This window comes from Oncorhynchus clarkii, chromosome 26, assembly GCF_045791955.1.
Source record: "Oncorhynchus clarkii lewisi isolate Uvic-CL-2024 chromosome 26, UVic_Ocla_1.0, whole genome shotgun sequence".
In the NCBI taxonomy this organism is placed as follows: Eukaryota; Metazoa; Chordata; class Actinopteri; order Salmoniformes; family Salmonidae; genus Oncorhynchus; species Oncorhynchus clarkii.
The window spans coordinates 11,870,747-12,014,925 of record NC_092172.1 but is presented as its reverse complement, the minus strand read 5'-3'; the positions used below and the strand labels follow the sequence as shown (position 1 = coordinate 12,014,925).

General features: G+C 44.5%; 2 protein-coding genes across 6 annotated transcripts in view; one reads left to right on the top strand and one right to left on the bottom strand.

Moving 5' to 3' along the window:
• Positions 1 to 998, bottom strand: part of LOC139384328 (adhesion G protein-coupled receptor G3-like) — a 3,918-nt gene extending 2,920 nt beyond the window's left edge. Inside the window, 3 exon segments of the mRNA XM_071129025.1 lie at positions 1 to 3; positions 742 to 870; positions 975 to 998. The exon segment at positions 1 to 3 is cut by the window's left edge and continues 87 nt beyond it. Coding sequence (XP_070985126.1) covers positions 1 to 3; positions 742 to 870; positions 975 to 998 — 156 coding nt within the window.
• A 60,866-nt stretch (positions 999 to 61,864) lies between these two features.
• Positions 61,865 to 133,330, top strand: LOC139384324 (protein MTSS 2-like). 5 transcript variants are annotated; one of them, XM_071129003.1, is made up of 15 exons: positions 61,865 to 62,344; positions 73,533 to 73,594; positions 73,801 to 73,874; positions 116,025 to 116,109; positions 117,807 to 117,898; positions 118,215 to 118,289; positions 120,096 to 120,253; positions 120,728 to 120,835; positions 121,235 to 121,332; positions 124,827 to 125,046; positions 125,394 to 125,468; positions 125,925 to 126,074; positions 126,574 to 126,750; positions 127,179 to 127,344; positions 127,586 to 133,330. In XM_071129003.1, the coding sequence occupies exons 1-15, from the start codon at positions 62,276 to 62,278 to the stop codon at positions 128,359 to 128,361; spliced, it is 2,385 nt and encodes a 794-aa protein (XP_070985104.1). In that variant the 5' UTR covers positions 61,865 to 62,275; the 3' UTR covers positions 128,362 to 133,330. The 5 variants fall into 5 exon arrangements, with proteins under 5 accessions (XP_070985104.1, XP_070985106.1, XP_070985105.1 ...); XM_071129004.1 differs by having other exon boundaries at positions 61,909 to 62,344; positions 124,914 to 125,046; XM_071129005.1 differs by lacking the exon at positions 125,925 to 126,074 and having other exon boundaries at positions 61,880 to 62,344.
• The last annotated feature ends 10,849 nt before the right edge of the window (positions 133,331 to 144,179 follow it).

Genomic DNA, 144,179 nt, shown 5'->3' with positions numbered 1-144,179 from the left:
CACCTAGTAGGGATCAGAAGAGAGGATATATATATCTATATATATATATCAGAGAGGACCACAATTTTCCTCAGAACCTTATATACATTTCTATAGACACTGGGCATGATATTTGAGTCATAACAACAAGCAACAACATATTTCTCAGTAAACTTGTTCTCTTTTATATCAACAGGCTGTATTGCAGTGTATTTTGAGCATAGTGTGACTGGTAGCTAGCATAGTAGCATGACAATGAATAGTGGTAGAGCAGGCAGACGTTTTTGCATTGTAACTTTACATAGATGACAGAGATACAAGTGGTGGTTGGGTCTTTCCAGGAAACTGCCAACATGCTCAAATGGAGCTACTTTCCATAACAGGCTGACACAATGCAGTTTGCTTATAAGGGCTTTATTCAAGTGCACTCCATCAGTGTATGTTTGTACCAATGTGTTGTCACTACATGATTCACATACTGGAGTTAAATGAGAAAGTACCACAGATGTTTTTCTGTGCTTTTGAGGATGTCCTGAAACTTTCAAAGCAGAATTACTTTCCAATTGCTCCTTAAAAATGCAGTGTATGATATACCATTTTGTAGCTCTGAGTCTCTACTTTTTACCAATGTAAAAAGCCCAAATTCAAATTTTGCTACATAAAACGGAATTCAGGTGGTGAGTCACATATTTCTATATGTGTTATGAGGGCAGGTCTGTTTCATTAGTTATCCCTGAGATGTAGTTGTTACTGTTGTTTTACCGGGAACAGGCTGTCATTCTCAAACCAAAATACTCCCAGGTTAACATCCTCTTTCGTGTCTCCCATAGCATCATTCAAAGCCTCAGTAGGAATCTCCAACCAAATGTCATCCATCTTCTCCAACTCGGCCTGGTGGAGATGGAGAAAGTGTTATAAATGTGGTGACTGGCGATATCCACATTTTGCTTTTGACCTCTCTCTCTTTCCATTCTCTCCATTTCGTTGATGCTCACATTATTGGTGGAGGGTAGAGACATTCTAAATATGAGCAAATTGTTCTTCTTATGTGATGTCACTGAGCCTTTGAGGCTCTCAAGGGTCACTTTCTGAGGTCCCTGCTTGGTAATGTTGTAAAATGTGCTGTTGTAGGGAAACCAAAAAAATCACAGTTCTGAATAATCCAGCCAAAAAAAAACCCGTGAAAATATGTTTAGTTGTCAGTCAAACATTGATATAGCTCAAATTACTTTACAAATACATTTAAGTCAGGGCCGGCCCTAGGCATAAGTGACATAAGCAACACAATTTTGCTTAGAGCCCCCAAAAGGCTAGGGCCGGCCCTGCTTTCAGTTCAAAGTGGACTAACTTTTTTATGGAAGGCAAGTCCTGAACATTCTTTACTGTTTCTTCCTTTCCTTGACATTTTCTGATCAATTCATCAACAGAGGCCAGGTCGTTATTTTTATAGGTCTGTCCAATGTCTTCAGAATCACATTCTCTCACAATGTATGGGGTGTTGGTTGCGACTTTATTCGTAATTATAATAGTAGTTGTCTGACTAGTAGTGGACTGATTCGTCATGCTAACAAAGGTCCGTTGAGCCACACATTTCATTAGAGGCATTTCTTTGCAGTCTTCAATATTTTGCTGCATGATGTTGATGGTGCAGTCTGTAAGTAGAGAACAGGGTATTGGTCAAATCAATTTACACTGAGTAAAAACCACATGCTATATTATGGTTCATGACAATAGAAGGCCAGATAATCTACACATGATTCCTCTTTTGGCAAATGGGTCATGTTTGTGTCCTACATTTAATAACCTGAATTATTTGTATTATTATTTTTATCTTTATTTCAAACAAGGAACACAGACTGAGACCAAGGTCTCTTTTACAGCTGGGCCCTGCGTGTACATGTTTACACATACAGTTTAGGCACAATGATTAAGAAACTACACAAGACAAACAAAACGATCACAGATAACACAAAAAAATACAGCAACAGATTACATTTACACACAGGTTATTCCCCTAACAGCACAAGAACTTGCATTACCCAAAACAGTTACAAGCAATACAAAAATAAAAATCCTCCAATAAATGTTTAAATGGGCAAGGGGTACAAGAGTCTCAAGTTTAAGTTTAGTCTGCAGTCTATTCCATAGGCAAGGAGCGTAACAGGAGAAGGCAGCCTGGGCCTTAAAACTTCTTAAGGACAGGGGGCGGTATTTTCACGTCCGGATGAAAAGTGTGCCCAAAGTAAACTGCCTGCTACTCAGGCCCAGAAGCTAGGATATGCATATAATTGGTAGATTTAGATAGAAAATACTCTAAAACTGGATAGAAAAAGTTTCTAAAACTGTTACAATTATGTCTGAGGACCCTGAGGATAAACCATCCCCCCCCCCAAAAAACCTTCACCGTACCACTGTTTTCAATGGCTAGTACTATAATTATAAGCACAAGTCCTCCCAAATTGCAGTTCCTAGGGCTTCCACTAGATGTCAACAGTCTTTAGAAAGAGTTTCAGAATGGTTTTTGGAAAAATGACCCAGAAATTGTAGTTTTTCTAGGTGGCTCCCATTTTGGCTGTAGTGTTTCCAAGCGTGTGGAGGAAAGTGCGTTCTTTCTTATCTATCTCCAGTAATAAACATACTATTCTCTGTCTTAAATTGTATCATTTATTTGCGTATTAGGATACCTAAGGCTTGATTATAAACGTTGTTTGACTTGTTTGGAGAAGTTTATTAGTAACTTTTGGGATTAATTTTGCATGCATTTTGATGTAGGGAAACTGGATGGATTATTGATTGAAGCGCGCCAGCTAAACTGAGTTTTTATGGATATATCGAAGGACATTATCGAACAAAAGGACCATTTGTAATGTAACTGGGACCTTTTGGAGTGCCAACAGAAGAAGATCTTCAAAGGTAAGGCATATATTATATCGCTATTTCTGACCTTCGTGTCGCAACTCCCTGGTTGAAAATGATTTGTTATGCATTTCTATGCTGGGCGCTGTCCTCAGATAATCGCATGGTTTGCTTTCGCAGTAAAAGCCTTTTTGAAATCTGACACGGCGGCTGGATTAACAAGGAGTTCAGTTTTATTTTGATCTATTGCACTTGTGATTTCATGAAAGTTTGTTTATAGTAATTTAAATTGAATTTGGCGCTCTGCCATTTCACCGGATGTTGTCGAAATGGGAAGCTGGCGTCCCACTGATCCGCAAAAATATTTATATATGCTTAGGGATATGGTTGGATGATGAACTGTCTTTTAAAATGCATATTGACGAACTTTATAAACAGCAAAAAATCAAGCTAAGCTTCCTCTATAGAAACAGGACATGTTTGTTCTCTACAAATAGAAGACAAATTGTGCAAGCTACTTTTATGTCTGTTATAGATTATGGGGATATTATCTACATGCATGCTACAGCATCAACACTTAAATCGCTGGATGCTACTTATCATTGCGCACTTAGGTTTTTTACGGGTGCTAGCTACAGAACTCACCACTGTGTTTTATATCAAAATGTGGGTTGGACCTCGTTGTCCGTGACAAGAGAACAACATGCTCTCGTGTTTGTCTCCAAAGCACTTCTGAATAAACTACCTTCTTATTTATCATCACTTATCGATATTAGAATTATAATTCCTAAAACCAGGTCTCAAGCATGGCTTACACTTAATAAATGCAGAGACTTGATTCATTCGAGAACCATCTAAGCTCGTAAGTGCAAGTGTATTTTCAACCAACTTTTTGAACCTATTAAAAATCATAAAATGTGTTTTCTTTGCATTTAAAACAAGTTTCAGCTGTATAAAAGACCCTTGTAATACCTTAAAATCTGTCTCCAATAGTGATAATGCTTGGTCAGCTTTTGAAGCGATAGAGTACATGACAGTGTCATCAGCATATGAATCAGTTTTAAATATAGTTTAAAATATAGAATAAAGTTTAAATATATTAATACAAACATATTACTCAGATTTGCAATAGTGTTTTCAGCAGTTGGACATCAAGGTCGAGAAACTGCACTTTGCTGTAACAAAATTACCTGAATATCCAGACGACAAATCAGGAAGTGGGTAGATTGTTCTCCTTGTGCAGGAAAATGACACCTCTCCTGGGCCAAAATCTATGCACTGCTGGCTATTTCTTATTTCTATTATTACAGTATACATCCCTGTAAGACTGGAAATATCATAAGTGCAGAAGAATTCATTCCCTGAAAGCAAGGCAATACATTTAGCACAGCCGAGTTTCACATGTTCCCTGTTTCTCTTATGACAGAATCAGTGTCAAATAAATAGTTAGAATATACTTGAACCTACTGTCAGAATTTTTGTCACCCACAGAAGGTATTGTATGATTATCTGCTGCAGTTTTTATTTGAGATTTCTCAAAGAATCTGATACAATCTGAAACAAACAGTTGATGCAGTCACTGAACAGTATTCCATGACTTACTGAAGTTTATTCAGCTTAATACAAACTAAAGGGTCTTTTAGTTACTCAAAACACAAAAAGTACTTTCATGATAATTAAATTATTAATCAGTCTCAATGATAACATATAATAATGTCATGTATTTAATCATTTAGTAATAAGTACTAAATTGTTTGTCAATAACACCACTTGACTAGAAGATGCATAGTTCACCGTCTTGAAAGATGTCGTCAATGTACATGAGGAAATAGATAACAAATAAAAAATGTGAAGGTAATATGAGTCAAAGTAACACATTACAGTATATGCACGTATTTTGTTTGTCATATTAATCAACAATGGACCTAGAAAATTCAGCAAATTGAAGACAAAATGGTACCACTTGTAATTGGAATACCTCCATTGTTAATACTGTAATACTGTTGTGGCGCTGGTCAGATTTGTTGTGTCAGTTGTGATCATTACACACAAAAGTAACATCATTCTGACAGAAAACCCCCAAATATGTTTTAAGGGGTCTACCCCGATCATTCAGCAACTGGAAAACTATTTAGCAAAAAAATCAGCTGCACATAAACTCTGCACAAGTACTACTGTTTAGTAAAAATAAGGTTGAGAGCAGCAGGACGCGTGAATGTCCTCTCCACTGACAAGACAGGTCGCACAGTACAATTAAGGTGAAAAGATACTTACATGTTCCATTCTCTTCGAGGTCTAACCATCAAATGAAAAAAAGTTTCATAAATTTGTTTGTTTTTTTGTGGCAAAAAAAGTGCACTATTTCATAGGCCTACTAAACATCCAGGGAATAACAAATATTTGAATATTGTGAATTTGGAGTGAGAAGAGACATTTCAATACATTAGCCTAGTTAGTTAGTTAGTCAACACATTGGCCTTTACTCACCAGGACAAAGTTGTTTCGATGAGGATGCTTTATAAACCCCCAACACAAAGAAATAAACCACCAACACAAAAACGCCATAGCCAAATTGTGAAATGTGAAACATATTAGATGAAGATGGAACTGTAAATATGAAAAAGACAACAGGAAAATATTTCAGGAAAGATCTTTGGAAATAAATAGCTGGCCGCAGGGGAACTGTACAGAGATATATGAGCCATATTTCAATGGTACATAACCTTGTGTAAAATGTCATATTCATATTCAGTATGCATACATTTTGTTAATCAACTTAATAAAACACATGTTGCAGAACTTACCTTTCATAGGAATTGATTCCTATAACATCCACACTCGCACCGCTCTTTGACTCTGACGGAGAGAAATCAATATCAAGGGAGGATAAATTCAATGTTTTGCATGTGGTGGTTAAAAACCTCTTACGGATCCGCCCCTAAAATCACATACCCAAATTGCCTGTAGCTCAGGACCCGAAGCAGGGATATGCTTATGATCGATACCATTTGAAAGGAAACACGTTGACGTTTGTGGAAATGTTAAATGAATGTAGGAGAATGTAACACATCAGATCTGGTAAAAGATAATACAAAGAAAAAAAAACACTTTGAAAGTATGATGTTGACATGAGTCCAATCAGTCCAATCAAAGCTACTGTAGATATAGCGTGATTTGATGTCCTTTTACCTGTGGCCAATGACCTTGAGCCTTCTTGGATGGGCACTTCTAATGTAAGTCTATGGCAGCACCCAAGGGGCTTGAATTCACGAGCTCTAACCATACATTTTGTGGTGACATAGTGTCCCAGTGAGTGACAGAACACTGAAGCCAATCACGGCGCATCTAGAGAAAATGACCAACCCCTATGCTCCGTATTTTCCGCTGGCTGCCACCACATAAAGCACTGAGCTAGGATGAAACACCTGCATTTTGGAACTGTCTTACTCAACAAAGCAAAAAAGAGACCATGTTAGTATGCACTTTTATTAACTCAATTAGGATTATTTTTTACATTGCTAGCATACTGATACGTGACACATTTCTTGGGAGGATAAACAGGTGAGGCTCAAAACTGGTGGGGCTCTGCCCTACCTGCCCTGAATGACCCATCGCCACTGGCCAGCAAGCATCTTTCTCATGTCAGTCAGTCACAGAGTTTCTAAACCATTACTGTCCTGTCTTTGAGTCAGTCACGTGCGTGGTCTAAGTAACTCAACTGGCTAGTTCACCTGTCTGTAAACAGAAGGCTGGCTGTACATTGATCCTGACCTGTCTGTAAACAGAAGGCTGGCTGTACGTTGATCCTGACCTGTCTGTAAACAGAAGGCTGGCTGTACGTTGATCATGACCTGACTGTAAACAGAAGGCTGGCTGTACGTTGATCCTGCTGCTCTGATTATATAGAGTGAAGCTGTTTTTCTCTGTTCATATAATTTCATCCTATCACTTTTCCTCTGATGTTTTCGGTCTGATCATTTAGATTGTTGTTGCCTGTTAATATTATAAATCACATGGTGAGGACGTTTGCTATCAATCTATCAATGTGCATAATAACTAACAAGTGGGGCAAGGGTAGAGAAAAAAGTTTAAACTCTAATGCACATTTTGACTGAGTGACAGCAAACTTGGCTGCCTGCTGCAAGTTGAGGACACACAGACACAGACACACACACACCCACCTCTCCGCAAGCTGCTCCTAATCTGCAGCTTTTTTGCAGTGAGAACTGCAGGGAGGTATTTTGCCAACATCTATTTGGGTATATTAAAACACTTCAGTTTCATCTGATCATGATTATCATCTGATCCGATCCGACTATCAACTGTCAATTTACCTATACCAGTATGTCCATATCGGCACACCCCTATCTTGCACTAAAATGGCATTATCATAATTTTCAGCAAACTGCTCGCCCAAACAACGCTATACACGTGGTCTGCGGTTATGAGGATGGTTGGACGCAATGCCAAAATCTCTAAAACGACATTGGAGGCGGCTTACGGTAGAGAAATGAACATTCAATAATCTGGCAAAAGCTCTGGTGGACATTCTTGCAGTCAGCATGCCAATTGCATGCTCCCTCAAAACCTGAGACATCTGTGGCATTTTGTTATGTAACAAAACTGCACATTTTAGAGGGGCCGTTTATTGTCCCCAGCACAAGGTGCACCCGTGTAATGATAATGCCGTTTAATCAGCTTCTTGTTATGCCACACCTGTCAGGTGGATGTGTTATCTTGGCAAAGGAGAAATGCTCACAAAAAGGGATGTAAAAAAATGTGCACAAAATTTGAGAGGAATAAGCTTTATGTGCCTATGGAAGTTGTTTGGGATCTTTTGTTTCAGCTCATGAAACACAGGACCAACAATTTACGTGTTGATTTATATTTGTGCTAAGCATAAATTAAACGGCCCATTGCAGACCACCCAGTCCTGACCCCACCAGCTGCCGCATTCTGGGTATTGGGCACATGGTGCGCTGGCTAGTGATTTCCCCTGTCCCAGCTGTAAACACCCTGTGGGCAATACTGGGAGGAGTGACATCCAAGCGATAAAACCTCACCAAAGTGTGTGGTGATGAGCAACTCTCCACAGCACAAATATCTCCCATTGTCAACCCTTTAAACAATGCCCAAGACGCCGCCAGACCCCTGGTGGAGTGGGCGCGTACACTGCTAGGTACCCCTTGCCCCCTGCTGCTATATGCCAGGGAGATGGCCGCCACAATCCAGTGGGAGAGACGCTGCTTAAATTCAAATCAAATTTTATTCGTCACACACACACATGGTTAGCAGATGTTATTGCGAGTGTAGTGAAATGCTTGTGCGTCTAGCGCCGACTGTGCAGCTATATCTAACAAGTAATCTAACAATTTCCCAACAACTACCTAATACACACAAATCTAAGTAAAGGAATGGAATAAGAATATATACATATAAATATATGGATGAGCAATGACCGAGCGGCTTAGGCAAGATGCAATAGATAGTATAAAATACAGTATATACATATGAGATGAGTAATGCAAGGTATGTAAACATTATTAAAGTGGCATTATTAAAGTGACTAGTGATCCATTTATTAAAGTGCCCCTTTATTTTAAGTCTGTATGTAGGCAGCCAACTCACTGTGTTAGTGATGGCTGTTTAACAGCCTGATGGCCTTGAGATTGAAAAATAGCTTCTGACTCTCGGTCCCAGCTTTGATGCACCTGTACTGACCTCTCCTTCTGGATGGTAGTGGAGTGAACAGGCAGTGGCTCAGGTGGTTGTTGTCCTTGATGATCTTTTTGGCCTTCCTGTAACATCGGGCGCTGTAGTTGAAGAATTGTTTATATCAAATCAAATCAAATTTATTTATATAGCCCTTCGTACATCAGCTGATATCTCAAAGTGCTGTACAGAAACCCAGCCTAAAACCCCAAACAGCAGGTAAAGATTATTTCTGTGCTGTATACAATGCTTTGTAACTATTTAAAAACAACAAATGACCCGTATAAACATGCAGCGAGCTCATTGAGGACTACAATAAGCGATTGTTGGCAGTTATCTTGGCCAAAAGCTGTGCAACCAAGGACTAGGCTTCCACAGTGGGATGTCAATAATTTTGTCCATGCCATTTGTCTTTATTTCCTAATCAAATAATATAATCTTAAATTTACAAAGAAAAAATGGTTCTGGAATGTTGAAAATACAATAGCAAGATGTGGAAACCAAATTTATTTTTTGAATTTCAACTTATTTTTGAAAACATAGGGAATTATTTGAGAAAAGGGCAAGGGTGCCAGTATACACTACATGGCCAAAAGAATGTGGACACCTGCTCGTCGAACATCTGATTCCAAAATCATGGACATTAATATGGAGTTGGTCCCCCTTTGCTGCTATAACAGCCTCCACTCTTCTGGGAAGGCTTTCCACTAGATGTTGTAATATTGCTGCTATAACAGCCTCCACTCTTCTGGGAAGGCTTTCCACTAGATGTTGTAATATTGCTGCTATAACAGCCTCCACTCTTCTGGGAAGGCTTTCCACTAGATGTTGTAACATTGCTGTGGGGACTTGCTTTCATTCAGCCACAAGAGCATTAGTGAAGTCAGGCACTGATGTTGGGCGATTAGGCCTGGCTCGCAGTTGGCATTCCAAATCATCCCGAAGGTGTTCGATGGTGTTGAGGTCAGGGCTTTGGTGCAGTCCAGTCAAGTTCTTCCACAGTTATCTTGACAAATAATTTCTGTATGGACCTAGCTTTGAGCACCGGGGCATTGTCATGCTGAAACAGGTAAGGGCCTTCCCCAAACTGTTGCAACAAAGTCGGGAGCACAGAATTGTCTAGAATGTCATTGTATGCTGTAAGATTTCCCTTCGCTGCAATTAAGGGGCCTGTCCCGAACCATGAAAAACAGCCCCAGAACTTTATTCTTCATCCACCAAACTTTACAGTTGGCACTATCCATTGGGGCAGGTAGTGTTATCCTGACATACGCCAAACCCAGATCCATCCGTCGGACTGCCAGATGGAGAAACGTGATTCATCACTCCAGAAAATGCATTTCAGCATGCTCCAGACTCCAATGGCGATGAGCTTTACACCACTCCAGCTGACTCTTGGCATTGCACGTCGTGATCGTAGGCTTGTGAGCGGCTGTTCGGCCATGGAAACCCATTTCCTGAAGCTTCCGACAAACAGTTCTTGAGCTGACGTTGCTTTCTGAGGCAGTTTGGAACACAGTAGTGGGTGTTGCAAACGAGGAAAGACAATTTTTCCGTGCTACGGGCTTCCGTTCTGTGAGCTTGTGTGGCCTATCACCTCGCAGCTGAGCTGTTGTTGCTCCTAGACGTTTCCACTTCACAGTAACAGCACTTTCAGTTGACTGGGGCAGCTCTAGCAGGGCAGAAATTAGATAAACTGACTTATTGGAAAGGTGACATCCTATGACCGTGACATGTTGAAAGTCACTGAGCTCTCCGTTACGTACCATTCAACTGCCAATGATTGTCTATGGAGATTGCATGGCTGTGTGCTCAATTTTATACACCTGTCAGCAACGGGTGTGGCTGTAATAGACACATCCACTAACTTGAAGGGGTGTCCACATACTTTTGTAGACAGAGTGTATTTGTCCACAACTGTATATGCTGAGAGAATATGACAAGATCAAACTAAGCCTGTTGTTTACTTTCTCACTCATCAATATTCCCAATTCATTCAGGATTATCCGTATTCATGGAGAAGTGTTTAGAAATATTATATTCTAATTTACAATAAAAGTGACTCCAAAATGGCACAACACATCACAGTGCATTCGGAAAGTGTTCAGACCCATTGACTTTTTCCGCAGTTTGTTACGTTACAGACTTATTCTAAAATGGATTAAATAGATTTTTCCCACATCAATCTACACACAATACCCCATAATGACAAAGCAAAATAGGTTTTTAGAGATTTTTGCAAATGTATATAAAATAAAAACTGAAATATATAGTATTCAGACCCTTTACTCAGTACTTTGTTGAAGCGCCTTTGGCAGCAATTACAGCCTCGAGTCTTCTTGGGTATGATACTACAAGCTTGTCACACCTGTATTTAGGGTGTTTCTTCCATTCTTCTCTGCAGATTCTCTCAAGCTCTGTCAGGTTGAATGGGGTGCGTCGCTGCACAGCTATTTTCAGGTCTCTCCAGAGATGTTAGATTGGGTTCAAGTCCGGGCTCTGGCTGGGCCACTCAAGGACATTGAGAGACTTGTCCCGAAGCTACTCCTGCGTTGTCTTGGCTGTGTTCTTAGGGTCATTGTCCAGTTGGAAGGTGAACCTTCTCCCCAGTCTGAGGTCCTGAGCACTCTGAAGCAAGTTTTCATCAAGGATCTCTCTGTATTTTGCTTCGTTCATCTTTCCCTCGATCCTGACTAGTTTCCCAGTCCCTGCCGCTGAAAAACATACCCACAGTATGATGCTGCCACCACCATGCTTCACCGTAGGGATGGTATTGGCCAGGTGATGAGTGGTGCCTCTATTCCTCCAAACGTGATGCTTGGCATTCAGGCCAAAGAGTTCAGTTTTGGTTTCATCAGACCAAAGAATCTTGTTTCTCACAGTCTGAGAGTCCTTTAGGTGCCTTTTGGCAAACTCCAAGCGGGCTGTCATGTGCCTTTTACTGAGGAGTGACTTCCGTCTGGCCACTCTACCATAAAGGCCTGATTGGTGGAGTGCTGCAGAGATGGTTGTCCTTCTGGAAGGTTCTCCCATGTCCACAGAGGAACTCTGGAGCTCTGTCAGAGTGACCATCGGGTTTTTGGTCACCTCCCTGGATCATTCCATTTAAGAATGATGGAGGCCACTGTATTCTTGGGGAAATTCAATGCTGCAGAAATTGTTTTGGTACCCTTCTCCATATCTGTGCCTCGTCACAATCTTTTCTCTGAGCTCTACAGACAATTCCTTTGACCTCATGTCTTGGTTTTGCTCTGACATGCACTGTCAGCTGTGGGACCTTATATACAGTAGACAGGTGTGTGCCTTTCCAAATCATGTCCAATCAATTGAATTTACCACTGGTGGACTCCAATCAAGTTGTAGAAACATCTTAACGATGATCAATGGAAACCGGATGCACCTGAGCTCAATTTCGAGTCTCATAACAAAGGATCTGAATACTTCTGTAAATAAGGTATTTCATTATTGAATTTTTTTGTTTGTAAAAAAATTCTAAAAACCTGTTTTCACTTTGTTATTATGGGGTATTGGGTGTAGATTGATGAGAATTTGTTCAAATGCAATCCATTTTAGAATAAGGCTGTAACGCAACAAAATGTGGAAAAAGTGAAGTGGTCTGAATACTCTCCGAATGCACTGTATGAGTGAATTTGTCTAAATACTTTTGATCCCTTGAAATGGGGGGGGGGGGGGACTATGTACAAAAAGTGCAGTCATTTCTGAATGGTTCACCTTATATGGATGAAAATACCCTCAAATTAAAACTGACAGTATGCACTTCAACGTCATAGAGTCATTGTATCATAGTCATTTTACTAAAGTGCTGGAGTACAGAGCTAAAACAACACAAAGAGTGTCATTCTCCCCAATACTTTTGGAGCTCACTGTATTTTCATGTTATGGTCTTGAGAAGGCTGGCTGAATTCTGGCACAGAGTACGTTCTTTCATCTCAGCATGTCTATGAAGATTATCCCTTCTCCCTGTTTTTGTTCGTATGGAAATGGAGTGAGACTGTTGTCAAAGGAAACTATGTAACCTAGTATTTATAGTGGTTAAGAAATGTATTGCCATTAATTGGAAGGTTGGTTATTCTCCCACAATGTCACAATGGATGGCAGGAATGTCAAGTTATGTCTCACTAGATTTGATTAATTACAAGATGAAGGGTATACTGGGCAACTTTCATAAAGTCTGGATGCCTTATATGGAATACAGTTCGACAAAATGAGTATTTTTTATTTATTTAATTTTTAAAACTTTTGTTTCCAAAAAGTGGGAAGGAAATTGTGTTGGGAGAGGGTAGAGTTATTGACTGGACTGGTGGTGGTTGGGTGTGCAGGCGGCTCGGGCTGGCTGGATGGACTGGTGGAAATTTGATATAGAGAATGTCTTAATAAAGACTTTTTCAACAAGGGTTGTTAATTTGTTAGGTTATTGGTTAAAGGTGCAACCCAATATTATTGAATTACCTTTGATGTAGTTTAGTCTTATCAATCACTTAAACATATTTAATAATGATTGCTTACCTAGCTTGATGATTATGGGATTTTTTTGCTTACTTGTTGTTGTTCCAAATAGAGACATCTAGAAGGGCCATGGGTCATATTAGATTGTGTACAAATGCAGGAAATGAGCTTTGGATGCCCTAAAAAAGTCTGACCCCCTGATTGATTGAATCCAGAAACAACCATAATTTAAACCTGAAAAGAGAGACAGAAATAGCCTTTCCCTGATGGCATCCCTGTGTGTGTTACGTAATACACAAAGAGGCTAAATTGGGTCCACATATCAGCGAGCGGTGCCTCCATAATCCAATTCCGCCACGTCATTCCACAGCTGTGCTGTTTTAGAAAGACATTTATGGAAGTGCTGGCGGCTCTCTGCTTTCCTCTCCAACACAGAAATAGCCAGTTGGTTGAGAACACCCCCTCAGGGCACACTTCTCCACCATCACACCATTATCCACACACACACACATAGGGAGCGAGAGAGAGCGAGAACGAACGAGAGAGAGAGATAGAGAGATTGAGTTTTAAATCATCTTTATTGGGTCTGGGAACCCACAACACAATAAACACTCATACAAAACCATAGTTACACATAAATTAAAAACACAAAACCAAATCCTCCTACACCGTAACTAAACACAACAGCCTCTGAATACCCCATATACTCATTAACAGATCAATATTGTTAACCAGTTTGTAATAGGCAAACTCAACCCTCAGTCTCGCTGCCAACATTCCCTCCAGCATTCCCATCACATCCACAGACCCCTGTCCCCGAATACTGTTCTTGCGGGTCTTCCATATTGCTAATTTAGCTGCCCCTAACACAAAATTAAGCAAAATATCTACACCCCTTCGACTAAACCTGTACTTTAGCCCAAATATAAACAATTGGGAAGAGAATACCTCTCCCAAATCTGAGAACCAAGAAGTGATCAGGTCAATCATCCCCACCAACCTGGGACACTGTAAGAACAGATGTGCCAGAGTTTCAGACTCAGTACAGAATGGACACCCTTCCCCAACTGTCGGATCCAGGTGTACCAGATACATATGGGCTCCATGTATTATCCTCCATTGGAGGTCAGCTGTCGTCTTTTCAATAGGCAGTTTGGGGATGCATCTAGACCCAACACAACCGCCCACCTTGTCGATTTTACCCCTTCCAGGGAAGAGGCATGGGACACTTTTACACAAATTTTGTACATGGCCTTCTTTCCCACCTCCTTGAACTCCCCCAGCTCCGGGGTATCGAAGGAAAGCAGAATTCCCAAGTCCTCCTCGAATGACCCCGCCGCAGCGGGGAACACATAATCTGGTCCCTCCTTCCACCGATCAGAATTGGAAGTGTCAGTCACGTACTGCAGATGAAATACTGGCGAGGAATCCCAGACCTCAGTGACGACCTTCCTCAGTAGGTAAGATGACCGGATCCCCGCTCTTTCTCCCAGCTCCTCCAACGATCTGCTCCTGCTCCGCATCAGATGACTGTCAGGACGTTGTATTAGTTAATGTGACGACTGTTGCTCATCGAATGATTACAAGTTTCTAATTGCGTGATTCAGTTAATCAAGCAATTATTAACTCATTAACCTGGGGCACCATGGGAAAACTAGTCACGTAGTCTTCTCTGTGAATTCTTTACTCACAGGTTTTATACCCTTCAGAAGTGGGCGTAACCGCCTTTAGGGCAATTCTCTGGGCGTACCAAGTTAATGAGGGCAAGGTCTAGATTTCACTCAAATCCAATTTTAGGCAACTTAACATTTCATCTTTACCAAAACATTCCCTTTGATTTGGACATTTTCCACACAACGTACAAAGTATAAACATCAAACATATACTAGGAAAACTCTTCACGTTACAATGTTTTTGTAAGAACGTCATCTATTAACCTTTAATAACAAAACAAAAATGACATACATTTTCATACTCCATCTATCGTCATGACCACCATTGTGGCTGACGGAAACCATTGTTCCAACGTCCCTTTATTTCATGTTTAATGTTCTGAGGCTGGTTCTCCATAGTAACAGGACAAAGGAATTTGTCTGTGGCCTGAGATTTACCAGGGGCGTGAGGGGTCATAAAACCCCTCACATCTTCAGACCCCTAGATCTCTCCTCCTCTGTTGGGGATGAGAGATAATCTGTAGGGTTGTGGTCTCCTGTAACCTGACCAAGTCGGGACAGTCATGACATGACCCAGCTTAGTACATCCCACACCTAACAGGCATGAACGTAGGCTGGCTGAACCCAGAGCATGGGACTGGATGGCAGTGTTGTAAAAAATAGGCTCCTCAAAAAGCCACATCCCTGGTGGCGTGCCGGCCTTACGGGACTTGACAAGAACTCTCCAAGCCGGCATAACAGACTCATAAAATGGAGTCAGGCCAGACAAATCACCCCCCTCCAGCTTTAAGAGGATAAGGTGCTTCTCTAAGCCCAAACAGCCCACTCTCCTCATCAATGTGTAGGCTGTGTCGACCCAGCTAGAACCGTCACTGTACAACAGTCTCTGGGCTGCTTCAAGCCGGAAAGCCATGATCCTGGGAGAACTGTCCACCAGACCTTGCCCACCCTCGTGCAGTGGCAGGTACAGGGCTGCAGCTTTAATCCAGTGTTGTCCAGACTAGAAGAAATTGACAAGGGTCCTCTGAAGCTCTTGTATCAGACGGTGGCTGTAAAATCATTAGTCTGTGCCACAGGGTAGAGGCAGCAAGATTATTAGCTACCAGTACGCTTCCCCTATAAGACAGCTGGGGTAGCAACCATTTCCACCTTGACAGTCTGGCACACACTTTCTCCACTACACCTTCCCAGTTCTTTTTCTGAATTACACCAGAGCCTAGAAAACCCCCTGAAGTTAACTCCAAAGTCTGCTCTGGTGAGTCTGAAAACATAAACATCTGTTGCCGAAACGACATAACCTGTTTCAAAGCCGGGTGTTGGCAACCCAACAGGACAATTTTAATTGAACTTGCAAACTTCCCAAACCGCAATAACTCGCTCTACAATAGCTCATTGGGAATAAACGGCAGTACCTTCTCTCCTACGGCGACCAGAAACTCCTCCACAGTGACAGTAGCTTCAGTAACACACCTAAAGCCGTGCAGAAGTGACAGGGACGGCGTCCCCATGTGGGTCGCCATCCTCGCCAAAGCCAGGGTAATTTCGACACGAAAAACAATATTACTTCATTTTACCACAACAACTAAATAAAAATAATGATAACCTTAATCGTGCAGAGGAAGAAGAAGAAAAAAAAGATACCACCAAGAAAAGGAAACGTAAAAGGAAAACCAGGATATCTAACTCTACACAACATCGCACTCACTCATACAATTAACAGGATGCACCAAACACTTACTGGCATGCAGAGAGAGAGAGATGATACATTTTCATTTCATTAAAACCTCTCCACCACCCCCCTCCCTTAAAAAAATGAATATCCCCTGTACTGCATACTCACAATAACCGTACATCCAACCCATCCTCCCCAACTGTACCGACAGCCCCCGTAACACACCATATATCCTGAAACATCTCCACACTGTTTATCATTTTATAGAGACCATCCCATTAAATAATAGTAAAGGGTGTGCCTTTGCCTGAGCAAACAGAAAATTCAACAACACACATTTGGCCTTTTCCTTATTTGAATACCTGTACCCCATTATAAACATCCCAACAGTAAAAACCACCCCCAACCTCTCACACAGACATTCCAACAGAGACATTAATGGCATTAACCTGGCACACACAGAAAACACATGAATCCTAGTTTCATTCATGACACAGAAAGGACACCCCTGTCCGACTCCCGGTTCAACCCGTGCCAACCAGCTGTTAGTGGCCAGGGATCCATGAAGAACCCTCCACTGGAGGTCCCCTGACCTCTTTGGGACTGGGAGTTTGTAGAGCCCCCTCCATTTAAAACCCACCATACTCTGCCCCACATTCCACCTTCACTTCTGTTAGGCTCCTAATGTCCCTTACCTTAATGCAGAGGTCGTAGAGGGCTCCCACCCCCTCGAACTCCCCCAGGCTCGGAGTGTTAAAATCCTCCAGACCCCTTTGCCAGTCCCCAGTCTCTGCTGTCACCTGCAGTGGCGGAAACATTGGTGGCCCCTCCCCATTTGGCCGCTCAAACACCTCCTTATCTGTCTCAGACAGTGCCTCCTGGACCTCCTCCAGGAATCTCTCCAGCAGTCTAAGAGATGTTAGTCCTGTTTGTTGTGCCAGGACTTCCAGGGTTTTCCACCCCTCCTATCCCAGCAGTCGCAGGTCTCCCAGCCTTAGTTAACCAGCTGCCATCAGTCGCAACTGCAGGGTGGCCGACTTAACCGATCTCAAAAGGATGGCTGGGTTGTGGAAGATATTCTTCTCCCACACCCACAGCCCAGGCTCCCCCTTCTCATGTGGATCTTAGCAGCTGCCAGGCCTTCAGCACCGCATAGTAAAAATCTGAGAGACCTGCTGTACTCAGCCCCTCCAGCCTCATGAGGAACAGCTGCCGGTTCAAACCCAATCCGCCAGCTCTCCTCAGCAGCGGGCGTGCTGGTTCTTTCCAGCTGACGTCAGTATGGTACAGCAGTATCTGTGCTGCCTTTAATCGGAATTCAGCCACCATGCTCTCCAGTTCCGCCAGGCCCTGTCCTCCTTCAGCCAGTGATGGCCCGACCAGAAACAATCCACCAGCTTGCGAGCAGACCGGCGAGGGGGTTGAGGACAGCCAGGTTATGCCACAGGGAAGATGCCACCAGGTTGTTGATTATCAGCACCCTCCCTCTATATGACACTTGGGAGAGGAGCCACCTCCACCTGGTCAGTCTTGACACCACTGCCTGTGACAGCCCCTACCAGTCCTTCCTGAACCACCTCTCCGAGCCCAGGTACACCCCCACCATTTTAAGCCCTTCACAACCCCATTACAAACCCCCTGGAAGCAGCGGGGGGGCCCTATCCCTCCATGCCCCACATAACAGAGCTTTGCTCTTGTCCCAGTTCATCTTAGCTGACAAAGCTCCCTCGTACACCTTCAGACTATTCTCTAGTGCTTGCATATCCTGCCCATCCCTGACCATCACAGAAACCATCATCTGCATACGCCAACACTGCTATGCCTGTCAACACACCCATGTCTGTCCAGCACACTCCCTGCAGTCTCCTGCGTAGCAGGCCCAAAAAAGGCTCAATGGCAATTGTATATAACTGCCTTGATAGAGGGCATCCTTTGTCTAACGCCCTGCCTCACCCAGACTGGTCTACTGAGCCCATCTCCCACATTGTCCATACATGATGCCTCACCATACAACATCTTCACACAGGCCAAAAACCTTTCCCCAAACCCAAACATCACATGTAACAGATACTCATGGTCCACTCTATCAAAAAGCCTTTTCTTGATCTAAAGAGACCAGTCCAAAGTTCACATTAGAACCTCCAACATGTCCCCGATTTAAGAACAAGTTGTCCTTGATTGAGATTCCCGGTACACAATATGTCTTGTCCTCAGGAGACTGAAAAGATTTGGCATGGGTCCTCAGATCCTAAAAAGGTTATACAGCTGCAGCATCGGCAACTCTCCTACCCCGACACACTCACGCAACAGACAAAAGAAGTCCAGTCCAATTATTACGCCGAATCTTTTATAAAACTCCACTGGGAGTCCATCAACCCACAGTGCATGGCCGGGGTACATCTGGGTTATGGCCTCTGCCAGTTCATGGGACAACTGGGGAATGTCCATTTCATCCCTCTGTCCCAGAGAGAGCTTAAGCAGTTCTGCAAACAAAACCTGAGCACACATAGGATCCCACAGTTCTGCCCTATACAACTCAGTATAAAGCTCCACAGTCCGCTCTGGCTGTAAGGACAGAATCTGGAGACAAGAAGCAAGTACAGGGAGTGAACATTTAATGGACAACGGACACCAAACAAAACACAGACAGCGTCTGGATACGGGGAACAAAACTAAGAAACAGACATATATAGAGGAGGCAATCAACAACGTGAAGGAGTCCAGGTGAGTACAATAAGTGCAGATGCGCATAATGATAGTGGCAGGTGTGCGTAATGAAGGGCAGCCTGGCACCCTTGAGCACCAGAGAGGGGAAGCGGGAGCAGGCGTGACATTGCCTCCCCCCTCTAGGGGCGTCACCCGGCGTCCCACCTGGGCGAGCCCGATGGGCCGGCCGAGGCATGGGCGCTGGACTAGCCTGCTGAGGCGTGGGAGCCTGACGATCCGACTGAGGAATGGGAGCCTGACAAGCAGGCTAAGGCGTGGGAGCCTGATGGGCTGGCTGAGGCATGATGTGGGAGGGGTGCCTGATGAACCGGCTGAGGCATAGGAGCCCAACGACCTGGCTGAGGCATGACGTGGGATGGGAGCCTGCCGAGCCAAACGAGGCAAGGAAACCTCTCGAGCCAGCTAAGGCGTGGAAGCCCGACAAGCCAGCTGAGGCACCCCTGGTTCCATCGGCATCGGCACCCAGACCCGATGTCAACACCAAAAACAAAAAACAAGAACTCCCTGATGCTTCAAATAGTGGTATCAGCATTCTGTAAGGACCGACGCTAGAGACGAGAAGCAAGTACAGGGAGTGAACATTTAATGGAAAACGGACATCAAACAAAACACGGACAGCGTCTGGACAGGGGGAACAAACCAACACGACGGCAATAATGTTGAAATGAGGAACAAAACTAAGAAACAGATAGATATAGAGGGGTAATCAACAACTTGATGGAGTCCAGGTGAGTCCAATGAGCGCAGGTGCGTGTAATGATGGTGACAGGTTCTGAGTAATGAAGGGCAGCCTGGCGCCCTCGAGCGCCAGAGAGGGGAAGTGGGAGCAGGCGTGACACCCACATCTCTCCCACTACAGAGGTCACCCGCCCATTAGACATCCGTAGACAATGCATACCCTTGGCTTCACAGCTCTGTCTTTCCAAACCGAAGAAGGAGCTGGGAGCATCCATCTCCTTGAGCATGGAGAACCAAGCTCTTACAAGTGCTCCCTTTGCTTTAACCTGGAAAAAACTGCTCAGGTCCCTAAGTAATTCAGCTAAGTTAGCCTGGAGGCCTACTTTGCTTTGCCCCACCATCTCTACCACCATCTTACTAATACTATGCTTGAGTTCCCCAATACTCTCCAAGCCTCTGATGATAAGAGAGCTGTATACTGTGGACAGAAAATACAAATTTGGACTTTCCCCACATCCCACCATTTACTCAGAGACTCATACTCCTCTCTTCGCTGGCCCCACCTTTCACAAAAAGTCTGGAAACCTGAGCAAAAAGTGCCATCTTGTAAGAGCTTTACATTAAACATCCAATAGGATGCCTTCCGAGGCCCTGGTGAAATAGATAGCCAAGCCATGGTTATGTGACGATCCGAAAAAGCCAACAGCCTACTGTATTACTCTGATTCCTGGACATGTAGTCAGGCTGCACTCACCCTAGCCCCAAAGACCTTCACCCATGTATACTGTCTTGTGTCAGGATGTCTAGTTCTCCAAACACCTACTAGGTCAAACTGATTAATGATGTCCCTTAACACCACCACTGATCCTGAATGAGGCTCCTCCCCATTCCTGGCTTTCATAAAATCCATTGTGTAGTTCCAGTCCCTGCCGACCATCAGCATCTCCTGAGGCTCTCCCTGTCAGAGTTCCTGTCTAAGACACCCAAACAGAAGGCCCCTCACTCTCCCTATGTTAGGCACATACACATTTATAAAGACAAAACCCATGTTGTTAATTTCTGCTTTTACTACAAGCCATCTACCCCTACACACGTCCTTTGAGGAGTAACTTTCCACCAAGCCCAATCGACTTCATTCATCACTATGCGTCTCCTGCAGAAACAGCACCTGTACTTTTGTTTTAGATATTCACCCAACACCCTCCTCTTTCCCGCATATCTGGCACCATTTATGTTAAGCAAGCCTACCTGAAAAGTCTCCATAAGAAGTGGGAGAAAAGAAAGAGACCAATAGCAAAGCTCAAAACGCACCAGTGCCAGAAAAAAAATATTCATCTAAACAGCATCTGAAGGTAGACCTTTAGGCACGGTTGTGACCTACTTCTTCAACCTTAACTGTTTGCTGGGTGAGAGGACACCATGCCCCTCATATTTCATAGCGCGTTGTACTGATCTTACAAATTGTCCCAGATCGCAAAAAAAAAGCCTCAAAGTCAACCTTTTTCCCCTTAGTCTCATTCAAGAACCTTGACAGTTCCCTCATTGTATACGTTGACCCCTCTGCTTGACTGGCTGTTAGCTCTGGCCCCATTGAGGAAGAGTCTGAAAAAAAGGCCTCATCATCATCCTCATCATCTCCCATCCTGACCACCTGACCCTTTTCTCTGGTCGGACCCCCCCCCCTGCATGTTGACCTCAATGTCCCCCAGAATCAGCATTTAACTGATGCTCATTGTTATTCAGAAACATGAACACTTACCTCCGGAACAAAACAACATGCTTAATGACAACTGCCTGAAAACCTGCCGACATTACATCAAAACCAAAACAAACTTACCAAACCGACTCAGTTCTTTCCGGATTTGATCATCTGTAATAAACGGAGGCAAATTATCAACTACCACTCTAGTTAAAGGACTCGACAGGGGTGAAATCGGCACCAACACATTCTTTACAAATATTCCGCTAGCAATCAGCCTACCCACCAAATTCACTCTTTTCATAAACACAACCACAGCTTTGTTCATTCTAGATGCGGAATGTATAAATTCTGCTCCTACCTGTTCGCCGACCGCGAGCAGAACCTCTTCCACCTTAACTCCATTCTCAAAAACACACCTGAATCCATGCCGTAACAACAGCGTCTCCTCTGCACTAGGCTGCGAAGCCATCACGCACACCACACCTTCCAAATCCCAGGAAACTAAAACTCTGTACAGTAGATACAACTAAACTAACAGTGTGTTACCCTCCATCATAGAAAATAAAAAAGTTAAGAAAACACCAAGAAAAAATTCAAGAAAATGGCCTCTCAACTACACATGGCCTCTCAACTACCAAACACTCCCAGCATGCATTAAGAGAGAGAGAGAGAGAGAGAGAGAGAGAGAGAGAGAGAGAGAGGGATGAGGGGTTAGTGTTAGCTCCTCTCTGTAAAAAAAAATATATATATACAGTTGATATATACAGTTGAAGTCGGAAGTTAACATACACCTTCGCCAACTACATTTAAACTCAGTTTTTCACAATTCCTGACATTTAATCCAAGTAAATATTCCCTGTCTTAGGTCAGTTAGGATCACCATTTTATTTTAAGAATGTGAAATTTCAGAATAATAGAAGAGAGAATGATTTATTTCAGCTTTTATTTCTTTCATCACATTCCCAGTGGGTCAGAAGTTTACGTACACTCAGTTAGTATTTGGTAGTTGTGCCTTTAAATTGTTTAATTTGGGTATAATATTTTGGGTAGCCTTGACACAAGCTTCCTACAATAAGTTGGGTGAATTTTGGCCCATTCCTACTGAAAGAGCTGGTGTAACTGAGTTAGATTTGTAGGCCTCCTTGCTCACACACGCTTTTTCAGTTCTGCCCACATTTCTACAGGATTGAGGTCAGGGCTTTGTGATGGCCCCTTCAGTACCTTGAGTTGGTTGTCCTCAAGCCATTATCCACAACTTTGAAAGTATGCTTGGGGTCATTGTCCATTTGGAAGACCCATTTGCGACCAAGCTTTAACTTCCTGACTTATGTCTTCAGATGTTGCTTCAATATATCCACACAATTCTCTTTCTAATGCCAGCTATTTTGTGAAGTGCACCAGTCCCTCCTGCAGCAAAGCACCCACACAACATGATGCTGCCACCCCCGTGCTGTCACGTTCGTCATAAAGAGGAGACCAAGGTGCAGTGTGGTAATTAAAGAGAGAACACTGAATAGAACTAAGCAAAATGAACCGTGAAGCAATATGGCTAGTGCAGAACAGGCAACTAACCATAGGATATAACCCACAAAATCAAAATGGAAAATGGCAACCTAAATAGGATCCCCAATCAGAGTCAACGATAAACAGCTGCCTCTGATTGGGAACCAATTCAGGCCACCATAGACCTACATTTATCTAGACAAACCAAAACCCCATAGATGTACAAAAAACCCTAGACAAGACAAAAACACACATACCACCCTCGTCACACCCTGACCTAAACCAAACAAATAAAGAAAACAAAGATAACTAAGGTCAGGGCGTGACAGTACCCCCCCCCCCCCCCCCCCCCCCAAAGGTGCGGACTCCCGGCCGCAAACCTAAACCTAAATGGGAGGGTCTGGGTGGGCATCTAACCTCAGTGGCGGCTCTGGTTCTGGACGGCGCCCCCCTATACACTGAGTCCGCTCTTTTAGCACTGATCCGTGGATCATCGTCGCAGGCTGTGGACTGCGGATCCTCGACGTAGGCCCCGGTCTGGGGACCCTCGCTGCGTGGATCATCGCCGGATGTTCTGAACTGGGGACCATCGCTGGAGACCCCGGACAGGGGACCGTCGCTGGAGACCCCGGACTGTGGCCCGTCTCTGGAGACCCCGGACTGTGGCCCGTCTCTGGAGACCCCGGACTGTGGCCCGTCGCTGGAGACCCAGGACTGTGGCCCGTCGCTGGAGGTTCCGGACTGTGGCCCGTCGTTGGAGGTTCCGGTCTGTGAACTGTCGCCAGACTCTCTGGACTGGGTACTGTTGCCGGACGCTCTGGACTGGGTACTGTCGCCGGACGCTCTGGACTGGGTACTGGACGCTCTGGACTGCCGAGGTGCACAGTCGGCCTGGTGTGTGGTGCCGGCACTGGTGGTACCCGGCTGGGGACACGCACCTCAGGGCGAGTGCGAGGAGCAGGAACAGGGTGTACTGGACCCAGGAGGCGCACTGGAAGCCAGGTGCGTGGTGCCGGGCACTGGTGGATACCGGGCTGGTGACACGCACCTCAGGGCGAGTGCGGGGAGGAGGAACAGGGCGTACTGGACTGCTGAGGCACACTGTAGGCCTGGTGCGTGGTGCCGGAACTGGTGGATACCGGGCTGGTGACACGCACCTCAGGGCGAGTGCGGGGAGGAGGAACAGGGCGTACTGGACTGCTGAGGCACACTGTAGGCCTGGTGCGTGGTGCCGGAACTGGTGGATACCGGGCTGGTGACAAGCACCTCAGGGCGAGTGCGGGGAGGAGGAACAGGGCGTACTGGACTGCCGAGGCGCACTGTAGGCCTGGTGCGTGGTGCCGGAACTGGTGGATACCGGGCTGGTGACACGCACCTCAGGGCGAGTGCGGGGAGGAGGAACAGGGCGTACTGGACTGCTGAGGCACACTGTAGGCCTGGTGCGTGGTGCCGGAACTGGTGGATACCGGGCTGGTGACACGCACCTCAGGGCGAGTGCGGGGAGGAGGAACAGGGCGTACTGGACTGCCGAGGCGCACTGTAGGCCTGGTGCATGTTGCCGGAAATGGTGGTACTGGGCTGGTGACACACACCTCAGGGCGAGTGCGGGGAGGAGGAACAGGGCGTACTGGACCCTGGAGGCGCACTGGAAGCCTGGTGCTTGGTGTCGGCACTGGTGGTACTGGGCTGGTGACACACACCTCAGGGTGAGTGCGGGGAGGAGGAACAGGACGTACTGGACTGTGGAGGCGTACTGGAGGTCTGGAGTGTAGAGCTGACACAACCCGTCCTCGCTGGATGTTTATTTTCGACCTGCAAATGGGGCGCGGGCACAGGACGTACTGGGCTGTGTAGACTCACCGGAGACACAATACGCAAAGCCGGCGCAGGATATCCTGGTCCAAGGAGGTACACTGGAGACCAGGAGCCCTGAGCCGGCACCCTCCATCCTGGCTGGATGCCCATTCTAGCCCGGCCAATGCGAGGAGCTGGAATAGAGCACACCAGGTTAGAATAGCGCACTGGAGACACCGTGTGCTCCACTGCATAACACGGTGCCTGACCAGTAACACGCTCCCCACAGTAAGCACGAGGAGTTGGCTCAGGTCTCCAAACTGACTCATGCAATCTCCTCGTGTGCCCCCCCACCCCAAGAAATCTTGGGGCTGCCTCTCGGGCTTCCGTGCCAGCCGTGTACCCTCATATCGACGCCGTTCCTCCTGTGCTATCACCACCTGCTTCCATGGCAGGGTCTTGTCCCCTGCCATTACCTCCTCCCAGGTCCAGGATGGCCTCCACTCCTCTTTCCCCCGGGTCCAAGATGTCCACTCCTCTTTAGCACGCTGCATGGTCCTTTTTTGGTGGGTTGTTCTGTCACGGTCGTCATAAAGAGGAGACCAAATCGCAGCGTGGTAAGCGAACATAACTCTTTAATTAAAGAGAGAACACTGAACAGAACTGAACAGAACTAAACAAAACAACAAAACGAACCGTGACGCAATATGGCTAGTGCAGAACAGGCAACTAAACATAGGATATAACCCACAAAACCAAAATGGAAAATGGCAACCTAAATAGGATCCCCAATCAGAGACAACGATAAACAGCTGCCTCTGATTGGGAACCAATTCAGGCCACCATAGACCTACAAATACCTAGACATACAAAAAACCCATAGATATAGATAAACCCCTAGACAAGGCAAAAAAACACACATACCACCCTCGTCACACCCTGACCTAACCAAAATAATAAATAAAACAAAGATAACTAAGGCCAGAGCGTGACATGTGCTTCAAGGTTGGGATGGTGTTCTTCGCCTTGCAAGCCTCCCCCTTTTTCCTCCAAACTTAATTATGGTCATTATGGCCAAACAGTTCTATCTTTGTTTTATCAGACCAGAGGACATTTCTCCAAAAAGTACGATCTTTGTCCCCATGTGCAGTTGCAATCCGTAGCCTGACTTTTTTTATGGCGGTTTTGGAGCAGTGGCTTCTTCCTTGCTGAGCAGCCTTTCAGGTTATGTCGATATAGGACTCGTTTTAATGTGGCTATAGATACTTTTGTAAATGTTTCCTCCAGCATCTTCACAAGGTCCTTTACTGTTGTTCTGGGATTGATTTGCACTTTTCACACCAAAGTACCTTCATCCTTAGTAGACAGAACACGTCTCCTTTCTGAGTGGTATGACGGCTGCATGGTCCCATGGTATTTATACTTGCGTACTATTGTTTGTACAGATGAACGTGGTACCTTCAGGCGTTTGAGAATTGCTCCCAAGGATGAACCAGACTTTTGGAGGACTTGGCTGATTTCTTTAGATTTTCCCATGATGTCAAGCATAGAGGCACTGAGTTTGAAGGTTGGCCTTGAAATACATCCACAGGTACACCTCCAATTGACTCAAACAATGTCAATTAGCCTATCGGAAGCTTCTCAAGGCGTGACATAATTTTCTGGAATTTTCCAAGCTGTTTAAAGACACAGTCAACTTAGTGTATGTAAACTTCTGACCCACTGGAATTGTGATACAGTGAATTATAAGTGAAATAATTGTCTGTAAACAATTGTTGGAAAAATTATTTGTATCATGCACAAAGTAGATGTCCTAACCGACTTGCCAAAAACTATAGTTTTGGCAGTGGAGTGGTTGAAAAACAAGTTTTAATGATGCCAACCTAAGTGTATGTACATTTTCGACTTCAACTGTAGATGGCCCGTTAGTGGATGTTGGGTTTTGTAAAACTATGACTAATCTTTTGTTCCCCCCACACCTGTGATTCACCAGATTTGCTGATTCTCACTGCATATCCTTTTCAAATGAGTGACACGGCTATGACTGTTTAGTCTCTACATCTGTGCTTTCTCCACGTCTCCACCCCTTTCCACCTGACAGGTGAGGTCTTTAGGTGCAGACTGTGAAGTCAAGAGAGAGAAATTTGACGAGTGGTGTCTGTTGAGATAGAAAGCAGAAACTTGTTAAGGAAGAAACTGTTCCAGTGTTGGTTAGCATTACCCTCTAGTGGTGTGTCAATGCAAGTGCATAAGGAGTGTCAGTGTGATGACTAGCATGACCATCTCTGCAGGCAAACAAGATAAACAACAACGCTACTGATTGGATTCCCTTGTGGAATTTATTTTGCTGACAAGTTAAATCAAGTTTAACTTATTTTGGTCAGTTTACTTTTGACCTCTGTGTGGTCTAATAAACATTTGTCTTAGTAGAACACTCCCTATTCTACATATGTAGTGTACACTGCCATGTTGTTTCAATGTGAATAAATACACACACTACTGTATTTTTTACTCCACCTACACCATCTTCTCCAGGAATAATGAGTGTTTAGACATTGTCAATGTGATCCCCTAGTTTTATTCCTGAAAAGGATTCCTGCATTGGCCAGGATTCGACCACGGTCCTTCTGGGTTTGAAAGTGTTCCAACTTGCCATTAGAAAGGTGTAGCAAGGTCATTGATGGCTACAAGAAGCGTATGTCTGCCGTTATCTTGGCCAAAGGCTGTGCAACCAAGTACTAGCTCCGGTGTGTAAATCATTTTGTCCATGCCTTTTCGTGTTATTATCTAAACTAAGATTGTTATCTTAAATTTACAAAAAATAAAATAGGTTTTGCAGTGTTGAAAATCCAATAACAAGGTGTGATGACCCAAAGATAATTTTTATTTATGTTGTTTACTTCTTTTAGGAGAAATAGGGAATTATTAAAGAAAATTGCAATGGTGCCCATACAGTTGGCCGAAACTGTTATACATATTTATTATGTTCCCGCCTCAAACATATTTCCAAAAATGCATGGGTATGCAAAGTGTGTATTTGCATTCTGTAGGGTAGAAGGGAAGGATGGCTGTGCTGTGGAAGTGAATTGCCCCTATCCCGGACCCTCAACTGTTTGTAAACTTCTGCTCTGGTAGGAAGCGGTGGGCTAAAGGGGTCGGAGTTCACTAGTGTCTCACTGCAGTTGAGAAAAGCGTCCGCTAAATGATCATGGGAATAAGGGTGCCGGTTGTGGGGGGCTCTGGCTCTGCACACTGGACAGGACAGGGAAGCTCAACAAAGGACTGTGGTGGGATTTATGACTGTGTTTAGCAGGCCTGTATCTGTCTACTCTACTCTCTCTGCTTGCATTTCCTCAAGTGTCATCAGAGGTCTTTCAGACTGGACCTAATTGTACCCACAGATAGAGAGTCCAGTTTTAAGAATAACACCCTTCCCTTACCCCTAGTCCTTACCTGTTGGTCCTGACCATCCCCTCTGTGGCCTTCGGTCATCCCTCTAGTCTAGACAGATGACAGAACTGCTGGTCAGAACGCATAGTATAGGGCTACAGGTGACGGATATTTTCACGATTGCCACTTATACATCTGCAGGTGATAGTACCTAGTGAAACGACTCGCTGGTCCAGGTTTGCTGTTCATCATAAGGGTGAAGTTCCTCAGGTTGAATTGTTTCATTGTCACAGCAGCAAGGGAAACCATGTCAGGACCCTTAATAGTCTGCTGTTTCCACTCTGACAGTGGACCAGCCTCTCCTTGTCTCTGCAGTGCTGGGCTGCTGTCTCCTGTTGTCCTCTCTGTTCATGGGGGGGGGGGGCATGGAGGTGGCCCCGGGGTGTGGTGAGGCTCACTCAGCAATCCCAGTGTTCTCTTTTCAGGAGCACACACACACACACACACACACATACACATACACATACACTAATGGGCAATAATGGACACTCAAATTCACTTCATTGCACATGTCTAAACACACAGACACATCGTGAGCAATATTCAGTCCTCATCCGACAGACCTATCATTAAGCTCTTAAAGGCTGAGTAGTGCTAGGAGGGTTCCAAGAGACAGAGAGAGGGAGAGAAATATAGAGACAGAGATGTGGACACGCATACTGATGATGGCCTCCACATTCTTGCCAGTTGTCATGACGACACTGCACTGCCTCCTTGGCCTAGCTGTAGGATGTGTGTGTGTGTGTGTGTGTGTGTGTCAGGGTGAGAGGAAGTGCCTGGCTGCATGAGAGACACTGTGTTTGTTCTACGAGGGTCTGCTGGTTGGAATGTTAAACTGAGCACTGAGCAGCACTGTTTCTGGTCTTTCATGGTGCAGACGAGTGTTGGTGTTCTTATGAAAGAAGTCACATCCTTCGCCTGAGCTGATACAGAGACAGAGAGAGAGTGTGAAGGGAAGGAGGTGAATGAAAGGGAGATGAGAGGAGAAGGAGGGGATGAGAGAGGCAGATGTAGCTGGGGTTGAAAGGAAATCCTGGCTTCAGCATAAAGCTGGTTGGCCTCCACCTCTCTTCCTGTCGGTTGGTAGAGGCTATATGTCGTTTGTCACGTTCACCTCTAGGAGGTGTGTGTGTGTGTGTGTGCGCTTGCCTTCCCAGCAAAATGTGAGAAATATTAACTATCCAATAAAGAGAAACGTTACCACGAAACAACAGTCTCTCTCTCTCTCTCTCTCTCTCTCTCTCTCTCTCTCTCTCTCTCTCTCTCTCTCTCTCTCTCTCTCTCTCTCTCTCTCTCTCTCTCTCTCTCTCTAATTCAGATTGCTTTATTGGCATGAAATACAATTTGTAATACTGCCAAAGCAGTATACACTCATAGAATTAAAGTGCTATCTACAACCTAAAAGGGTTCTTCGGCTGTCCCCATAGGATAACCCTTTTGAGTTCCATGTAGAAACTTCTACATGGAACCCAAACAAGTTCTACCTTGAACCAAATAGGGTTCTACCTGGAGCCAAAAAGGGTTCTCCTATGGGGACAGCCGAAGAACACTTTTGGAACCCTTTTTTCTAAGAGTGTAGTGGTACAGCATTTCAGTATATATAGTACAATGCAATGAAGTTAATGAAATACAGTTAATTTCAGTAGTAGTAATAATAATAATAGTAATAATAGTACATATAATAATGTATACAGGTACAACACTACTGCTGTTGTATTGTGAAATCTTCAGTCGATACATTTAATTAAAGAAAAAGATTATGAAAAGAAAAAATAGCTTGCAAATAAACCCCAAAAATGTACATGTATTACTTGTAAGTTATATACAATGTAAACACTTTAAGGAATGAATGGTCATGGGATGTCCCTCAGGCTATGGCAATCATATGCATATCTGGCAGTAATATTTGCAGCTTCTCCCTCAACCTGAATAATTCCCAGCTTTACGTCATTAGTAAATGCACAGAAGTTGGAATTTGACTGAGATATTTTCTTGAAAAAATATGATCTTATCTGGGAGTATTTCTCACAGTAGAGGAAAAAGTGCATCTCTGTCTCTACCTCCACTGTCGTACAGTGACCACATAAACGCTCCTCTTTGGGTAGCAATGTCTTTTTGTGTCTTTCTTTTTCTACAGCCAATTGGTGGTCACTGAGCTATTTGGTCAGGATCTGTGTCTGCTTTAGATCTCTGACTGAGTAAATATATTTTGCCAATTTGTATTCTCTTTTTGAGGGCAAAATAGAAATTTTGTTAATTCTATGTCTTTGTTTCATTTTACCAATTTGTCAAACAGGAGGTTTTCATTTTTGTAACAATTTGATTGATTTCCTTTTGTGTTTGGATAATATGGTTGTTTTGTGTTTTTAACAGCTGACATAGCGGACTCTTTTCAGGGTTCAGCTCTTGGGTTTCCAGTGCTTTGAATTATAAGGATGCATTATTTGGCACTGTCTTTTAGATATTTAGGATCATTCTGCCGAATTTTGTATGTAGATTTTCAATTGGGTTTTTCTTCTATTGCTTATAATCGCAATTACAGGTTGGATCCCAAACCTTGCTTCCATATAGAGCACTATTGAATATTTTGGAATATTTCTTTTTGAGAATTTTCTTCTTATGGAGTAAAATGCTTTGCAGTCTTTTTCTTTACGACATTCTCTGCCAGACCAAATTCACCAGAGGCACATATTTTCTTTTAGTCCCAGATAGTTTGGGCATGTTCAACCATGGTATTTCCTCATTTGAAGAAGTGTCTGCTGATCTGATTCCTGGCCTTTTTCTGGGAGATCACAACTTTGGTTTTCTGAAAGTTGATGTTGATTGCCCAGTTGATGCTGTATTCCCAAAGAATGTTACGTTGTTCCTGTAGGCCTCGCTCTGTTGGTGCTCTCTCTCTCTCTCTCTCTCTCTCTCTCTCTCTCTCTCTCTCTCTCTCTCTCTCTCTCTCTCTCTCTCTCTCTCTCTCTCTCTCTCTCTCTCTCTCTCTCTCTTTCTCCAGAATCATATTTGTCACCTGATTACAATCTGAGGGAAAATCCCCAGAAGAGGCTGCCTGTTCTTTGACAGTGCATTGTTCTTCTCTGCAGGAAGTTGTTTTCAGCCTGTCACTGTCTGAATTGGCCTGTATCTCCATGGGATGTATCTCTCAGGTTTCATTTGGGGATGATCATCCCTTTTGTAGACCGTTTTTAACACCCTTCTACATTGTCTGTGGTGCAAAGTGCAGTAAACAGGTCTCACTCCTGCTAAATATTTGGACTCTGAGGTCAGCGTGACTTTGAGCAGAAATAGGAGACTTGGGTATGGGTAAACAGGAAAATGTGAACACTTGATTAAGGACATATTTTCCCTCTTCCTAGTGGAGGCTTTGGATCTGATAGAGAGTTTGGTTAGTTTATTGAAGTCCTTATTCTTAAGTGGCATTTAGTGGCTTTTTTGACTCATGGGTTCTAGTATTTTATTTTTCTCCATTTCCACAGTGAATGTATCCAAATACAGGCTTTAACCTTTCTTTCCCTGTACATACCCTATTTTATCCTAAGTCCTGGTTATTTCCATAGAACCAAATACTAATGTGATGAACGAGATTGTGAAGAGACCGGAAAGGGCAGGATGCATTCTTAAGCTCCTCCACCCCCTGACAGTCAGCAGACCACACCTCTCTCAGTTAAATAAAACTTGCGGCTGCTGCCAAGGTTATGCTTCAAGGTTCTACTGTGCAATAAGAGACTTCAACTCCTATTGAGTCCTTTAATTAGATGTTTTTGACATTAGAAACTAAAGTTCATTTAATCTATTTCTCCAGGGGCACCTTCCATGTCCTCTAGGCATAGGGAGTTGCCCTAGCAGCCAGGTTAGTTAAGTCCCAGGCCAAAGCCTCCTCAGTCCTCAGTCTGTATAACTTATTTTCCATGTTTTCTGCTTAGGGTCAGGAACCTTCAGTCACTCCCTAGCGTGGAGGGTGCGTTTCTGGATTGTGTGCATGGAGTGACATCATACTGGATGCTGTCTTACTAACAGTCATGTTGACTTGAGTTTGACTCTGAGTGGATCCAGGAGGAGTTAGTTGATGCTGTCATATAACCTGCTCCTCACCTGCATAACACCAGGACACTGGAGAAGCCAAAGGTCCATCACTGAGCCTTCCCTGGTATGTGGGCTCCATAAGCAAATCAATCAAGATGATGGATAAAATACTTCAAGATGAAATAGGGCTCACCTATTCCTTTTCAGTGGAAAATGTCATAGAAATGTGTACCAGGAATTACATAGTACTAAAGAATGAATACATATCAGGCATGTTTTTTTTGGTGATGACATTGTCCCCATCTCTTTCTGTGCAGCTGTGTGTCTTAGCTGTGTCGTGCTGCTCCAAACTCTGAGCTTCTGATGGCAGTGAGGTGGAGGACGTTATTGTCACTCAGGGACACGGGGACTCTTGACTGGCAGATGGTGCCTCTCTGGATCTGGGCTACTGCATTAGCTCTGGCACATGCTACTCAGCACTGTGGGTTTGTATGTTCCTCTTTAAATTCAGGCATTCAGTTGGATAACGATGGATATAAGTGACAGAGACATACTGTAGTCATTCCCTGTTAGTGATTTATACCAGGGTTCCCCAACTGGCAGACCACGGGTGATTTAAGTAAAAAAACAAGTAAAGAAGTTAAAAAAACAAACATTTTGGGGACATAAAAGACTGTATAAACACCAGGAAATAATCTCCAAGTGATTTTAATCTGGGGAATCTGATCCCAAGTATCCCCACGCATAATAGAGAGACACGTGATCATATACAGATGTAAGCAAGGTTTGAAATTATTATATTTTTGTCAAATATTTAATGTGTTTGGCCTTCCTGCGGTCAATTTGCAGTCTACAAATGATTTGTAATTATGTTCCAGACCCCCGACCATCCGCTCAAGTACAAATCGGCCTCCGGCTGAATCTAGATTTATACATTCCATATTAGCAGGTAATGAGAATACAACAACACTGGTAAGTTATAACAAAATAGGGAAAAAGAGGACCCGCTCCTGATCTTTCTTGGCTTTGAGTCAGAACTGGGATAATCTGGTTCTACTCTGAAATAGATGTGTTCCACTAACTAAACTGTTTTTCCCTGTGTATTCCAGGGAATACAGGGTCTTTCCCTCTAGTCTCCTCTCTGGGATACACTGACAGAATAACGTTCTCTCTGTGGACCTACTTGGAGCAGCCTCCTCTTCCAGCCCTCAGGAAGTTACAGTGCCTTGCGAAAGTATTCGGCCCCCTTGAACTTTGCGACCTTTTGTCACATTTCAGGCTTCAAACATAAAGATATAAAACTGTATTTTTTTGTGAAGAATCAACAACAAGTGGGACACAATCATGAAGTGGAACGGCATTTATTGGATATTTCAAACTTTTTTAACAAATCAAAATCTGAAAAATTGGGCGTGCAAAATTATTCAGCCCCTTTAAGTTAATACTTTGTAGCGCCACCTTTTGCTGCGATTACAGCTGTAAGTCGCTTGGGGTATGTCTCTATCAGTTTTGCACATCGAGAGACTGAAATTTTTTCCCATTCCTCCTTGCAAAACAGCTCGAGCTCAGTGAGGTTGGATGGAGAGCATTTGTGAACAGCAGTTTTCAGTTCTTTCCACAGATTCTCGATTGGATTCAGGTCTGGACTTTGACTTGGCCATTCTAACACCTGGATATGTTTATTTTTGAACCATTCCATTGTAGATTTTGCTTTATGTTTTGGATCATTGTCTTGTTGGAAGACAAATCTCCGTCCCAGTCTCAGGTCTTTTGCAGACTCCATCAGGTTTTCTTCCAGAATGGTCCTGTATTTGGCTCCATCCATCTTCCCATCAATTTTAACCATCTTCCCTGTCCCTGCTGAAGAAAAGCAGGCCCAAACCATGATGCTGCCACCACCATGTTTGACAGTGGTGATGGTGTGTACAGCTGTGTTGCTTTTACGCTAAACATAACGTTTTGCATTGTTGCCAAAAAGTTCAATTTTGGTTTCATCTGACCAGAGCACCTTCTTCCACATGTTTGGTGTGTCTCCCAGGTGGCTTGTGGCAAACTTTAAATGACACTTTTTATGGATATCTTTAAGAAATGGCTTTCTTCTTGCCACTCTTCCATAAAGGCCAGATTTGTGCAATATACGACTGATTGTTGTCCTATGGACAGAGTCTCCCACCTCAGCTGTAGATCTCTGCAGTTCATCCAGAGTGATCATGGGCCTCTTGGCTGCATCTCTGATCAGTCTTCTCCTTGTATGAGCTGAAAGTTTAGAGGGACGGCCAGGTCTTGGTAGATTTGCAGTGGTCTGATACTCCTTCCATTTCAATATTATCGCTTGCACAGTGCTCCTTGGGATGTTTAAAGCTTGGGAAATCTTTTTGTATCCAAATCCGGCTTTAAACTTCTTCACAACAGTATCTCGGACCTGCCTGGTGTGTTCCTTGTTCTTCATGATGCTCTCTGCGCTTTTAAAGGACGTCTGAGACTATCACAGTGCAGGTGCATTTATACGGAGACTTGATTACACACAGGTGGATTGTATTTATCATCATTAGTCATTTAGGTCAACATTGGATCATTCAGAGATCCTCACTGAACTTCTGGAGAGAGTTTGCTGCACTGAAAGTAAAAGGGCTGAATAATTTTGCACGCCCAATTTTTCAGTTTTTGATTTGTTAAAAAAGTTTGAAATATCCAATAAATGTCGTTCCACTTCATGATTGTGTCCCACTTGTTGTTGATTCTTCACAAAAAAATACAGTTTTATATCTTTATGTTTGAAGCCTGAAATGTGGCAAAATGTCGCAAAGTTCATAGGGGCCGAATACTTTCGCAAGGCACTGTAAATAGAGTTTCCTCTCCTGAGTGGACACTTAAAGATGCTCTAGGTTTTCTCACACTAAGAGAGAGAGGGAGACTGAAGAGGATAGCCCAAGGTTGGAGGTTTGCTGCATTCAGATGCATATCATTTCTTAGTTGACTGAACAAGGAGGAAGGTCACAGGCCGTCAAGCTGGGCTCATTAACATGGCTGTGATGGACTGAGAGATGGAGGTGGGAAACACAAGTGAAACACTCTCCTTTTCCTCTGTCATGATGTTGGCCTGGGGGTAGGTTTATGACAGTCATAAATACCTCTTCCCCGCTTTTTCCTCTCTCTACCCTACTGATGTTACATTTGCAAAACCTTTGGTTAACAAAGAGATTCTGGGAACATCAGAAGGTGGGGGGAAATGAACTATATTCTGGTAATCCGACCAATTGAACATATGCGGTGGTACTTAATGAATATGATGTCAGTTCGGTTGTCATCTGAGACATTCTCATCAATGATAAGATGACAAACTCTACAGTGGAAAGTCTACACATCAGAGTTATCGGATTCACATGGAATTGCTGTTCAATTTAAATGTTTGAATATGAAATTATTCGTGATGGGATGAAATGTGATTTTAGCCTCTAAAATGTGAGATTTGGGTTTTCATTTCTGCTCAATCAGTGGCCCGCCCCTGTGAAGGGACATGGGCTATATACCTCTTCTCCCTTCCTATATAAAGCCTTGACGACAATATAACCTCCTGTTCCGAGGACGTGAGGATGGCGGTCCGGTGTCAGAATGGTTCAGATATTAACTACAGAACGAAGCCAACATCAGTGTGAGCTTTGGTTGCGAATGGTATGAACTTTGAACTCTTATTCACTACAGAAGTGATACCTGAGTTAGCAACAGCAGCTGCAAACGCAGGTTAGGAAGGAACAGACAAAGTATCCCGTCTACCACACAACGACGTTACTACAACGTATTCAATTTACCAGAAGAGACATTCTTCAAAGGACAAAGGACTCGGTTTGGCAACACGGCCTTGCATCTACCACCAAACTACTGAATCGCAGCTCAGAGTAAATATTTATTGCATTTTCCTTTTCCAAATGGACGGTAATTTAGATTGCATAAGATACTGTATTTGCGATAGCACAGCTTCGCCCTTTGTTCCGCAGTCTTCCCGCTCTTTCACTCAAACCCAGCCCTTTTCTTTTGTGTAACCAGCTGTCATATCTGTTCCGCCCGCTAGGGACGTTTTCCTTTATGACGTAATTTGTAATCAAGTTATGATTTAATTCTGTGTATGTGTAATTCTGTGTGATTAGTTAGGTATTTAGTAAATAAATAATTAAACCCAATTTTGTTTTGCTGATTCAACTTGTTAGCCAGGGTTCGTGCAGATAACCAAAAATGTACAACTTTCAGATGAGACTGAATTAAGATGACGATTAATATGGACCGCTATTGATGTAAAATATTACTAGGTCTTTAAGAGTTTATTCGGAAGATAACAGCTTTATAAATATTATTTTGTGGTGCCCGACTCTCTAGTTAATTACATTTACATGATTAGCTCAATCAGGTAATATTAATTAACGGAGAAATTATTTTATAGAATAGCATGTCATATCACTTAATCCGGCATAGCCAAAGACACAACACCACTGAACGCTTTGTTCCATACTTGAGAGCTCCTATTAAGTTGTGCTCAGGGACTGTAAAGTGTCCTCTTTACTCTTTTGCCTGTTGTTCTCTATATCTCCCTGTTGCTCTCCCATTTCTCTCTCCCCCTTTCTCACTCTTAAGATGTTCCCTGCCTCTTTCAATTTCTGTCTACTTTTAATTTCTTTCTCACTCTATTTCTTTGCATGCTCTCTCTCCTTTCCTCTCTCTCTCAGAACACTTTGATCAGATCCCATGCTCCCATTTGACATCAAGAAGCAGAGATGTATCTAGGCCATGCTGCAGACATCTGAACAAGGTGTTTTTGCTTTTAATTCTACAGCCTTCTTGGAACTTGATACGTTTCTGCATCACAACCCACATACTATCCCAAAATGGTGCTGGGGACGGTAATACATTTTTTTTAAAGGCTGTTACACAACGTTAGCTTTCTTAACTCTTCTATGTTCAATACTGTGGATTGGTTGAAAGTAATATGTCAAAAGAGAAATGATGCTATGAGAGGCAGTATTGTTCAAATGCCTACAAAGCAGTGGGCATTTGTCCGTCAGTTACCCTCTCATCCGCTCTCATCACCATCTTATTCTCTCTGTCCTTGATCGCTACTCATGTAACCAGTCCACTTCTATCCAACCTATTCCTCCTGTCTCAGAGATGGATTAGAGGATTATGTTTATGTTTTCAATAAAGGTTGTAGACAACATATAGTTGACATGTTGTCAAAAATCTAAGCCAACCAGGTCTGTTTTGCACCGTGTTGGTTTTGTGTGTGTGTGTGTGTGTGTGTGTGTGTGTGTGTGTGTGTGTGTGTGTGTGTGTGTGTGTGTGTGTACATGCATGCATGTGTAAGATGAGTTGTGAGGCTGGTACAGTAGGGGGTCTCCGTATGGACCGTATGAAGTCAGAGCGTGATGTCAGGACAAGCTCCCAACGGCGATCTGAATAGGCCACATCTTAGCATGTTCCCTCCATCGACAGGCCTACAGTATGTTGAGTCAACATACAGTACAGTACAGGAGACATGTGGAGAATCTATCAACGATACCGCAGAACTGACAGAATTTTCCTGGCATTAGTGAATGGGTTTTTTGGGCATGTGAACGACACATTTAGAACGTACGTCTAGTAATGTGAAACTGGAGTAGAATGTCATTAGATGTAATCGTTCTGGGAGCTTCACGTTAACAGGATATGGCTTCATGTGTGTGTGTTATATTATTTAACAGAGAGAATAACCATCTCAAAATATAACTATGTGTCAGAATTTGGTGGGAGGATGAGGTGGGGGGGGGGGAGGGATGAGAGGGATGAATCCCAGGAGAAAGGAGCCCAGACTGCACTGCAACATAAAACAACTGACTGGGGGTTGGTTAAATAATTCAGAGTGAATGAAAGTGAAAGATTAATGAGTGCAGTTCCTCTGCAATGCTCCTCCCCTCTTCTCCCCTCTATCTGTGTTGTCTCTGCATCCACTGACCCCCCCCCCCCCCCCCAAAAACTGCTGTCTGTCTCTCTGACTCAAGCACACTCACACTCCCTATGAGGTGGCTGTATGGAGCTAATGTTAGTAAATACTGTGTTGTTCCTGGCTCGGACATGGAGGCTCAACAGCAGTTCTTCCTCTTCAACATTTCAACAACAGTCAGTGATGTGTATTGCAGTGAGCAAAGCCTCTGAGAGAGTGACGGCATTCTGTAGCATTCAAAGAAATGTGTGGGTGATTTGCTTAAATAATGGCGCTGAATCACAGATGCCCGGAATATTCTGTGCTTTTGGGGAAAAGAGTGTATATTCTCCAGTATGTTATTGTTGCTTAAAGCCTAGGCAGATGGCTATATTATACTTTAGAATGATTGGTCTACCACTCTGTAATGTATGCCCTGCGTCAATGCGCCTGAGAATAATTCGGTCATGTTTGGAGAGTCGTGTCCACATGGGCTGACCCTTTACCCAGTCCAATCATCAGTGGCCTGAAAGTGAAAGAAACGTCCATTTTCTGACAGAGGGGGACACATTAAGGCACATATGTCAGAGTCAAGGCCCGCGGGCCACATCCGGCCCGCAAGAAGGTTTTTTACGGCCCCTGGGATGATCTTGATTTATTATTAGAACCGGCCCGCAGCAAGCCGGCAGCCCGCAGATCTTTTACACGCACCAATACTACATTTCCCACAATGCAAAGGTGACGCACCGAGCAGTAGGCTGCTTCATTTCAATATTTATTGGCACAGCAGTCGTCAGCATCACAGTAAAATTAACTTTCAGATACCCATCAAAAATGGCAAAACGGAAGGTGGATACTGAGAACCGGGGGTTTCAAACAAGGTGGGAGTCGGAGTATATGTTCACGAAGGTAGCTGGAAAACCTGTGTGTCTTCTGTGTGGAGAAAGTGTGGCGGTACTGAAAGAGTATAATCTGAGACGACATTATGAAACGAAACACGCGGACAAAAACAAGAATATGGACATGGAACAAAGGCTACAAAAGGCAGAGGAATTAAAACGAGGCCTCAAATCTCGACAGGCTCTGTTCAAAAAAGCCAAATCACAAGGCCAGGCTGCTGTCAAGGCCAGTTTTATTTTGGCAGAAGAGATCGCTAAATCAGCCCGGCCATTTACGGAGGGGGATTTCATCAAAAACTGCATGATTAAAGTTTGTGACGAAGTTTGCCCAGAAAAAAGGCAACTCTTTTTAAATGTGAGTCTGAGCAGAAACACCATTGCCGAGAGAGTAGACCAGTTGTCCATCAATCTAAAAGAGCAGCTTGTGAAAAAGGGAAAAGATTTTATTGCATATTCCTTGGCTGTGGATGAGAGCACCGACATTTCTGACATTGCCCAGTTGTCAATTTTCATCCGCGGAGTGGACTCCAACCTAAGCGTGACAGAGGAGTTTTTGGCTTTACGTCCTATGCATGGCACAACTACGGGGCATGATTTGTATGAAGAGGTGTCAAGATGTGTAAATGAGATGGAGCTGCCTTGGGAAAAACTCGTGGGTTTGACAACCGACGGAGCACCTGCGATGTGTGGACACAGGAGCGGACTGGTGGCGAAGATACGGGAAAAGATGCAAGAGGAAAACGCGACAGGTGAGCTGACAGCTTATCATTGTATCATACACCAGGAAGCGTTGTGCGGTAAAGCCTTGAAAATGGAGCATGTAATGAGCATCATCACGCGCACAGTTAACTTTATCAGAGCCAAAGGTTTGAATCACCGCCAGTTCAAGGCATTTCTGACGGAGTTAGAAACGGAGCATGGTGATTTGCCTTATCACACAGAGGTGCGATGGCTAAGCCAGGGAAAGGTGCTTCAAAGATGTTTCGAGCTTCGTGAGGAGATTTGTCTGTTCTTGGACAGCAAAGGGAAAGACACAACACAACTCCGAGACGAAATGTTTCTGTGTGAAATGGCTTTTCTGTGTGACATTACGAGTCATCTGAATGCAATAAACTTGCAGCTGCAGGGTCGGGATCGTGTCATCTCTGATATGTACAGTACAGTGAAGGCATTTAAAACCAAACTGACTCTGTGGGAGACGCAGATGCGGAAAGAAAATTTGAGCCACTTTCCCAGCTGCCAGACCATGAAAGAGAAGCTCTCTACCAGTGCGTTCCCGAGCACACAGTTGGCTGATAAAATAGGTATGCTTGCCGCTGACTTTCGACGCCGATTTGCTGACTTTGAAGCACAAAAAAGCAGGTTGGAACTGCTCGGTAACCCATTTGCTGTTGACGTGGAAAGCTCACCACCAAACCTCCAAATGGAGTTGATTGACCTCCAATGCATGTTTGGCAGCACATACCTGTGTGAACAACTGTTTTCTTTGATGAACCCGAACAAAACATCACACAGAAGTCGACTTACTGCTGAACACCTCCACTCAATTCTGAGGATTTCTTCAGCTCAGAGCCTTACCCCGAACATTGATGAACTTGTGGAAAAGATGGGACACCACCAAGTATCACCCTCAACCTCAAACAAGTGAACATTACTGTGCAATCACATATTTAGAGTTTTTACTCAGTTCAAGTTTAAAAGTTAAAATTTAATATTTGTTTTCACTGCATGTTACTTCTCCTTAAACAAAGTGTTGTTTTTGATTAATAGATTTTTGCACTTTATTTTTTTGTATTTCAATCCAATTATATTTTAAAAATATTTCAGTTGAGTGGATGATAGAAAATTGCTATTATTGTTTTTTCTTTGAAGTAAATTTAGCCCACTTTTGCTAAAATAGAAAATATAGTCTACTGATGGTGCCTTGAATACCGGTTTCTTTCATTTAATGTTCATGTTATGGGGATATTTATATAAAGGAAATTTGTCTTTTGTGTCTGTTGAAAATTAAAGATTACTGACAGAGCCATAAGAAAATATTGCTTTATTTATCTGATCATATTGTAATATATTTGTTAGGTTTTCAGTAGGTTCAATTAGGTTCACTAGACTATATGCGTCATTTAAAAATTTTTCAATGAACATTCGAACAGTCCGGCCCTCGTCTTGTAGCTGATTTTTTTATTTGGCCCTCCGTCCATTTGACTTTGACACCCCTGCATTAAGGTATCATGCATCATAACCCCATGACTCCTTCCCCAGACTAACTGGCTGGTCAGAAATACATGGTCCCTGTTTCGGTACCTGGACTGGACCAACCCAGACACTCCCACAAAGGGCCAAACCAGGACAGTGACCTGCAGAAAATAGAGGGATACATCCTAAACAGAACCATATTATGTGGTATAGCTGAGTTTCAAAGCACCTGCCGGACGTGTATTTCTATGTGAAAACTCCTGGTTTGCCTGTCTCTTTCTATCACAGTTCAACAGCTATCTGTGTTTCCAGTACAGCTGCTCAGTGAAGGAGCTGCCTGCACTGTTGTATGTTTGACCATAGGCTCTATTTATGGCAAAATATGTATATATCGTCCACATGAACACGCGCTATTGTCTTTGACACATTTGTTTTGTCTGACCGAACATCGTCTGTTTCCTTGTGTGTGAGGGATTGTGTTGGGTCTCTGTGTGTGTCTATGAGACTTTATGTGCTGCTAGATGTGTGATATGTGAATGAGTTTAGATGTGTACACAGGATGTTAAATTATTATATATTTGTGTCTGCTGCTTGTCTCTGTGTGTGTGTGTGTGTGTGTGTGTGTGTGTGTGTGTGTGTGTGTGTGTGTGTGTGTGTGTGTGTGTGTGTGTGTGTGTGTGTGTGTGTGTGTGTGTGTGTGTGTGTGTGTGTTTGGTCTCTGTGATACGTCAGTAACTGGGGCAGAACTGATTGCTGCTTATGGCTGTAGGCGAGCACAGACCTACATTCTGCAGAGGGATGGCGGGAGGGAGTGGAGACGGAGGGAGGGAGGGGGCAGAGAGAGTGTTTCCTACCTCTTTTCCACTCCTCCACACACTGTCTGGCTGACTGTCCAAGGGGTTGAGGGACTTACTCAGCAGGCAGCGAGAGGGAGAGAGAGAGAAAGATGCACTCTTATGTCAATCACAGGGGACACAGACAAACCTATCTTTGCATCTCATATCAGACAGATTGGCAGTACTCCTCCATTTCCAGGGGCGCAACTTTGGTTCTAAAAGTGGGGGGGACATAATAAATAATTATATATTTATACAGACGGATAAACACTATAAACAGCCTTCCCGACGCTTGGAGGCGTATGCATGGCCTTAAAGCATACCGTTGCCTCGTTTTGTATCACATTCCAATGATAACACTGGGGGGGGCAAAAATGCAATTTAAGAATGTGTGTGTGTGGGGGGGGGGGACATGTACCCTCCGTCCCCATTGAAACTTGCGCCCCTGTCCATTTCCATTCTCAGAATTGATAAACAGGACTATGACTCACAGATGTAGCCTACGCATTAAAGATTAGGACAAACAGGAAAGCAGAAAACAGGAAATTTCAGACTCAGAGAACAACAGCTAGACGGTGTAGTTGATGCAAAGAAAAAGGTGTAATAAGAAATTAGCAAAAAAGGAGAGAGTTTATCTGTCCCGTTGTCCCAGGGGACTAGCAGTACGAAGGTGACTCTGCCTCCTGTCCTGTAGCAGGTGTTGTGTCTGTCACCCCCTGGGCTGAGGAAGTCTGTTCATTCTTCCTTGTACTCCTTTCCTTGTGAGTCCCTTCCAACCCAGCCCACGACAGGATGGAACCCATAGCGACATCTCTCCTACGGTGATGTCACTTCCTGTCAGAGGTTATCTTAGAGGTCAGATGGACAGATGGTCAGACATAGTATCTTACTTCAGCCTCTCTTGGTGTGTTTAGAGTACCACTCCCATCACTTTTAGATGTGTCAAATCATGTGATATCTTCCCCTCAGAGGAATTGTTAAGTCATGGGTTTTGTGGTCAGCTGGCCTCTGACCTTTCACCCCCAGTATCCTCACTTGCTGTTTGTGTCGCCCTATAATGACTCTGATGTGAGTTACAGATGTCAATACTAGGTCAGAGTTCAGAGAGTTAGTATAGAGATCAAAGTGCCAAAGGTGGTGAATTACTCTAACTGGCCAAGTAGGAGCCCTTCAAGGTCAATGAGGGGGTTTGTTGCTTGTCTGATTTTGGATATTTCAGGTCCAAATATCATGAATGACAATCATTTTCACAATTTTCTGGTACAGACAGATCGTTTGAAGAGCTTTTGAACCTGACCATGATCTCAAATCCATCATGTTTATTACATGGACATTTCTGAAGAATGCATTTGTGACTCACTGTAGCAAAATTTGTAATGGTGTGTTTTTTACATTGGATAAAAGAACAGACTCAGAGCTACAAAATGGAATATCATACACTGCTTTTTTGAGAAATAATGGGAAAGTGCTGAAAGTTGATAAACTTGAAAATTCACTTTTGAGAAAATGGCCTTTGAATGTTTTGGTATCTGGTGAAGAGCTCTTCTTTGTCTACACCCATTCAGCATCGTTCACACCCTCTTAAGCTTTAGCCCCACCCATCTAATTTCGCTCTCATTGAGTTTAGAGTGCACACTTGACACTCTGGCGGATGATTTGTTTACCTCTTGATAACATGAAAACAGCCTAACCAGCTCTGCAGGCAACAATTCCATTATGCTTTTTTGTAGATGTTTACTGACACCGGCCATATTCGACAGGTGTTGTACACTTTAGCTTAAGACATGTAGCTGGCTAGGTAAACAAAGAACCTAGCTAGGTAAACAATGTGTAAGATCACACACATCAAGTAAGCAAATGAGCCAGCCAGCTAACGTTGGCTAGTTAAACAACATTGAACAGTGCCAAATCATGTCTTTACTACCCTGCATGAATATGCTGGGAGCTAACCACCAGGTTCGATGTTAGCTAGCTAACAGTAGGCTCTAACTAGATCCGAATAATAACATCAGCTAGGGAGCCAGCCAGCTAGCGTTCGCTAGCTAGCTGACAGTACACTCTAGCTTAAGATATGTAGCTAGCTAGCTAGGTAAACAATGAACCTAGCTAGGTAACCAACATGTAAGATCACACACATCACATAAGCTAACGAGCCTCCTAGCTAACGTGAGTTAGTTAAACAACAATGAACACAGTGCAAAACCAAGTCATTACTACACTGCATGAATATGCTGGGCTCTAACCAACCAGGTTCAATGTTAACGAGCTAACATTAGGCTCTAACTAGAAAAGCAAACGGCTCTGGGATACGAATAATAAGGTCGGCTAGGGAGACAGCCAGCAAACGTTAGCTAGCTAACTAACAGTACACTTTAGCTTGAAATGAAACCACTTTCTGTCAAAATTAGAACATGTAATATCAGAAAATGTAGCTAGCTAACCCTAGACTATCTTACCTGTATACATCCTCATGCATGATGGACGCGTCTCCCTGTCACAAATGCCACGGTTGACCTTAGTTTGAAGATGTAATCCGGAGACAGGTGTTTTCTCCGTCTCTTTAGCTATCATACTCTAATTCCACTGATTTGAAAACTTGATCCTCCTGATAGTGGAGAGCAACACTTATGCAGCTCCACTACACAGTACATTTTTCAAAAAAGCCGTGTTGACAGGATTACCAACACATACTGACCAGCTCAAATAGACAGAAGCCTTCCATATGGCAGACCAATCCAAACTCCTCTCTCTGCATGTTCAGCCCACTCATTATCTCAGCCAATCATGGCTAGTGGGAAAGTATTTTTCTGTGGCTTAACCAACATTTACAGGTGGCATACAAGTTTGTTATTAAGGCACATGTAAGTTCACATGTTCAAGAAGGCATTTCTGCCCAAAAAACACATTTTGATTATTATTTTTTTAAATGTTCAAATGGCTCTCCTCTGAAGTTGTGACTTGCGACATACACCTAGTTTCCTGGATCGGGTCACATTTTGTTGACAACAGCACGATAACAAAGTAAAGAACCTGTGTCTTCATAAAGGAAATCTAAAGTGCTTACTTATCCAAAATAAAAAATAAACTAAATAATTCAGCGTTCCTGGCTGGCAGAGGGGAAGTGGGGGACTATATTTTCACAAAACATGTTTTGCTCCCATTTCGAAGAAAGACTTCATCCTTTTAGTGCCTTTTATCGTTCACTCTGTGGGGACTAGCAGTGGTACTTGTTGAAACAGATATAGTACATCTCACAAGGTGTTATAACACACAAAATAAATTAAAATATACACTCAAACAATTACATAAGGAACCTTTGACGTACTGTATCATTTCACTCACAGTATTGACGTAGGCCTGCACCTTCTGATGCGTACTGTGCAGCTGAGACATGCTGGTTGAGTGACTGACTGAGTTGTTAGAATAAGTGGTTGTCTTTATTTCATGGATGTTTTTCCATAGCTGCCTAGTGTTGAGGAATAGGAAACAACTGGTTGTGGGTCATGGGCTTTGGTCTAGTGAGATATAAACATTTGGTGTGCAGACTGTTACTCTGCATTTCTGGTGATGGCTTTCTGTATTGCTCCTGTTTTAACCCCCACCATCACTACCACCACCATCAAACAGGGTTCTGAGGCCCTGCAGGTCTGAGTTTGGAATGGCTAATGTACTGCAATTGCTGGAATTTGGGTGTTAGGAGTAAAGTAATATGGATGCAGTAGTGAAATAGTAACACCACTATTGTCATCCCTTATTTTGAACCATATCATTTACACGAGGTTGAGCATCCCCAGCTGATTTATATGTATACCTAAGACACTATCCTTTATGCATTTTTCTGATTGATTCCATTAGACAGTAAACATAGCTACTGTCACAATAGAGTGATCCCTCTGTTGTGGGTTGTACTTGCCACTCTGAGTCTGGGGGCTGTGGATTGGTGTGTGTTGTCTGGCTGGCTCTCTAGTGCTGCCTCCTCCAGGGATCCACCAAGCCTTAGAGAGAGGAAAGGAGATGGGAGGGGAGAGGAGAGGGCTGGTTGGGTGACTCATCCTGACCCACTTAACACCGTGAGGTGGGTAAGCTGGGATAATGCTGAAATATGGTAATACAGCCTGTTTCCTACTCATGCAGAAAGAAGGAAAAGGAGTTTCCATCCTTCAAAAGTACACATTTTGAGGTGCAACTGACTCACAACCATATTCTTTTACAACCATTTTCTTGTAAATGGGTGAATGGTTAGAATTTGAAGCCTTTCCTTCTTACCATTGGTTTTGCATATGATACTGTATGTCAGTGTATATCTGAAGCATTCTTAAAGTTCCTTGAGGCCCCTTGCTGAATCAGCCTGTATCTTCGCCTCCCAACAATAGGAATTCAAATGTAAACAGAGGAGAGACACGGAAGCAAGAGCAGAGCAAAGACCCTGTCAAAGTGCCATCTTACTGCTCTCTTCACTCATCCATAACCCCTAATAGGGTTGTGATAAAACCAGGGAGCAAAAACCATTACATTATAACACATAAACTGCCTTATGAGGACAATAGTAATATAATACAGTGCATTCTGAAAGTATTCAGACCCTTTGACTTTTTCCACATTTTGTTATGTTACAGCCTTATTCTAAAATGGATCAAATAAAAACAAATCCTCATGAATCTACACAGTACCCCACAATGACAAAACAAAAACAAGTTTTTAGAAATGTTTGCAAATAATTCTAATTATAATTATAAAATTAAAAAACAGTAATACCTTATTTAAATAAATATTCAGACCCTTTGCTATGAGAAATTGAAATTGAGCTCAGGTGCATCCTGTTTCCATTGATCATCCTTGAGATGTTTCTACAACTTGATTGGAGTCCACCTGTGGCAAATTCAATTGATTCAACATGATTTTGAAAGGCACACATCTGCCTATGTAAGGTCCAACAGTTGACAGCGCATGTCAGAACAAAATCCAAGACATGAGGTTGAAGGAATTGTCCGTAAAGCTCAGAGACAGGATTGTGTCAAAGCACAGACCTTTGGCAGTGTATCAAAACATTTCTGCAGCATTGAAGGTCCCCCAAGAACAAAGTGGCCTCCATCGTTCTTAAATTTAAGACATTTGGAACCACCCAGACTCTCCCTAGAGCTGGCTGCCCGGCCAAACTGAGCAATCGGGGAGAAGGACCTTGGTCAGCGAGGTGACCAAGAACCCGATGGTCACTCTGACAGAGCTCCAGAGTTCCTCTGTGGAGATGGGAAAACCTTCCAGAAGGACAACCATCTCTGCAGCACTCCACCAATCAGGCCTTTATGGTAGAGTAGCCAGACGGATGCAACTCCTCAGTAAAATGCACATGACCACCCACTTGGAGATTGCCAAAAGGCACCTACAGGATCATGAGAAACAAGATTATCTGGTCTGATGAAAACAAGGCCTGAATACCAAGCATCTCTTTTAGAGGAAATCTGGCACCATCCTTAGGGTGAAACATGGTGGTGGCAGCATCATGCTGTGGGGATGTTTTTCAGTGGCAGGGACTGGGAGACTAGTCAGCATTAAAGGAAAGATGAGCGGAGCAAAGTACAGTGAGATCCTTGATGAAAACCTGTTCCGGAGCGCTCAGGACTCAGGTTCACCTTCCAACAGGACAACGACCCTAAGCACACAGCCAAGAGGACACAGGAGTGGCTTCGGGACAAGTCTCTAAGTGTCCTTGAGTGCCCCAGCCAGAGCCCGGACTTGAACCCGATCAAACATCTTTGGAGAGACCTTAAAATTGTTGTGCATTGACGCTCCCCATCCATCCTAACAGAGCTTGAGAGGATCTGCAGAGACGCATGGGATTAACTCTCAAATTACAGGTGGGCCAAGTTTGTAGCGTCATACCCAATAAGATTTGAGGCTGTAATCACTGCCAAAGATGCTTCAACAAAGTATTGCGTAAAGGGTCTGAATATTTATGTAAATGTGAGCTTTTTTTTGCCAAAAAATATGAAAAACTGTTTTTGCTTTGTCATTATGGGGTATTGTGTGTAAATTGATGAGGAAAAAAATATTTAATCAATTTTAGAATAAGGCTATAACGTAACAAACTGTGGAAAAAGTCAAAGGGTCTGAGTACTTTCCAAATGCTCTGTAAGTGTTGCTGGGAAATATCATGGGAGAGATTAATCATAGCTTGTGTGATATCATATTCCATAAATAGTCTGATTGCTAGAGGCCAGTCAGTGACCTGTCTGTGTAGTATCACACAGACTGTGGTAACGACCCTCAAAATGAGACTGAGGTTTGCTTTGGCTCACACGCATTGAACCATTTCCCAGAAAATCTTGACATATTAAATCGTTTTTTTAATTACTTTTCCCCATCCATTTAATGCAGTCTTTTAACGGGTTAGGGACATATGAGTTCTGGAGATGGTGTTTCTGCAGTCAGAACTGATCTGACTCAACTATGCAAAAACGTGTTTGTGTGTAAGTGAATATGTGTGATCGATGTGTATGAAAAGGAGTTGAGTTCATGGGATTTAACTAGATGAGTAGATTTCATGAAGTGATTGATTAGTTGATAGATTATTGGGAAGACACTTCAAGCAGTCTGTAGATCAACGTTTCTTAATCCTGGTCCCAGGGATTCAAAGGGGTGCACATTTGTTGTTTTTTACCTAGCACTAGACAGCTGATTTAAATTAACTCATCATCAAGCAAGATGATCATCATGTCGTTTAACTGTATCAAGGCACAAGTCGAGACCCAAATGCAGACACAGGAGGCAGAAGATTGGAGTCTTACAATGTTTATTAATCCCAAGGGGTAGCCAAGAGAATGGTCGTGGACAGGCAAAAAGGTCAAAACCAGATCAGAGTGGTACAGAGTGGCAGTACAGAGTGGCAGACAGGCTGGTGGTCAAGCCATTCAGAATAGTCAGGCAGGCGGGTGCACAGTCCAGAAACAGGCAAGGGTCAAAACCGGGAGGACTAGAAAAAGGAAAAAGCAAAAAGCAGGCGAACGGGAAAAACACTGGATGACTTGGAAAACATACAAGACGAACTGGCACAGAGAGACAGGAAACACAGGGATAAATACACTGGGGAAAACAAGCAACACCTGGAGAGGGGTGGAGACAGTAACGAGGACAGGTGAAACTGATCAGGGTGTGACAAAGTTAAGTTGTGGCTCACCCATAGGCACCAATGCGATAGAAGCTGGGTCTTTTCTGCTTAGTTATTTTTCCACCTGAAAAAAAGAGCGAGTGAGATGTTTGCCTTCAACTTCCGTCTCTGCATCAAGCTTTGATGATTTGAATCAGGTGTGTAGTGCTAACATAAAAAATGTGCACCCCTTTGGCTCCCCAGGACGAGGATTTAAAAACACTGCTCTGGAAAATTGTCACACACACACACGCACATACACACACACACACACACACACACACACATACATAGCTTTTAATGAGATAGTGGGGTCAAATGTATACACAAAGTTTAAGTCTGAAACCTTAGACTGACTTCTTTGATATTCTAGACATATCTAACTTAAGGGATCTCTATTTAAGACTCCAGAAATGTTTGGCTAAACATTGTTCAAAAAGCATTTTAAATAGACTGTCTTCATGCTGACAAAATTATATATATAAAATTATGATCATTTGATGGAGGAAAACCATTATACAGTACAATGTTGCTTTGTTCTAATGTATTTTCCCTTCTTAAACCTAACTAGCAAGTGATTCATATTTCCAATATTTCACTATTGATATAAAGGTTAGGTGTCAGTTCCTGCCTGTTCCAGCACATTCCAACATAATTCTACCACTTGATTAAACATCCATTTAACATCTAGTCCAAATTCATTAGTCAAGTGCTCTCATATTCACCCAGAGCTGAGAGGAACTGGCCTTCCAGGAACTCAGCCTTTTAAAATGTCCCCTCGAAGAAGCCAATTCAGCATAACAGAATTCAGAGAGACCTGTGAATATTGATTTATCAAGGTGGGATATTGAGTGTGGTGCCTGAAGTCTACTTTAACCCTCAAAGTTATGGTGTTACATTCAGAAGAAAAGATTCCAGATGATGTGTGTTGCTGGTCATTTCCACCTATCATCTCCAAGACATGTTCAGACCAGCAGACCAGCTGGCTGGAGTGTTTAAGGACACATTCAATCTTTCCCTATCCCAATATCTTGTATGATGTCCCCACTTGCTTGAAGATTTTTATTTATTTATTTTATTTATTTAACCTTTATTTAACCAGGTAGGCTAGTTGAGAACAAGTTCTCATTTACAACTGCGACCCGGACAAGATAGAGCACAGCAGTTCGACACATACAACAACACAGAGTTACACATGAAATAAACAAACATACAGTCAATAATACTGTAGAAAAGTCTATATACAGTGTGAGCAAATGAGGTAAGATAAGGGAGGTAAAGGCAATAAATAGGCCATGGTGGCGAAGTAATTACAATATACCAATTAAACACTGGAGTGATAGATGTGCAGAAGATGAATGTGCAAGTAGAGATACTGAGGTGCAAAGGAGCAAGATAAATAAATAAATACAGTATGGGGATGAGGTAGTTGGATGGGCTATTTACAGATGGGCTATGTACAGGTGCAGTGATCTGTGAGCTGCTCTGACAGCTGGTGTTTAAAGCTAGTGAGGGAAATATGAGTCTCCGGCTGCAGTGATGTTTGCAGTTTGTTCCAGTCATTGGCAGCAGAGAACTGGAAGGAAAGGCAGCCAAATTATTAATTGGCTTTGGGGGCGACCAGTGAGATATACCTGCTGGAGCGTGTGCTACGGGTGGGTGCTGCTATGGTGACCAGTGAGCTGAGATTGCTTTACCTAGCAAAGACTTGTAGATGACCTGGAGCCAGTGGGTTTGGTGACAAGTATGAAGCGAGGGCCAGCCAACGAGAGCATACAGGTCACAGTGGTGGGTAGTATATATGGGGCTTTGGTGACCAAACGGATGGCACTGTGATAGACTGCATCCAATTTGTTGAGTAGAGTGTTGGAGGCTATTTTGTAGATGACATAACCGAAGTCGAGGATCGGTAGGATGGTCAGTTTTATGAGGGAATGCTTGGCAGCATGAGTGAAGGATGCTTTGTTGCAAAATAGGAAGCCGATTCTAGATTTCATTTTGGATTGGAGATGCTTAATGTGGGTCTGGAAGGAGAGTTTACAGTCTAGCCAGACACCTAGGTATTTGTAGTTCTCCACATATTCTAAGTCAGAACCGTCCAGAGTAGTGATGCTGGACGGGCGGGCAGGTGCAGGCAGCGATCGGTTGAAGAGCATGCATTTTGTTTTACTAGCATTTAAGAGCAGTTGGAGGCCACGGAAAGAGAGTTGTATGGCATTGAAGCTCGTCTGGAGGTTAGTTAACACAGTGTCCAAAGATGTCTACCATTGTTCCTGTACCCAAGAAAGTGAATGTAACAAATCCAAATGACTATTGCCCCATAGCACACACTTCTGTCATCATGAAGTGATTTGAGAGGTTTGTTAAGGATCATATCACAGTCACCTTATGCGACACACTATACTCAATACAATTTGCGTACCGCCCTAACAGATCCACGGATGATGCAATCCCCATTACACTGCACACTGCCCTGGCGGAGTGGTGCCAAGAAAATAAACTCTACCTCATCATCAACAAAACCAAGGAGCTGATCGTGGGTTACAGGAGATAGCAAAGACTACAGGAGACAGCTGAAAGTGCACGCCCCCATCCACATTGACGGGGTGGAGAGGGTTAAAAGCTTCAAGTTCCTTGACGTGCACATCATTGAAGACCTGAAATGGTCCTTCCACACTGACAATGTGGTGAAAAACCTCAGGAGGCTGAAGAAATTTGGCTTGGCCCATAAGACCCTCATAAACTTCTATAGATGCACCATCGAGAGCATTCTGTCATGCTGTATCACCGCCTGATACGACAGTCAGCCCAACAAATCTCTGGGGGCACACTGCCTGCCCTCCAGGACATATAAAGCACCCAATGTCACAGGAAGGCCAAAGAGTTAGGACCTCAGCCACCCAAGCCACGGCCTGGTCACCCCGCTACCATCTAGAAGGCAGACACAGTACAGGTGCATCAATGGTCAGAAAATTGATCAAAACGTTATGAATCGTAGGTTCCAAATGTATTTTGCTCAAATTACTTTCTTTCTACTTTCCGAAAATACCCCTCATGTAAGCATGCAATTATGTTAATTTTGCATGCCTAATAACCCCAGGCAATATCAGTAGCCTAGTCATACTGCATGCTGTGTGCAGCTATTCCTATTCCTGATCTGGCACATCTGCGTGTTACCTTCAGAATTCAAATGTTTGTAAAATGGCTTGCGCAATATTAAGCTTTATTAGTTGAGTGGCAACCAATTTCATTTGCTAGGTTATGTTTATCAAAAATCTTTTGAAAATTGTGTTTTACTGGAATGAAAGTAGCCTAAACTAGCGCTGGAGACACAACTCTAATCTGGCTATATACTGTAGGTAGGCTACATGCTACCGACATTGCATGGTTGAAGCGAAAGGAGAAGAGAAGTTCACTCCGATTCCATCAACTTCCAAATGGAATAAACCAGGTTTCCCAAACTGGGGTGCACGTTTTTCTTCGCATTTTCAAACATTCCATTTATATTTTCCAACGGGGCTATCTATACATTTGGGTGAGTTTTTTCTCTCTCGCCCGAGTAGCATCGTTTCCCTGCCAAAAATAAAATCAAACCATCTAGTGTTCAGCAAAATAACAACACAATGTCAAATACTGGTAGCCGAGTCAAATGATTTACATCCGATCACATTAACCGTAACTCTCTCGCGGGAATTCCACTAACAGTCCATATGTAGCCAAACGTAGCTGCTGCTCATGTTGATATCTGTACAGATGGCGCAAAAGGGACAGGGAGACATAGTGGAGTGGTAACGCACATGCAAGCAGTTGCTCCCGACGCCACTTGGGTACACTGCAGCATCTACTGAGAGGCTCTTGCCGCCAAGGGAATGCCTGACAGCTTGAAAGATGTTTTGGACACTACAGTGAAAATGGTTAACTTTGTTAAATCAAGGCCCCTGAACTCTTGTGTATTCTGCACTATGCAATGATATGGGAAGCAACCATGTAACGCTTTTACAACATACAGAAGTGCGCCGGTTATCAACGGGCAAAGTATTGACACATTTCTTTGACTTAAAGTCAAAAACAAGCTTAAAGTTTTCTTTACTGACCATAATTTTCACTTGTCTTACCACTTGCATGATGACGAGTTTCTCACACGACTGGCCTATCTGGGTGATGTTTTTTCTCGCCTAAATGATCTGAATCTAGGACTACAGGGAGTCTGCAACTATATTCAATGTGCGGAACAAAATTGAGGCTAAGATTAAGAAGTTGCAGCTCTTCTCTGTCTGCATTAACAAGGACAACATACAGGTATTTCCATCATTGTATGCTTTTTTGTGTGCAAATGAACTCAAGCTTACAGACAATGTAAAAGGTGATATAGCGAAGCACCTGAGTGAGTTGGGTGCGCAATTACGCAGGTACTTTCCCGAAACGGATGACACAAACAACTGGATTCATTATCCCTTTCAATCCCTGTCTCCAGTCCACTTACCAATATCTGAACAAGAGAGCCTCATCAAAATTGCAACAAGCGGTTCTGTGAAAATGTAATTTAATCAGAAGCCACTGCCAGATTTCTGGATTGGGCTGCGCTCAGAGTATCCTGCCTTGGCAAATCGCACTGTTAAGAGACTGATGCCCTTTGCAACCACGTACCTATGTGAGAGTGGATTCTCGGCCCTCACTAGCATGACAACTGAATACAGGCACAGACTGTGTGTGGAAAATTATTTTAAGACTGAGACTCTCTCCAATACAACCCAACATTGCAGAGTTAAGTGCATCCTTTCAAACACACCCTTCTCATTAACCTCTCATTATTCAGCATTTTCGATGAACAAATAAGGTTTTATATTTAAGATGGCTAAATCAAGACCAAAATGATTGATTATTATTAGATTATTATTTGTGCCCTGGTCCTACTAGAGCTCTTTGTCACCTCCCACGAGCCGGATTGTGACAAAAACTCACACTAATTCTTATGTTTAATAAATGTATCGTATAGTGTGTGTGTGGCAGGCATACAATGATGGCAAAAAACAACATTTGAGAGTGCACTGACCCTGCTGCTAGAGGGAGTACACAGCTGGAGGTTGAATGTTTGAAGTGGTACGGGACTATGAGAAGTTTGGGAACCACTGGTCTAAACCATTCAACACACATACACACACATAGAAGTCAGCTCAGACAGATCCAGCTCATGATCTCCATCAGCAGCAGCTTTTCATTTACAATAGAAAAGGAATATGTTTACTCATCATATTTTAGTGCATCGAATTGTATCGCATTGTACCAAATCGCATTGATTCGTTTCTCTTATCGAACCAAATCGCACCGAATCGTTTCAAACTAAAATGTATCGTTCCTGTATCGTCTCGGAGCCCATATATCTAGATACGTATTGAATATTCTTGAAAGGGAGAGATGCACATACTGTCTATACACACCATTTTCATATACTCCAGACTCTGACATTGCTCGTTCTGATATTGCTTGTTCTGTTATTTCTTAATTTCTTGTTTTTTTTTCTTCAGGATTTTGGATTATGTGTGTATTGTTATTGTATTTCTAGATATTACTGTACTGCTGGTTAGAAACGTAAGCATTTCGCTGCACCTGCGATAACATCTGCAAATCTGTGTAAGCGATCAATACATTTTGATTCGATTTTCAGACAGGCTTAAGTTACAACTATTCTCCCTCTGAATCCCCTGAAGTCTCTATTTGGAGGATGTGACAGTTTTGTTGAAGTGTGCTCGTGTTAGTCCCGGTCCTGACTGTGTAATGCTCCTGTGCTTGTGTCATCATCTGCTCAAAGGAACAGACATGAGGAAGGATGCTTCCTCTAACTCAAGGTTTACTGTGACACTGCATGATATCACAGGAACACTCTCCTTTCCGGTGCAATACACCAGCTGCTCTGTTGGACTCCTCTATCTCTCTTTAGTTCAACATTATTTTTTACTCTTTGCTATACAACCATTGATTAAGTTTAAACATGTTTACCTGCAGGTATCACCATTGTACATGCCACAAATGAATGTGTATATACTGGAATTACACTATGAACCTGTTACTGTCTGATTTACCTATCATCCTACCTCTCCTTAAAGACATGCTCCGGAACTTTAGCGACTACTAAGTATTTTTTAAACCTCTCACTTTGGGCTGGATGTGTCAATGTGTAGTTCATACATGCATAATCTATTAGCAGAATTGCCGTTTTACCTCAATTAGCCACAAAATCCCTAGCTTTTCTGAAAGCTGTGCTGCGCCATTTTCCCTACATTTCCCCCCCACGAGGCCAGACTCCTAGCAATTTGAGTTCTAGCCAATGAGCCTCAGCCCCTCGCCATTTGAGTGACAGCTAGCAAGATGCACACACAGCAGAGCGAGAGAGCAATGACGTGGTGTACACATCTGCACATATGTTATAGTAGCAATTTTCAGGGACCACTTTTGGCTTGTGAGTGCTACTTTCAGAACTACTGGATAAAAGTATTGGAGAATCTCTTTCATCTTAGGAGACAGCCTCCTCATACTTACAACAGACTGTGCACAGGCGGCCTGTGACAAGTCTTTACTCATATTTGTCACTTCCTCTCTCTCTCGCTCTCTGTCTGTCTGTTTGACTGTCATGGGTCCCTGGTGTGTAATCTGTTAGAAACTTCAATACAATGTGCAGCATATGTTATCACATTACCCTCCTCCCTGGCCCTGTGTTTTCCCCCCTCTGTCCATCTGCTCCCCATAACCATTCAGGGTGGACCCGAAAGGAGGAGAGGAGCAGCACAATGGAAGACTGTAGAGAAAAATTGACTTGGAGAGATGAGAATAAAGCGAAGGGTCAAATTTATAAGAGACTAAATAAAAACAATAAGAAGTGAAGTAAGGACATGAAACAGGCCGAGCCATGCTTGAGCTGCTTGTATGGAGATGTGGACGTTGGATGCTGAAGCCTGTGTTTTTAGTGCATGCTGAGAAATGTGGCAGAGAGAGGAGAGAGAGCAGGAGGCAGAGAATGAGACCTGCCAGCTCATGGGAGAAGGGAGGTCTGTTGGCTCTCGGTGGACACCAGGACGGCCCCACCATCCCTGACTCCTGTCTGTCATTCAGAGTGAGGGCACTCAGTAGTCATGACCCTGTCCTTTAACACTGTATCAGGGGTCCCAGCTTCTGCATACCATGGCTTTACAGCTTGACCGGTCATGGCCAGAGCTCATAATGGCGTATCTCATTACAATTTTGGCACTGAAATGAAATACACTTGAAGTCGAAAGTTTACATACACCTTAGCCAAATACATTTAAACTCAGTTTTTCACAATTCCTGACATTTAATCCTAGTAAAAATTTGCGGTCTTAGGTCAGTTAGAATCACCACTTTATTTTAAGAATGTGAAATGTCAGAATAATAGTAGAGAGAATTATTTATTTCAGCTTTTATTTCTTTCATCACATTCCCAGTGGGTCAGAAATGTACATACACTTAATTAGTATTTGTTAGCATTGCCTTTAAATTGTTTAACTTGGGTCAAACGTTTTGGGTAGCCTTCCACAAGCTTCCCACAATAAGTTGGGTGAATTTTGGCGCATTCCTCCTGACAGAGCTGGTGTAACTGAGTCAGGTGTGTAGGACTCCTTGCTTACGCACACTTTTTCTGCCCACAAATGTTCTATAGGATTGAGGTCAGGGCTTTGTGATGGCCACCCCAATACCTTGACTTTGTTGTCCTCAAGCCATTTTACCATAACTTTGGAAGTATGCTTGGGGTCATTGTCCATTTGGAAGACCCATTTGAGACCAAGCTTTAACCTGACTGATGTATTGAGATGTTGCTTCAATATATCCACCTAATTTTCCTACCTCATGATGCAATCTATTTTGTGAAGTGCACCAGTCCCTCTTGCAGCAAAGCACCACCACAACATGACCCTGTCACCACTGTGCTTCACGGTTGGGATGGTGTTCTTCGGCTTGCAAGCCTCCCCCTTTTTCCTCCAAACATAACAATGGTCATTATGGCCAAACAGTTCTATTTTTGTTTCATCAGACCAGAGGACATTTCTCCAAAAAGTACGATCTTTGTCCCCATGTGCAGTTGCAAACTGTAGTCTGGCTTTTATATGGTGGTTTTGGAGCAGTGGCTTCTTCCTTGCTAAGCGGCCTTTCAGGTTATGTCGATATAGGACTCATTTTACTGTGGATATAGATACTTTTGTACCTGTTTCCTCCAGCATCTTCACAAGGTCCTTTGCTGCTGTTCTGGGATTGATTTGCACTTTTTGCCCCAAAGTACATTCATCTCTAGGAGACAGAACGCGTCTCCTTCCTGAGCGGTATGACGGCTATGTGGTCCCATGGTGTTTAAACTTGCGTACTATTGTTTGTACAGATGAAGGTGGTGCCTTCAGCCGTTTAGAAATTGCTCCCAAGGATGAACGAGACTTGTGGAGGTCTACAATTTTTTTTCTGAGGTCTTGGCTGATTTCTTTAGATTTTCGCATGATGTCAAGCAAAGAGGCACTGAGTTTGAAGGTAGGCCTTGAAATACATCCACAGATACACCTCCAATTGACTCAAATGATGTCAATTAGCCTATCAGAAGCTTCTAAAGCCATGACATCATTGTCTGGAATTTTCCAAGTTGTGTAAAGGCACAGTCAACTTAGTGTACAGTGAAATATAAGTGAAATAACCTGTCTATAAACAATTGTTGGAAAATGACTTGTGTCATGCACAAAGTAGATGTCCTAACCGACTTGCCAAAACTATAGTTTGTTAACAAGAAATTTGTGGAGTGGTTGAAAAACAAGTTTTAATGACTCAAACCAAAGTGTATGTAAACTTCAGATTTCAACTATATATGGGTCATAGACATAGGAGTAACTCTGAATTCACCGAACTGTTATAGCTTTGTGTTGTGTTGTTTAAAAGGCTATCCCCTTTGGCAACCCACTATACTACTATACCTCTAAATGAATATTTACTGTTCAATTCAATAGCAAAATGAGTGCTTAACTACCATGTATTTAAAATGTATGTTATTACATCCATTTTTATCACACCAATACATTATAATATAATGGTGCCTTGAGGGGATGGCTTCCGTTTTAAGGGCTCCTAACCAACTGTGCTATTCCATGTATTTTTTCCCAATGTTTGTAACTTTTTTGTACATAATGTTTCTGCTACAGTCTGTTATGACCAAAAGGTGTTTCTGGACATCAGAACAGCAATTACTCACCTTGGACAGGACACTTTTGTTGTTAATGAATCGGAGGCGAAAGATTTACAGCTCTTCCCGGACCAGGCCCAAATCCCAATCATTCGTATGAAGAGGAGGCGCTGATACAGGGGCCGCAGATCCGGGTGCTTGGTGAGAATTCATCAGCAGTGGATAGTATGTCTTTACCATCCGTCTTACTGGCTGTCATGACTGTACACGAGAATCAAAATAGGTCAGAAGATTCATGTCTCCCTCACCAACACTCATCAAAGGAATGTTCTTTGTTTCAAGAAATGTTTCCCGCCGACATTCTAACATGTACAAAAGCGAATACTGGAACAATATTTAGAACATAGAATGTGGGGAATGGTCAGAGGGGATCTATAGAACACTAATGTCATGTTGTTTGTTATTTTGTGATGTCATGAAAAAAATTATGAAGGAAAAACTATAACTTGGAATGTATACCCACTACATGTACAAAGTTTCCATACTATGCGTTGTGCATGTAATATGAACAATTCTGAAAGTGTTTTTGTTAAGCGAGGGATGTGATTTGAGAAACTATAAGAGATAATTGTTTTTCATCACTTTGTCGAAGTGACAAGTCACACCGCCGAGAGAGGTCAGAGAGCATGTCAGCCTGACAGAACCGCCCTTTCGAACAAACTGCATAAATTATGAATCAAGAAATGAACATACTAGACTAGAAAAGTGTCAAGTTGCAGCTGCACGTTTAAAGTGGTTTGAACTTTGAATAACATCACGAGGTACAGACGATAAACTCACCTCCTGGACACTGGTATGGCTGTCCTAAGTAAAGTATCTTCAAAAGAGAATTTAAGTAGGACCTGCTCAAACTGTCATATTAAGCGACTCTCATCACCCAACTGGGAACCATTGATATGGCTGTCTGGCCTATATTCAAAGAAACATCTTCAAGAGTGAATGGAAGGAAAATAAACATTGTAGTTCTGTTCAGGACTACACGACAAGTCACCGGATACCGGACAACTACAGAGATGAACAGCAGTACCATATATATATATATAAACATTTTTTTTTTTAAATTACCCCTTTTTCTCCCCAATTTCGTGGTATCCAATAAGTAGCTACAACTCCTGTACGGGCTCAGGAGAGACAAAGTTACAACAGAGCCTGGGCGTGAACCGAGAGTCTCTGGTGGCACAGCTGGCGCTGCAGTACAGCGCCCTTAAACACTGCGCCACCCAAGACTTTTTGGAACCCTTTTGGACAATCAGAGCCTTACAAGCGTGCCCAACTCCCTTTCCATGGCTGCCCTGTCCCCCTAGAGAGATCCGGCGAACCAAGGCATTTCAAGTAAATACATACATGATTTCTTACTCAAAGTGGGCGGCGGTTTGTGTGCAAAGCATATGGTTACTGTAAGTGAGAGTAGTTTCTGAAAGTACCAATGTTAAGTCTGTCCTTCTCCCTTCCTCTCCATCTCTTTTGTAACAAGCAGCCATATTTTTGTCAGTCTGCTAGGGACCAGTTTTTAACATATTAAGTGTATATGTTTATCCTGTGTTCCCATTTAATAAGCTAGTAAATAAATAATTAAATCAATTTGTGTAGTACTGAATCATAAGTAAGGCTCATGTTTTTGCAGATGCAGGAGGTTACGACTGTTTAGAATGATAATATGATACGAGGTTGTGATTAATAAATTGACAATTTATAATGTGATAGGTAAATAACTTTTAGAGTTTAATTCGGGAGATGGTAACTCTTTAAATAACTGCTCTCGTGGTGCCCCAGATCCCAATGAGTTAATTGTTACATGATTAATTTAATTGGGTAACAATTAAACATAGTTAGGTAATTAGATAAATAACATTATTTTTCTTTAAAGTCAAGTCATGAGATGGCGAATGCGCAATCACTGGAGAATAAATTGGATGAGCTCCATTCAAGACTATCCTACTAATGGGACATTAATAACTGTAATATCTTATGTTTCACTGAGTCGTGGCTGAATGAGGACATGGATAATATACAGTTGGCTGGGTTTTCCGTGCATTGACAAGAAAGAACAGCAACCTCAGGAAAGACGAGTGATGGTGGTCTGTGTCTATTTGAGTGCGACCTCTAATATTAAGGAAGTCTCAAGGTTTTGCTCACCTGAGGTAAAGCACCTCATGATAAGTTGTAGCCCATACTATTTACCAAGAGAGTTTTTATCTATATTTTTTGTAGCTGTCTATTTACCAACACTAGCCGATGCCCGCACTAAGACCACACTCAATGAGCTGTATAAGGACATAAGCAAACAAGAGAATTATCAACTAGAGGTGGTGCTCCTAGTGACGGGGATTGTAAAATGCAGTAAAACGTATATGCATTTGACCTCATTTCTACCAGCATGTCACATGTGCATCCAGAGGACACGTACAAAGCTTGCCCTCCATTGGCAAATCTGACCATAATTCTATTGTCCTGATTCCTGCCTAGAAGGCCAGCATCCCGGAGGCGCCTCTTCACTGTTGATGTTGAGACTGGTGTTTTGCGGCTACTGTTTAATGTATTTGTTTTGTTTTTTCTTCAAACACTATAGAAAGCACATTTGTTGATCCTGTAGTGTTGTGTAATAGCCATATTGTGTGAAATGCTCTAATGAATTGATCCAAAGCAGCTGAGCCATCACAAAGCCTTTGTGCGCTGGGGAAAGGCTTTGTGATGGCTCAGTTGTTGTGGATCAATTAAATAACAACAACAATGGGGCCTTGAATAGCTTTTTGGATGATTAAAACTAAACAAACAAAAATATGCTATCTGTGACAAACCTGGTCGTTAGACCATGATTAATTAGACTACAGTGTAATATCTGAATTAATATTCATACCACTGCACAACTATATTATAATAATCTCATCCGTTCTTGGATAGAGAACATTATCCAGTCATACAGTATGCACACAGTCAACCCTCCTCTGTATTAGAAATCATGTTTGCTCATTCCCTGTGTCTCATTCATTGACATTGTGGTAGGCATGCGTCCCCATTCCATTGTTTGCTGGTAGATACATCTATTTGATGTTTCTCTTCTATCGCACTGAAACATTTGATGGGCTAGTTTGTTATAGTGGGTCTGTGTGTGTGTGGGGGGGGGGCGGGGTCTGTTTGTCTGTCTGTCTGTGTGTGTGTGTGTGTGTGCGCGCGCGCGCGTTCCCCCGCACGCATAACCCCTCCCTCACAAACACCACCTCCATGTGACAAGAGAGTTGTCCGGCCCCTTTCAATTCCCATAGATCGAATTACCGGCTCTGCTCACTCCGCAGCGCAGCCCCACTGCCTCTGCTCCAATCACGGGCAGCCTCGCGCTCCCCTGGTAGGTCTACTCACCAACCTACTGTCTCACATTTTGATAGAGCATTCCGGAGCTATAAACGCGCATAAACACAACTCGATTTTTCCTTGCTACCCGAAGATGAGAGTGTCCATCGCGGTGCCCTCTGCATGCTTTACCTCCTAACTCGGGCTCTAGACCCGCAGCTGGGACGGGAGAGAGAGCAACCTCTCTTTTCTCTCATCATCACTAGCTTGGTGTTCCAAGGACACGGGGAGCGAGCCGACAGTCGACGACAATTATTGTACGGTATTTGTGTTTCCTTTCTCATTTAAACAAACTTCCTCATCCTGTCTTTCACGCTGGGCACAGAAGCAGAGAGAAAAAGAAGAAGGCTCCGCATCGCTATTTCTACCGTGGAAATACATTTGGTGGGGTTTTGTGCCCTGTCCGTATTTGGTGAACCCTGGATTTAGTGAACATGGAGACGGTGGAGAAGGAGTGCGGGGCGTTAGGTGGACTATTCCAGGCGATTGTCAATGATATGAAGGTAGGTCGGGCATCATTATCGCTCGCAACATGTATCTATTATTTTCAAAAGGGGATGATTTGCCAGCATTTGTGATCTGCTTGTTTTCACCCTCGAGGACATGGAACCGTTATTCTGTCACAGTGCGGTGATAGGCTACCTACCCAGCCAGCACCTACTTGATAGTAACTTCCCCCAGCAAGGTTTGCGCATTTGTCGCGTTATTGCTTTGGAAATGTTGCTTTGACATCTACTATAATTGAATCCAATTGCTCGATCACCATTGCATGTGCTTTGTGTGTGTCAGAGCGTTGGTTTACTCTGCATAGATCAGGTTAAACCTAGTCATCGTGTAGGCTATGAATCCATGTGTGTGTGTGTTAGGGTAAGCATGCGTGTGTTAGGGTAAGCGTGTGTGTGTGTTAGGGTAAGCGTGTGTGTGTGTGTGTGTGTTAGGGTAAGTGTGTGTGTGTGTGTGTGTGTGTGTGTGTGTGTGTTAGGGTAAGCGTGTGTGTGTGTTAGGGTAAGTGTGTGTGTGTGTGTTAGGGTAAGCGTGTGTGTGTTAGGGTAAGCATGTGTGTGTTAGGGTAAGCATGTGTGTGTGTGTTAGGGTAAGCATGTGCATTCGAAACACGATATGGATTATAACCATATGGATCATTTATGACTGAAAAAATGTGGATGTATTCAGCTTTTATTAACACAAAATAAATGTATGTTAAACTGTCAGATTTAACCATGCGATTTTCACATGCCCCATGATCCCACCCCCCTGCTGTAGATGAAAAACAGCTGTTATAGGCTGTGTGAGAAAGATAGCTGATGTTCTGCCTCTTGTAGAAAGCAGCACCATTGATTTTCTGCCAAGCTGATTTTTAAAGAGACCGTGTGAGCCAAGCATGAGAACCTCGACAGTCATCACGCGTCCAGCAGTGCACACCACTGTGTCTGTCTGAATGGCTCATGGTGTAGGCCTAGCCTGCTGTATGGTCTGGCCTTCTTCGCTGGGTAGTCTCCTGGCTTCACTGCGAGCCAGACTCCTTGCTACACCCACTGTGACTAACCAACAGATTATTTGGCGTACTTAGTATGTGGACAGTATTACTCTTTGAACAGGAAATCGTAGCGCTGACTTGGGACCAGTAACACGACTACCGTTGTTTCCATCTCATCATCTGTGCCTTTCTTTCCACTGTGTGAGAAATCATGGGTTTGAAGCTACGTCAAGGGACTTCTACGTCACCCGAGTCCCAGTCTCATGTGAATAAGATTGAAGTAAAGCTGGCGTTCTGCATGGTTATTATTCCTGCACGGACCATCTATCTGTGTGAACATCACAGGGTTTTGAAGGAGCTGGGGACACGTCAAACGGCAACCTCGGATTAACAACATCCTAAACTAAGAACCCGTGACACCCCCGCCCCCCACTCTCATGGTTGCATCTCTCTTGCTCTTTCTCTCCCCCACATCCCCCATTTCTCTCTCTCTCTCTCTCTCGCTCTCTCTCTCTCTCGCTCTCTCTCTCTCTCTCTCTCTGTGTCTCTGTCTCTCTCTCTCTCTCTCTCCTGGACACACTCATCTCAATAATTATTTAAGACACATTTCCCATGGTCTTCATCTGATCTCTTACTCCATGATGGAGGATAACAAAACAGTAACTTCAGCAGCATCCATCCTCCATTGGTCACTTGGAGTCTCAGGTTGGTCATTGCAGTAGTCTTAAATAAAAAATAAATACTAAAAATATCCTTTTTATTTAACCAGACAAGTCAGTTAACAAATTATTATTTACAATGACAGCCTACCGGTTAACAGTGTGTTAACTGCCTTGTTCAGGGGCAGAATGAAAGATTTTTACCTTGTCAGCTCAGGGATTTGATCCAGCAACCTTTCGGTTACTGACCCAATGCTCTAACCACTAGGCTACCTGCCGCTCCAATAGTCTTCAGTGGGTTTCCCCACAGCAGAGTGAGATGCCACATGGTAAGATCTAAGCCATTGGCTGACTGCTGTGTTCTCATGTAACCCCAGACAACCTCATGACAACCTCATGTTGTCACTAATGACCCACCTCTCAAAGGACTGCTGTTGTTGGTGGCAGAAGAGAGGAAAACACACACGAATGGAGACCCTAGGATGCCCTGTTGTTGGACAGAGATTGACATGCGAGGAAGGCCTCAGCTATTTGTGTCTCTATGGCTGGCTATGCTTAAGATGTTATTTGCACTAGACATACCAGTGTTTAGTGACGCTGTCACAGTAAATTCAGTGCTGTCATGCTATCTCTGAACAGTGATTATCCTCTCCAGCTGACATGTGCCCCCATGACGGATGAAGACAAAACATCTCTTCACTGAGCAATGAAATGCTAATATGTTGAATGATGCACTATAGACTTAACTCATTGAGGAATGCAATTCCTTGTCATGTGTGATGGGTCATGTTTACGTACCCATGCAATTGATCCATGTCCGAGTAAAGTGTTTCAACTGGAGGATGTTTTCCCCTCCCTCTCTCCCTCACGATCCCTTTGTTGCAGGGGGATTGACACCCCCATAGGGCATGCACAGTCACTTCTCATATGTGTCTCCTCTCCTAGAATCACTGGCTGTCTACCAGGCTTTCTCTTTGTTCACACTGCAGTAGACATGCCCAGTAAGTACAATAGCTGGCAACACAACTGCACTAAAGAGTCAGCCCACCTCTGAATTGTATGGTACAGTGCAATACAGCAGAGTGCCATGATGAGCGAGGCTGGAGGCCTCTCTGAAATTAGCATACAGTACAAGAGTCAGATGTTTCACTGAAAGGAATGTACATTACAACCACAATGACATGAAAGAGACCCCCGTCTCCCCCTCTGTTCTCCAGAGAGAGCCCCCCCCCCACCGTATGGTATAATGTGTAAAATAGAATGTATAGGGGGGGGGGGGGGTGTAATCCCCCTTTAAGGAGACACAGACGGGTATATATGTGTGTGTGACTTACAAGCTGGGGGGTGGGCTGTCTGGAAGTGTAGGCGACATCCCTCCGGGCTATGTGAGGTGATTTGATTTGAAAGCACAGGAGGTCACATTCTTGGTCAGCTTGTCTCTCTATAGGCTGGCCCGGTGTATGCTGACCACACGCTCAGTGCAGTGCCAGTAGAGACCGACAGAGTCAGGGGGTACCTGGGACTAGAGTGAAGACAGGAGGCAGGAGAAGTCCATGACGTGGCCTGTTTGCCAGCTGGACTCATCGTAGATTATGCCTGTGGGACGGTTGAGCTAACGTAGGCTAATGTGATTAGCATGAGGTTGTAAGTAACAAACAAAAAAATCTCAGGACATAGACATATCTGGTATGGGCAGAAAGCTTACATTCTTGTTAATCTAATTGCACTGTCCAATTTACAGTAGCTATTACAGTGAAAGAATACCATGCTATTGTTTTGAGGAGATTGCACAGTTATGAACATGAACATGTATTAATAAACCAATTAGGCACATTTGGGCAGTCTTGATACAACATTTTGAACAGATATGCAATGGTTCATTGGATCAGTCAAACTTTGCACATACGGGTACACTGCTGCCATCTAGTGGCCACAATATAATTGCACATGTGCTGGAATAATGCATTATGGCCCTTCTCTTGCATTTCAAAGATTATGGTACAAAAAATAAAATAAAGACATGTTTTTTTGTAGTCTTTTACCAGATCTAATGTATTAATTTCACATTTCTACAAACTTCAAAGTGTTTATTTTCAAATGGTATCAAGAATATGCTTTGGGTATGTCATTTTAGGCGAAAAATTTAAAAAATGGTTGGATCCTTAAACAAACAGATGAATGTGGGATGAACCACAAAGCTTGTGTTTTCCAAAAGACATGCATAGTCTTGACAGTTTCTTCCTTTGACTTACAGGCACAATATGTGTGTGTGTGTGTGTGTGTGTGTGTGTGTGTGTGTGTTGTCTGGCTAACCTGGGGAGATCCCACAGCATTGCTCAGAGGGCTTGTTAACAGCTGCACATGTGACCCATTTCCGGACACTGCCTTTGGGCCGAGAGGCAGAGGACCAGAGAGGACATCCATCCTCGTGACTGTGTGTCCGTGCTCCCCCAAAACATTCATCCCTTTTGTAGGGGCCATTGATGCCACGACAACGTGCAGGGCCCTGGCTCTCTAAATGAGTTCTCTTGTCTCTCGTTAGGCTCGTTAGAGACGAATCGACTGGTTTCAGATTGAGAAATCATATTGGGACAGTGCCAGGTCTTCTCAGTGCAGGCTTTGTCGGGCCTGTCAAACTCATCTCATCACAGTAATTTCTTGTCTGTAAAGCCACTCAGCGCGTTGATAATCATGAACGGGGGAACGAAATAGTGTCAAATCAATATGTTTTTGACCGTAAAAAAATATCAAGCTACTGGAGGAACAAAATCCACTGTCCTCTCATGCAGAAGTATTTACTATGGTTTTCCATTCACTAGATTTTACTATGGGGCTTACTGACAATGTTTGGTTTGGGTCCAGGCAAAAAGGAGGATGATGCTTACCCATGTCCTCAAGGACACCTCAACCTCAAAGACACATCTGCATTCCTCACTGTCTCAGCATGATGGACAGCCGTCGGCGAGCATCCCCACCAATGAGAGTGCTACAAAATGCTACCTGCTTTTCAATCACAGACCTGCCATGTATTTTAATGCCACTATATACAATACCTCAGAGTGGTGTCAGTCAGTCACACAGAGAACCTCCAGTGAGGAGTCCCATCTCAATTAGGCTGAGTGGTGCAACCACAGCCACGACACAAATACAACTGTGGAGACCTGGGACAACTAGACCGGGGATGGTGTGACTAGAACAAATAAGGGAGATGATAGTAAGAAAGATTGAGAGAGCATATGAGACAGATTGAGAGAGAATGAAAAGGCACAAAGTGAGAGAGACTGGCTGATATATTGAGAGAGACGGACATGGAGGAAGAAGCTGTGCCTCTCGTATTAAGTGATTTCCATGATTCATTTCTGCAAGGGTTCAGGCTGCTGTGGTAAAATGGTGAAGAGGGAGATTATTCCCCCCCCCCCTCCATCATTCATTCACACCAGTGAGTGAGATGTACTGCGTGGGTGGGGATATGAGATTGAACCAAACCTGCTATTTTTATCAAGAGCTTGGAAGGGGCTTGACACGACCTAGACACATTGAACAGCCCAGGCCCCAGCCAGTCAGACCCCTATAGGCATCAACCTCCACCGGCCATCCCTCTGGGTACCTTAACAACCCCCCCCCCCCCCCCCCCAAAGTCAAGTTCAGGAAAATGTAGCAAATGTTTTCACATATTTTAAAATGCTCAAGACATCAACAGAGTCTATGATTAACCTTGTCCCATGGCAGAAAGGCTGGGCAGGATAGTTTTGTTTTTGTTACGATGTTTAGATTAGTAAGATCCTCTTCCTCATAAATTATGCAACACAGTCTTTCAACTTGCTGCCTGTATCCTAATGTCATTTGAGAGCAATGATTTGCCAACATGATGTAAAAGTAACCTAAGGTGTATATTTGTGTATCTATCCTCGGATAATGTGAATCTGTAGAGAACCCAGAAGTCTGCTTAGTTGGTGTGGAGCAGCAACGGTGGAGACAGAGTTGGTAGTATTCATGTACAGTTCAGGGAATGGAGAAGGCTGGATCCAGAGGTTATTTGCGACCGACCGGCTCGATTCGGTCTTGTGCAGCAAAATTTGAAGTTTTTGTTACATTGGATAAAAGTAGACTCCGAGCTAGAAAATGGTATATCATACACTACAGTTGAGGAACAATGGGAAAGGAATTCAGCTTTGAAAGCTGATAAACTTGTAACCTCACTTTTGAGAAAATGGCCTTTGAATGTTTTGGTACACCTACTGGAGAGCTCTTCTTTGTCTACACTCATTCAGCATCGTGCACACCCTCCTAAGCTATAGCCCTGCCCTTAAACTCAAGAGTTTTGTCAAATTGTGCGTTTGTAAATTCAGAGCATTTTGCTCTCGGAGCATTCAGAGCGCACACTGGACCAAGGAGTAGTTGTTGATCTGAGCGTTCTGTCCTAACAACAGCAGTCAAGCACTCAAGCATACTGGCTAACGTTTGCTAGCTTGCTAGCTACTTCCAGACACAAATGAGAGAACAGCTCACTAACCATTTTTACTCTCCCTAGCAGAGCTGGTTATCCAGAGCATTGGTGACTGCAACTGTGCTGCTGGCAACAATTTAATTACGCTTTTTTGCCAACATTTACTGACATCGGCCATATTCAACGGGTGTTGAGCGTTTGTAAGTTTGTCAGTTATTCTGCGCTCTGGCACATTCAGACGAGTGCTCTGAAATCGGAGTAGATAGCCAGAGTGAATTTACCAGCTACGTCTATCAAGAGTTGTCGCAGTGACATCATAAACATTCTATTGAAATGGTTACTTGCATAGTGGAGTCTTTTTTTTGTTAAGATATGTGGCTAGCTACGGTCAAACGGCTCTCCTGTGAAGTAGTGACGCGCGACATACGCCTATTTTCCTGAAACAAGTCACATATTTTGGCAATTCCACAGTAACGGAATTTTGCTTTAACTTAGAATTTTCACTTTAAATTGTATGCCAAACAAAAAGCACCGATTTTTCAAAGTTTAACAGACCATACCACTCTATGCACAAGGACTACTTTGAACAATTTACACAGAACATTTCACAAAAACATATTTACTGGAAGAAATGTGCAGAAGCAAAGGTCACCTTTAGTTTATGCAACCACGTTTTCCAAAAACTATATCGATATATAATTCCATACTATGAGGTTTCAAAAATATTGTGAAAATTATGATAATGCCCTTTTAATGTAAGAGCTGTTTGAAAAGAGTGCCTGTAATGTTCTGTTTTGGTGGGATGGAGTTTTAGCCTACCTGGTGACATCACCAGGTGGCACATTTGTTAATTGACCAATAAGAAATATTGTTCTAAACCTCTGCCAATAACAGCTAGTTTTCAGTTTTGTCCTCCCCACTCCCAGACAGATCTAGTTCTTGTTTGAGAAATTGGTCTTTGTTTACAATAAAAAAAAAATCAACAAAAATCAACAAAAAATCTTAACAATCACAGTAAGGTACATAATTGTTATCCATAAGTTATTTGATATTGAGATAATAAAAAAAAGTTTGCATTGACCTTTTACATTTTCAAAGATTAAGATTCAAAGATGGCTGCAGAAAAATAAGGTGTCAGCTATTGACATGAAATGACAGTTATTGAACTGCAGTCAGCTATGACCTAACCCCTTGAGTTATTGAACTACAGTAGGTGAAGTGGAATTACACCCAGTAACATAATTACTGTAGCGCAACTACATCATGGGTCCCTGATGTGTACTAAACACAAATGCATAATTATGGATATGAAAAGCATTTGCTTCATGGTGATGTATCCTGAATAGGTATGGAAAGGTAGAAATATGCAATATCCTTCTTTCGCATATTTGGATATTATTCTACACACAATCTATTATTGTAATGAGCTCCGCCCCCAAACAAGACCACATTTGGTTGGTCCAGACCAGACCAAATCTGAAACTATCATAGACGTCTATGTTTCACAATTTTGGACATCACAGTAGAGCACAGCACAGTAGAGTTCTGTACAGTAAAGTAGATATGTTCAGTACAATACAGTACAATAGAGTACATTATACTGTACTCTACCTTAGTGTGCTCTACTATACTGAACTATACTGTACTGTACTGTTTTCCACTGTACTGCACTGTATTGTACTGTACTCTCCAAACTTGTGAAACACAGACATTTATGACTGGTTCAGATTTGGTCCGGCCAGGGCGGACTGACCAAAGTTCAACTAGGTTTCAACGTCCATGGACGCCCGGTGTCAGTCAGTGTTCAGAGGGTGAGGATCTAACATGAGTCACATAAGAACAGCTCACAGGCACTTTGAGATTCTGAACAGTATCTATCCTCCGGTAATGTTAAAGTCACTGAGAACTTGCTCCAAGCCAGTGTTTGCTGTTCATATCAGTAGTGGAGACGTTATATTTAGTCCTGAAACTAGACATAACACTCAGGCTACTGAGGGGAGGATGACTCATAATAATGTCTGGAAAGGAGCTAATGGAATGGAATCAAACACATGGAACCCACTGATTCTGCTCCAGCTGGTACCACGAGCCCGTCCTCCCCAGTTACATTTCCGTTCAATCAAACGTGTCATGCGCATTGCCTGCGTCCAGCACTCCAGCTGAACACATTTTGTCTACTGATACACTAAAGCCCTTGGAGGAGTCTACTTTCCTGGATCTAAGTAGCAGGAGCTCCCCTGATCTGGAGATTATGCAAGACGATGTAGTAGACTTTGTGGGTACTCACTTTTGTACGTGTAGCTCTGCTTCCGATGACTTAATTAAGCTTAGGCGTATGCATCTATTAACCCTTTGCCCTTGCCTGTCTGTGCCCTGTCCTTGTTTCCGACAGCCTGTGAAGGGGCTTCTTAATAAGCTAGGGGCCTACCATTGGTTCCTTGTCTCATACAGTTGCTATAGAGGGAATGTATACAGTATTCGTTGCAGCACATCCAAAATGGGAGCTATGATTTTAGCGTAAAGAACTGTGAAATTAGCCTCTATTGCGTGGATGTTTTATTTCTCTTTAAAAGTCTGAATTGGCCTGATTTTTAAAGAGCTGAAATTGGGCTAATCCACTCTTGAATCTGTGGTTCATGTCATCCTCCAGAGAACAAAGGAACAAAGTGATGAAGCCTTGAGCTTTTCATTCAATCAAGTAAACATGTTTGGTTCGCTAAACACCAGAACAGAATTCTAGTCCACTGAGCACAGATATTGGCCAATGGACTGCCAACTCAGTCTAGCTAGCCCATCATGTAACCGATAACCTTTAACCTTTTGAGGGGTTAGCGAGAGCTGGTGGAAGGGAAAGATGATGCGCTGCATGTCTAGGGGTAGTCAGGCATGAGATGTGTTACTTTGGAGTTTTCTGTGTGCTGTCACTACTGTGAGGATGTCTTTACGTGCAGAAGAGGAAGCGGTGATGCAATAGTATGTTATCAGTAGCTGAGTAGCCTTTGAGGAGAACACCACTCCAGACCTCCAGCTCCAGATTATTATTATTATTATTATTATTATTATTATTTATTTTTTATTTATTTTTTCTCCCCTTTTCTTCCCAATTTCGGATTATCCTATTGTTAGTAGTTACTATCTTGTCTCTTAGCTACAACTCCCGTACGGGCTCGAGAGATAGTAACTACTATCTTGTCTCTTAGCTACAACTCCCGTACGGGCTCGAGAGAGACGAAGGTCGAAAGCCATTGTCATCAGGGGAGCTCCGGTCAATGCTGTAATGTCATGCAATGTGGATCCTGAGTGGCACAGCGGTCTAAGGCACTGCAGTGCTAGAGGCGTCACTACAGACCCAGGTTCAATCCCGGGCTGTATCACAACCAGCCGTGATCGCGAGTCCCGTAGGGCGGCGCACAATTGGCCCAGTGTCGTCCGGGTTAGGTGAGGGTTTGGCAGGGGTAGGCCGTCATTGTAAATAAGAATTTGTTCTTAACTGACTTGCCTAGAAGAACAATTATATTCCTTACTTTTTTTTGTCCTTACTCTGCATTATCAGTCTGCCTCTGGGTTGTTTGATTTTTTTCTGATAATGCACCTTTAATGGCTCTGTTGTTCCACTTGGTTAAGCTAAAGGGAAAATAGCCTGCTCCCTTTACCTGGGAACCATCCAGGCGGATGGATGGATTGAGAGCGGTACTTATCCCATTGTTTGTGGGTCATGTTGCAAGTCGAGTAGGAGTGAGTGAGGAGGATGGGAAATAAAATATCCCCAGGCCTACAATGAACCTAATAAACAATCGGGCACCGCCAGGATCCTTGCTCCTCCGCTCCGGTTGGGTCCTTGCTCCTCCGCTCCGGTTGGATCCTTGCATCCTTGCTCCTCCGCTCCTGTTGGGTCCTTGCATCCTTGCTCCTCTTCATCCTCTCTCTTTCCCGTCTCCCTCTCTCCCATTCCCTTTCCACCATATCCCCCTTTTTCTCCGGTCTCTTTTTTGTCTTTTCCTCCCACGCCACGATCTCCTTGGTTCTTATCCCCTCTCCCCCTCTCTCTCCCTGGATGCTGGGGGTTTGGCGGGGGGGGTACTTGCTTCTGGAGATCTCTAACCCACAGCTGTGCTGTGGAGTGAGGCTTATTTCAGCCCTATGATCTGCTGCTCTCAAGGCCGTAGCGTCTGATAACAAAGGCAGAGAGAGTCACGGAGGGCTGGACACAGACTCTGCCCTGCAGGTAGAAGAGATGTTATAGTCCACTTGTAACACCATGTACTCACAGGAGGTTGGTGGCACCGTTGTGGAGGACGGGTTCGTGGTACCGGCTGGAGCGGAATGGGTGGAATGGTATCAAATACATCATACACATGGTTTCCATGTTCCAGGTGTTTATTATTAGCCATCCTTCAGCAGTCTCCACTGCATTTACTACTATTTACCTTGTGGATCATTTGCTTGTGATAATGGGTGTGAACAAAGAGAAAGGACACCTACATAGGGGGGAAAAGAAGAAGAGAACTTGACACAGTCATTTTGGGGTACAAATCTAGTGTTTGATTTGCGTTGCCATTCATTGCTTCATTTGATATCTGCCGGTGCCAGGGGCTGGTGGAAACAGAGGATGTGTCGCCCAATCACAGACAGCGATGACTCAGACCAGGGAACATAGCAGACATTTTGGTCTTCCTGCCTGTTCACCGTAACATTATTTTACCCGGAATATTCTGCTACTCATGGGAGGTGCAATGCTACACGTGAAGTGCTCATTTTAATATTACGCTCTTTGAGAAAAGGGTACCAAAGGGGTTCTTCGGCTGTCCTCATAAGGAGAACCATTTTTGGTTCCAGCTAGAACCCATTTTGGTTTGAGGTAGACCTTTTTAATCAAAAAGGGTTCTTCAATGGGTTCTCCTATGGGGACAGCTGAAGAACCCTTTTAGGTTCTAGATAGCACCTTTTAGTGTCGTGCTCAAACACAAGTCTAGAGCATGTAATGTTGTGAGTGAAAACACAAAGGTCAGACCTGTCAGATATTTGTACAGACAATGCACTAGTTGTATTGCATAATGTCCTAAAATATAGAATCTAACGTGTCCCTTTTTAAATGTATTTATTCCCAGTGTTCATACCCCGTGTGGGAGGACTTCAGTGCCAAGGCCACCAAACTGCACTCCCAGCTCCGGTAAGCCCCAGCCACTGTCCTGTGTGTACTAGAGCGGTACCCATCAATGAGTATCCCAGCCAGTGCCATTGATAACAATGTAATCCCCCGCTGTCTGTTCAGAGGCGCCAGATCTGCTGACTATGTTTGTTTATGTTGAAATGGCTGTGGTTTGTGAACTGGTGCCAATCCTGTGTCTGTTCTGTCCCGCTCTGCTCTGCTCTCAGGACCACAGTGCTGGCGGCAGTGGCCTTCCTGGATGCCTTTCAGAAGGTGGCGGACATGGCCACCAACACCAGAGGTACGTGAGCTTCCAGATGTGTGTGTGTGTGTGTGTGTGTGTGAGCGAGCTCGCTCTGAGGATACGGGAGTTGATATGTGTGTGTAGAGTAGAGTAGAGTAATGTACGTTTTGCATGTGTCTGTGAGTGTGGGGATGAGGGTATCCCAGATGATTTGGGTTAATCTTTTGGACGGCAGCCTTTCCAGAGGAGGATAGACGGACAGATTTGTGATTAGGGGATCACTCCTCCTGTTGTTGTGAACAGATTGTTGTGCATCCAGTTAAAGTATCCACATCAGTTCTACTTGGACATGCTTTAATACATTTGTTTACTGATATATAAAAAAAAAAGAGTTGCGTTTGATACTGTGCCTAAAGTTACATTCTCTATGAACTTTGACGAGGCTTCATCCCTGAATTAGCTGCGTTTAGGGAGCAGAGATGGAGATGAGTAGAGCATCATCCCGCCGGATAATGTGAGGAGTGGAGAACAAAGGCTTGGTTTATGGTACATGAGAGAGAAGATGTGGCAAGAGTCTGGGCAGCAGGGTTCTTTTTGGCTGGGGGCTCGGGGCAGTGTTAGGAGACTGTGCTGAGCTCCTTTCAGAAGACTTACTAGGGGGAACACTCAGCCTTGTTTTACGGCATGAGCAGATGGACAATACAGACTGTAGGTCTAATAGTGAAGCTACATTTTCTAGGGATATGGAATGCTGGGCCTTATTGGGTGTGGCTGTTGTACTGTATGTGTGTACGGTGTGTGTGTTTGTGTGTGCCTGTGCATGTGTGTTTGCCCGCCGGAGACAGAGGGAGGAAGTACACGATAGTGTAGGAGAGGAGCTGTAGGAAAGGAGAGCGAGAGATGGGAGGTTCTTCAAGGACACAACAAGATGGAACAAGGTATGATGTCAGAGACGGGAGAGGAAGGAGATGGACGATTAATGTCCCTTTTGTGTCTTCTCGTTTTGTTGTAGTAGAAGAGTGTGAGGATTCAGCAGTAATGTATAGAGTTGAGAACTCTCCAGTGCGCGTGTGTGTCTGTTATTCCTTTGTGGGCGTGTCTGTGTCTGCATGGCTGCTCAGTTGTGGCCGTGACTGTGGCAGATGCTAGCTGTGATTATTGGAGACTTGTGGTGGGGACCGTGGGGGCACTGCTGCCCCATCGGATGTTGGTCACAGACCTGTGGGCTCCACATGGCTCATCCATGACCCCCCCCCCCCCCCCCCCCACACACACACACACAGCAGACAGGCACATCTGTACAGTATGTTTATCTGCCACGTGGTCCAACACACTGCAGTTCTCCTGGTGATGGAGGAGGTGTGTGGTAACCACAACATACAGTAGAGTAACCGTTCTCAATGCAGTGACTCTATACGAACGCACAGTTATCCCTCTGACTGCCTCGTGTGTTCTGATAGGCCTTCCCCATGAATGAAACCAGTTCAATGGTGTCTCTCTTAAGTAATTGTCTCTTCTGGCCATTTAGAATGTGACTGTGTCTCTGTGTGTGAGTGAGAGAGCCATTACAGTAACAGGCTCTGTCTGTCTGTCTCAGCCCCACAGGGTGAAGACCCTCTTTCTCTCTTTCTCTCTGTCTCTTTTTCTCTCTCTCTCTCTCTCTCTCGTGTGCTCTGTTCTCAGACATACAGAACATAGAAATAGTTGGTTTGAGGTCTGTGCGACAGAACACCAGCCTCTTCTCTGAAGGAGTGGTGATGTTCTGCGGTTCTAGGTTCTAGAACAAAGCAAAGAACAAGCCTGAGGTCCATGTGGAGCTGCTGAGGCCAGTTCCCTGCTCCATAGCCATGCTGGTGGCATAGAGGCAGATGCTTTGCTAAACCTGATTTCGATCCCCACAGGTCCAGCTGTAGCACATCCAGATGTTCTGTAGAATCCTGTGTGTGTGTGTGTGTGTGTGTGGGCGGAACTGCTCAGATCCAGCCGGAACACATACAGGTGTTCTGTAGAGTTGTGTTAGCCCCTGCTCGCTCCAATTGGTGCTGGAGCAAGCAGGGGCTAACAGGCCCTATGTAGGCTTCTTCTCTGAGGAGACTGACTGTCAACTAACAGACTGCAGGATCAAACAGGCTAGACTGGACTGCAGACAGGACCTAGAGTGAGGGAGATATGGAAGGTATGGATATGGGTGCATGTCTGCATGTTGAGAGTAGAGAGCGGTGATATGAGGCGAGAGAGGGAACTATGAGAGAGGATGAACTATGAGAGAGGGAACTATGAGAGAGGGAACTATGAGAGAGGGAACTATGAGAGAGGGAACTATGAGAGAGGGAACTATGAGTGAGGGAACTATGAGTGAGGGAACTATGAGTGAGGGAACTATGAGTGAGGGAACTATGAGTGAGGGAACTATGAGTGAAGGAAAACGTGTGTCAACTCCCTGACAAGGGGCAAAGTTGCGGAGAGGAGTTTGTGTTTTTCAGATGTGCTCCTCTGCCCTCACTACCTCACACTTTCCCCAGAGCAAAACATTGGGGGGGGGAGGATCAGTCAGACAAGCAAACAAACAAACACAAACCAGGCTTTCATCTTGCTGGTGGGGGGCTGCTGTGGTCCGGGGTTGGTGGTTTGGGGTAGGGTAAAGGGGGGGCATGCTTCCTGTCTCTAATAACCTGTCTGCCTCTCATTGAGCAGCCTTTTACTCCTCATCTTCCTCCACCCAGCTGCTTTCCCCTTACACATTCACTGTTCTCTTCTCTTTCTCTCACACACAGGGGTTACCAATTATTTTGACTGCACAGTCTCTTTCTTTTCCAAAACAAATATAATTTGCCAAACCGTCTCGTGGAATGATACTTATTGAGAGCTATAATAAGTACCAGGGTGAGACATGACCACTGAATGGCTGAATTATCGATGGAAGCAGTGTGTATGGCCCTTTTCGAAGCTGATAGCCTTTTTCTGTCGGATAAAAAGCTCATTTATTTCAGAGAATACAAATGACAAAAGCTTTTTTGGCTTATATTCTGTTCTCTCTCTCTCTCTTTCTCTCTCCATTCTTGGCCCCCACAGTAGAAGCATTAAAACCTGGGGCTATCCCAAAAGCCTCGCTACCCACAAAGTAGCCTGGTCATAAAGAGTCCACTCAGATGTGCTCTGCGCAAGATGAGCTCGTACACGACTTCATCTGGGTGTTTTACGGCCTGCTTGCATGAGTTGAATAGGAAGGCCTATAATGAACATCATAAATCTGATTCATACGCTAGGGGGCAAAATGACTCCCTCTAGAAGGCAGAAAATACATGGCTGCCAGCTCAGCAAATGGTAGCGTGGAGCCTAATGGAGGGAATGAGGAGCAAAACAGTGTGTGTGTGACCTCTAAAGAATTGTATTTGTTTTTATTTCTCTCTTCCATATTAATATTATCTTCGACGCTAAATACAGGCTGACATTGGACAGTCACTCGGCTCGTGAGCATCTAGTCAAAGACATCACAAAATGTGGAACGGGGTGCGTTTTTGACTGCTTTAGCAGTTAGACATCTCTACCCCCTTAACATTTCAATGCCCAAAGCTGATACCCAGTGTAGCTAGGCACCATTATATTTTTCAATAGTGGCTTGGTGACTGGAATGCACTTAGACTGACGTGAAAATGAACACATTCATTTGCAAAGAAAGGGATGATTACAAAAGGCACAGACTGGGTCTGTGTCATTTGATTTTGAAGGGAGAAGGCATTTTGTCTGCTGCTGTTGCTGGCTCAGATCAAGACAGAGAAGGATGTTGTGAAATTGTTTCTGGAGCGAAAGACGGGGAGAGAGAACAAGAACAGAACATTTTGTTGGCTGGAGTCAAGTTCAAGATGGGACCCTGGAGGTTGTTAGCCTGTGTGTGTGTTGACCCGGACATGGCATGGAGTGTGTGTGTCTTGACCGGGTCATGGCATGGTGTGTGTGTGTTGACCGGGACATGGAGTGTGTGTGTGTGTGTGTGTGTCCTCAGGCCATGTTAGAGCCCTGGTTGTCTGTTCCTTCAACACTCCCTCAACACTCCACTCCCTGGGCTACACAAGGACCAGTTAATACCGCTGGCATGATCAGTTGTCCTGACTCAGCTCCTCCATGGCACCCCCCTCTAGGGAACATCGACTCCCTTGTGAGAGGGAGTCGATGCTGGGATCAGCAGTCTGATGCATCGTCCTGGGCAGCGCACCCTATTATCACAGCACAATTAAGACGGAGACTAAACACAACCTTCTCACGGACCCACCAGGGATTATTGTCACAGCACCCGGGTAAAGAAGAAACAACAGTGTACACTGTGGGTGAGACCGCTCTCTCATACAGACTAAATAAGTCTGTCGTAGATTGGTAACGTATTAGTGTGTAGTACGGCTGTCAATGCAAAAACACATTTCTTTCAGCTCGTTATTTGACTCTTTTTGTGGACACATTGCAGCTATACTTTGCACTCTAATCGGCTGAACGGTATCATATACATGGTTTCCACGTGTTTGATGCCATTCCATTTACTCCGTTTCAGCCATTATTATGAGCCGTACTCCCCTCAGCAGCCTCCATTGGTTAGCGACTTATCCGAGGTTAGTGAGTGCTATGTTGAGGAGGTGATGTGGATATTCTTTAGAGGCCATGATGACCTTTGACTCCTCGTGGGTCAGACCAGACATGCCCTTGATCTAACACATAATCCCATAATGCATTGTGTCTGTCTGCCGTGGGTGTTGCCTTGCCTGGGGGGCTAGCTGCCCCTCCATACCGTCAGCACTCTTTTACCTGGAGTCGTCCTGTTTCCATGGCAAATGTATACTTCTGGTTAGCATTACATGACAGAATACAGTTCATAGAAAGTATTGTTTTAATTGATATGCTAAGATACCCCCCCCCCCCCCCCCCCCCGGTCTCTGGAAATGGCAGAGGGCAGTAAAGGAATGAGCAAGAGTCACAGGATTCTAAGGAAAGACCACTGTCCTGTCCCCATAGGTTGATTGACTCTGTGTTTCCTGGCCTTTGTTAGTGTGTAGCTGCCGTGAAAAGTGCTGATGGGTGTTAAATGTGGGGGGGAGAACAACGTGTGCGTGTGTTTTTAAGATGGGTGTACACCACACGATTTCTGTTCCGTGATTTAGCTGTCCTAGACACGTTTTTCATACCGGAGACAAAATCCCCAATGTCGTTGCCTACTCTGGGGAGCACAACACTTTTTTTTTTTTTTTTTAAATGTGAGCGGGTCAGAGACGCAGTCTTAGGGTCACCGATCCTGATATTTTCAAACGTGTTTGATTTCACCGGCAACAGATCTGCGACGCTCTTGTAGTGTGAGATGTGCAACGCCACGTTTGGAGAACGGTGGTTTCACATCACCCAGGATGTGTCGACTCTCCAGCAGAGCCTGCCACTCGTATGCGTTTGTACTTGCCTTCATTAACCAAAGCCAAAGTGTCAAATTATTACAGCTCTGGAGTTCACGAGCGAGATGTTGTTCAAGTCAAAATGTCTGCTCGATATTTCAACTCTGTGTGGCGACCGCGAATGTCTGCTATGAGGCTGCTTCTGAGCCACAGATCGATCTAGCTACTTTTAACAATCTCATCACATAACCTCGTTGCTTTCGTGAGACGGCATGGTGAAGAATCTTGTAGTGTGTGTCCCCGTCTGTGCCAGATCGTTTAGTGTGCTCACCACTGCGTTGGTAAGACAGGAAGAAGCTACAGGAAAGACGGCCGTTTAAGGCTCAGCAAGGTTAGGATTTTGAAAGTTGTGTAGTGTACACCCGGCCTTACTGTGTGTGTGTGTGTTTTAGTGGTCTTTCTCCATGGAGGAACAGTCTGCAGAGGTTGGTGGGATTTCAACCTCCAACGCTCCTCATAGAAACATAATAGAGACAGGAAGGAAGCCAAGCATGCATTGTGGTTGCAGCAGTGGGATATCTCTCTCTCTCTATCTCTCTCTATCTATCTATCTATCTCTCTATCTATCTAACGATTTTGACAGAACAATATGGTCAGCATGCTTGTTATAATACATTAATCCCTGTCGGATAGGGGGAGGCGGGGCAAGGACTTGTCAATGACAACTGAAACATGCCAATCCTTTACCAAGTGACAGATCTGGAGGACTACTGTCTCTTGTCGATTCAATTCAAGGGGCTTTATTGGCATGGGAAACATATGTTAACATTGCCAAAGCAAGTGAAGTAGATAATATACAAAAGTGAAATAAACTATTTTTTTTTAAATAAAGCCATTACAAATGTCATATTATGTATATATTCAGTGTTGTAACGATGTGCAAATGGTTGAAGTACAAAAGGGAAAATAAATAAACATAAATATAGGTTGTAGTTACAATGGTGTTTGTTCTTCACTGGTTGCCCTTTTCTTGTGGCAACAGGTCACAAATCTTGCTGCTGTGATGTCACACTGTGGTATTTCACCTAATAGATATGGGAGTTTCTCTCTCTCTCTCTCTCGCTCTCTGTGCTTTCAATCAACCAACCAGAGAAGAGGTGGATCGCAGGCCCAGTTGCCAAGCAACAGAGCGAGAGCGTGATGGCAGAAAAATAGCTGTGTTGCCAAGTGAGAGGAGTAATTTGAGAGATGACATCCACTATTTTACTATAGATAGGTCGGCCGTGGTGAAATGTAGAATTCTAAAGCGATATGAAATAGGGATTGTGAATGGTCGGTCTGAATAGAATGTTCTTGATTACTGGGTGTTTATGGATAGTAACCTCCAAGGCTCCAACCTCAGTGTGTACAACCTGCTTATAGCACCCTCTTATAGTCCCTCTTGGCTTTGGTTTAGTGCCTTTACTGATTTGTCCATTGCCTAAGAAGAGAACTGCAGACTGGGGCTGAGCCTGGGGGCTGGTGAGGGGAGATGTGGGAGGAGGATGTGTGGCGTGTCCCAAACAGCTCTCTCTCTCTCCCTCCCCTTCCCTCTCTCTGTCTTTCTGTCTCCCAGCAGTAGTCTCTTCTCTCATTAAGAGGAGACTTGGCCTTGGCGTGAAGGTGTTCTCTGCTTCCCACTTGCATAGAGCTGGCCTTGTGCTGGCCGCCTGAGGGACAAAGGAGGACTGTGACACCAGGATGTGTCCTCACAGAGTGGCCGGAGAGAGGGAGTGAGGGAGAGCGAGATGACCATTGTTACTGTGGCTTCATTAAAGCCAATAATGTTGTTTTTGTACCACTCTCTCCAAAACAAAAGGCAATCTCCGGAAGGTGGAGATGGCCTACATAGAAGGGGGAGAGAGAGAAAGAAGACCGAGAGAGAATGGAAGAGTTGTTGTGTGTGAGGTGAGTTAGAGAGGGATAGAGCGAGGTTGTTTTGCTTGCTGTTAGCTAGTAGGCTTTGTGTTCCGGTCTGTGTGTTTTTGGCTGTCTCCCCGTGTGACAGTGTGTGTTATACAGCGCGGCCCCAGGTTGAGCCGCCTTTAGGCTGGGGATGATTAGTTGTGATCACCGCTGGGCCTGGTTGATGCAGGTTGGTACCCTGTCAGGTTTTATAGGGTTGGTGCTGTTAGCTCCTCTCAGATCCACGGTTAATACAGGGCTGAAAGGGTCAAAGGCCACAGCGATACTAAGGCCATGTTTATTATCATGTCTTGACCTCTTTAACCTCATTAACAACCGCTTGTTTTTAGGTTCCAGATCCTTTAATTGTTGTTTGCTGTCAACAAATGCTGAATAATGCCAATAAACACAATCCTAAGAAAATAATAAACTTGAATTGTATTTCGGATCAAGCCAATGAGGTCACGTGGTCATTGCGGAGAGAGACTGTCTATTGTGTTTGTGTTGCATGGACATTGCCTTATCAATCTGTCCTACATCCAGGTCAGCTTGATCAGTGGAATAGAAAGTGTTCAGTGTTCAGTCATGCCTGACTGTGCTGTGGGCCAGTGTCCCGTCTCCAGCCCAGCCCTGCCAGGCCAGTCAAACGGCAGCTTCCCAGCCTATGTGGGTTATGGTGGCTGGCTAGACGTAGGGTGGGGGTGAGGACAGTGTATGGATAGTAGGTTATGGTGGTGGCTGGCTGGACAGGGGGTGGAAGTAGGAGGTAGAGTGTGTGTGTGTGTGTGAAGGATCAGACAGGCCAGGCCAGTACCAAGGTAATCCAGGGTATTAAGTGTTAGTAATCATGCGTGATCTCCCTACTGCTGCTGCTACTGCTGGCTCAGCTGGTGCTATCATCACTCATTTAATTAACCCTGCTCTCTCTGGCTGCCTGCATTCTGTCTGTCTGTCTGTCTCTGTCCGTCCGCCTGCCTGCCACACTCACTCCGCTCCTTTCTCCCTCTGTCTTTCTTCCCCACTCCTTACTTCCCGTTCCTTCGACACCACGCCTGTAACACACATACACCGTTCACACCCTCTATTTCTCTACTCCACGTTTTACACACAGAGGCTGGGTGTTGGTTCGGAGGCGCTCCACTCTGCCCATAAAGGGAAATTTAGAGACCAAGGCCAGTTGTGCCTATCGTCCTTCAGCCCAGCCAGTCCCCGAGGCCTCTGGGAAAGGGTGACCAGACCACACCAGCACAGAGCACTGTCCATAAATGTCTGAATACACTATAAACAGTCTGAGCGATGGGCATCAGGTGTTTCTCTTAGGTGGCCACAGGGAGAGGAAATGGTTTCCGTAAGGGGTCTGTATTTTGGGGAGTGAAGGGATTAGTTGGTGGGTACAGTATGAAAGTGTTTAGACAGTGTGTAAAAAGGCGGTAGTTGTATCTCCTTCTATAGCTCTGTCTCCGTCCGCCTCTCTCGTCTCTGTCCCCAAGGACGATATTTATAGCTGCTTGATCTCCTAAATGGCTGTCTGTTTTTCTCTGCTCCCCCTTCTTTTCAACCAACACTCCATCATCTTGGTCTCCATTCCTGCTATTTTCACCCTATCGTTCTTCCCCTCCGTTTTCCTTTCGTAACCACCCTTCTCTCCGTTCACCCCCCCCCCCTCGTTCCTCCCTCCCGCTCATTTTAAAGCCATTAGTGTGTGCTCACATCTACGTAGCTATTCCTCTGGTTGTGTTGACATAGCAACCGTGGCTTTATTTTATGATGCAGATGTAGCGGCTGGGTACACTCTGCCTCGCACGTCTTTCTGACGTCTTTCTTGGGAACCTTTTGTTTCCATTTGTGACACAGCATTTGTCATAATATGCATTTGCTTTTTTTTTTGTTGTGTGCACTGTGATTGATTTTTGTCACTGTTTTTTTTGTTCTTACTGATGAACCAAATACAGCAGTAGGCCTTTCTTGTTCTCTTGTCTCTCTTGTCCTGTCTAAGCTCTGCATACCAGTCCTTAGTCATCATTGCAGAGGGCTAGTTAGTCTTCCTGCCCTTCATGCTCTAGTCCAGCCTGTCCTCTCTGGTCTGTGTGGAAAGGGAGCGAAGCAGACTCGCAGTGTGGGGGCTCTACTTTTACAGTGGACTGTTTTGATATGTGCTGGTTGTTTGGGAGGGAGATTTTAACTTAGCTGTGGAGGGGAGTGAGTCAGGGAGAGCGTTGGTGTTGGTAACCCCTCTCACACCTTCAGCGGAGTCGGGGAGCTGCTGAAGTGGAGATGAAGAGGAGTTGGGAGGCAATACAAAGTCCTCCTCCAGGGGGGTAGGAGGCCTGGAAAGGCCCTCTTTTCTCACTACTGGTGTGTTGCCATTGTCCCGCAGTGCTTTAAACGCAGAACACGAAAGGTCAGAGGGAGCTGCTGTTCTTCAGGCCTGATGAAGTGATTAGACTGGTCTGGAGTGCTAAGCTGTTTCCCACAGCCTGTAGAAAGACTCTGGAGGGCGGCCAGCCAGGGGCTGCTTTAAGCCGGTCTGTTCTCAGGGACGCTGCCTGGCCCCCTGACCTATCACAGGGGAGCTGTGAGGGGGCGGAGCTAAGGGTTCTGTTCTGCTTGTTCTGCCTGTGTCTCTGACTGCTGGATGTTCTGGTGTGAACTGTTACTAAATCTTTCTCTCTCTCTCTCTGAGGGGAGTCAGCTGAGATCTGATCCTGCTTGACTTACAGTTCCTTCGTCTACAATTTTCTAGTTAATTTTATCATTCCGTTCTCTCTTTTTCTCTCTCATCTATCTCTGCTCTGCCTAGAACAGCCTATCTCTGCTCCTTGTCCATGTCTGACAGGAAGAGTGATTGAGTCCCTAACCCAAACGTCCGTTCTGTCTCTCTCTCATCTTCACAAAATTCCCCAGTGCCCTGGCCACATTTTTGGTATGACGCATGTTGGATGCCTGGGGTGACACCAAGGGTCGCGAGGTCATGGGCCCACAGAGACATACAGAGGACACAGGATGAAGACACTGTCCAGGAAACCAGCAATTATTTGCTCTGCAGTGGATGATACAGCATAGTTTTGTTTATGTGTTTTGCTTATGTGTACGATAGTCCAGGTTTTGATAATTCACTGTGAGCCCCTCCCTACCCACACTCTCTGCAAAACAGACCAAATGGGATTAGAGGACATTGCATGTTTCTATGATACAGATCGAAAAAGTGCAATGATGTCTCAAGCTCTGTTATCCAGCCTTATGCTGTGATGGTGAAACGAGATGCGGCTTGTGTGTGTGTGTGTCTACAGTGGAGGTGATATGTCAAAGATGTGCCAGTGAGTGTGGAAACGAATTGAAAGTTGGAGCGACAATGTTAGTATTGCTCCTTGGCACAGTGCCCCGTGTAAGAGCCTCCTTAGGCTCCGGCGTCGTCTGTCCCTGGCTTACATCCTGTATTAGCCTACTGTGTTAACGCAGTCAGCAGAGTGTCTGGGCCCTGGGCCGGGTCAGCCAAACACCCACCCACCTACAGTACAGCCTCTCCTCCAGCCTCTCCTCTCAAATTATGTGTGCGCACGTGTGTTTGTGTGTACCAGTCATGAACATGTGTGTGAATCCATGAGGCATTCAGGTATTGTTTCGGTCATGGAAAGATTTACATGAGGTTTATGGCAGATTATGAGAGTTAATGGTGGGATTTCCATAGCGCTAGGGTGGTAGTTGTAGTGAAGAGAGTGTGTGTGTGTGTATTGTTTGTGTGTAATCCTCTTTCCGATTTTCCTTGTGTGGCCGCGGATCTGTGTGTGTGTGTGTGTGTGTGTGTGTGGTCTGGTTTCACTATCCTTGTGGGGACCAAACTCCTCACAGGGATAGGAACATTTGGATGGTCCCCACAAGGGAAAAGGTTATTTTAGGCTTAGAGTTCAGGTTTAGGGTTACAATTAGGGTTAGATTTAAGGTTATGGTTAAGAGTTAAGGTTAGGTTTAATTTTAGGGTTCGGGGTTAAGGTTAGGGTGTAGGGTTTTTCGGTCCCCACAAGGATAGTAAAACAAACGTGTGTGTGTGTGTGTGTGTGTGGAGAGGGCGGGGCATCGTGCCTGTAAGCTGCTCTAGTCCTCCTGCTGGGCAGATGGCATGTTACCGTAGGAACCATCTGTACAGGGTGTAGTAATGTGTGTGTGTGTGTGTGTGTGTGTGTGTGCGCAAGCATGTGTACGTGATGTGGATGAACACGTATGTGCTACCGTCCATGAATAGAACACGCTACCTGTATTTAACATGCAGAGCGTGAGGCCATTGTGCCATCATGAACAATAAGCGTGTGTGTGTGTGAGAAGGAGGAGAGGGAAACATACAGAATGATGACACCAGAGAGGTAGACAGAAAGAGAGGCTAATAGATACATTGGATCTGCTGTTGTCGTGGTGTGGTTTCTGCTTTAGGCAGACTTGCTGTACATTCATGTTCTGTTGCAGTACTAAGGCTAGGGAACAGTGCTCCACCCTTAGGGGCAACACATAATGTCTATAACGTTTAGTTATGCAATACATATGTAAATAATATAGACTTACTTGAACGTCTCGGCGAACAACCATGTGTGTGCGAACGTTTTAATTGTGTTCTCCGCGGACTACCTCTTGGGGATGTTGACGTGTGTGTGCGAACATTTTAATTGTGTTCTCCGCGGACTACCTCTTGGGGATGTTGACGTGTGTGCGAACCTTTTAATTGTGTTCGCCGCGGACTACCTCTTGGGGATGTTGACATGTGTGTGCGAACATTTTAATTGTGTTCTCCGCGGACTACCTCTTGGGGATGTTGACGTGTGTGCGAACCTTTTAATTGTGTTCTCCGCGGACTACCTCTTGGGGATGTTGACATGTGTGTGCGAACGTTTTAATTGTGTTCTCCGCGGACTACCTCTTGGGGATGTTGACATGTGCGTGCGAACATTTTAATTGTGTTCTCCGCGGACTACCTCTTGGGGATGTTGACGTGTGTGCGAACCTTTTAATTGTGTTCTCCGCGGACTACCTCTTGGGGATGTTGACATGTGTGTGCGAACGTTTTAATTGTGTTCTCCGCGGACTACCTCTTGGGGATGTTGACATGTGCGTGCGAACATTTTAATTGTGTTCTCCGCGGACTACCTCTTGGGGATGTTGACATGTGTGTGCGAACGTTTTAATTGTGTTCTCCGCGGACTACCTCTTGGGGCTGTTGACATGTGTGTGCGAACGTTTTAATTGTGTTCGCCACGGACTACCTCTTGGGGATGTTGACATGTGTGTGCGAACGTTTTAATTGTGTTCGCCACGGACTACCTCTTGGGGATGTTAACATGTGTGTGCGAACGTTTTAATTGTGTTCGCCGCGGACTACCTCTTGGGGATGTTGACATGTGCGTGCGAACATTTTAATTGTGTTCTCCGCGGACTACCTCTTGGGGATGTTGACATGTGTGTGCGAACATTTTAATTGTGTTCGCCGCGGACTACCTCTTGGGGATGTTGACATGTGTGTGCGAACATTTTAATTGTGTTCTCCGCAGACTACCTCTTGGGGCTGTTGACGTGTGTGCGAACGTTTTAATTGTGTTCTCCGCGGACTACCTCTTGGGGATGTTGATGTGTGTGAGCAAACGTTTTAATTGTGTTCTCCGCAGACTACCTCTTGGGGATGTTGACATGTGTGTGCGAACGTTTTAATTGTGTTCTCCGCGGACTACCTCTTGGGGCTGTTGGCATGTGTGTGCGAACGTTTTAATTGTGTTCTCCGCGGACTACCTCTTGGGGTTTTTGACATGTGCATGCGAACATTTTAATTGTGTTCTCCGCGGACTACCTCTTGGGGATGTTGACGTGTGTGCGAACGTTTTAATTGTGTTCTCCGCGGACTACCTCTTGGGGCTGTTGACGTGTGTGCGAACGTTTTAATTGTGTTCGCCGCGGACTACCTCTTGGGGATGTTGACATGTGTGTGCGAACGTTTTAATTGTGTTCTCCGCGGACTACCTCTTGGGGCTTTTGGCATATGCGTGCAAACATTTTAATTGTGTTCGCCGCGGACTACCTCTTGGGGATGTTGACATGTGTGTGCGAACATTTTAATTGTGTTCTCCGCGGACTACCTCTTGGGGATGTTGACATGTGTGTGCGAACATTTTAATTGTGTTCTCCGCGGACTACCTCTTGGGGATGTTGACATGTGTGTGCGAACATTTTAATTGTGTTCTCCGCGGACTACCTTTTGGGGCTGTTGGCATGTGTGTGCGAACGTTTTAATTGTGTTCTCCGCGGACTACCTCTTGGGGCTGTTGACGTGTGTGCAAACGTTTTAATTGTGTTCGCCGCGGACTACCTCTTGGGGATGTTGGCATGTGTGTGCGAACGTTTTAATTGTGTTCTCCGCGGACTACCTCTTGGGGATGTTGACGTGTGTGTGCGAACATTTTAATTGTGTTCTCCGCGGACTACCTCTTGGGGATGTTGACGTGTGTGTGCGAACGTTTTAATTGTGTTCTCCGCGGACTACCTCTTGGGGCTGTTGACGTGTGTGTGCGAACGTTTTAATTGTGTTCTCCGCGGACTACCTCTTGGGGATGTTGACGTGTGTGTGCGAACGTTTTAATTGTGTTCGCCGCGGACTACCTCTTGGGGATGTTGACATGTGCGTGCAAACGTTTTAATTGTGTTCGCCGCGGACTACCTCTTGGGGATGTTGACATGTGTGTGCGAACGTTTTAATTGTGTTCGCCGCGGACTACCTCTTGGGGATGTTGACATGTGCGTGCAAACGTTTTAATTGTGTTCGCCGCGGACTACCTCTTGGGGATGTTGACATGTGCGTGCGAACGTTTTAATTGTGTTCGCCGCGGACTACCTCTTGGGGATGTTGACATGTGCGTGCGAACGTTTTAATTGTGTTCGCCGCGGACTACCTCTTGGCTATGTTGACATGTGCGTGCGAACGTTTTAATTGTGTTCGCCGCGGACTACCTCTTGGGGCTGTTGACGTGCGTGCAAACATTTTAATTGTGTTCTCCGCGGACTACCTCTTGGGGATGTTGACATGTGTGTGCGAACGTTTTAATTGTGTTCGCCGCGGACTACCTCTTGGGGCTGTTGACATGTGTGTGCGAACGTTTTAATTGTGTTCGCCGCGGACTACCTCTTGGGGCTGCTGGCATGTGTGTGCGAACGTTTTAATTGTGTTCGCCGCGGACTACCTCTTGGGGCTGCTGGCATGTGTGTGCGAACGTTTTAATTGTGTTCGCCGCGGACTACCTCTTGGGGCTGCTGGCATGTGTGTGCGAACGTTTTAATTGTGTTTGCCGCGGACTACCTCTTGGGGATGTTGACATGTGTGTGCAAACATTTTAATTGTGTTCGCCAGCGCGAGCTAACGTTAGTAAACATTCGCGCGCTCTTCCCCTTGTGGAACGTGCTTTAGGCTACAGCTTTCTGCCTGTGTCTGTTTTTGCTTTCCCACCCAACAATACATTTCTAAAACGTTTTGCACTCCTGTCCCTGATCTGGTCTGGTCTGAGATCTCACGTGATATACAGCGTGTTTGTCCCCAGCCCCTTATCTGCTCCAACAGAGAGCTCCACCTGGCTTCATGCCACAGACCAGGTTAGCATTGATTGAGTGGCATTAGCCAGGTAATACAAGTGTTCTCTTGCACCACCAGAGGCTCGTGTCGCTCTCTGTGAAGGGCCATAGAGAACAGTTTTTACACTCCGAGCTGGTTCTATTGGTCCTCAGCTGATCAACGTTCTTGTGACCCACAGCCTCTTGAGTCCTGTCCTCAAACGGTTTACATGTTTCATACTTGCCTGCAGATTGTCACCCTGGAAGCACATGTTAGCACTCAGTGGAGGGAGCGGGAGGGATACAGGCTTGTTTGTGATTTAGCTGTTATCTCCCTATTGGGTGGGGGAGGGGCACTTTTTGTTCCCTTTACGTTTTATTAAGTAACTGTGAGTTAGCCGATTTGAGGCCCTTCATAAGGCTGGATTGGCTCTGCTCAGAACCAAGAACCACAGAACCAACCCACTGGACAAAAACTGGTTAAATCTACGTTGTTTCCACATCATTTCAACCTCCAAAATCTGTGTGAAGATGTTGAATCAACGTAGAAAACTAATTGGATTTGTGAAGAATAATCAGCATAAAGGCATTTAATATTTTTTTTTTCACACACATTTGAACCTAAATCCAATGACATGGTGAAATGTCTTGTTGATTTCAGGTTAGTTGAGAACTCAACCAAATGTAATTCAAAACTAGATGTTGAACTGACAGGTTCCCAGTGGGATTAGGACAGTGTCATTCTTATGGAGCCAGTGGGTTGTCATTCTTTTCCACACGGTCAGCACTTCTCTTGTCCAGGTGGTCTGGTTGCAGACAGATGTTTCCACCCACCCCCCCCCACCCCCTCACCCCCTCCAGCAGTCCCCCTGAGCAGCAACCTGGGAATCCTAGTGGAAGTCAAGTTCAAGGCCTGGATATCTGGAGAGACGACAGGACAGGAAAGCAGCCTCCCTTTTCCTGTTGGAGACTTTTCTCCCCACCCACCCAACCTCAGGGACCCTGAAAGGAGAGGAGAAAATAGGAGAGGAGGAGTAGGAGGAGAGGGGAGAGGAAAGGAGAAGAGAGGAGTACGAGGGAGGGCAGTGATGGGTGGAGATTTATCAAAGTAGCAGGACTAGAACTGCTGGTCTGTACAGGAAGTGAACAGGCTAATAATCAATCCCATGGGCTTCCCCTCAGAGCAGAGCAGTGTGTGTCTCTTGTGTGGCATTGCAGTGTGGATACTGAGACCAAGCCCATCAGACCAGGTTTTACTGGTCATGTTCATTGGTGTCAATATATACCTTCCTGGTAATATAGGTCTAACTTATCAGAAAAGCATGTGCACAGGAATGGCAGGTATAGTAAACACGTGAAGGAAGATACTATTTGAGTTGGGTAGCAGTAACAGTGCTATTTAAGGAGATGGTACTGACTACATTTCCCGGTACTGACTACTGACTAAAACTCTGCTGCTCTAGTTAGTATTGTGTACCCCACTAACTAAGTGGTGGTGTGTTGAGTGTGTGCTTAGTCCCAGCAATGTAGTAACCTTACATAGCAGTCACACATGCACTCAAACATTCACAAACTATATACACACTGGGGGTGGAGTGGATAAACGCAGTTGCTCACATATCTAGCCCACACACAAGCTATGTAATCTTACCACTATTAGACACTGGGGAATCACTTAGTGTACTTGTCACGGCAGTGAGTGTCTCAGTGCTACTTAGAGATCATGTGTTGTCTGAAGCCAGAGCGGAGCGTACAGTTAAATCGTTAGTGTCCTGGGGCCAACACTCACATTGAACTGTGTTCACTAACGTCAGACATCAGAGATGTTAAAAAGGGGCTAGTTACAGGGAAAACAAGTAAAAAGAAAGAAAATAAAAACGTTTTTAAGAGTGCTTTACTGATGTGGAATGAAATCTCTTCTAGTTTGGAATGATGGAAAGTGGGAATTAAAGGGGGAGAAAGAAGTATGCTGTGGTAAGAGAGATTGAAATGGAATCTGAATTTATCTGATCATTTCTTTGACATAAAAGTCCCCCTCCTGTCATGGGAGTGGGTGCGTTCCAGGGGAAGTATTGTTTGGGGAAAACATTTCAATAGCATTTGTGGAGGCGATACGATCAGAGCCTGTAACTTTGGCGCTTTCTTTGGGATGGAGATAGTGAGATCACGTCCTGTGGGCCTTGTTTACGTAGCCTACTGTACACGCAAAGAGCCTCCACCACTCTAGCCATGAAGTCAGAGGCTTTCCATAAATACCTTGGCATCCATCCGTGAGAGAGAGAGGAAATGAGAGGGAGCGAGCTAGTGAGGCAGAGTCCTGTTTCTCGTTCTGTAGTGGCTGTAAGGGGATAGCTTTCCTCTCGCTTTCTTTTTCCTTTTCCTTGTAATGGTTGTAATGAGTAACCCGTCTGGTTGGGCAGTGGCAGTGGTGGGGTATTTTTAGCAGTAATACTGTCCCCTGCCAGGAACTTCCTTTTTGGAGTAAATATGGAGGGAGGACTTCAGCCCAGTCATCTCCCAACCCTCCCTTAGACCCAGGAGACACTTTAAATGCTCTTTAACCAAGTCCAGAGAATGTCATGCTTTCTCAGGCACAGCTGATTCCACTCTTCTCCATGGCCCCGGCACTATTCAGTATCCGCCTGCCGATTGGTCCACGGAACGAAGGATGTTGGGAATGCACCAATGGACTTCCTCCGCTCTTGTTTTTTTATGTTTTAAGCTAGCTCTTTGAAGTGATGGCCACCAGCCAAGCGGCCTCCACTGCCCTCCGTATGCCTAGTGTGTTCAGCTGCCTGGCAGGTATCCTCTCTTACACACTGTGCTGCTCTGGACGTGTGAACATGGCCAGCCACTGTTTGGTCAGGGAGCCAATGATGTGTCTCCATTAGTCAGCCTTTTCTTAAGCCACTGTGTAACCAGATCACCGTCTGACCCTTAACCCCAGACCCCACAGCGCCAATCATGCTGTCTTCCTCTCTGTCAGCTAGAGAAATAAAAAACACTGAGGCAATCATCTCTTCAGGGAGAGGGTACAGCTTGGTTAGGAAACACGGGTCTGATTCTGCAGTGACTATAACCTGTTTGCCATAGACGGTCTTTCTCCTAAGATGAACCGTGCTTTAATCAGCATTCAGCTCCCACAGTTTGTTTTGGGTGAGCTTAGCTTTTGGGGAGCATTTGTTTTGCCTCCACTGAAATGGCCTTCCAATGAACTGGCCTCCATTTTTAGATGGCCTTCCAATGAAATAGCCTCGCGCTGAAATGGCCTACCAATGAAATGGCTTCACTCTGAGCTGACCCTCTAATGAAACAATCTCGTGTTGGAACATTAATACAGTGAAATACACTTCCTCCCATAAGGAGTCCTAATTAGGACCTCTGAACACACAAGTACTTGCAGACTGATAGTGGAGTGTAGGCTTTATCACTTTGTTAGTGAGCAGGCTATGTATGTCAACCCATCTTGGACTATGTATTTGTGTATTTGGGTATTTGATTAGGGTCCCCATTAGCTGTTGCAAAAGCAGCAGCTACTCCATGTCTGGCGAGGTAAGTGTGTGTGTGTCTGAGCTGTGTGTAAGTTGACTATGCAAAGCAATTTGACATTTTCAACACATTAATGTTTCTTTATGAAAAGAAGTGATGTAGTATGGGTTGGCTATGTCTGGGCCTTGTTCTCTTCCCCTTCACCTATCAAAAGCACCATCAATATTTCATGTGTGAGATGGTTTTGTCTCCGAGTGCTTCAGAGAGATTAGGGCTCTGACCCACTTACAGCCTGGTCCCTGGTATAGACTCTGCTCTCTCCAGCCAGGCCTGGCAGCTATTTCATCCCAAGGTTTGGGGCCCTTTGGGTGGGTGGTCAACAGGGGATGTAACTCGACCTCTTCCCCCTTACTGAGTCCTCTGGCTGGGTGGGGGGTTAATAACACGTGTTGTAGCCCCACTGTAGATTTGTGTCCTGTTGATGTCTGTTTTGTGAGGAACTGATGGTCCGTGTCCTGGTAATTGGGCTGTGTGGGTATAGCTGGAGCCCAGCATTTCAATTGATAGTGATCTCAGGACAGGCATCTAGGCCACTGTCCTCATCACGCAGGGTCACAGTGTGGGACGTGGGACTATTAGATAGGGGTGTCATGGTACACTGAGTTGTATGCCATTGCCTCTTGAGTAAATCTGAGCTGATTAAAACATTTAAGGCTATTCCGTTAAAACAACTAGAGCTTATGCGCACGTTGTAATCAAAATTGGAATCTTAATTGCCACATTTCATACTATCCGTTTGTGAGGAGCAGCCGGGAGCTAGTTCTGTACGATGGCGAGTGGTAGGGTCGATAAACCAGAATTGGTGGATCCTCCATCATTGTTTTAAATCTCCAGTTTGGCTGGAGATTTTGTCTTCACAGTAGATTACAATGGCGATGGACAGAGAGAACATTAACAGTGTGTCACCACTGCTCAACAAGAATAGCCAATGCAGCTTGTTGTTCTCGGCCAGTCACAAGTCATCAACGAGGTACTATCATAGAGCCTCCGTGTGTGACAAAGCAAGTTAGGAGATTATCTAATCAGTAAAATATTAAATTAAAATGATGGAATTAATAGCTCAATTAGAAAGATGTTACAATGACCAAGAGCAAACAGCATGTAGGCTGCTACTTAATAATTTGATTGGGGGCGTTGTTATTTATAACTGTAGGACAGGGAGAAACCGATTGAAGCCTCAAATTTTTTGGGCTGTTTTTTTTTTTAACCTTTTATTTAACTAGGCAAGTCAGTTAAAGAACAAATTCTTATTTTCAATGACTGCATAGGAACAGTGGGTTAACTGCCTGTTCAGGGGCAGAACGACACATTTGTACCTTGTCAGCTCGGGGGTTAGTAACCTTCCGGTTACTAGTCCAACACTCTAACCACTAGGCTACCCTGCCGCCTATCTAGCTAGTTAATATAGCTAGCTTAGCTAAAACAAGCTTCTCTCTGTTTGATGCAGTCAAGGCAGGTACTACGTAATCATATCGGATGATAAATAACCTAGCTCCTAGGTATGACAAGCTAGAATTTAGTCTACTAGCACGAGTAGGCTTGGATGGTTGGTTGCTATCTGTCTGTCTCTCCCTCCTCGCTCCCCGTGTCACTCGCTCACAGTACACACACAGCATGTCTCTCCCTTTATCACTCAAGGTTACTAAAGTAGATTACAACTTTTCTGCTCCTTCCCTCACTCGGATTCGGCCGGGTCTGGATCCGATCAGGTCTAGACAGAGCTAGTCTCGATGTCCTTGGGTCTGTTCGGAACTGGTCTCTATATTTGGAAATAATTTGATGCATATTGTGTTCAGTTTGGAAAGCCCCAGGTTCATTTTGGAAGGAACTGTGAAGACCTCTACTTGAGAGGCCCAAAATAACAATCTTTGTCACAACAGACAATTCCAGGAACATTGTGAATGCTGTCACAGAAGCAGGACTTGGGCCACAAACAGGGTGCTTTTTAGTGTTGTGTCTTTAGCCATATAAACAAAAATGTACTAAAGTAACTGTTGGCAGTTCATTTTCCCACTGTACCGTAATCTAACCGTGACCACACAACCACAATATGTAACCAACCCTGGGTTTGATAAACCGTTACATCCCTAATACTAGTGCATTTGTGTGAGTATGTATGCGAGTGTGCATGTATGTGCGCATATGTGACATCAGCGTGTCATCTCCATATAATAAATCAAGTGGATGGGACGAAGAAAAAAACGATGTGCTGCTGCTCAACACACTCTCACCCACTGCCTACATCCACCATTCACACAGCGTATGTGATCCCAGGGTAGCCAATGGCCACCCTCTGCCCTGTCTCCATGGTAACGCAGTGACGAGTTAACACTGGTGACAGGAAGTGAAATTGCCAAAGCTTTGGCTTCTGTGTTTTCATTTACATTTTAGTCATTTAGCAGACTTAGCGTGGGGTCCGTGGCGTAGTCGGCCACCACGCAGCGTGGGATGGTGTTGTGACTCATGAGTCACGTCTGACTCCGAGGCTGACCTCACAGCCTCACAGCCCAGCAGGAACATAGTACACAACCAGTCAGCACTCAGCTATGGTATTCTACTTCTCTGTATCACTGCTTCTGCTTTCAATTTACAATGTTACTGACAAAACGACCAATTCCAAACGAATCAACACAGATGTCGTGGAGTGATGTCTTTATATAATAATGCCTTCGGGTTCAACGTGTGCCGTTCGGTGATGTTGTAACAACTCAAGGAGTTTTTTTAGAAGAAGTCTGTTTAGAGCACAAACAGACTCAAAATCTATGTCCGTGGCCAGCACCCTACGCCTTACATTCAAGGCTTAGGAACGATGAGACAAATGGAGCATGGCTCGCATCACTGAAGTTAAAATATCCACAAAAGAGGGTTTATGTTTTTTCTTTTAATTTCATTGATTAAAAACGATTAAGTTGCACCCCAACCCAGAATTATCCCTCGGTTATGAGCAACCCCATCCAAAGAAAAGGCGAAGGTTAGCCCGGGTTACTCAGATGACCTCCACTATTGACAGCGACTAAGTGCAACCCAACAACCAAGACGACGAGCCTTGTAAAGTTTATGCCCAGGCTTTTAAATCTATACTGCATTTAATGCTGTTGTCATTGCATCATCTACCAAGCCACTAGTACTTAGTGTACTGTTGTCTCTAGCTACTGTTAGCTAGCTAGGGGGACAGCTGCTTTTGTTTGTATGATCTTGTACTTAGCCATAGTAGTAGTACAAACGCTGTTCCCCCGCTGTCATTGATGCCATGGTTGCCCTTAATTTGAAGATGTAATCCTGAGACAGGTGTTTTATACAACAGCCTTCTGTGTGTTTTCTTTTTGACTCCCTCTGCATATTTGCAGTCAAACGCCAGAATTATCTCCGTTTCCTTAGCCATCATACTCCAATTCCACTGGGCATTCCACTGATTTCAAAACTCGGTCCTCCAGAAAGTGGAGATCAATACTTTTGCATTTCTACTATGTGATATCTTTCAAAAAAGCCACGTTAGAAAGGATTACCTACATATAATGACCAGCGCATGTTATAGACAGAAGCGTGCTACATGTTAGACCAATCCGAACTCATCTCTCGGCATTTACAGCCCACTCATTACCTCAGCCAATCATGGCTAGCGGGAAGGTTCCTGCCTTTGTCCGTGGATAAACCGACTAGGCTCGTAATTTAACATTTTTATTTGTATTTACAGATGGCATACACGTTTGTTATTAAGGCACATGAAAGTTCACATGTTCCAGAAGTCATTTCGGCGAAAATACATATTGATTAACAAACAAAAAAAATGTACGTTCAGATGCTTCTCCTGTGAAGTAGTGACGTGTGACATACACCTAGTTTCCAGAAACGAGTCAAATTTAGTCTTGATACTGATGAAGTTCAAATTGAACCTCACAATAGATCTTAGTTGATGATTCTGTGTATCAGATAGCATGACCAGTAAGATCATCTCATACTAGATTGACAAGTTGGAGAAGGTCACAAGAGACCTTTATCTCATGGCTTCCTAGGGAAACCATTCAGGCGACAGCTTTGAAAAAAATTACATACACCTTAGCCAAATACATTTAAACTCAGTTTTTCACAATTCCTGACATGTACAATCCTAGTAAAAATTCCCCGTCTTAGGTCAGTTAGAATCACCACTTTATTTTAAGAATGTGAAATGTCCGAATAATAGTTGAGAGTGATTTATTTCAGCTTTTATTTCTTTCATCACATTCCCAGTGGATCAGAAGTTTACATACACTCAATTAGTATTTGGTAGCATTGCCTTTAAATTGTTTAACTTGGGTCAAACATTTCAGGTAGCCTTCCACAAGCTTCCCACAATAAGTTGGGTGAATTTTGGCCCATTTCCTCCTGACAGAACTCGTAGGTTTGTAGGCCTCCTTGCTCGCACACACTTTTTAGGTTCTGCCCACAAATATTCTATAGCATTGAGGTCAGGACTTTGTAATGGCCACTCCAATACCTTGACTTTGTTGTCCTTAAGCCATTTTGCTGCAACTTTGGAAGTATGCTTACGGTCATTGTCCATTTGGAAGACCAAGCTTTAACTTCCTGACTGATGTCTTCAGATGTTGCTTCAATATATCCACACAATTTTCCTGCCTCATGATTCCATCTATTTTGTGAAGTGCACCAGTCCCTCCTGCAGCAAAGCACCCCCACAACATGATGCTGCCACCCCCGTGCTTCACGGTTGGGATGGTGTTCTTTGGCTTGCAAGCCTCCCCCTTTTTCATCCAAACATAACGATGGTCATTATGGCCAAACAGTTCTATTTTTTTTTCCATCAGACCAGAGGACATTTCTCCAAAAAGTACAAACTTTTCCCAAGCTGTTTAAAGGCACAGTCAATTTAGTGTATGTAAACTTCTGACCCACTGGAATTGTGAGACACATAAGGTAAATTATCTGTCTGTAAGCAATTGTTGGAAAAATGACTCATGTCATGCACAAAGTAGATGTCCTAACCGACTTGCCAAAGCTATATTTTGTTCACAAGAAATTTGTGGAGTGGTTGAAAAAACGAGTTTTAATGACTCCAACCTAAGTGTATGTAAACTTCCGACTTCAACTGTATATCTAGGAACTCGCTAGAGTCAATGCTTCGATCTGGACTGGCTGTTAGCCAAGGTTCTTGCCTAAGAAATGATAAAAGCACATCAAAATCATGATGACTGTACCCTTGTGTGTAATGTTTATTCCCTGCTCTTTGAGTTGATTGCAGGATGTCAGCTCTTTATTTTTTGCATAGTTGGTGCTCACACAAGAATTTGCCTCTATTTGAGTCTGCACGTACAGGCACCTTTTTTTGCTGAGCTGACTGTAATTCTAATCTTCCTTGAACTGTGCCACACATCAGATGCACTTTCCTCCCTATTCTAGTTTGCCAGCTTGTTCACCATGAACCTCAATGTAATCCTGGTAGAATGCCTTGTATTTTTCATAACTCAGATCATCGCGGTTTTGATGTGGCTGAGAGTTCCTTCCATCAACTGCACTATTTTCCCTGCTCTGTTGTTCTTCTGATGGAGAGGCATTGTATCACTTCTCCGGTAAAGTGTTTTTGGGGAGAAAGAGAGGTTTAGTAGGAGCCTTGACCATACTCTAAAGGCTTTGAGACGGGTGATGTGGTATTTTTGGAAGCGAAGAACTACCAACAGCCATTGAACTGCCCTCATACTCATCCTCTGCCTTGTAGTGCCTGACATTTATCTAACTTAGACGTTTAGGCTCAAGGATGTCCCTGCTCATACTAATAATGTTTATTCTAGCACCTTATCTCAAACTCAAGGTAGCTTTACATCATAAAAAGCCTGGACAAATAACATTACACAAGTTCAAGAAAACATCACATGCAAAATGTCTCCAAAATTGATTTTATGGTTGTAAATAAAATTGCTAGCCACTCTAATACCATTCACAAGATAGCTGCTGCATGGCTACAGAACTTCCGTTCGATGATGCCACTGCCTCTCTCTGTTACCCAAGCCGTCTGTTTTGGTTTGTTGACGCTCTGACTGGGCTCAACCAACCTCTGCTTTCAGGAAAGTCTGCATGTCTCTTGCACAAAACTTTGCTGGTTTTATTACACAGGCTTCTGTGCTTTTGGTTGTGTAGCTAACGTCAGGCCATCGCCGTCATGTCATCTATCCATTCCGTTAGCTTAGACGGATGCGGCTCTGTCACAATGGTTGGTATTGCTTGTTAAAATAATATTTTTTGTACGAATTAACCTGAACTTTTACCTGCTAGCTACTACAGCTAGCTATCTCCTGGCTCCAATGTAAACACAGCTTAACTGGAAAACGGAAACCGGAAACCGGCTTTTGCTATGAATGACAAGGAAGGTCATAGTTCATGAAAGTGGTGAATAGAATAACACCTAAGAATATGGTTTTAGTGTACAGTTTAAACGCATGTCAGAATGTTATAGGCTGACTGGTTGACCTCTACATGGCTCAGAGATGTCCTGTCACAGTAGTCTGGCTGACACCTAACTTGAAGTCCGCCAAGCTACTGTCGCGGTACATCCAGAATGGAAAATGAACCCTGATATACAGGAGAAAGCCTTGGAGACGCCAGTCTATATATATATAATATTCAAATTTACATGAGTAACCAGTCACGGCTGTGTGAACTGACCTAGGACCAGATGCTAAGACAGAGGCTCTTCCTGTTCTCTGCTCATTCCTCAGCTACTGATTGACCTAGGTTCAGTAGCAGAAGTTTAATGTTCTGGGTGTCCATGTCGCCCTGACTACGTTCTCAGCCTGCTCTCCATTCCTAGAATACAGTCCACGCCATGCCATGCCATTCCATCTCCATTTAAATAGAGTGCACATTCCCAGCTCTCCCCTGGCTTTTAGCAATTGAATAGTCCAGATCAGTGGGTAGGACTGACTGGCCAGCTATTCAGCACAGTACAGTCCTGGTGCTGTGTATTCAATCTAACTTGACGTTCTTGGTCTCGCATTCGATCAGTGAAGTTAGACTTTAGCTTATTTGGGGTAAACTTTTTTGAACCCAGATAAATGGGTAGGCTTTAATCATGCAGACAGCGTTTCTCAGACAGTCGAAATCATGAATCAGCTGGCATCGTTTTTATGGATGTATACAAAGAAATGTATATTGAAAAAAGGTCAAACTAAACAAAATGCAGCTAGTTTGCAGTCTTTACAGCTTCAGTTTGAAGTGATTGTGTTTGAATGTGTGAAAAGGTTAAATAACATTCTTAGATCTGAATGTTACTAAATTTTTTCTTGTGGTTTTTATGGAAAGTTTCTTAATGTTGTCAGAACAATTTGAGAACATTACTTCAAATAGAACCATGAGGAAACCTGAAGGACACATTATGCTGAAGTAATGAAATTCTAACAGAAGAACGTTGTTTCTTAACGTTCTCTGAACTATTTGAGAACATTCCCAATATCAAACCTGTTGGAGAACATTCCTAGAGCATGACCAACATTTTAATTGAATGTAGCCATGTTTAAACTTTTAGGAAACATTCTGTTTTAAGTAATGAAATGCCAACAAATACTGTTTTTTATTGTCAGGTTCCTTAATGTGCTGAGGATGTTCCAAAGCCAAGCCACTATCCAGCATCATTCCCAAAAAGTAGTGGTAGGTTGAATGCAAAATAAAGATGGGACAAATACGCTCTCACCATGTGGAAACATATGGTTCTCAGAACGTTTTGAGCTAGCTGGGTACTGTGAAACGCTCTCATCATTGTACTGATTGCACTGATTGCGTTCGTACTCCATTCTGTGGGATTCAAGGCTACTACATGTATGCAGTGAGCCTGTGTCCCCTGTGCAAGTTGTGTAAGGTCTGCTGCAGTGTCAGTCATTCATTTTATTTCCACGCTGCAGTGCTACTAGTGATTTCTGAATTTTGTCCATCCTCCATTTTCCTCTGCATTGTGTGTGTGGTTCAGGCTATATTCGATCCACTGCCGCACAGTAACATGTTATCCATGTTTCAGTATCTTGCGCCACAGTATGCATGAATCCAGTCTGGTGTGTAATGACGGTGGTGCTGTGTTTTGGGGCCGCGGCTCACAGGCATGGACACATGCTGGGATAGGAATCCAGGCCTCCATGAATGATTCTGTTTTATGTGCTGCTGCTGCAGTCTCTCTGTCTCGCCTGCTTTTTCGGTCTTGCTCTCTCTCTCTCGTTCTGTCTCTCTCGTTCTCTCTCTCACACTTTCTCTATTTATTTCTCTGTCTACTCCTCCCCCCCTCCACCTCTCTCTCTCATCCATCTCACGTTGCGATGTCGTGGGCTGATTCGTCTCTGCCGCAGACGGCTGTAACCCTGGCAACCAAAGTCACACCTGCCATGGCGATACCCTCCTCCTCATTATCCCAGTCAAGCCCAAAAGCTCTGTCATCCCTACTCTGTCTCCCCCTCCTCCTCCACTTCCCCTCACCCCTTTCCCATCTTCTTCATTGCCCTTTGTGCTCCGCTCTGCCTCTCTGGATGGAGTTCTGGGAGAGAGGTGTGTCTACGTACTACACACAAGGGCCGGCCACTAGCAAGACTTGCCATGCTCGTGTCTCGGTTTTCCCTTATCATGGGAGTGACTCAACTAAATAACACTGTACCCATTTGAAACATGACCCATGGAATGCTGTACCAGAGTAGTATGGAAGTGAGGAGACCTGTCTCTCCAGGGACAGGCAGTGTGTGATCTATGGCACATATACACTATGTTTACAAAGTATGTGGATACCCATTTAAATTATTGGATTCGTCCATTTTAGCCACACCCCGTTGCTGACGGGTGTATAAAATCGAGCACACAGCCATGCAATCACCATAGACAAACATTGGCATTAGAATGGCCTTACTGAAGAGCTCAGTGACTTCCAACGTGGCACTGTCATAGGATGCCACCTTTCTAACAAATAGGTTTGTCAAATTTCTTCCCTGCTAGAGCTGCCCCTGTCAACTGTAAATGCTGTTATTGTGAAGTCGAAATGTCTAGAACGGCTCCGCTACGAAGTGGTAGGCAACACCAGCTCACATTATGGGGCCGTGTGCTGAAGCCGTGTGCCGAAGCCGTGTGCCAAGTGCTGAAGCACGTGGCGTGTAAAACATCTTCTGTCCTCGGTTGCAGCACTCACTACCGAGTTCCAAACTACCTCTGGAAGCAACGTCAGCACAGTAACTGTTCGTTTGGACTGCTTCACCATCTGGCAGTCCAATGGACAAATCTGGGTTTGGTGGATGCTAGGAGGATGCTACCTGCCCGAATGCATAAATGCCAACTGCAAAGTTTGGTGGAGCTGGGGCTGTTTTTCAGGGTTCGGGCTACACCCCTTAGTTCCAGTGAAGGGAAATCTTTACGCTACAGCATACAATGACATCCTACATGATTCTGTTCTTCCAATTTTGTGGCAACAGTTTGGGGAAAGCCCTTTCCTGTTTCAGCAAGACAATGATGCTCAAAGTGAGGTCCATACAGAAATGGTTTGTCGAGATCCATTTTAATGCCCATGTTTTTGGAATGAGATGTTCAACGAGCACATACATGCAGTGTATGTTCTAATCCTATGTTGACACATCTCTCATCTCATCTGTCCATCTCTTTGATCTGGGCCAATGACTCAGGACTCTAGACATTTTATACGTGGGCCATTGTGGGTATTACAGATCAGGACCTGCGTGTGTGTTTTGTGTACATCTTAGCTCAGATTGACCAGGGATTAAAAGGCTATACAGTACAGTGTGGTGGATGTAGGAAGGTGCTTAGTCTATTGGATGTGTAAGCAGTTTAATGGAAAGGTGTATCTGTCTATATATTGCTAGACATGAGTGTGCGTCTGCACGCTTGTGTGTGTGTGTGTGTGTGTGTGTGTGCGCTCACTATCCCCTTGCTGGTGAATTGGCTCCAGTACGTGGGCCAGTCATGTCTGCGTTGTGATTGCTCATACAGGGAGTGGCCAGTTCTCTCTGCTCTGCCCTGGTGCTAATGTTTGGTGGGTTAGTCAAAGTGCGTAAGTGCGCGGCTGCGCACATCAATGCATGTGGGTGTAATGGTGTGTGTCTGTATTGGTCCTTGTGTGTGTGTGTGCTTCTGAATGTGTGTTTTGGTGTGCGTGTGTGTGTGTGTGTGTGTGTGTGTGTTGATGCTATGCTGGCAGGGCACCCGGCTTGGTGAAGAAGCCCTGGTGAAGCCATGTGGGCCTCAGAGGGGTATATTGTGGAATATTCTGGGCCAGCCTGCCTGAGAACTAGGCCAGACTGTTAGACAGACTGAGCTGCCAGGATTCCACTGGGACATGCCCATCCAATCATAAGGGACAGAGATGCACTTTGTCTGACTGAGATTACACACAAACTAGGTGATGAAGGTGCAGAGAGAGTTGAGATTACCTTGGCTGCTGGGTCATAATCCCTGTGATTGCCTTATTCCCACTCTGATGGTTGGGAGATTCATAATGCATGTAGTAATGTATGGTTACATCATGAGGCAGCTGTCTGTACTTCTGAAGTTCTAGATCTGTCAGTGTGTATAAGCAAGAGGGCCTAATGTGTTCTGTATCAGGTATGTGTGTGTGTGTGTGTGTGTATGGTCTCTCAGTACCAGTGTAATCCTGTGTCTCCCAGCAGGATTGTAACTCATAAAACAGGACTATTAAAAGTCTCCTAATCCTCCAGAGGCAGGCTGGGGGTAATTAGTACCAGAGCAGAGCGCCCCAACTCTCTCATTCATTAATGCCATCCAAATGGTATTTACCAAAAGACTTACGTACATGACTCACTCACACTCCCTCCTTAGATACAGGAAGTAACAGGATGTACAGTGGATGAGTCTGTCAGATGATTCCTCTGGGGGATCACAGGTGTGTGTGTTGAGCATGTTTATGTTTTGTGTGTGTGTGAATGATGCAATAGAGCAAGGGAAAGGGGCTGACGAATCCCCCTGCAGATTTCATCTCCCCCCGTTGCCATGGAGATGCTCTGGTGGGAAGGCCACAAAGCCTGAGGCACAGAGAAAAGGAAAATGCTTGTGTGAGTCAGAGAGAGGAAAAGAGAGCGAAAGAGAGAGGAGAAAGAGAGAGGAAGTGGTGATGGTGGACTATTATTACTGAGCAGAAAGTCTAAAGAGGCTCATTGATATTCTCTGGGAAAGGAAAGCAGCCCTTGCTGGGTGTGTTCGTGGTAAACAGGCCTGCTAGAGGAGCTCTGTCTGTCCCCTGTCTGTCTGTCTGTCTGTCTGTCTGCCCCTCTCTCACTCAAACACTTGTTTTTTCTCTCTCCTTCTCTCTGAGTGAAGGGGTTTGTTTGGGGGTGATGGGACGTCCACCCCCGCTGCTCTAGGATGATTTCATTCTGGGGAAATCAGCCATTCCTTCTCTCCCCTTTCACCCTACTTACCTGCTCACCATAACGATCAGACAACAAACCCTGTAAATTAACACCTAAAACCACATCACTCCCTCCTTCACGTCTGGACAGCTCTAGTGTAAATTGATGGGACTATATGGGAGGGGAAATAGGCTGTGTAGAACTCTCCCATGACTGTATCTGTGAAAGCCTTCCTACTCTGTGATGTCTTAGCCAAGTGGAGGGAGAGATGGGCTGAGTAAAAATGCTTAGGGCCAGTGAGTTTGGCCCAGATGTGTGCGCTAAAGAGCTATTTTCTGCCCATGCGGTAATCACTAAATTATGAATGTTGAGTTTATGACACAGTATGCTGCAGTCACGGTGTGTGTGTGTGTGTGTGTGTGTGTGTGGGGGGGGGGGTATAAGCTGTATGTGTGCTTGTGTGATTAGCACTCAAGTAGAGTGTGCTGTGAGTGAGCGCTCATGCAGTCTGTGTGTGTTAGGCATGTTTTTATAAGTTGGTGTATGTGCATGGCATGTATTTGTGTGTGACCTATTTTCTCCATCTCTCATAACAGAATGCTGATTGGGGTGTTGTATTAGCTGTATTAGTAGTTGTAGTTTTAGTTGTATTAGTAGTTGTAGCAGTATTTGTATTAGTTGTATTATGTCTTAGGTGTGTGTGTGGTGTGTGTGTGTGTGTGTGTGTCTATAGAGCTGTGCAGACATTGATTGGGTTAGTGTGCAAATGAGGAGAGGAGGGCTGACACAAGGAAAGGGTCAGTCACAATGGCAGGCTGGGCCATCCTCCCTGATCTGTCACACACACTTCTCCTTGATGGGATAAATATAGAGCCTCAAATAAGACTATCAGATCCAGGGTTTTTTATTTATTTATTTTTTTATTTCACCTTTATTTAACCAGGTAGGCTAGTTGAGAACAAGTTCTCATTTGCAACTGCGACCTGGCCAAGATAAGGCATAGCAGTGTGAACAGACAACACAGAGTTACACATGGAGTAAACAATTAACAAGTCAATAACACAGTAGAAAAAAGGGGAGTCTATATATACATTGTGTGCAAAAGGCATGAGAAGGTAGGCAAATAATTACAATTATGCAGATTAACACTGGAGTGATAAATGATCAGATGGTTATGTACAGGTAGGGATTGGTGTGCAAAAGAGCAGAAAAATAAAAATAAATAAATAAAAACAGTATGGGGATGAGGTAGGTGAAAATGGGTGGGCTATTTACCAATAGACTATGTACAGCTGCAGCGATCGGTTAGCTGCTCGGATAGCAGATGTTTGAAGTTGGTGAGGGAGATAAAAGTCTCCAACTTCAGCGATTTTTGCAATTCGTTCCAGTCACAGGCAGCAGAGAACTGGAACGAAAGGCGGCCAAATGAGGTGTTGGCTTTAGGGATGATCAGTGAGATACACCTGCTGGAGCGCGTGCTACGGATGGGTGTTGCCATCGTAACCAGTGAACTGAGATAAGGCGGAGCTTTACCTAGCATGGACTTGTAGATGACCTGGAGCCAGTGGGTCTGGCGACGAATATGTAGCGAGGGCCAGCCGACTAGAGCATACAAGTTGCAGTGGTGGGTGGTATAAGGTGCTTTGGTGACAAAACGGATGGCACTGTGATAAACTGCATCCAGTTTGCTGAGTAGAGTGTTGGAAGCAATTTTGTAGATGACGTCGCCGAAGTCGAGGATCGGTAGGATAGTCAGTTTTACTAGGGTAAGTTTGGCGGCGTGAGTGAAGGAGGCTTTGTTGCGGAATAGAAAGCCGACTCTTGATTTGATTTTCGATTGGAGATGTTGGATATGGGTCTGGAAGGAGAGTTTAGAGTCTAGCCAGACACCTAGGTACTTATAGTTTTAAAGTGGAACTGGCACAATGTGAACTACTTCGCAGATATGAAACAAACAGACAATCATAATATGAGTAAAAAATATTGAATTGCCAGTTAATGCTATAAAAACAACTTTATAAGAGGTTTTAAATGTAGGTTATATTTGATTCAACATTCCATGTCGTACACAAATGCATTGTTAGCTGAATAGATGGATGCGGTTAATTGCATGATTAATATCATTCACCAATACATTTCTTAGAAGTCCAAAAAATATTGCTATCGTGTTGTAAATCACAGCTGGCCTGGTACATTGTTTGCTGCCTCCTTTCAGGATGCACTGTTTCAGTTTCCATGACTCAATATTTTGGACAAAAAAATGGAATGGCTGGGAATGTCAATACAATCAAACTAGTAAGGGCAATGATTACAACGTGGCTAATATGCTAGCATATCTATTTATGTCGCAAGCTAAAAACAGAGCCTAACGTTTAGATAGATAGCTAGCTAGTGGGTGGGTGACAGACTTTTTCAGCTAGAGATGCAGGTGTCATTTGGTTAGCTAGCAAGAGATGTGAATCGCCTTGCTAGCTAGCTATGCTAAACTACTGTTATACATTTAGTACATCTCTTGTGTTCGTAAATTCACTCTGGCTAGCTATCTACTCCGATTTTAGAGCACTCTGGTCTACGTGTGCCAGAGTGCACAATAACTAATGAATTTACGAACGCACAACACCCGTTGAATATGACCAGTGTCAGTATATGTAGGCTCAAAAATGTGGTTAGTCATGAACGCACTATATAACATGACAACGACCTTACCAGTTCTGCCAGGGCGAGCAAAAGCAGAGTGAAGTAGCTAGCAAGCTAGCCATCTTTAGCCAGTTAGCTTGGGGGCTTGGTTGGGACGAGCATACTTTGGCAGGCAAGCCGCAGACTATTCCCCCATCATTTACCAGTGCAATTTTGACTGCCAACTTCCTGAAAAAGGTTTGCTCTGCCTATCATTAGTTGTTGATCTTGTTGATGTGCATTTTGGGAAAGATGGCCTACCTTTTTTATGGTTGTTTGATCAATAGGACTGTAAAGTTCCCAAATGTAAGATGCCTCCTGTGGTATTTATCTGCATATGTGCAGCAATCCAATCAAGTGCATTTTGTGACTTTTGCCGAATGCGTTCCAGTTATTTAACGTCACGCTGTTGCAACTGCCTGTAAACACACAGTCCAGTTCAAAGTGAATGGTGGCAGGCCCTTGTGGCAAATGGCTTGTTCCCGTATAGGCCTACTCTAGCTCTGAATGGCTATAGAGGACCGGTCTGCGTAGACTCCGGTCCTGGGCGAGAGAGATGTTTTATTTACTGCAGTGTCTATTAGCTGTCCAAATGCACGGCCACTTTCCCACTCTATATTGCCATCGAATTTTCACAAATGCCTTAGTGTACTTAATTTTCAAACATTCTAATAATTGATGAAAACGTGACAATGACAAAGTGCATGCTTGTCATAAAAATAAAAGTGTAATTTATTTCTACACACAATACACCATAATGGCCATAGTGAAAACAGAAATACCTTATTTAAATAAGTATTCAGACCCTTTGCTATGAGACTTGAAATTAAGCTCCGGTGCATCCTGTTTCCATTGATCATCCTGGAGATGTTTCTACAACTTGATTGGAGTCAGCATGTCAGAAATGTAATTGAAGAAACCATAGAATCTAACCACTTTGGGGAAAATTGGAAAACACTAAACCAACAAAACTAGAGTCCACCTGTGATAAATTCAATTTATTGGACATGATTTGGAAAGGCACACACCTGTCTATAAGGTCCCACAGTTACAGTGCATGTCAGGAAAAAAAAACAAGCCATTAGGTCAAAGGAATTGTTCGTAGAGCTCCGAGACAGGATTGTGTCGAGGCAAAGATCTGGGTAAGGGTACCAAAAAATGTCTGCAGCATTGAAGGTCCCCGAGAACACAGTGGCCTCATCATTCTTAAATGAAAGAAGTTTGGAACCATCAAGACTCTTCCTAGAGCTGGCCGCTCGGTCAAACTGATCCTTGGTCAGGGAGGTGACCAAGAACCCGATGGTCACTGACAGAGCTCCAGAGTTCCTCTGTGGAGATGGGAGAACCTTCCAGAAGGACAACCATCTCTGCAGAACTCCGCCAATCAGGCCATTATGGTAGTGGCCAGATGGAAGCCACTCTTCAGTAAAAGGCACATGGCAGCCCGCTTGGAGTTTTCCAAAAGGGACCTAAAGGACTCTGACCATGAGAAATAAGATTCTCTGGTCTGATGAAACCAAAATTGAGCTGTTTGGTCTGAATGCCAAGCGTCACGTCTGGAGGAAACCTGGCACCATCCCTACGGTGAAGCATGGTGGTGGCAGCATTATGCTGTGGGGAGGTTTTTCAACGGCAGGGACTGGGAGACTAGTCAGGATCCAGGAAAAGTTGAACGGTGCAAAGTTCAGAAAGATCCTTGATGAAAACCTGCTCAGGACCTCAGACTGGGGTGAAGGTTTACCTTCCAATAGGACAACGACCCTAAACACACAGCCAAGACAACGCAGGAGTGGCTTCGGGACAAGTCTCTGAATGTCCTTGAGTGGCCCAGCCAGAGCCCGGACTTGAACACCGATCGAACATCTCTGGAGAGACCTGAAAATAGCTGTGCAGTGACGCTCCCCATCCAACCTGACTGAGCTTGAGAGAATCTGCAGAGAAGAATAGGAGAAACTCTCCAAATAAAGGTGTGCCATGCTTGTAGCATCCTCCGCCAAGAAGTCTTGAGGCTGTGATCACTGCCAAAGGTGCTTCAACATAGTACTGAATAAAGGGTCTGAGTACTGACTACACATGTAAATGTGATATGGGAAAGGGTACCAAAAAATGTCTGCAGCATTGAAGGTCCCCTAACGCTAACTCTAACCCTATTTTTTTCTGTTTGTAATAAATGTACAAACATTTCTAAAGTGTGGAAGGGGTCTGAATACTTTCTGAATGCACCGTATATGAACAGATTTGAATAAGAGTTCATGTTGTTAAAATGCTGTCAGTTCCACTTTTAAGTCTCTGGAATGTTAGTAAGTTTTTTTTTTTTTCCTCACCACAGTCCCAATATCCTTTCCCAATGGAAAGCTTGAAGCTATTTTCTGATCAAATGCTCTGAGTGTTGTGACTTGCATGTGAAGGGCTGTGGGCCTACTGCGGCCCTGAAAGCAAACATTTCTAAAATGTGGAACATTTCCAGGAGCCGCATAAAGAGTCATGGGATAGCATGTGAAACCACAGCCACCCACCTTGTGACAGAGCAGAAAATGGCTGGAAGTGGTTGTGACTGAGGAAGGGAGGAGGTGGAAGAGGAGAAAGAGAGACACCCAGTGATCAAGGAAGATCCAGCACTGATAAGCAACAGTCTAATGATCCATTGCCAAAGTGATACTATGATACGGATGTGAATGTAGGCTTATTTTCATACAGTAACACTTTAGAGTTACTGGTATTAGATAGGTACTATTATATTAGGTAGAGAGGAGTGGAAGTTAAAGAATGTTCTGCCAGAGTGACCTTAGCAACAGACAGCCCCACCGACAGTCACGAGGAGTGCTAGTTCTGCATTGTCACGGCAACCAGCAGGACTGTCAGTCTGAGGGGTGCTGATTGATTTGGAAAGGGAACGAAGGCAGGGAACGAGGGGCCTGTGTCTGCGTGTTTTCTTCTGACTGTGTCTCTCCAACGAGCGGAATGGAAAAACAGTGTTCTTGTGCATTAACCACACGCTCCTACCTGCATTGCTGTCCTCAAACTGAACCCACCTGCTAGAAAGGCTTGCTGTGCCTCCACAGAGGTCTAATTTGGGTTTAAGCTAGTGAGCAGTATTGGAGTCTTGCCAGGCAACTGGCCAAGTTTATCCACTTATTTCCTAAAGTTCTTTAACCGTGCAGACGGAATGAAAATGAGGTTCTCTCTACACTTTTTTATTTGTTTTCTCACTTGTTCACTCACCGTCTCTCAAAGACTGACGAATAGGAACATTTCACACAGGATAGTGTTTAGAACTAACACGACAGGGTGTTTTTACTAGTGGGCACACCACCTATAATGCAGCCTCCATGGCAGGTCAGTGACCCTCCTGTGTCCCAGGGTGGAAGAATGGCAGAAAGGAAGCTGAGCAATGTCAGAAAAGGCAGAGCGAGGGATGAGAGGGAATAGAGGGATATCCCACGGGGAGTCCCCGTGGAGGAGGGTGGGGCGCCCACAGCAGGGGCTGTACTAATTACACCTTATTTACTGTCACACACACACACACACACACAGGGCTGAGTGGCAGTGCGGAGAATGATTCACGAATTGAGCATGTCCATATCCCACTGCCATAAAGCATGCAGCCTACTAAGTTCCTACTGCATCTATTTCATATGCAAACCCTAACATGCATCCAAAGATGAAAAGGTGTGTGTGTGTGTGTGTGTGTGTGTGTGTGTGTGTTTGATCTACTGCTCTCCAACCAGTGAATTAATCAGTGCTCCATCAATAGAGCTCCATAAATATGCAGTGCAGACTGGCTTGGCTTCCTCCTCTCTCCCAAAACGTGCTTCACCTTACCATGGGGATAAGTTAAGAGTATGAGACCTGAGATAGGTGTGTTAGTGTTTTGGACTGGCAGTGGTGTTTTATATTAGATGGTGTGTGGTATGTTGTTTAGGGTGGTTGCATACTGCAGTATTTTACAGGGAGCTGTGAATATGGGGTATGTCTGTGTGTCTGTCTGTGTTTGTTGAGGCAGTGGGTTGGGCAGAGACTAGCAACAGTGTCTGGGTTGGTTTTCTGCTTCTGCGGTCGGCACACGTGCCTTATCTCCAGGAAATACACTTGAGGAGATCTGGGGAACCCCTAGCAACTGTCCCACAGAACAGATGAAAACACCGGGTCAGGAATCAGGATGTACGATTAGCAACTGGGATTGCACGTTCACACACTTCCCTACTGCTACGGAGAACACGTGGCTGGAGGTCTGATGTCTCGGTGTGGTATTGAATCCCGTTGAGTCCTCTTGCTGTTTGTTTAGGCCCGAGTGTTGATTCCACAGGTCAGAGTCTGCAGGGGCATGTGGATGCAGGGGCATGTAGCTGTTAGCACCACTGTGTGTGTTTGAACAGTGGCCACTCTACTCCCTCTGTGGCGACTTGGCTTATCCTCTTTCATCTGCAAGGAAATACTCCAGGCTGTCATGACCCCGACGTTCCCTCTTTGATAAATCAGGAAAGAAGAAAAGAAGTCACATCCTCTACTTCTACCGTTCGATAGCCTCACCGAGGGAGGGGAGGAGAGAGAGACGTATAGTACAGTCGTGGCCAAAAGTTTTGAGAATGACACAAATATTAATTTCCACAAAGTTTGCTGCTTCGGTGTCTTTAGATATTTTTGTCAGATGTTACTATGGAATACTGAAGTATAATTATGTGGTGGTTGGGAGAAGTTGCTCTCATTCTTTATTCATGGCTGTGTTCTTAGGCAAAATTGTGAGTGAGCCCACTCCCTTGGCTGAGAAGCAACCCCACACATGAATGGTCTCAGGATGCTTTACTGTTGACATGACACAGGACTGATGGTAGCGCTCATGTTGTCTTCTCCGGACAAGCTTTTTTCCGGATGCCCCAAACAATCGGAAAGGGGATTCATCAGAGAAAATGACTTTACCCCAGTCCTCAGCAGTCCAATCCCTGTACCTTTTGCAGAATATCAGTCTGTCCCTGATGTTTTTCCTGGAGAGAAGTGGCTTCTTTGCTGTCTTTCTTGACACCAGGCCATCCTCCAAAAGTCTTTGCCTCACTGTGCGTGCAGATTCACTCACACCTGCCTGCTGCCATTCCTGAGCAAGCTCTGTACTGGTGGTGCCCCGATCCCACAGCTGAATCAACTTTAGGAGACGGTCCTGGCGCTTGCTGGACTTTCTTGAGCACCCTGAAGCATCTGATCACTCTTCATAACATTCTGGAGTATATGCAAATTGCCATCATACAAAGTGAGGCAGCAGACTTGGTGAAAATTTATATTTGTGTCATTCTCAAAACTTTGGGCCATGACTGTAGACTGTCATGCTGAATTGTTGTAGCAACCTAAAGGTGTCTGTAGGTGTCTGTAGCTTGACAGGATGTGTGGTTGAGGAAATCAGTTAGGGGGGGGAAGAGATGGAGGGAACACGAATGACAGCGGAAGATGCCTGATCACTCTGTTCCTGCCTGTCATTCTCTGTTGCCCTGCTCTATCGCTCTTTCCTTCTGCCTTCCTCTCTCTCCACACTCCCTCTCACATCCACCCAATGCACCCACTCCTTGCTGTCTCCATCTCTCCCTCCACCTTTCGCTCTGTCATATCAGCCTGTTCCCTCACCATGGTGTTGGTTGACTAAATGTCATGGGAAAAATCAATATGTGCTGGCTCCCTGTGGGTTCACTGCGGGAGGGGAGCGTTGCAGGGAGGAGGGTTACAGGCAGGGAAGCTAACAGTAAACACAGGCTGGCTGTGCTGGGGTTAGGGCAGGAGCAGATGGGGATGACAGCAGACTACACAGAGGAGAGGAGTTCCTTTCAGGATTAGTTCACTAGATGTCTCTATTAGGGGTTGACCTATAGCTAAACAAGGTATAGTGACTGAGCTATTGGCTGCCCATACTGTACAAATACTGTGTGTGGGGGGGAGGGGGGTCATCACAGACTGGCAGATTAAACATGCTTAATTTTACTCACATTCCTCACCTTTCTATATATACAGTGGGGCAAAAAAGTATTTAGTCAGCCACCAATTGTGCAAGTTCTCCCACTTTAAAAGATCAGAGAGGCCTGTAATTTTCATCATAGGTACACTTCATCTATGACAGACAAAATGAGGGAAAAAAATCCAGAAAATCACATTGTAGGTTTTTTAATGAATTTATTTGCAGATTATGGTGGAAAATAAGTATTTGGTCAATAACAAAAGTTTATCTCAATACTTTGTTATATACCCTTTGTTGGCAATGGCAGAAGTCAAACGTTTTCTGTAAGTCTTCAAGGTTTTCACACACTGTTGCTGGTATTTTGGCCCATTCCTCCATGCAGATCTCCTCTAGAGCAGTGATGTTTTGGGGCTATTGCTGGGCAACACGGACTTTCAACTCCTTCCAAATATTTTCTATGGGGTTGAGATCTGGAGACTGGCTAGGCCACTCCAGGACCTTGAAATGCTTCTTACGAAGCCACTCCTTCGTTGCCCGGGCGGTGTGTTTGGGATCATTGTCATGCTGAAAGACCCAGTCACGTTTCATATTCAATGCCCTTGCTGATGGAAGGAGGTTTTCACTCAAAATCTCACAATACATGGCCCAATTCATTCTTTCCTTTACACGAATCAGTCGTCCTGTTCCCTTTGCAGAAAAACAGCCCCAAAGCATGATGTTTCCACCCCCATGCCTCACAGTAGGTATGGTGTTCTTTGGATGCAACTCAGCATTCTTTGTCCTCCAAACACGACGAGTTGAGTTTTTACCAAAAAGTTATATTTTGGTTTCATCTGACCATATGACTTTCTCCCAATCTTCTTCTGGATCATCCAAATGCTCTCTAGCAAACTTCAGACGGGCCTGGACATGTACTGGCTTAAGCAAGGGGGACATGTCTGGCACTGCAGGATTTGAGTCCCTGGCGGTGTAGTGTGTTACTGATGGTAGGCTTTGTTACTTTGGTCCCAGCTCTCTGCAGGTCATTCACTAGCTCCCCCCGTGTGGTTCTGGGATTTTTGCTCACCGTACTTGTGATTATTTTGACCCCACGGGGTGAGATCTTGCGTAGAGCCCCAGATCGAGGGAGATTATCAGTGGTCTTGTATGTCTTCCATTTCCTAATAATTGCTCCCACAGTTGATTTCTTCAAACCATGCTGCTTACCTATTGCAGATTCAGTCTTCCCAGCCTGGTGCAGGTCTACAATTTTGTTTCTGGTGTCCTTTGACAGCTCTTTGGTCTTCGCCATAGTGGAGTTTGGAGTGTGACTGTTTGAGGTTGTGGACAGGTGTCTTTTATACTGATAACAAGTTCAAACAGGTGCCATTAAATACAGGTAATGAGTGGAGGACAGAGGAGCCTCTTAAAGAAGAAGTTACAGGTCTGTGAGAGCCAGAAAAATCTTGCTTGTTTGTAGGTGACCAAATACTTATTTTCCACCATAATTTGCACATAAATTCATTAAAAATCTGACTTTTTTCTCATTTTGTCTGTCATAGTTGAAGTGTACCTGTAATGAAAAATACAGGCCTCATCTTTTTAAGTGGGAGAACTTGCACAATTGGTGGCTGACTAAATACTTTTTTGTGTGTGTGTGTGTGTGTGTGTGTGTGTGTGTGTGTATACACACACACACACACACACACACACACCTGCACATACCTAGCTACACACACATAGCTAGACACCTGCGTACACACGACTACACACAGAGCTAGACACACGCTGGCCTAATTTGTTTCCCAGATGTGAGCCTTTTTTTTCTCCCTCATCTTGTTGTTGATCTCTTGTGGATGTTGTTATGAGAGAGAGAGAGAGAGGAAGTTCATAAGAATATAAAACAGGAAGAGAATATATTAAAAGGAGGGAAAACAAACAAACACACAGGCTGTTACATTCTCTCTCCAGCAGTTAGCTGTTTAGAATGTGTGAGGAGATCCCTCTCAGCACTGCCTCTCCCTCTCGCTTTCTGTCTCCCTCTTTCTCTCGCTTTCTCTCCTCTCTTTTTGTCACTCGGTATCAACCTCTCTCTCCCACTCTGTTTCGCTCTCTTGCGCTCTCTCAACTTTAACTTTCAATTTCAAGGTGCTTTATTGGCATGACATTAGGCACTATTTCATATTGAGGTTAGAAAATGCCCCCACTCCTTCCGTATGTGTTTGTGTGTGGGAGGAGGGTGTAGGGTTAGGGGGCATTGCCCTGGGCTGGATTAATACATGGTTGCTGGGTAATTAAGCAATACGGCTCGAGGGGGTGTGCTAAATTGACCATATACCACGAACCCCCAAGGTGCCTTATTGCTATTATAAACTGGTTAGCAACGTAATTAGAGCAGTAAAAATAATTGTTTTGTCATACCCGTGGTATACAACAGCTGTCAGCCAATCAGAATTCGGGACTTAAACCACCCAGTTTATAATTATGAATAGACATTCTCTGTATTTTTAACAGTGTGTGTTCACGGAGACTGGCCTTTTAGTCTCTCTCTGTCTCTCTGCAGTAATCCCTGATTTGACTTTAGGCATCCAAGTGAAGGAGGGCCCAGCAGTACAGAAGGCGGATAGCTTTACCGGCATTGTCAATAATAAGTCCTTAGTTTTGTTCATCTCTAGACGTCATTTGGCAAAAATGACTTTCACAAATGAACAAGTACCCCCCCCCCCACCACCCTTCTCATTTGTCCCTCTCTGTATGTAATCAATGAGTAATCAGACGGAGTTGGGGCAACCCCTCTCCCTCCCACTGGGGCACGTGTAGGGACAGGGGTGTAGTCCGAGCCAACCCTGGGTATAGGGGGAGAGAGGGGTGTGGATAGGGTGGGGTTTGACCAGATAACCCCTTAGCACCAGGATTAGGGAGTAGAGGGTTAAATCCCGTCGGAGCTAAACCCCTTGTACGCTGTCCAGAAATCTGGGTGAAATCTGGGTTCAGCTCTCTAGAGCCGTACCTCAGTCTGATAGCCTCTAACATCAGGGTTAAATCTCACCAGTGCTGACAAAGAGATTGCATGTATTAGATACTAGGACTCCAGATGTGACTCTTCCTACTCGCATGTTATCTATCATATTGCCTTGTCACTTTACCCCTACAGTATGTACATAGCTACCTCAATCACCTTGTACCTCTGCACATCGACTCGGTACGGGTACTCCCTGTATATAGCCATGTTATTTTTATTCGTTATTCACTTTCTATTTATTCTCCGTGTCACTATTTCAATTTGTGTTGTCTTTTAATTCTGCGTTGTTGGAAAAAGACCCGTAAGTCAGCATTTCACTGTTGGTCTACACCTTGTTGTTTACGACGCATGTGACCAGTAAAATTAGATTTGAATTGGAGTGCTTGTTTCTCCACTGGAGTGTATACTCTGAGGCTCTTTCTAAGCCAGTAACACCGGTGGTTGCTTGGCTCAGCTTCTTTGGAAGCAAGTGAAGTGGCCCGCTCAGAGTCCGGGATCAGCTTTTTCCAAATGTTCTTCCTGGGCTAAAAATAGCCTGATGTTTATCAGAGTTCACAGTCTCACGCTCACTATACACATACTGTACACTACACTCACACACACTGCGTAGGCCTCTGTCCTTAATATCTTTATTTGGACTAGGGCAGGAGTGTGTATATTACCTCCAGGTTGCTGCTGTCTGTTGGAGTGAATATTAAACAGACCTCAGTGGGCAGTCTGTTTGGTGGTCTGTCTGGCTTGTCGGTCTGCAGTATACATTACGTTGACTGACTGTTTTCCAGAGTGTTTCCCTAACCTCTTCTGTGTTGTGATCTCTTTCAGGCGCCACCAGAGACATTGGATCAGCTCTTACCAGGATGTGCATGCGGCATCGCAGCATCGAGGCCAAACTGCGCCATTTCACCAAGTAAGTCCCGCCCTCTACACAGGCATCCTCCTATAGGCCTAGCTCTGTCCCTGCTATCACTCCGTTAGTGGGGATTGGTCCCGTGAACTGTCAGTCACTGCTCTGTGTAAAACGTATCTTTGACGATGGTAGCCAACAGTAATGAGTAGTAGCTGTCATCCCATCCATGTTCCTTGGCTGACCTTCTGAAAGTCTGTGGTAAGCTTTGGACAAACTGTGACTCTTGTTTTTGGTTCAGAAGCTACAACCGTATGGAAATGCGAATAGGTGGCAGGTCTAAATTTACATTTATGTTATGTGGCAGACCCTCTTATCCAGAGAGACTTACAGGAGCAATTAGGGTTGTGCTTTGCTCAAGGGCACATCGGCAGATTTTTCACCTAGTCGGCTCTGTGATTCGAATCAACAACCTTTTTGATGACTGGCGCAACACTCTTGACCGCTAGGTTACCTGCCGTCCAGACTCTCTTCACGGTGGGAGAGGGAATTCACACGTGTCATCCTCCACTGAGTGAGCTACCGGTCATGGGTTTTCCATGTAAGTCTATCCCAGTGTTTGGGTCGGGTCTGTGGTAATGTGGAAATAGGAGTGCAGAACACTTGTGCGTGTGTGATTTAGACACAAGATCACCTCAGACTGGTTATTCTACACACTATCTAGACTGGAACCCTCTCTCCCTAAAATGTGTGATGCAGACAGGAGACGGAGGGAGGAGAAAACAGAATGTGAGGACAAAAACCCTCCATCTCCCTCCCCTCTCCCCAAATCCCAAGCACCTCATTATAGGACGTCTGTAGACTCTTCTCTCGGACACGTAGACTAAATGAATGGAACCACCAGCAGCAAGCAGCCCGCTCTGTTCTAGACCACACAGTAAATCTCAAAGAAAGGAATCCATTATATTATGTCTGCAGTCCCAAATCAGAAGCTATTACCACCATGGTGGTGTCTGTGGTGATGAAGATGATGGTGAGGATGGTGGTGTCTTGTTGGGGGGTGTTTACGTTCCTAACAAAGCATTTCTGGGAGCAAAAGTTTCCTGACCCTGTGGTGGCACATCAACACCGGTCTCCTAACCCGTCTACTTTGCGCCACACTATAAACAGGGCTGAAGTCCACATCAGCACTGTGCTGTCAGTCTGTGATTGGTCGACCTGGGAGGCTGCCGTTTCCACACTCCACCATGGGACTCCCAGCTCATCCTGGAGTGATGGGGGTGTGCAGATGTGTCACATACCAGAAATAGTGAAGTGGGACGAGCCACGAAGGAGAATTTATATAACCGCGTTCCCTTTCTAAAGATCTCATACCTTAGAGCGTATATTTTCCATGGTTTCATAAGAAAACATATCATTTTTAGAATTCATCACGGCAAAGACTCATTTTGTCCACGTGTTCCATGTGATGTGTGCCAGATGAAGCCACATTGTTACATTTTAAACGGATAAGAAAATCATTATAGCCTCTCGAGTGGCGCAGCGGTCTAAGGCAGTGACTCGACCTTCGCCTCATCCCGAGCCCGTTAGGGAGCTGCAGCGATGAGATGATCGTAAATTGGATATCACGAAATTGGGGAGAAAATGCGGGTAAAAAAGATACCCCCCCCCAAAATAATAATACAAGTAAATCGTTATTATAACCGTTAATTAACACACCCGTTGTACCTCGCGCTTCCTCTTTCCCTCTGTCCTCCCAGTGCTCTGATGGAGAGCTTGATCACTCCTCTCCAGGACAGGATTGAGGATTGGAAGAAGACCGCCAACCAGCTGGACAAGGACCATGCCAAAGGTGAATAATAATATTATTGGATTGGATTTATATGGCGCCTTTCTACTCAAAGCGCTTTACATAGTAAGGGGGGAAACTCATGTGGCACCCAACCTGGGTGATGCACGGTAACCATTGTTGTGCCAGAGCGCTCACTGCACATCAGCGAGCATGGTGGAGAGGTGAGGAGTGATGTATGGCAAGTAGGAATGAGGGGGGGATGACTAGGTGGCCATGATGAAAACATCGTGATGGTGGGACACAGGCAGGGTACCTCTGGCCAATCATATTCCCCTGTCCAAAGTGGATGACATTCTGTCCTCTCTCTCTCCTCCAGAGTACAAGAGATCTCGTCATGAGATCAAGAAGAAGTCCTCAGACACCATGAAACTGCAGAAGAAGGCCCGGAAAGGTAGGCTGCTCCTCTTCTCTCTCTCTCCGACTGACAGCTAGCATGGCTGAACACTCCAAACTGCCCTCTCCGGCGATCCAGCGCTCTATCACAGCAGGCTGTGCATTTTGTTTGGGCTCGATAACTATAGGTTAACCCGGACATTCTCTGTTATGTAACGGTCTCAGCTGTGTCTTCCCTTCAGCATGACATTACAGTAGTACTAGTAGTAGTGATGAAAATGTCAAGGTCAAATCCTCAAGGTGAGATCCTTTGCCAAGGCATTCTGACTATATCAGAGTTTTTTTGTGTTTTTTAAGCGTTTGACATAGCTGACGTGTGTTTGCAGATTGTTGACGATTACAGTTTGGTCTTTTAAAAGGGCCATCGCCTCAAATCACTACAGAGAGGGGGTGAAATGAGGGAAGCCGCAGTGAGGGAGGGAGAACATAGCTCCACTCCATGTTAGTGAAGACTGAGGTTATAGAGCAACACTCTCCCCTGGTGGTCAGGATGATAATGACACGCCTTCCCTCATTCGCGATATAACAGTTCACTCTGATCCAGCAGCCAATAAATACTGTTGTCTATTTAAGGCTGTTTCTAGACAGTTGCCAGGCAGATGCAAGAATCTAAAATGATGAACTGAGGTGTATTTAATCTGAAAACCGGTGTACATTGATGTTTGGGTCGAATTGGTTTTGATTTGGCTGCAACAGTGTTTTTGCTCTAACCGTGCCCACTTTGGCTGTGAACTGAGCTGTGATGGCTTCCTTGTACTAACCCTAACGATGAGCTCAACGATCTCTGCTCTCTCTCCTTTACCCCTGTCACCCCTCTGACCCTCTATATGTCCCCCAAATTCCTCCTCTCAACCATCTTTGTTGTCCCTTCCTCCTTTTTCTCTCCCCTCCTCTCTCCCTCTCTGTCTGTGGTTGATTTCCGTTCTGTAGAAATCCAGGGTAAGTATGTGGTTCTCGTCCCACAACACTGCTATGCTACAGCTTCTTCTTTACATGTATTCTGTGTAGAGGGGCTTCCCATGACCAAAAAAAGGACTATTGGGAGACAGTAAATGGCTACGTGGTTTACACCACTATAATGCATTTGGCCTGATACACTCATCTTCAGGTAGTTTGGCCCGCTAGCTGCAACCTTTAAACGTCTTCTTTCTGAGCCCTCTGGAAAGCTGCCCTGTGACATTTGTGACTCCTGCATGACTTGTTGTTCTAAAGCTCTTTCTGCTTTCTGCTCACAGCACTGGTTGCTGTTGACTAAGACCCCCCTCCCCCCCTCCCCCTCCTTGCTTCTCTACCATGGTCATCTCTGACACTACTCCCTGCTGCATGACTTAACATTACAAGACATTTTGAAGACACTTTAATTTGTTCATTTTTTTTCATTATTTGGTTTTATCTCATGTAGATACCGTACCAGTGTAGTATTTGTAGATCATTCTGTCCTGTGTCCATGGTGTCTGTTATTGGCTTGGGGGACCGAGAAGGGAGGGATGGGAGGAGGGGAGGGGCGACATTTTGTCCCTTCAAGCCCAGACACACCACACATTTTCTAATCTTTTCTTTCTCTCCTTCTCCTCTCTCTTGTGTGTCACACTTTGGTTTTTCCTTGTGACCTCTCTGTTACCCTCTTCTCCTGCTTTTGTCCTTCTACCATCCCCTGTCCTCTTCCTTGTCCCGCTCCCTGCATTCTCTCTCCATTCCCAATCCCCGCCACTCCCTGTATACAATGTCCCTGCCCTCTGTTTCCCTTTCCCTGCTCCTTGTTCCTGTCACCCTGTCCCCTGTGCTCTTCCTCCTGGCTTCCCAGGCCGAGGGGACCTGCAGCCCCAGCTGGATAGTGCCATGCATGATGTGAATGACATGTACCTGCTGATGGAGGAGACAGAGAAGCAGGCGGTGCGCCGCGCTCTGGTGGAGGAGAGGGGACGCTTCTGCACCTTCATCGGCTTCCTGCAGCCTGTGGTGGTAAGACTGGAGGAGGGGAGGCAGGGGCTGTATGGGGAGGGGAAACACCAGGGAGCCGGGGTGAGACATAGGACCAATCCCTAATCGTCCCGTCATCCCTACGCTTTATGCACTTGTGGAGATCTGAGAGGTTTTGATTGGTGCAAGCAATATGATAAAACTTCCATCGAGCCTATCAGAGGGTGAGGTGGAGCTATTACCAGGTTGCTCATACCAATTAAATCCTATCATGTGTTTAGGGGACGATTTGGGATTGGGCCAGAGTGAAGATGAAACGGGAGGAGGGGAGACTTGTCAGGGGCTGAAACCTAACTTGGGGGGAGAAAAGTCAATAAGCGACCAGCTAAAATATATTGACATTGCCCTCTAGTGTTGAGTCAAAGCTGAACAGTTGTAGTCATTCACCTAAGGCCAGCGCTATTGCCATAAATAATAACACTAACTGACTTAAATGAGTCTCGTTGTTTTGATCAGAATGGAGAGATTGCCATGCTGGGAGAGATCACTCACCTCCAGGCCATTATTGATGACCTCACTGTGCTCACCACTGATCCCCACAAACTGCCCCCCGCCAGCGAGCAGGTGCCGACGCTCTCTTCTAAGATATATTTGTATTGTTTTTAGTCTAGTATTTTAGTCTAATGCACCTCTCAGTCCCACCGTCTAGACAGAGGTCATGAAATGCTAGGTGGAAGAGTGCTTGTGTGATAGTGAAATGTGCCATAACAATAATAGCATCATAATGTGTACCAGCAAGCAATATGCTATTCATTCATCTGAATGTGATAAAGATGTCGGTTTGTACAGAGTTTGATTAGTAATGCCTAGGAATTCCTACAGGGGAAGCATGCAGTTTACCAGCTCATGCATTACAACTTAAGCTAATGCTAATGTGTCCATGTGAATCGTTCTCATATTTCCCCCCTTTCAGGGGTATAACACTTATATGGTGCTGACTGGTTTGTCCTCGCTCTCTCCCAGGTGATTAAAGACCTGAAGGGTTCAGACTACAGCTGGTCCTACCAGACCCCTCCCTCCTCCCCCAGCAGTTCTGGCTCCAGGAAGAGCAGCATGTGCAGGTACGAACCAGAGGGAGACAGGACACATGGACTAGAAATACAGACATTTGTATTGACCTGGATTCATTTGATTTGATCAACAAAGGGGGGGGGGGGGGTTGTTTTGATCCAAGGTGTGTGGATGATATGTTGTAGGCTGTGTGAGTGTGATCATGCAGTATATCTGACAATAAAAGGTGACAGCGAAAGTGTCAGTGAGAGGTGGCGATCAGATATGTGTCGTGTCTTAGTAAAAGAGGCGCCCCTGCATGGCTGCACATGTCTGTCTGTATGAGAGTCTACTGAGTGTCTGTCTGCTGGTCCATGTGTCTGTTGTCCTACTGTGTCCTCTGTCCTCACAGTTTAATCACAGATGGCGCCATATGGCTTGCAACACTCAGAGCACTTTTCTCTTAGTGGTGAAAATTACAACTTAAAACAGACTTGTTTGATGATAATGAATAGCACATAACATTTATGTTAGAATGTAGAGTTTTTTTCAAAATAATCCCTGTTTCCATGTGTGACGAAGTAGGACACTTATTAGGTCTGAAGTGGTGTCTTCTATTCTGAAGAAGTATCTCTCAGGCTTGTCACGATAGTGCTCTGTGTCGCTTGTGTCACTGTCTGGGAGGCCATGTCTTCGGGCATGCCAGCAATCCTGCCCTGTACCCTGTGTGTCTAATCTACCCATGCTTGGTTCTCACACGGTCTTAACTTGTCTTTCCATGTTTCCTCTTCCTCTCCCTTCCCAACCCTCTACCTCTGACCCCCCCCCCCCCCTCCACCCTCAACATGTCTATCCCCATCCCTGCATGTGTGTGTCTCCCAATCTCTCCACTCGCATTCACACTTACCCTTGGTGTTCTGTGTGTTTGGCATCTTCACTATTTCCTGTGGTTTAATCACTTCCTATTCCTCTGTATTTGCACGGCCTCTCTCTCTTCCTGTGTGTTTGGCTTCTCCACTCTGTGCTTCCTTCCCCCCTATTCTGGTTGGGTTCCCCTATTTCACTGCTGCTGCTTTCTACTTTCAACTTCAACTTGGAAATGTCCTCATCTTAACCTCTGGCCATCATATAAACTACTCGTCTCTCTCATTTGAACTCTACCCATCGTATAAACTACCAACCATATAAACTACTCGTCCCTCACATATGAACTCTACCCTTCATATAAATTACACGTCTCTCTCATACGAACTCTACCCATCATATAAACTACCTGTCTCTCTCATATAAACTCTACCCATCATATAAACTACACGTCTCTCTCATACGAACTCTACCCATCATATAAACTACACGTCTCTCTCATACGAACTCTACCCATCATATAAACTACCCGTCTCTCTCATATGATCTCTACCCATCATATAAACTACCCGTCTCTCTCATACGAACTATACCCATCATATAAACTACCCGTCTCTCTCATATAAACTCTACCATCATATAAACTACCCGTCTCTCTCATATGAACTCTACCCATCATATAAACTACCCATCATATAAACTACCCATCATATAAACTACCCATCTCTCTCATATGAACTCTACCCATCATATAAACTACCCGTCTCTCTCATATGAACTCTACCCATCATATAAACTACCCGTCTCTCTCATATGATCTCTACCCATCATATAAACTACCCATCATATAAACTACCCGTCTCTCTCATATGAACTCTACCCATCATATAAACTACACGTCTCTCTCATATGAACTCTACCCATCATATAAACTACCCGTCCCTCTCATATGAACTCTACCCATCATATAAACTACACGTCTCTCTCATATGAACTCTACCCATCATATAAACTACCCGTCCCTCTCATATGAACTCTACCCATCATATAAACTACCCGTCTCTCTCATATGAACTCTACCCATCATATAAACATTCCCGTCTCTCTCATATGAACTCTACCCTTCATATAAACTACCCGTCTCTCTCATATGAACTCTACCCATCATATAAACTACCCATCATATAAACTACCCGTCTCTCTCATATGAACTCTACCCATCATATCAACTACACGTCTCTCTCATATGAACTCTACCCATTATATAAACTACCCGTCTCTCTCATATGATCTCTACCCATCATATAAACTACCCGTCTCTCTCATATAAACTCTACCATCATATAAACTACCCGTCTCTCTCATATGAACTCTACCCATCATATAAACTACCCATCTCTCTCATATGAACTCTACCCATCATATAAACTACCCGTCTCTCTCATACGAACTCTACCCATCATATAAACTACCTGTCTCTCTCATATGAACTCTACCCATCATATAAACTACACATCTCTCTCATACGAACTCTACCCATCATATAAACTACACGTCTCTCTCATATGAACTCTACCCGTCATATAAACTACCCATCATATAAACTACCCGTCTCTCTCATGAACTCTACCCGTCATATAAACTACCCGTCTCTCTCATATGAACTCTACCCATCATATAAACTACCCGTCCCTCTCATATGATCTCTACCCATCATATAAACTACCCGTCTCTCTCATATGATCTCTACCCATCATATAAACTACCCGTCTCGCTCATACGAACTCTACCCATCATATAAACTACCCATCATATAAACTACCCGTCTCTCTCATATGAACTCTACCCATCATATAAACTACCCGTCTCTCTCATACGAACTCTACCCATCATATAAACTACCCGTCTCTCTCATACGAACTCTACCCATCATATAAACATTCCCGTCTCTCTCATATGAACTCTACCCATCATATAAACTACCCATCATATAAACTACCCGTCTCTCTCATACGAACTCACCCATCATATAAACTACCCGTCTCTCTCATACGAACTCTACCCATCATATAAACTACCCATCATATAAACTACCCGTCTCTCTCATACGAACTCTACCCATCATATAAACTACCTGTCTCTCTCATATGAACTCTACCCATCATATAAACTACCCGTCCCTCTCATATGAACTCTACCCATCATATAAACTACCCGTCCCTCTCATATGAACTCTACCCATCATATAAACTACCCGTCCCTCTCATATGAACTCTACCCATCATATAAACTACCCGTCCCTCTCATATGAACTCTACCCATCATATAAACTACCCGTCCCTCTCATATGAACTCTACCCATCATATAAACTACCCGTCCCTCTCATATGAACTCTACCCATCATATAAACTACCCGTCTCTCTCATGAACTCTACCCACTGCTTGCTCTGCTCCTCTGGCCGATACATCACTGTACCTTGCTACCATCAATCTCCCTTTTTTTCCCCTTTGTCTCACTTCATCACTCTCTCCCCATATCCATCTCTACACACCATCGTTCAACTTCCTACCTTTTCCACCTCTTTCTTCATAAATGTGGTTTATATCATATCCCCATACCTTAAACACTTCCCTTCACCCTGCCTGACCCTCTTCCCTGCCCCCTCACCACCCTCTCACCCTGGCCCCACCCCCCTGCAGCAGTGTGAACAGCGCCCACAGTAGCGCCTCTCGCTCCTCCGGAGGCTCTCAGACTCACTCACCCAGTTCGTCCTATCGCTACCGCAGCCTGGCCCAGCCGCCACCAGGGAACGCTCATCGCCTCAGCAGCGTCTCCTCCCACGACTCAGGCTTCATATCACAGGACGCCAACGTCTACTCCAAGCCTCCCTCGCCCATGCCCTCTGACATCACCAGCCAGGTATGACTGCCATCACAGATATGTATGGTGTGACTGCCGTCACGGATGTGTATGGTGTGACTGCCGTCACGGATGTGTTTGGTGTGACTGCCGTCACGGATGTGTATGGTGTGACTGCCGTCACGGATGTGTATGGTGTGACTGCCGTCACGGATGTGTATGGTGTGACTGCCGTCACGGATGTGTATGGTGTGACTGCCGTCACGGATGTGTATGGTGTGACTGCCGTCGCTGCAGTGCTGAAACGTAGCTCCGCCCCCTCCTTGGTTTTATTTCCTCCACTCTTCTGCCTGATGTCTCTTGGTTTTGCATTCATTCTCCTTCTCGACCTCTCTTCCTTTCTGCAGAAGTCATCAAGCTCCGCATCCTCCGAGGCATCCGAGACCTGCCAGTCAGTCAGTGAGTGCAGCTCTCCCACAACGGTCAGTACAACAGCTCCCTCGCTCTCCTGTCCTAATGTGTGGATCTCCCGTTTCTTTCAGTCTGTCACACGATTAACTGACTTTGAATCAGAATGTGAATACACTATAGCCGTGCTCTGTAATGTTGTGCCGTATACGGTGTATGAGAGAAGCTGGTAAAACTGACCAGCTGGATTCTCTCCCTAAGTGTGTGTACTTCATCAGCCCAGGGGAACTTGTGGTCATCTGCTCTGTCACCGCTGATTTCTTGTCTTTGCCCTCTTCTGCTACTCATACACTTTGTGTGTGTTTGGGACTGCAGATGCACGTACTTGCGTGCATGCACCTGTGTGCGTGTGTTTGTGTGTGTATGTATGTACGGTATGACCCAGAGGTCACATCACAAAGGCTCCTCCCATAAGCCTTTGGCGTTGATGGATGCTCTGACGATCACGATCTTGTCTCTCCGTTCCGCAGTTTGGCTCGTCCTTCGCTACCTTCCGTCCTGCTCTCTCTCACACTGGCTCCATCAGGCCTCTCTCTGTCATACTTCCTGCGTCCCCACCCTATAACTGCTCCCCTGGATCCAACACTACCTCTCCCACATCAAAGGTTCCTTGCTGGAAGGTTTGTTTTCATCTGCACACTTTACTTTGCAATTTTTGGTTATTTATTTTTTTGGTTTGTGTTTTAATTTGTGCTTCTTGAGTTAACGCTTATTCACCAGGTTTTTCTTTTCATTTCACCATCTGCTTAACTCATTCATGACTTCATTACTTTGCTCCCTAACCTGTGTGCCTTTTGTGTTGTCGTTGGCCAACAGTCTCACCCCCTGGTGTCAAATCTCCTGTGTGGTGATTTGCTAAACTGAGCAGGCCATGGGTGGAACCCATTTCACCTTTCGAAGTCTCACAACCTCAAAAGGCTTCAAACCAATAAACCCACTTATCAACTTGGCCCAATACCAAGCACTCACTCGCACACAATGAGGAATCCCCCCCCCCCCCACACACACACTGTACCCAGATGAAAGGCGTCAAACTGCTGGATAGTGAACGGGTCTCTCTCATTAGAGAGTTCACTGTTGCTTTTCGCTGCTTCTTATTAACCACCCCCACCTCTTCAGGATTGGTCCAAGGCAGGTTCTTATGAGCAGCCATTGGCTGCCACGCTTCAGCGGCGGAAGGAGCCCCTGGATAGGCTGAGGGAGAGCGAGGTATCCCCGGGCTCCCAGGGATATGCTGGTGCTCACCCAGACGATGTCCAGAGGCCCCGAATGACCCCCGCCACCATCGCTGCCAAGGTAACAGAGATTTACCTCACAATGGTGTGAATACAAGACACATTCAGCTATATCACAACTGTTGTATTTTAACCCCGAATTGGATTTTGGTGGTTATAGTCTGTCCGTTGTGCTTGGTAGTGGTCCCGTGCTCCTACCGTATGATGTGTTTTCAAAGGCAATTGATTGCGATACAGTTAGATCCTAGATTGCAATACGATTCTGGAAACCTTGAACTTAGTTATCATCCTAATCATGCGTTAGTCCCGTGTTAGTCCACTAGTCACGTGTAGCTCAGTTGGTAGAGCATGAAGCTTTCAGAGGAAGGGTTGTGCGTTCAATTCCTATGAGGGACCTGTACGAAGAAAAGTGCTCTGATGTACGCACTCTGTAAGTTGCTCTGGATAAGAGCATCTGCTAAATGACAATGCGTTGTTGCTTCCTCCCAGCACGGCGAAGAGGTGTCTCCAGCAGCCAGTGACCTGGCCATGGTCCTGACCCGTGGTCTCAGCATGGAGCAGCAGAAGAGCAACAGGGACTCCCTGCAGTACTCTAGTGGCTACAGCACCCAGACCACCACGCCCTCCTGCTCCGAGGACACTATCCCCTCTCAGGGTACCACTCTGACACGTACACTCCTTCTCTCGTAGAGTAAACACCAATACATACAGAAGTCAACCTCACTTACATTAACCAACAGAGAATGCACTCACTGTCCTCTCTCAAGGTAACAGACATGTACTATACCCACTCACAACTTAAAGAGTACACACATCCCTTTCCTTGGTAGCTCTCCATCGAGATGCAACACTCTGAATAGCACACCACATCCCTCCCGTCTTTCTCTCTCCCCCAGGGTCGGATTATGACTGCTACTCTGTGAATGGAGATGCCGAAGGTGAGGCGTCAACTGACTTTGACAAGTCCTCCACCATCCCCCGCCACAGCAACATCGGCCAGAACTACCGCCGCATGATCCAGACCAAGAGGCCGGCCAGCACCGCTGGTCTGCCCAGTGGGGCCCAGGGCGGAGTGCCTGGAGGGGGAGGGGGCATTGGGACCCCTGGGACTGCCACCATCCGCCGAACCCCATCCACCAAGCCGGGTGTGAGGCGCACCCTGTCCAACGCGGGCCCCATCCCTATCCGCCCCCCCATAGTGCCAGTGAAGACACCCACGGTGCCTGATGCTCCTGGGGGGTACCCCGGGCCTCCGGTACGTGTGGGCAGTGAGGAGTGCGTGTTCTACGTGGCGGATGACTCCTCCCCCAACACGTTGGAGTATGTGAAGGCCTCTCCCAAGCGTCTGAGCCTGCCCAACACAGCGTGGGGGTCTGGGGGAGCGATGGAGATGAGTGTGTATGTCCAGCACGGCTCTGAGGAGGACCAGATGATAGCCGCTAACCGCCACAGCCTGGTGGAGAAGATAGGAGAGCTGGTGGCCAGTGCCCATGCCCTTGGGGAGGGACAGTTCCCCTTCCCCAACCTTCCTGATGACCCCCCACCTGGCCCGGCCCCCCAGCACGACCCCCAGACCACCGGGTCAGGCACCGACGTGCTGGTGTCCATCCGCAGGGGTGTGCGGCTCCGCAAGACCGTCTCCAACGACAGGTCAGCGCCCAGGATTTTGTGATGGTCCGGAGCGGAGGGAGCGCAGCCTGCACCCACCGTGGTGCCCCAACCACTACATACAGTACTGACTCTGTAGTAAAGAAGTTAATATGACAACAGAAGATTACAAAAAAACAAGTTTTAATTAGAAGTAAATGATAAATAACAATAATAATGCTGATAATGAAAAAGTAAATGATGAATAATAATGACAGGCTCTGGCCACTATAACTCTGTCGTGTCTGGGCGCATGTTTGTTTAATTAGCACTACCATCACCATGGGATCCTCAGACTGTATATAGAGACTCTGTCTGGACTAACTGCCGAGAGAGAGACCTGGTTTATAGGGACCTGGACTTCCAGCCACCCTCTCCACCTCCTCCCACAACCCCCCCACTCCTCACCCAACCTCTTACCCCCCCATTCTAGAGTAAAACAGAGGGAAGCAGGTGGCGGAGAGACAGATGAAAAGTGGGGTCAATAGGGGGTCCCATCTCTCCCTTTAGCTCGGGCCACAAGGCTCTGACAATGCACTGTTAGCTTTAAACCATGGCTAACCGTGTGTGTGTGTGTGTGTGTGTGTGTGTGTGTGCGCGCGTGTAAGAGGTGGGCAGAGTTCTGCTGCAGGTCAGCCGGTTGTATTTGAGGGTGGGGCTTCTCTCCTCTGTGTCGTTTGTTGTTACCCTCACACGGGGCACACACTGGCTAAATCAACGTTGTTTCCACATCATTTGAATGAAATGACGTTGGACCGATGTGGAATAGACGTTGAATTGACGTCTGTGCCCAGTGGACTGTTTTTATTGTGACATTTGATTTCCTGTTACCACTGTATGAGAAGCTACAAAATGAAGCCAGGCGTATATATTTTCTAAATCCAGAGAGAACATGTTAATAAGAAATGGAGCAATAAATGTGTTTTATTTTCTGCTTGCGGAGTGGAGGAGAAACAGAAGCTGTTATCGTAGGTTTAGGTTCTCTTTTTTTAACTTGCAGGCAATCATCAGGCATGCTCAAGTACACATGACAGTGGCTGTCTAACTTTGGCCATTGGCTTTTCTCAAGTCCTGGCCTGATGTGTTAAAAAAAAAACAGAAAAATCCTAGAAAACTGAAGCACTTTGAAGGTTAGTTTCTAGTGTGACCACTAGGAGTCAGTGTGGTCACGCTATGTGATGAGACGAGGGTGCTGGGGGACTGAGACAGTGGGTTGCCATGCGGTGTGCTGAGTGCGTGCCACAGACCAGTGAGTGAAGCAGTTCAATTGGTGAGAGAATAGGAAGATCGAAAAAGGAAGTGATGAAGAAAGGTGGAAAATGGGACCGGAAGGATACGCCATTGGAGGCATGGTTATGTACAATGGGTCCATGCTGAAAAAAACGGATTTATAATGTAGATCATAACATTTATGTAAAGAGGGGGATGGTAAGCTGCTGTACTAGTCATCACCTGTTGTGAGTCTCAAACATGAGATCCATAGCTCATGTGAACCATGTGCAGCCTTACTCGGAGCTGGCTTTGCTAAAGACATTAGAATGAAAGTGACTATAGCCAGGGAGAAACAGTGTGGATAATGTAAGGGGTTGCCAGAAGAAGGCGGATATTTATGTTTACAGAGTTAGCTGGAAGAGAGTTGCTGCAGTGGAGAGAGATGGAATGAGCATTTCACTGCCTGTTCATACTGTAAGCCCGAGTCGAGAGTCAGACGCACAGGTGGAAGTCGAGACTAGAAACTGTATGAATATATAGTAACCTTTCATAAAATTATGTTGCCATATTTTTGCAATAATGTTATGCTGTAGTCTTACTTTTGTCAATGAAAAAATTATAATTCCAGAGAACAATGAATCACAGTGATATGGGATCTGAGCAGGCAGAAAGAGAGCATTATTCTGACCGTTGTACTGTAGGGTAGTGATGAACTTCATGGATGTCTGCCCAATGCTCCCTAGCAGTGAATGTTGATGTCCTCACCTTGACGACAATGACCATTACAAGATGTATCTCAATGCTTATTTTGTTTAAAAAAATGTTTTTATTTATTTTGCTTAAATAGAGCACTGTTTTAGAAATGCCTGTGGCTGTTTTAAAGCGAGGATCTGCTTTGAGAAGATGAGAGAAACACCTGGTATTGTAGAATATCGCTCATCTGCTGGAGTGCTGAAATAGTACTTCCGCAAGAGGCTCTGTAAGACGGTATGTGTGGGTGGGTGTGGGTGTGACGCGGGGTGGCGGAGGAAGGGGAGAGACCAGCAGTCTGGTGGGCGTGGCCCAGGGTGAATGTGACCTCCCGTGGCACAGTGCATTCTCGACCAGAGGATGCTCATCCAGAGAATGTCTGCAAAGCACAGGTCAGAACGATGTATATTTATATATACATATATACATACATATACTGTTTAAGAAGTTGAACACTAATTGTACAGGTCAAATTGCTAGAATTAAAAAAAAAAAAGTTTAACTCACTTTACATTACTGAAGAAATGTTTGTCTTTTTAACTGTGTAGACTTAACTCTGGCAATTATTCTGTTCCAATTTCTTGTCACGCTTGAATTACTCTGCTTCATTCTGATTGTGTGTGATGCTCCTTACCGTTCCCGAGACCCCAACTATGTAACCATCACTTCTATCAGAGCATTAGAGCGAGAGAAAGACAGGATGTGGCACAGAGACAGACAGACAGACCGAGTGAGACTGGGCCGTTTGCTAGTGTGTGTTAGACTGAGAGAACCCCTACAGGGGAACTACAGGGATGTCAGTCTTGGTTGTCTCTCTGCCTGGGATGAGGTGACACTCTCCAAGACCCCATGGTGGATGACTAGCAGTCACCTCACTCCCTCACACCCCCACAGCTGGGCTGTCTCTGGATATGTGAAGGCCTCTCCCTCTTTCCTCACTATCACTTGCTTCTCGCCATCCTCCCACTGGGCAGAGATGTCAGTTTAACGTCTAGTTTCGATTTACATTTGGTTGAGTTGTCATCTAACAATAATTCAACATTAAATCAATAAAAAAAATTATGTTAAAAGTTGGGTGCGAAAAAGACGGATGCCCTGGCGTTGATGACTTTTTAAACATCCAATTAGTTTTCCAAGTTGATTCAACGTCAACGCAGTTTTTTGGGGGTTGGAATGACGTGGAAACAACGTTGATTTAACCAGATTTTGCCCAGTGGGCTACCCCCACTCTCAATAAATGAACGCGTTTCTTTTTAACCTCTTATCCACCACAACCCCAACTCCTACTAGCAGCTCACTCCATAGCTTTCCTCAGCATCAGCTCTTAAGCCAAAGCCAAGCCCAAACTCCCAACAGGACTTTGACTGAAACACTTTCCCGCTGTGTGCTAATGCAAGGACGGAATAACTGTGTCGTCACAATAAAATGCTAGTTTCACATTAGAAGAACAACATTTCCATGAGAACATGATATGATGTCTCATGCTGGCTGGATTATAGCTAATGAAATCATTTAAATTAAACCTTAGCTTCACTCTAAGTGAGTGTTAATTTGCGATAAGTGCCCATGTGACTTCTCTCTCTCAAATCGGGTGAGTTGTTTGTCTGTGTATCCTGCTGCGCTTACCACGGGTGGTGTGTCCATAGTGTTAGCGCGGTCGTGAGGGGAATGGAGCAAATGGGTTGATGGGAGTGTTTTAGCATAATACACTTTTCTCTTCATGTCGAGTGAGGTTTGCACAGTGCTGTGTAGAGATGTATTTTTCACTTCCGTGTCTCTGCAATACAGCCTCGGTCGCAAATTACACATTTTTAAATAGCTTTTTGCATACTTATGCAGATCACTTTCACAATTTCAATAATAGAGAAAATGTGCTTTCATTGCCTTGTGAGTTTCACTGTGTGTGATTTAATACTCCCCCCGCTAAGCTATATAGAAATAACAATGGAACTCATTCATAATGTAGGATACTGGGTATGTAACAATAGGTCTCATTGGGTCTCCATGATGATTTGCCTAACACAGGTCAACCTGTCCTCCCCTCTTAATCCTGGATAAGAGCTTGGTTAATCAGCCTTATTACTCTAATAACATTAGAAAGTGGATGACTGTATGCCTTTATAGTCTAGGCTGGTGTCAGTGTCCGACCAGTGCGCACAGCCGTACTGTGACCTTGCAAATCACTTTATGCTGTTGTAAGGTAGCCAAACAGCCCTTTAACTAGCTTATAATTCATATGTTCAAGCATATGTCAGGGCAAAGATTGAATCAAGCTGGGTAGCTGTGGGGTGTAGGTCATGTATGGAGGTTATACTGTACGTGGTCTAGGAGTAGTGTGTTTACATTGTCTACAGGTGTTGCGTTGGTGTGTCTTCGTGCTCGTGAAGTCTGCCTCGACGTATGTTGAGGATCTCTGACACTGATGGAGAAACAGACTCTGCCTCGACACAAGGTGGCTACACGCCCACTCTCCCACCCACACACAGCCTGTCCCTGTCTATTTAAAAAGACCAACAAAGTCACCCCACAACGATGTCACCATCCGTTAACTCAACGCTGTCAGCTCCTGAGATGTAGTCAGGCAGGGAGGTGACGACTCGCGTTTCCAGGTGCCATGGTAACAGAACTGAATGTCTTATCACTTGTGGATTCTCTGTGGTTTCTTCTCTCTTCCTCTTCCCAAAGCCCAATCCAATATTAAAGCTACACCAATGCATCTATGAACATGACCCTTGCCACAGTTTTTATGAAGTCATTATTTTCATTACGGTATTGTGAAGAGAGATGTGCGCATATGTTTTTTTGTACAAAACCCCCTCCAATGGAGTCACGTAACGCTACAGGTGCTGTTTTCTGTCTTCTAATTTCTCTCCTCTTCTCTAATTTATTGTGCCCTTTTCTCCAAGGCTGTTTTGCCTCTTTCGCTGATAAGTTTTTCTTTTTGTATTATTAATCCTTTCAATTTGGTTTAGTCACTGCTAATGTAACAAAACGCACTGTGATGATTCCAGTATTAATAAAATATGTACTTAAACTGTGCACGAGTTCGAGAGCCGAGTCCTTCATTTGGCATTTAAAAATGTGTTTTAGCGGAATAAACAGCTCTCACTGTTAGAGGTTGAGAGTTGATAGGTAGAGCCAAGCCTTTGTTCCGTGTTTGGTCGACAGGGGGCGCCAGAGTTCTGCTAGGACTAACACTGAGGATGCTTTAGAACTCAGCAAGACAGATTCTGATTCCAGGAGGGGGTTGTGTCGGTAGCGCCAATTGATGCGTGTATGTCACCCAAAACTTCAATTAAGTTCAGCAGTAAGTCTAGCCTCCTGTGCCAACACGATGCTCAGTGTAGCTTGAAATAACAGAATGACCAGAGGGACAGAATACTGAAGTGTTGGTCTGTCTGGTTTATTTGGTATATATGTCACCCCAGTGTTACTGCTAGGAGATCATGCAGAAGCTCATCACCAGCAGCATACCACCCTGCATACCACTGCTGGCTTGCTTCTGAAGCTAAGCAAGGTTGGTCCTGGTCAGACCCTGGATGGGAGACTAGATGCTGCTGGAAGTGGTGTTGGAGGGCCAGTAGGAGGCACTCTTTCCTCTGGTTTAAAAAAAAAGTTTTAAAAAAAGCCCCAGGGCAGTGATTAGGGACACTGCTCTGTGTAGGGTGCCATCTTTCGGATGGGACGTTAAACGGGTGTCCTGACTTTCTGAGGTCATTAAAGATCCCATGGCACTTATTGTAAGAGTAATGGTGTTAACCCCGGTGTCCTGGCTAAATTCCCAATCTGACCATCACGGTCACCTAATAATCCCCAGTTTACAATTGTCTCATTCATCCCCCCTCTCCCCTGTAACTATTCCCCAGGTCGTTGCTGCAAATGAGAACGTGTTCTCAGTCAGCATACCTGGTAAAATAATGAATGAATAAAAAAATCCTGGACTCCACACAACGAGTTTGTGACGTCAGTACATGGAAAAAACCAGTCTGTCTTCATTAAACCACTGACAGAACAAGGACGAATCCCCTTTACTTAATGTCATCTCCCTAGCCACCATTTAAACCACACAAAGGGAACTTTAATTAAAAATAAGTGGGGCACAATTAAGCTGAGAACACCCGACTTTGAAACTCATGGGGACTTGGGGGCCTCCGCCTGAGTGAGACTATGGGGTTTCATGTCTGCTGTTCTGTGCTTCCCGTTTTGTTGAAACTAATTCAATGTTTAAAGGTACAAGTTGAGCTTCTCTAATAGCAAGCTGGTGGAGGAGATATTGAATGAGGTATTTCGTTGTTGTAGTTGAAGACCATGAGAGGGGTAGTAATTGTGGGGTATAGGGTGGGATGCTTTTTCAAAAAAAAAAATTTTTACAACTACATTCAAAGTTCCCGACAACAGGCTTTTTGCCAGACTTCAAGATCACAACTTGAGGAACTTAGAACAATTCATAGTTGTGAAATCAATGCTGCATTGTGTCATGCATATCAGTAATACAGCCCACACCCTGCAAGTTGACGTCTTTCATAAACAAACCTGATCAAGCGAGACACTTTGTTTACTTTTTAAAAATCTTCTGTGGTCTCATTCATTAAAAAAAAGTATTAGATTTATACTTGAACTTTGTCGTAAGATTTGACGGTGTGCTTATATTCGATTCATAAAAGATACTGAGCATAAACTACCTTGCTTACGCAGGTTCTAAGAAGCCATTTGTAATTTACGCACCTGTGATCTATAAATCTCAAATTGACGGCACCTGAACGTGCCTTACAATCAGCGATTCCCCCTTATAGAATGCTAGCACAAATTAGGGTTTAGTCAGGAATAGCCATGGACCAAAAGAGAAAAGCTAACCTTTTGGACTTCGCGATCACGGCTGTGGTAGGAGATTGAAGACAGGCAACACGTATTATTCGGTGGACTTAATAGTGGGTTGACGAAGCCAAACGGCTATCTTGGGAGTGTGTCGCCGCTGCAATGAACGAGGTGGGACAGCAAGACAGAACTGTGGCTGATGTGAAAGAAATGGTCTGACCTTAAACTGCAAGGGGGAAAAAATAATAGCCATAACCGCAGCATTAAGGCAACGGGAGGGGGGCCTGGCACGCCGGAGCTCTCCCAAATGGACCAGTGCATCGGGGCAATCATTGGTTAAAGCGCATACACTGGCACATACCCCGATGGCGACAGTAAATGTTTTTTTTAAAAAGGTGTTTCTTCTATTTGAGCTCTTCTGCTTTATTTTTCATATGGTTTAATCCCAATTTTTACATCGTTTAGCAGTAACATCGGAAACGGTGAAGTCGGCACGCGAATCCCCTACGACTGCATCTGTAATGTCTGCTTCCAACTCTCAAACATGTAGATCCCCAGAACGCAGCTCACTTTCCAGATCACCTGAATTCTGATCACCTGTTCACACACCTGTATGTCATTATCACACACTATTTAGTTGAGTTCTTTGCACCCCATCATTGTGCGGTATTATTTGTTTTGTGACACTTCTATTCGGAGCTCTGGTTTTCCCCGTAATCTAAAGCCTCCCGAGTATGATAGTGAAGCAGGCAAAAACTAGCGACGCATTTTGCCCAGTCCCTGCCTGTACTGTTATCAACCTGTTGCCTGATCTCCCAGACGATGTTACTAGCCTTTTCCCTGCTTGTACTGTTGCTTTTTTGGACCCCCTGTGTATGGCCGCCTGCCTGCCCCTAGACCCAGCTACCTGCCTCCTCCTGTGGTCCTTTACAAAAACACCTGCTGCGCCCTGCGCTTGAAACCAGCTGTCTCCCATCGTGTTCATTACAGCATCACTGGATAACGGTAAGTAATTAAGAGAATGTGTAACTGTGGTTGTCAGTAACTTTTATACAATACACACAGATTTTATTTTAATTCAAATAGAAATGGAGGAAGCTGTGTTGCAGCCCGTGTGTCGGTTGAGGGTGGCCCCTCCACCAAGGGAGAAAGTGCGTGAGGCTCCCAAATCAGCAGGTGCTAAATGTTTGGCCACAGGTGTGGAGGGTCTGTGTGCCGGGTCCCAATCCATGAGGCCCCGGTTCCCAAGCATCGCAGATGCCATGAGTGAGGGAATGTTTGGCCTACAGGGGTTGAGGGTCTGTCCACGTCTACAGTTCGTGTGTTGACCACCTCAGTCCTGCAAACCCAGAAAGTGTTGAACGCATTGGTTGGGCAGATTGTGACTGAAGTTGGAAGAATACACAGGGTTTTACTTCATTTACATAATGCAATTGATGACTGTTTTCCACTACGTTAATAAAAAAACCTATGCTTTGTGTATTGTCTGGCATTCTGTTTCTTATCGCAAATCTCTGAGCTCCTACCTCCTTCTCACTGCATCAGCTGGGGCAGGTGCTCCATTGGGTGGTGGGTTATGAGGCTCTTGGGTGTCTCTTCTACTCTCCATGCCTTAGGGCTATGTTGTGGCTCACACCACATGCCAGTATTATGTGTGTCGCCTTCGACAGGAGAGGGGAAACCATTCATTAAACAGGCAAAGCTTTTTATATTTAGGTTTGAAATTGCACACCCCAATGTTCTTGTCAAACTTGCACTACAGTTACTGAGATGTCCCCTTAATCTGTTCACATTTCGTTGCAATGATAGGACTTAGCTGATTCCATTAGTGTACACTAGCGTTGCTACAGAAGTTAACAAGCTTCAAGGTGACATCTCAGTAACCATAGGGCCAAGTTAAAAACTATTTGGCCAGAACCTTGGTGTGCAATTTCAATAAAATGGTATGTTGCAAGTAGACTCATTTTATGTTTTCTATTTTTAAGTTACCTTCTGGCTTGTAGAGGAGTTGTCCACCTGATGCCTCAAGGCAATGACACCTGCCATTCAGCAGTCCGATGGTGCGCACCACAACCAACCTTGCTCTGCTGTGCGCCAAATTGTGGGCCTACTCTGCTGTGGCGCAGAATGAACAAGTCATGCGTGGAGCATACATTGAGTAGTTGCACATGGGCATCGCAGATCTGAACACTTAACATATACACTACTGTTCAAAAGTTTGGGGTCACTTAGAAATGTCTGTTTTTGAAAGAAAAGCATATTTTGATCAAATGCAGTGTAGACATTGTTAATGTTGTAAATGACTATTGTAGTTGGAAGTGGCAGATTTTTTTTTTTTTAATGGAATATCAACAGAGGCCCTTTATCAGCCACCATCCCTTGTGTGTTCCAATGGCATGTTGTTAGATTAGCTAAGTTTATCATTTTAAAAGGCTAATTGATTATTAGAGAAGGCCAGCATGCCAGTCACCTTCACTGTTGATGTTGAGGCTGGTGTTTTGCGGGTACTATTTAATGAAGCTGCCAGTTGAGGACTTGTGAGGCATCTATTTCTCAAACTAGACACTCTAATGTACTTGTCCTCTTGCTCAGTTGTGCACTGGCACCTCCCACACCTCTTTCTATTCTGGTTAGAGCCAGTTTGCACTGTTCTGTGAAGGGAGTAGTACACAAATGTTGATGCTCCAGATACTCAACTAGTCTAAAGAAGGCCAGTTTTATTGCTTCTTTAATCAGTACACGTTTTCAGCTGTCCTAACATAATTGCAAAAGGGTTTTCTAATGATCAATTAGCCTTTTAAAATTATAAACTTGGATTAGCTAACACAACGTGCCATTGGAACACAGGAGTGATGGTTGCTAATAATGGGCCTCTGTACGCTTATGTAGATATTCTATTAAAAATCTGCCGTTTCCAACTACAATAGTCATCTACAACATTAGCAATGTCTACACTGTATTTCTGATCAATTTGATGTTATTTTAATGGACCAAAAAATGGATTTTCTTTCAAAAACAAGGACATTTCTAAGTAACCCCAAACTTTTGAACGGTAGTGTACTGTACATGTTCATCTACAGACGGTGCGCGTAAGGCAATGTGCGAGCAGTCAACTTCACCTATGACCCCTGGGAAATTAAATGAGCGGATAAACTTGGTTTTATGTGCCTGTTCATCAGCTGTAAATGGGAAACGAATGTATCTCGTGGACAATACTTGTAGAAAAGGCTCGATCACTTGTGGCAGGATGCGGCTGAATGATATACCTGATTACAGCATGTCTTCCTTTCCAGATTAGGTGCTAAATCTGCCCACAAATCTAACAGAACATTTTTTGGGAGACCCCTGGATCATCACGTGCAAAAAAAGTAATTCCGGTCTCTGAAAACTCTCCGTTCTCAAAGCAGGGTTTTCAATGTCTTCCAATAACACAAGAACAGCCATGGTTACTTTTTTTTCTAATTTGACACACTATTTATAGAACATCGCATTCTGATTTGAATTCAAAAACACTTTTTGTCTGCCAATTAATTAATCACACCTTTAATTGATCATTCCTAACAGACTGTTCATAAAGCTAATGCATAGTTCACCACAGGCTTGGACACGTAGGCGCCCCAAACTGCAATACCCCTACATAGCCAGCAGGAAAATAAGTCTAGACTTTGCGTAGAGATAATATCATTTCCACGTCAAAGTAAGGTTTTATAAATAACTACTTATATGTGGTTTTCTGTGTAAGTCATGCTTAAAAGTCAGTTTTTATAAATGAGGCCCCATGTGTTTTTCTGATTAACTTAATTCATATGCTACATTGCCAACTGTGAGGTTATCTACATTGAGAAATACTATTTTGTTTTTTAACCTCAACTGATGGTGTTCCTACTTTGGATCAATGTCTCATAAGTGCAGAGCAGTAACAACAGTTTCTTACTTGAGATAATGGTTCAGATGTCTTGTAGGCATACGCATACCTAACCTCTCCACACTGTTGCTACATATATGTCTCTGAGCTCCAGACAGACATTAAAAAGATCATAAACCAGATATAGCATCTCTTCATAACAATATAGCATCTCTTCATAATAACACCCTGCCCTACAGGCGGCTCTGGCTATGGAATGATAAGAGGCATAATTAAACTCCCAGTTTCTCTTAAATAGCAGTTGGCTCTCAACGCTGTCTAAGTTGTTGTCAGTTCTTTCAGTGCCTGCCCGTCTCTCTGATGTAGAAGGCAGTTTTATCTGTATGGTGTGTCTCTCACATTCTCCATTAAAACACTTTATTTCAGCCCATTTGAGACACACACAGACAGACACTTTTATCATCCTGACAAAATGAATAACAACTGGCCCAGCCACAAGGCCACAGAATGACATGGTGCATCGGGACTTATTATAATGGTTCAGGATAAAATCATGTTTAAATGTATACATTATTGAAGAAGAAAAGATAGAGAAAGCAAGGTTGAGAGATGAAAGGAAACCTTGAGTGTGGAAACCTTGAGTGTGGAAATCGGAAAAGATGACAGAAAAATGTCAGGCACTTTTCTGCCTTTTCTGTTTGTCACAACACAGTTGTCATGCTAGCAGAGATTGGTGGCTGTTTTCCCTGCAAGTCCTTAAAATATTAATACAAAACAATGGAATATATTGGCTCACTGTGAAACTAGCAATACGCCTTCTCTTACTGAAAGTCTAAAAGAGAAGCATGGGGATAGGAAGAAGAAAGGGTGTGCACTGTGCACATATGTTGTGCATCACAGGGGGAGTGACTGAATTATATAGGGAGAGAATGTAGGCTAGTATGTGAAAGGTGGAGCGGTTTAGATACGGATGGAAGTAGAGAGGAAAGAGGGCAAGAGGAAGAGAAAGGTTGTAGTCAGACAGCGGAGGAATCCCCCAGTGCAAAGCTATGGCGGCCAGTCTGAAGACAGAGAAATGAGTGCGCTGACATCCCATCATCACCTTCCTCTCTCTGCTTTGCTGGCTTCAGCTGTCATGAGGCTCGGAATGGAAAAAACGTTTTGTGTGTCTTTTGGAAATCTATAAGAGCAATATACCGTAACTTCTGCCCTGCTCGCTAGATATAGTTCACACCATAACCCAGCCCCTATATCAGGGTCTGACTGGCTTGTCACTTCGTTATTATGTGGTCCACAATAATACCCTTGCTCTGTGTCTGGTGGGCATCTCTTTTTCAAGTTGCTCTCTGTGTGTGTGTTACTCTGACCTCTTGTCACACCGTCTTACCGAGAGTATTGCCTAGGAAGGAAGTCATTGTCAGCTGGTCAGATCTCTCAGGTGTGACATGCCACCACCTCAGGACTGAGCAGTCAAAACATCTCTCTTCTCATCTCTCCCTATTGTCCACCGGCAATACACTCGTGTTCAACCTTATCCTCCCTTTCTCGCCTTGCTACACAATTCCTTCCATCCACATCCTTATCCATCCTTATCCACATCTCTCTCTCTCTGTCTCTGTATCTATCTCACTCTCTTTCTTTGCCGTCTCGCTTCCTTTCATTCCGTCTTGTTTCCAGTGTTTTTTCTCTTTCCCCTCCCTTCATCAGTTCCAGTATACATGGTTTCATGTTCATCTTTTGTTTCCAGATAAACAGCTTGGCTGGTCTGACTGCTAGCACAGTGGCCCACAGCAGCTTGCCTCTAATTAATTGTAGCTAATGAGGAGCATCATTTGCATATCAATACTCCCTCCCTGTCCTGTCCACACCATACCGTGTGTCCCTGGTCACTATGCAGCTAGCGCAGCTCACCTCTCAGCTCTCAATGAGGAAGAGGAACCCAAGTGATGTGACACCCAAGCGCCTTTAATTAGATTAAATTCATCTTTAACTCTTCATTTTCCACTTTCTCCCTGTTTATATTCCATCCCTGTGCTTATTTTCTTTGTTTGGTTGGTTCAGCACTGGTATTGAAGACCGTAATGAAGGGATATTGTCAGTGACTACACATGGGCTTTTAATATTTCTTGAAACATTGATTTCACATAGAGCATGCTACGTTGGCTATGTGACGCCATCTCCCTCGTGGAGAGCCCACGGTCAATAGCACCGAGCCAATGCCGAAAGGCTGCAGCTGATCAACCGGCAGGGATCTCTCAGTCTGTGAGTGGTGTTCTGCTCTATACCCTAGCCATGGGGTTAGTGGTTGAGTGTGGCCACAGCCGCTGTTACAGTCCGATTATGAGATGAGCGGATCTGAGGCCTCAGCCTCTCTAAAGCTGACAAGCAGTGGGAGACTTCTCATTGGGTGAGCAAAGTTTTCACAAGGCACCAGTGAATGCTGGGAGACTGAGGCCAATGGGCTCTCATTGCCCTCTTGAGGAATGTAGGGTGTTGCTGGAGTGACGTTACTTTATCCACTGGTATCTATCCAAACTGGAGAAAGGACTGCCAAGCCACTCGACTACAGAGGCTGACCTCTTATCTGGCAGAAGGATAGGACCTATCATTCTTTTAGTTCTGGTTTACTGGGAGAACATAATGAAAAACTGAATGAATTAGCCTCTTATCTCATCCAAGACTTGTTTTCTGTGAGTGTAATTAAGAAGTGTTTATTTGGACACCGTTTACTTTACAAGTAGGTAACGTGGCTAATTGGATTTATGTTTAAGTTGTGTACACTGCAATTATGTGTCGTTTTTCAAGTCTCAGAAGTGTGAAAGTTGGCGACTCCAATTACAGACTTGAGATAAAATGACGAAGTATTTAGTGGTATTTAGTTGTAAATGCAATAATAACACTAAAACGCCCATTGAAAGACATTTAGAATTGGGAAGACATTTAAAATTGTTGCGCAATGAATTGTCTTATAAACACACATTTTACTCCAGCAGCAACCAGCTGAGGAGCTGCAGGAGTAACCCCGCTCAAAATAGGCTCTGTATGCTGTGCGCGTGTGACAGTTGGATAAATAAGATATGATGACTAACGAAATGCCAATTTAATCCCATTAAATTATGCAAATTAAAATATATCCCAATAAGCATGACAGTCAAATGTATTTCTATCAATGATTAAAAAGCATAATTTCTGGGCCTCCCGGGTGGCGCAGTGGTCTAGGGCACTTTGCAGTGCTAGCTGCAGAGCTTGGGTTCGCGCCCAGGCTCAGAGTTTGAAGGTAGGCCTTGAAATACATCCACAGGTACACCTGTGGTACGCCTCCAGGTACACCTCCAATTTACTCAAAGTTTCTGATAGGCTAATTGATTGTGTGTCGCCCCACGGACCTCCCAGAGGCCCAGGCTCTGTCAAAACTGGCCGCGACTTGGAGGTCCGTGGGGCGACACACAATTGGCCTAGCGTCGTCCAGGTTAGGGAGGGTTTTCCCGGTAGGGATATCCTTGTCTCATCGCGCACCAGCGACTCCTGTGGCGGGCTGGGCGCAGTGCACGCTAACCAGGTCGCCAGGTGCACGGTGTTTCGTCCGACACATTGGTGCTGGCTTCCGGGTTGGATGCGGCTGGCTTCCGGGTTGGATGCCAGCCGCACCAATGTGCAGTGCGGCTTGGTTGGGTTGTGTATTGGAGGACGCATGACTTTCGACCTTCGTCTCTCCCGACTCCAGGATGGGAAAATGCTAAGAAACAGATGAAGGCAGAGACAGTTTTCGATTTCCATTGTAACTTGTAATGGAATAACTATCAATCTACTGAAGTCGGAAGTTTACATACACTTAGGTTGGAGTCATTAAAACTTGTTTTTCAACCACTCCACACATTTCTTGTCCTAACAAACTATAGTTTGTTAACATCTATTTTGTGCATCTACAAGTCATTTATCCAGCAATTGTTTACTGAGAGAATATTTAACTTATAATTCGTTGTATCACAATTCCAGTGGGTCATAAGTTTACATACACTAAGTTGACTGTGCCTTTAAATAGATTGTACAATTCCAGAAAATGATGTCATGGCTTTAGAAGTTTCTGATAGGCTAATTGACATCATTTGAGTAAATTGGAGGTGTACCTGTGGATGTATTTCAAGGCCTACCTTCAAACTCAGAGCCTCTTTGCTTGGTATCATGGGAAAATCAAAAGAAATCAGCCAAGACCTCAGATTTACTACGTTCATCTATACAAACAGTAGTACGCAAGTATAAACACCATGGGACCACAGAGCCATCATTCCGCTCAGGAAGGAGACGCATTCTGTCTCCTAGAGATGAACGTACTTTGGTGCGAAAAGTTCAAATCAATCCCAGAACAACAGCAAAGGACCTTGTGAAGATGCTGGAGGAAACGGGTACAAAAGTATCTATATACACAGTAAAACGAGTCCTATATCGAAATAACCTAAAAGGCCACTCAGAAAGGAAGAAGGCACTGCTCCAAAACCACCATATAAAAGCCAGACTACGGTTTGCAAATGCACATGAGGACACAGCTCGTACTTTTTGGAGAAATGTCCTCTGGTCTGATGAAATGAGAATAGAACTGTTTGGCCATAATGACCATCGTTATGTTTGGGGGAGAAGGGGTAGGCTTGCAAGCTGAAGAACACAATCCCAACCGTGAAGCACAGGGGTGGCAGCATCATGTTGTGGGGGTGCTTTGCTGCAGGAGGGACTGGTGCACTTCACAAAATAGATGGCATCATGAGGCAGGAAAATTAAGTGGATATATTGAAGCAACATCTCAAGACATCAGTCAGGAAGTTAAAGCTTGGTCGCAAATGGGTCTTCCAAATGGACAATGACCCCAAGCATACTTTCAAAGTTGTGGATAATGGCTTAAGGACAGGTATTGGAGTGGTCATCACAAAGCACTGAGCTCAATCCTATAGAACATTTGTGGGCAGAACTGAAAAAGCGTGTGCGAGCAAGGAGGCCTACGAATCTGACTCAGTTACACCAGCTCTGTCAGGAGGAATAGGCCAAATTTCACCCAACTTATTGTGGGAAGCTTGTGTAAGGCTACCTGATACATTTGACCCAAGTTAAACAATTTAAAGGCAATGCTACCAAATACTAATTGAGTGTATGTAATCTTCTGACGCACCGGGAATGTGATGAAAGAAATAAAAGCTGAAATAAATAATTCT

Coding starts and splice junctions, on each gene's coding strand:
- LOC139384324 (XM_071129003.1), top strand. CDS start 62,276: ATGGAGACGGTGGAGAAGGAGTGCGGGGCGTTAGGTGGACTATTCCAG. Junction 73,875..116,024: donor CATGGCCACCAACACCAGAG/GTACGTGAGCTT, acceptor GATCTCTTTCAG/GCGCCACCAGAGACATTGGA. Junction 125,047..125,393: donor CCTCTGACATCACCAGCCAG/GTATGACTGCCA, acceptor TCCTTTCTGCAG/AAGTCATCAAGCTCCGCATC.